This window comes from Eretmochelys imbricata, chromosome 3, assembly GCF_965152235.1.
Source record: "Eretmochelys imbricata isolate rEreImb1 chromosome 3, rEreImb1.hap1, whole genome shotgun sequence".
Classification (NCBI taxonomy): Eukaryota; Metazoa; Chordata; order Testudines; family Cheloniidae; genus Eretmochelys; species Eretmochelys imbricata.
In genome coordinates, this window is record NC_135574.1 from 204,691,491 (window position 1) to 204,834,715 (window position 143,225).

General features: G+C 47.7%; 3 protein-coding genes across 5 annotated transcripts; 2 read left to right on the top strand and 1 right to left on the bottom strand.

Moving 5' to 3' along the window:
• The first annotated feature begins 12,802 nt into the window (after positions 1-12,802).
• On the top strand, positions 12,803-24,421 carry DSTN (destrin, actin depolymerizing factor). The gene is made up of 4 exons (XM_077814127.1): positions 12,803-13,000; positions 22,555-22,862; positions 23,156-23,232; positions 23,874-24,421. The coding sequence occupies exons 1-4, from the start codon at positions 12,998-13,000 to the stop codon at positions 23,981-23,983; spliced, it is 498 nt and encodes a 165-aa protein (XP_077670253.1). The 5' UTR covers positions 12,803-12,997; the 3' UTR covers positions 23,984-24,421.
• Positions 24,422-36,759: 12,338 nt separating this feature from the next.
• RRBP1 (ribosome binding protein 1) lies at positions 36,760-91,995 on the bottom strand. 3 transcript variants are annotated; one of them, XM_077814129.1, is made up of 24 exons: positions 91,859-91,995; positions 75,788-76,486; positions 67,980-68,125; positions 66,506-66,628; positions 64,838-64,990; positions 63,917-64,035; positions 62,024-62,177; positions 56,874-57,012; positions 55,753-55,940; positions 55,545-55,582; positions 54,033-54,123; positions 52,772-52,864; positions 51,859-51,951; positions 51,675-51,755; positions 51,424-51,513; positions 50,717-50,809; positions 48,893-48,964; positions 48,564-48,659; positions 45,890-45,973; positions 42,655-42,747; positions 41,179-41,262; positions 39,888-39,986; positions 38,601-38,744; positions 36,760-37,253 (listed from the first exon to the last, which is right to left on the bottom strand). In XM_077814129.1, exons 2-24 carry the CDS (start codon positions 76,464-76,466, stop codon positions 37,215-37,217), a joined length of 2,991 nt encoding a protein of 996 aa, XP_077670255.1. In that variant the 5' UTR covers positions 76,467-76,486; positions 91,859-91,995; the 3' UTR covers positions 36,760-37,214. The 3 variants fall into 3 exon arrangements, with proteins under 3 accessions (XP_077670255.1, XP_077670254.1, XP_077670256.1); XM_077814128.1 differs by having other exon boundaries at positions 42,646-42,747; XM_077814130.1 differs by lacking the exon at positions 42,655-42,747.
• An 11,215-nt stretch (positions 91,996-103,210) lies between these two features.
• On the top strand, positions 103,211-110,854 carry BANF2 (BANF family member 2). Its single transcript, XM_077812065.1, has 3 exons — positions 103,211-103,234; positions 108,950-109,078; positions 110,708-110,854. The coding sequence occupies exons 1-3, from the start codon at positions 103,211-103,213 to the stop codon at positions 110,852-110,854; spliced, it is 300 nt and encodes a 99-aa protein (XP_077668191.1).
• The last annotated feature ends 32,371 nt before the right edge of the window (positions 110,855-143,225 follow it).

Consider the following 143,225-nt stretch of genomic DNA (forward strand, 5'->3'; position numbering starts at 1 on the left):
TAGCTGACTGCCATATTTGGGGTCAGGAAGGAATTTTCCTCCAGGGCAGATTGGCAGAGGCCATGGGGGTTTTCGCCTTCCTCTGCAGTGTGGGGCACGGGTCACTTGCTGGAGGATTCTCTGCACCCTGAAGTCTTTAAACCACGGTTTGAGGACTTCAGTAGCTCAGACATAAGTTAGGGGTTTGTTACAGGAGTTGGTGGGTGAGGTTTTGTGGCCTGCATTGTGCAGGAGGTCAGAGTAGATGATCATAATGGTCCCTTCTGACCTTAAAATCTATGATTCGCTATTCTGTCCTAGATTTGCTTTCACTGACAATCTTTTTAAGACCATCTTTTTAAGACCACTAGCTTCAGTACCATCAATAGTTAAAACAAGTATCCCCTCTGCCTTAGTCCATAACCCTGGCTGGGGCATCTAAGAAGTGCAGAACATTTCCAGTCCTGTGGGATAAGAGACATGCACACGGTGGGTTTTGAAAGAGCTGGGTGGGCTGAGGATATAGAAAAGGAAAGTAAATCAGCCATCTGCTTAGAGATGAGAAGCCCATAGCGACTGGTGGGGAGTGGCAAGATGGGAAGGGGATATCCTTTGGGGTTAGGGGCTTTTAGAGGGCGGGGATGGTGGAGTGACTAGTTGGGTATTTTTTTAAGTTGAGTTTCTAGGCTGGAATTTTCAACAGAGCCTGAGGAAGGCACCCATTGGACCTCAGTGGGAGTCAGGTATCTAGTTTTTAACAAGGCAAAAGGTTACATCTGGAGCTTTCTTCTTCTTTTCACTAGCCTCAACTAGTAACTGTCCTCAAGAAAAATCCACCTCCACGTTTGGAGCAAAAAGAGCATTAGCCATTCTGCTATATGTTCTAATATAGACATTCTCATACCTGTGTTGTGTTCAAAGTAATAGAACATTCTTAGTGTTTCTAACCTGCTGAGAGGAAGAAGGGCCCAGTGGGTAGGATGCTACCCTGTGAAGTGCGAGACTTGCATCTAACTCCCTGCTCTGCCATAGACTTCCTGGGAGACCTTGGGCTAGTCAGGTAGTCCCTTGGAGCTCAGTGTCCCGTCTGTATAATAGGGATAATAGCACTGCCCTACCTCACGGTGTTGTGAGGATACATGCATTAAAGACTGAGAGGCACACGGATACTGTGGTAATGGATAGTTAAATGCAAGTCCAGAGCTTCAACACATGAAACACTGATTTCCCTTTTCATGGAGTAAAGAACATTTTGGATGCAACTCACTCCTGTGCAAAGGGGCCCATGCAGCAGGGATGTAAGTCATACTTACGCCCTATTTTGAGGTTTGAAGTGGGACTTAAATTGTGCAGAGGCCTGGAGCTGGCCCTCTGCATTTCACTCTGACTTACTATGTAAAACCATCAGAACAGATCACCTAGGTAATGTATCCAAAACGTAATGAACCATACAGAAGAGAAGCAAGAGATGCAGAACAGTGATCAGACATACAGGAGACTGTCCAGAGTGAGCCTTCTTCTAATTCCATTTCTTTTCTTATCCTTCTAGCCACTAAAAATGTTTCTGTGTATTCAAGGCCCAAACTCTGGGCCAAGGTCTGACCTCAGTTGCACCAGTGTAAATTCAGACTGACTCCACTGAAGTCAATGGAGTTACTTTGAATTTACACCAGTGTAACTGAAATCAGATTCTGGCCCAGTAGCTCTTAGGAGTGGTTGTGCAAATGATACTTAAAGTGATGGAACTACAACTTGCAGCAACTATGAAAGCCAAGAACAGTTTCAAAGTACACTCAGTTCTGGCACTGATCTCTGGCAATTCAGGAGAGGCTTTAAAGAATGGTGTATTTCTAAAGAATAATACATAGCTCTTTTCACCAGTAGATCTCAGAGTGCTTTTAAAAGGTTAGTTTCATTAGCTCCATTTTACAAATGGGGGAAACTGAGGCACGGATCAATTAAGTGATTTCTCAATGTCGCCCAGCAGGTCAGTGGCAGAGCAGGGAATAGAAACCAGGTCTCCTGAGTTCCAGCCCAGTGCTCTGCTCACTAGGCTAAGAGGAAATGGGATAACATAGCTCTAATATCCCAGCAGGTTTTGAAATTGAACTTTCAGTTACTTTCCATTTAGTCGCTGATCACTTTGTAACTTTTGATTTGGGAGATGCTATGACCTCTAACAATGGAGGTTTTATCACTCTTCTTTAGCATCATACTAGCCACCGGCTCTTCAGTGTTTGTAAGCTTTAACAGCCATTTGTGTACATGTCAAAAATAATCTTTACTGAGACCTTTTACGCACCAAGAAAACTGATGAACCAATATCCCTGGAGTCAGAACAAAACATACTCCTATATTCAAAAACACAAAGTTGTTGTAATATTAGAATAGAATAATGCCCATCAGAAATCAGGGCCCCATTGTGCTAGGTACCATATATGCATGTAATGAAAAGATAGCCCCTTCCCCAAAGAACTTACAGTCAAAGGTTCTGATCCTGCAATTCATTGTGTGTGGATATGCGCTGACCTCATGTAGAGGCCTTTGACGTGAACAGGATTCTGTGTGGTCACCGCACTGCAATGAATTTTAGTATCAGGATGTACAAATGTAAAAAGAGAACAGGAGGATATAGCAAATTGATGGGGGAGCACAGGGCATCAGTGATTAGCCTAATAAGCAGCAGTCACAAGAGCACATTAGCCATTTGCATAGGAGCACAGTCCATGTTTGAAATGCACCTGCAAATCTGAAAGTATTTTAAAAAAACAAAGACAGGATTTCCATGGCACAAAAGCAATGTAATTTATAGTCCTGTAGGAGTTTGGGTAAGGCATGGAACATGCAGCCCAGAACATTGTGAAATACTTTATAGTGAGAGTCGGTAAAAGGAAGGTTTAAAGGGAGGAAATGAGTCAGTGCCTTGGAGGATGGGAGGGAGAGAGTTATACTAGCTAAGGTATATACAGTAACCCTCCTGAACTGCAAGAAAGCAGGAAAAGGGGTGGAACCTTCCAGAGACATTGAAGTCAATGGGAGTCCTTCTTACTGGGTTTTGGAGCAGGCTTTGCCTAGCTGGAAAGGCCCAACGGCTGGAATTAAAGCCAAAGTATCAGAGAAGGGAGTCAAAGTAATGAGTCCATTGATGTTATAAGCTGCATTTTGACACACAAGCCTTTTAACTTCCTGAAGAAAGCACCTTTCTGTCTGAAATTTCTAGAGCTCCTTCTGATATAAGAATGTAAGAATGGCCATACTGGGTCAAATCAATGGTCCATCTAGCGCAGTATCCTGTCTACTGACAGTGGCCACTGCCATATCCTTCAGAATGAACAGAAGAGGGCAATTACTAAGTGATCCATCCCCTGTCATCCATTCCCAGCTTCTGGCAGTCAGAGGCTTAGGGACACCCAGAGCATGGGTTGCCTCCCTGAACATCTTGGCTAATAGCCATTGATGGATGTACCCTCCATAAAGGTGAGGACAGAATCTGGGGGAGGGGAAGGAGAGTTTCAGGTTAATTAGACATGCCATTTCTGAGTATGAGACTTTGAAAATGTGTGGGTTTTTACTTTTTGAGAAGCATATCTCAAAATGGTTTAGTCTAAACACTTCAGATTCATTTTCTATCTATATTTATCATCCATGAATACTAATGCAGTGGATTCTTTAATAATGCTGGGTGGAATGCTGGAGATAATTAGGAAATAAAATATAGAAAATCTGGTCCAATATGCCATTTTAGGGATGCTAAAGCGAGCCATTATTTATTCTTTGTTCTTTTGTTTCACAATCTTAGACCAACCAATACCCTTTTATTGCATATAAATCCCAAAGGGAAATCCTGACCCACTGAAGCCTGAGGTTTGTCTTAATTTCTTAAAATAAGCCATGGCAGGATGTGTAGCAGTAAACTATGAGCAGATGCATACAATAGGAACAATAAGCTATGATAGGGAGTGACATCCTCACCTGCACTCTGATCCCTTTACACCACATAAAAGAGCTGGGATGGTGTAAAGGTGCACCAAAAAGCCCCATTTCTAGCTGGGGGAGGATTCTCCCACTACAAGCACTGCGGAAGACAGCCCTTCAACTGCCTTTTGAAGACCTTTTTGCAAGCCTTAGTGTAGGGGAAATGGTGATGGGGGTGGGCTTTGGAAGTGGAGTAATTATTCTGGATAATTTTATTCGGGAACAGAGTGTCCACACAGGGGAATTATACCCAATAAGGTCTTTGAGGAGGGAACCATCTTTTTGTTCTGTTTGTACAGCACCTAGCACAACTGGGTCATGGTCCATGAGTAGGGCTCATAGACACTATTGTAATACAAATAATAATAAATTCACTATTGTACAATAGTTATTCTGCCATAGCTATGCTGGTCAAATTCCCTGTGCAGACTAGATGAAGTTACACCAGAGGCCCTGGAGCAGCCCAGGTTGTGGAAGACAGTCTTCCCTCAGTCTTCCCTCCCCGCCCACCACGCACAACAAGAGTTAGGAATTCTGTGCTGCTCCTTTTAGAGCCGCAGCATGGGATTTCATCTAGTGTGTGCATCGTTACAGCAGTAACCCATGATAGAGTTTGCACTGCTGGACTATTGGTATATTGCAAAACGGGTATATCTCAGGGTTTCTCAAACTGGGGTCCCTCCAGAGGGTTCGTAGGCCCCGCTGATCAACTCCTCCCCCTCCCTCCTAGCGCCTCCTGCTCACCGGGGAACAGCTGTTCAGCAATGTGCAGGAGGCACTGGGAGGGAGGGGGAGAAGAGGGGATGGGGCATGCTTGGGGGATGGAGGGAAGAGGAGGGGCAGGGGTGGAGTGGGGACAGGAAGAGGTGGGGTGGGGCCTTGGGGAAGGGGTGTAGTTGGGGCAGGGCCTGGGGCTGAGCAGGGGGGTTAGGGGGTCCGCGAAAAAATTTAAATCAAAATGGGGGTCCTCAGGTTGCTAAAGTTTGAGAACTTCTGGTATATCTCATGCCTTTAGCCACCTGAAATGCATATCGGTCGCCTATTAGGATGCACATGCTAGAGTGGTTTATTGCTATTTTGCATTTCATCTTTTAACAAAACCTTGAAAAAACAATTTATGGGCTTCTACTAGCATGTCCTTCCAGCATGAAAAACAGTCCCTATGAAAAGATAAGAGAAAGTAATAAGGAAGGGTTACGCATACTTTCTCTCTACTGTTTGACTATATAGCTTTTTTTTTCAAACCCTTTCTTTATTTTCGGATTCCCTGGGTTACTTGGGCCCCTTTTCCCCGAATGCAATATCCCCAGAAGCTCCGTTGCCCCTTCTGCAGCACTTTGTTGCCCAGAAGCCAGCTTCAACTCATTTTCTTTTATAAAAGTTAAGTACAGAATATGGAACCGGCCCCTGTTTGTTTTTGCGGTAGAGAGTGAGATCAAAGGTCTGAAAGAGCCCCAAACTGATACCTGGTATTTGATGGGGCGGGGAAGACAGTTTGAAATGATCACTTTTTCTCCTTCCCCACCCCAGCTGCCTCACTTCAGCCCCAACCCTAAATGATGGCTTCATATCTCTGAGCGCCCCTTCCCCCATAACGTAATGGGCATAGCGATTTTCTCAGTCCGATCCAGCATCCATCGAAGTCAATAACTCCTACTGACTCCAATGGGCATGGGATCAGGTTCTCTGTCTAGTTCACGAGAGGGTGCCAGCTGTGCACCACTGGCCAATCAGAATGTTTATTTGACCTCTGCCCCATCCAGGCTGGGGTGCTTGTTGGGTGAGCTGTTATAACCACTAGCACTGGGGAAATGCATCTTACGCTGCCCTGCAGGGGAGAAATGGCCTTTAGAGCAGTGTTTAAGATCAGTTTAATTTAGGGACCTGAGTAAAGTCTCCCAGTTCATAGATACTAAGGTCAGAAGGGACCATTATGATCATCTAGTCCGACCTCCTGCACAACGCAGGCCGCAGAATCTCACCCACCCACTCCTGCGATAAACCTCTCACCTGTGTCTGAGCTATTGAAGTCCTCAAATCGTGGTTTAAAGACTTCAAGGAGCAGAGAATCCTCCAGTAAGTGACCCGTGCCCCATGCTACAAGAGGAAGGCGAAAAACCTCCAGGGCCTCTTCCAATCTACCCTGGAGGAAAATTCCTTCCCGACCCCAAATATGGCGATCAGCTAAACCCTGAGCATATGGGCAAGATTCACCAGCTAGATACCCAGGAAAGAATTTTCTGTAGTAACTCAGATCCCACCCCATCTAACATCCCATCACAGGCCATTGGGCCTATTTACCATGAATATTTAAAGATCAATTAATTACCAAAATCATGTTATCCCATCATACCATCTCCTCCATAAACTTATCAAGTTTAATCTTCAAGCCAGATAGGTCTTTTGCCCCCACTGCTTCCCTTGGAAGGCTATAAACTTCACTCCTTTGATGGTTAGAAACCTTCGTCTAATTTCAAGTCTAAACTTCCCAATGACCAGTTTATATCCATTTGTTCTTGTGTCCACATTGGTACTGAGGTTAAATAATTCCTCTCCCTCTCTGGTATTTATCCCCCGATATATTTATAGAGAGCAATCGTATCTCCCCTCAACCTTCTTTTAGTTAGGCTAAACAAGCCAAGCTCCTTGAGTCTCCTTTCATAAGACAGGTTTTCCATTCCTCGGATCATCCTAGTAGCCCTTCTCTGTACCTGTTCCAGTTTGAATTCATCCTTCTTAAACACGGGAGACCAGAACTGCACACAGTATTCCAGGTGAGGTCTCACCAGTGCCTTGTATAACGGTACTAACACCTCCTTATCTCTACTGGAAATACCTCGCCTGATGCATCCCAAGACCGCATTAGCTTTTTTCACAGCCATATCACACTGGTGGCTCATAGTCATCCTGTGATTAACCAATACATCGAGGAGGTCCTTCTCCTCCTCTGTTACTTCCAAGTGATGCGTCCCCAGCTTATAACTAAAATTCTTGTTATTTATCCCTAAATGCATAACCTTACACTTCTCACTATTAAATTTCATCCTATTACTATTACTCCAGTTTACAAGGTCATCCAAATCTTCCTGGATGGTTTCCCGGTCCTTCTCTAAATTGGCAATACCTCCCAGCTTTGTATCATCTGCAAACTTTATTAGCACACTCCCACTTTTTGTGCCAAGGTCAGTAATAAAAAGATTAAATAAGATTGGTCCCAAAACTGATCCCTGAGGAACTCCACTGGTAACCTCCCTCCAGCCTGACAGTTCACCTTTTAGTAGGACCCGCTGTAGTCTCCCTGTTAACCAATTCCTTATCCACCTTTCAATTTTCATATTGATCCCCATCTTTTCCAATTTAACTAATAATTCCCCATGTGGCATGGTATCAAACGCCTTACTGAAATCTAGGTAAATTAGATCCACTGCATTTCCTTTGTCTAAAAAATCTGTTACTTTCTCAAAGGAGGAGATCAGGTTGGTCTGACACGACCTACCTTTTGTAAAACCATGTAGTATTTTGTCCCATTTACCATTGACTTCAATGTCCTTAACTACTTTCTCCTTCAAAATTTTTTTCCAAGACCTTGCATACTACAGATGTCAACCTAACAGGCCTGTAGTTACCTGGATCACTTTTTTTTCCTTTCTTAAAAATAGGAACTATGTTAGCAATTCTCCAGTCATACGGTACAACCCCTGAATTTACAGATTCATTAAAAATTCTAAAGAATGTAATAGACAGGCAAGGAGAGGCATGGCAGGAGGAATAGGTAGGCAGAAGGAGAAAGAAGGATTTTATTTTAGGAGTCTGGAAAGATAATATGGATTTTTCACTCAGAGAGCAGTCAGGTAAATTGGCAAACCTTCTAAGTCTCACTTGTTTTTAGGGCTGTATTTGTGTAAAAGTCATATGTATGTCTAATCATTAGTTCTTAACAGAGAAGCTTTCACCATTTTCAAAAGCACTAAAATGATCTTAGGCCTGGTTTACACTTCATTTTGCTGGCATAACTACGTCAGTTAGGAGTTTGAATAAAAAAATCACACCCCAACCAATATGCTAGCAAAGGCCCTAACACAGTTGTAGTTATTCTGGCAAAAAAGCCACTTTGCTGGTATAATTTATTTCATTTGGGGAACTGGTATAAACTATACTGGTAAATTTCAGAGTAGCAGCCGTGTTAGTTTGTATTCGCAAAAAGAAAAGGAGTACTTGTGGCACCTTAGAGACTAACAAATTTATTTGAGCATAAGCTTTCGTGAGCTACAGCTCACTTCATCGGATGCATTCAGTGGAAAATACAGTGGGGAGATTTATATACACAGAGAACATGAAACAATGGGTGTTACCATACACACTGTAAGGAGAGTGATCACTTAAGATGAGCTAATACCAGCAGGAGAGTGGGGGGGGAGGGAGGGGACCTTTTGCAGTGATAATCAAGGTGGGCCATTTCCAGCAGTTGACAAGAACGTCTGAGTAACAGTGGGGGGAGGGGCGGGGAGGGGAAATAAACATGGGGAAATAGTTTTACTTTGTGTAATGACCCATCCACTCCCAGTCTCTATTCAAGCCTAAATTAATTGTATCCAGTTTGCAAATTAATTCCAATTCAGCAGTCTCTCGTTGGAGTCTGTTTTTGAAGTTTTTTTGTTGAAGAATTGTCACTTTTAGGTCTCTAATCGAGTGACCAGAGAGATTGAAGTGTTCTCCGACTGGTTTTTGAATGTTATAATTCTTGACATCTGATTTGTGTCCATTTATTCTTTTACGTAGAGACTGTCCAGTTTGACCAATGTACATGGCAGAGGGGCACTGCTGGCACATGACGGCATATATCACATTGGTGGATGTGCAGGTGAATGAGCCTCTGATAGTGTGGCTGATGTGATTAGGCCCTGTGATGGTGTCCTCTGAATAGATATGTGGACACAGTTGACAACGGGCTTTGTTGCAAGGATAGGTTCTTGGATTAGTGGTTCTGTTGTGTGGTGTGTGGTTGCTGGTGAGTATTTGCTTCAGGTTGGGGGTCTGTCTCTAAGCAAGAACTGGCCTGTCTCCCAAGATCTGTGAGAGTGATGGGTCGTCCTTCAGGATAGGTTGTAGATCCTTAATAATGCGTTGGAAGGGTTTTAGTTGGGGGCTGAAGGTGATGGCTAGTGGCGTTCTGTTATTTTCTTCGTTGGGCCTGTCCTGTAGTAGGTGACTTCTGGGTACTCTTCTGGCTCTGTCAATCTGTTTCTTCACTTCAGCAGGTGGGTATTGTAGTTGTAAGAATGCTTGATAGAGATCTTGTAGGTGTTTGTCTCTGTCTGAGGGGTTGGAGCAAATGCGGTTGTATGGTAGAGCTTGGCTGTAGACAATGGATCGTGTTGTGTGAACTGGGTGAAAGCTGGAGGCATGTAGGTAGGAATAGCGGTCAATATGTTTCCGGTATAGGGTGGTGTTTATGTGACCATCGCTTCTTAGCACCATAGTGTCCAGGAAGTGGATCTCTTGTGTGGACTGGTCCAGGCTGAGGTTGATGTGGGGATGGAAATGGTTGAAATCATGGTGGAATTCCTCAAGGGCTTCTTTGCCATGGGTCCAGATGATGAAGATGTCATCAATGTAGCGCAAGTAGAGTAGGGGCATTAGGGGATGAGAGCTGAGGAAGCGTTGTTCTAAGTCAGCCATAAAAATTTTGGCATACTGTGGGGCCATGTAAAAGCCACATTCACTCAGGGAAGGTTTGCCAATATAGCTGTACTGTATAACTGTACTGGCAAATCCTTTGTAGTGTAGACAAGGCCTTACACTGGTATACTGCATCTACCCTGGGGCTTTTACTAGCAGATCTATGTTGGTAAAAGAATCAGACCCCCTAAATGACCTGTAGCTATGACAGTAATACATTAAGTGTAGACCAAGCCTTAGCAGTAGGACTTCTCTTACCCTACCTGTGACAAAGAGCTGTGACTTGATGTTATCTTAGACCCTGATCCTGCAAACATTTAAGAATGTGCTTAACATTATGCTCATGAGTAATTACCGGATTCTGCAAGCACAGGGGTCCACCCATGTCTATGATCACACAGGATTGGGGACTCTAAGGGAATGATTTTCCTTTTGGTGGTGCTCCTGGATTGAGAAAAGCATCTGCACATGGGCCAGAAATATCAGCCATAATCTTTTGATCCATTAGCAGTATAATACTACAGTATTTTTACAATAGTTTTTCAAATTATTTTTAAAGTAAGCTTGTGCATGGGTTATGGAAATCCTTCCTTCTTCCTTGCATAGAAACTCTATGGAAATCAGAGTTTCCTTAAGATTGACGTTTCAGACACAACCTTACCAACAAAAAGAAAAGGAGTACTTGTGGCATCTTAGAGACTAACCACTTTATTTGAGCATGAGCTTTCGTGAGCTACAGCTCACTTCATCGGATGAATACTGTGGAAACTGCAGAAGACATTATATACACAGAGACCATGAAACAATACCTCCTCCCACCCCACTCTCCTGCTGGTAATAGCTTATCTAAAGTGATCATCAAGTTGGGCCATTTCCAGCACAAATCCAGGTTTGTGTAAATTTGTGTCCATTTATTCTTTTACGTAGAGACTGTCCAGTTTGACCAATGTACATGGCAGAGGGGCATTGCTGGCACATGATGGCATATATCACATTGGTGGATGTGCAGGTGAACGAGCCTCTGATAGTGTGGCTGATGTTATTAGGCCCTGTGATGGTGTCCCCTGAATAGATATGTGGGCACAGTTGGCAACGGGCTTTGTGGCAAGGATAGGTTCCTGGGTTAGTGGTTCTGTTGTGTGGTATGTGAATGTTGGTGAGTATTTGCTTCAGGTTGGGGGGCTGTTTGTAGGCAAGGACTGGCCTGTCCTTATGGACACAAATCAGATGTCAAGAATTATAACATTCATAAACCAGTTGGAGAACACTTCAATCTCTCTGGTCACGCAATCACAGACATGAAGGTCGCTATCTTACAACAAAAAAACTTCAAATCCAGACTCCAGCGAGAAACTGCTGAATTGGAATTCATTTGCAAATTGGATACTATTAATTTAGGCTTAAATAGAGACTGGGAGTGGAATAAGTCATTATGCAAGGTAGCCTATTTCCCCTTGTTTTTTTCTACCCCCTCCCCACCGACGTTCTGGTTAAACTTGGATTTATGCTGGAAATGGCCCACCTTGATTATCATGCACATTGTAAGGAGAGTGGTCAGTTTGGATGAGCTATTGCCAGCAGGAGAGTGAGTTTGTGTGGGGGCGTGGGGTGAGAAAACCTGGATTTGTGCTGGAAATGGCCCACCTTGATTATCATACACATTTTAAAGAGAGTGGTCACTTTGGATGGGCTATTACCAGCAGGAGAGTGAGTTTGTGGGGGGGGGGGGGGTGGCGGAGGGTGAGAAAACCTGGATTTGTGCTGGAAATGGCCCAACTTGATGATCACTTTAGATAAGCTATTACCAGCAGGAGAGTGGGGTGGGAGGAGGTATTGTTTCATGGTCTCTGTGTTTATAATGTCTTCTGCAGTTTCCACAGTATGCATCCGATGAAGTGAGCTGTAGCTCACGAAAGCTCATGCTCAAATAAAGTGGTTAGTCTCTAAGGTGCCACAAGTACTCCTTTTCTTTTTGCGAATACAGACTAACACGGCTGTTACTCTGAAACCTTACCAGCAGCACACTACAGTAAAAAGGGAAAGGCAGTTTATTCAAGCCTTTTCTCAGAAACACCTTTCTGACATCTCTCACTTCTTCTGTCTCAAAAACAAACCCTGCATTGTGTTGGAAACCTGAAACAGAAATGACTCAGCCTGCGTCTGACTCATATACAGTGGAGCTACTGCTTCTTCGGCAGCTGCCGAGTCACCTCTAGGAAGAAATACACAGGGTTTCCCTATAGCACACAGCGAATCTAGTGGATTGAACCAATAGGGGGGTGGTTAGCTATAATCGCACCAAAGTAGGTAAAAATGAGAGCTCCTTCCCTCATCTTTTCTCTGATTCTCCTCCCCCCTTCTCTCCTCCCCCTTCTCTCCTTGCCACCCACTCCCTGCTCGCCTCACTCCCTGCCTGCTTCCACTTTACCTCCCCTCCCCCTGCCTGCTTCCACCCTGCCTCTCCTCCCACCCCTGCCTGCCCCTCCTCTGCCTGCTTCCACCCTACCTCCCCTCCCACCCCACTCCCCTGCCTGCTTCCACCCTGCCTCTCCTCCCACCCCTGCCTGCCCCTCCTCTGCCTGCTTCCACCCTACCTCCCCTCCCACTCCCCTGCCTGCTTCCACCCTACCTCCCCTCCCCCTCCTCTGCCTGCTTCCACCCTGCCTCTCCTCCCACCCCTGCCTGCCCCTCCTCTGCCTGCTTCCACCCTACCTCCCCTCCCACCCCACTCCCCTGCCTGCTTCCACCCTGCCTCTCCTCCCACCCCTGCCTGCCCCTCCTCTGCCTGCTTCCACCCTACCTCCCCTCCCACCCCACTCCTCTGCCTGCTTCCACCCTACCTCTCCTCCCACCCCTGCCTACCCCTCCCTTCCCGCTTCCACCCTACCTCTCCTCCCCCTCCCCTGCCTCCCGCCCGCCCCTCCCTTCCTGCTTCCACCCTACCTCTCCTCCCCCACCCCTGCCTGCCTCCACCCTGCCTGCCTCTCCTCAGTCCCTCCCGGCCTCTGCCTCACCTGGGAGCACGTAGCCCCCTCCAAAGGCCCTGCCATTGGCTGGCGGGCACGTGAGCCCACCTGGCAGCGCCCTGTCTGATTGGGCAGCCCGGCGGCCCCTCCTCCCTATATAAGGGCCCCGCCCCAGGGCGATGGAAGCAGAGCAGGCTGAGTCCGAGCGTTGCCAGCAGAGCTCCCCCCCTCCCCCGCCAGCAACCGTTTCCTCCAGGCACTGCGGCGTGACGTCGGCAGCGCTTCCGCCCGGCTCGCGCCTCTCCCTAGCTCCTTCCTGTTCCCGCGCCTCGCCCAGCAGCAGCACCGAGTGAGGCAGCCGCTCCCCGGACTCGAGACCCGCCAGCCCCGCCGAGACCATGGTGAGAAGCCGGGCAGCGCCCGCCGGGGGACTCGGGCTGAGCGTTGGCTACCCGCCGTATCTCGGCCCCTTCCATCTCTTCTCCCCACCTCTTCTCTCTTCCCCCCCGATGGTACCGCCCGCCACGGAGCCCGGGGCGATGCAGCCTTCCCCTCCCCGGCGACCCCCTCCTCAGCCGATGGTACCTCCCGCCCCCCTTTATACGCGCTGGCGCCGGCGCGTCCATCGCGGGCGGGGGGTGGGGGGGCAGAGTCATTTCCCTGCCGCTCCGCGTGGCTCCTCAGCCGGCCGTGCTCCCCTCCCCGCCTCGCAGGGCGTGTCCCCTCCCAGGCGCCGCGGCTGGGCCCCGGCCTTCCCGCCGGGCCGTGAGGCGCGGGCGGCTCCCGAGGCGGAACGGCGGCCGTAGGAAGCCGGAGGTCTGGCGGCGGCGCCCCCGCGTCTCCCGGGCCTGCGCGATGGGTCCCCCTGGCGGGCGGGGCCTGCCCCGGCAGCGCGTGGGGCGCGGCCGGGGCCGTTCCCGGGGCGGAGGCTCGCCGTGGGGTTGCTGGCGGGCGGCGCTGGCCGGCCGGGCTCCCGGGGGGGGCTCGCGGGGACGCCTCCAGCCGCGCTCAGGCGGTGGCTGACTCGGGAGGAGTCCAGTGGCTTATTTGCTTTCGACCGGCTTTCCCGTGAGGGTGAAGTTCATTGCCCAGTAAGGCTAAGAATTTCAAGATCAAGTTGTATAAACTTGAAGCTCTGCAGGCAAAAGTCTAATGGCCCATTATTGGCGGGGTGTTAACTAATACCCTACTTGTCGGTTTAAAAAAAAAACCTCTTTCCTCCCCATATAACTAGCTAAGCAGCATTTTACAAGGCTGCTCTGGAGACCTTTAAAAAGTTTCGAGGCTGTGACTTGCCTACTATATTCCACCTTAGTCCCGAGGCCTGCCGGGGATATCAGTTGGCGGCTCGTTCACGGGGCTGTGAGCATGGGCGTGTACTTGGCGCGGTTCACCCCAATCCCGGACACCTGCCCCTTTTGTGGCGTGAAGCAAACCCTGGCGCCCGTCTACCTAGAGTGCGCCAGGCTGCAGACCCTGTTCCAGCTCCTCACAAATATTTTGTTAAGGTTTTGGTTGTACTTTTCCCCTCACCTCCTTATCTACACGCTCTCTGTCTGTGGGCCCACTAAGTCGCAGGGCCTTCTGGTCCACCTCCTCCTGGCCTTGGCTAAAGTGGCCATCTATAAAACCAGGGTGAGGAGGTTGGCTGATGGAGTCTCCTGTGACTGTGGGGCCTGTTTCCGATCCTCTGTCCGTTCAGGTCTCCGGGCAGAGTTCCTCTGGGCGGCATCCACTGACTCCCTTGACGCCTTTGAGGAGCAGTGGGCGCCGTCCGGGGTCCTCCACTCGGTGTCCCCGTCCGGTTCCCTTTGTTTGATCCTTTGACCGCACTCCTGTCCCTGTCGTTCATTAGTTGTCCCCCATAATTATTTGGTTTTCCAGGTCCTGTGGACCCCCCTTAGGCTGGGGGGGGATCCTTTAGCAGTGGGTGGGCTTTGCCCGCCCGCTTCCTGGATCCCCAATAAGGCTAGTAGGCTCATACTGAAAAGGCTAGTTGGAGACCATATATGTTGGGATGATAACTTGTACTGAGACCTTGATTTGCTGGTTCAGCTGAATATAGGTTACTCAGTTTACAACACACTATGAAACTTGATCTTGTAGGTCTGGTTGAAATCTTTCTATTTTTTTTTTAAAGAAAACTAGCATCTGCTTGCCAAAAGACTTCTTCAGAGGTCATCCAAAAGAATACTTGCCCATGTTTAATCAGACAGTCTCTAGTCTGTAACTTATTAAACCTATTTAAAGAGCATTCTTCCTCAAATCTTAGTTTCTGTTCTCATTTGATATTATAGTGAAGTTAGAAATCTGTGTCCATGTTTTGTTGTCATAGAAATGACTGTCTCAAAATCAGAACTGACTCACCAGAGAATGTTATATGCATTTGGCTAATGACCTCAAACTGTTTCTCACTCTTAAAACATCCTTCAGAGTACCTTGGTGTGTGTTTTTTTTTGTTTTAAAGTCTATAATCCCAATAGCTAGGCTTGGAAAGATTAGGTTTTTATTAGTATATGTTGGTAAACATTAATTTTGCCATACATGGAAATGGGCAAAAATACTTCCATTGACTGAAATCTACAGATAGGCAAATTGAGAAATGCTTCTCAAACTTGGTTTGATTTAAGAATATTTTTATATGATATGATTGTGTTAACGTCAAAGTTTACTTTTTGAACTCCACATCTGCCATAATTCTGAGCCCCTCCTACAACTGTTTTTTAAAAAAAAAAAAATGTGAACAATGGCTTTTAAATAAACATAATTCTGCCAAGATTACCTTAGACTTTTTTCTTTGTGGGCTACTCTGTGATTTACTGACATCATGTGATAGGAAGCTTTTGACCTGCTGTGTGTTGGGACTAGACATGTACTCTGCATGTCCTTGCGTACACTCCAGAGTATCATGATTCATTGACAAGCTCCCACGGGAAGCTGGGGCTTACTTGAGGCAACTAGTAGCCAGAACTTTGCTCCAAGTAGCCTTGGATGTCTCTGATGCAGCAGTCTTGTCTCTCTCCAGCTATCACCATGAAAGGGCATCCTGGTTACAATCCTCAGGGTTTCAGAGAAATTCAAATAACTGAAAGGGGGAGACCTTTAAAGGACCATATCTCTTACTCCCTTCATACGAGTTGTTACATACCCTAAAAGTTTCCAGGGTCACACCAAAATCCCTGGGGATCTATAAATCTGCTACCAAGGCAATCTTTTTAGCTACCAGGGACAGTTCAGACAGAACTTCCTCCTCATGAGCAGTCAGAGGCCTGCAGACTACACTAAGGTGAAGCCTAACTTCTAAAAGCCCTAAATCATTCTTCTACCTGCATCCTCTTCCAGAGAGCAGTACCGGCACTTGTACCAACTCTCCAACAGCGTTCTTCTCTACACCCATTTTTGGGTGGCACAATTCCCATTTTTCTCTGGCATGGGCTGGGATTACTTCACACCAGTGAGTAGTGGAGATATGCCATACAATCTGTGACCACCTTCAGGGAATGGCCTCATGATCCAACTGATGGAAACGTATTCCTTCAGCTAGGAGTGATGGAAGGAACTCCGGGAATTCAGAGGGAAGGGTTTCTGTTGCAGCTATTTCTTAATCGTCCTCTGCCTTTGTCTAGCTAGTAAGGTCTCTTATTGGTAGACAAAAGGCTGGATGGAGTCTTGACTCTGGTTTGGAAAGAAACTAGGTTAATACAAAATGACTTATTTGATAGGCAAATCATGCCAGCCAGGCTAGGATGTGATATGCGGAAAAACTTTTTTTATTGCTTTGACTTGTAAATGGTCTCTGACACACTAGCAGTAAATAAGATCCGACGAAGTGAGCTGTAGCTCACAAAAGCTTATGCTCAAATAAATTGGTTAGCCTCTAAGGTGCCACTAGTACTCCTTTTCTTTTTGCGAATACAGACTGACACAGCTGCTACTCTGAAACCTAGCAGTAAATGTCAGTTATCTCAAGTGTGATATGCAAAACAAATCAGATCTTAGTCTAAATTTCTGCAAAAGGGGACCTTCCCGCACTGTGTAGGAACAGTTGTCTGAGTTATTGCTGTCTGAGATCCTGCCTATACTACAATTTATAACCAACTACTTAACATATTTTGTGCAGACTTTTGTCACTATTTAATCATGTTCTAACCTTTCAAGGGCCTGGCTTGATACAAGGTAGTCTTCCCCAAATCAGCTGATCACAGCCTCCATCGGCTTGTTTGTCCATTGCTCCTGCCTTCCAGCTTTCTGTGCAAAGGACATCGTAGGGTGTTGCACAGCAGCATACGGGAGACAAGTAAACCTAGCTTCACTGCCCAGTTCTTCACAAAAGGAATGTTCACTTCCGCCACATGGTTACTGACTAAGGAAAATTTGACCAGCTCTCAAAGAGGTACTGTGACAAATCAGTGATTCCTGGATCTGATGTAAGTGTCACACAACAAAAATGAAGTTGTGTTTTCAGTGTAATGGGTCCCCAGTTTTGTGTGGAGGGAGAGGACATTGACTTCAATTGGAAGTAGGGAATTAACTGCGTTCTGTCTAGCAATCCTTTTATTAGACTGAAGTGCAAAGTTCTAGAGTCGCTACTCATTCCTTCTATATTTGGCTAGGCATGCTTAAGGAATGTAGCTTTCAGGCTCTGCATCCAACTGAACTTACATAAGAACTGAATCTTTTTTCCCAAGAAGCAAATATTTTCACTTAATTAGGTGGATATGGATTGCTTAGAACACATGCATACAGTTAATGTAGCTCCTGAATGATGTAAGATTTTGCTTTAAGACCCAGGTCTCAAGAATAATGTAACCAGTTGAACTGGTTTACCATATGTAAACTTAACACTGGTATTATGGCTTTTGGTTCTAGACTGCTGGGCTTGGAGGAAGAGAACCTGCATATTATCCATGCTGGTCTATTCCTCCTCCTCCTCCATGTGCCCGCACACCTCCTCTTCCCCCCCCCCCTCCAAAATTTACTTTGTGCAAAACTCCAAGAAGCTTAAAGTCTTTTTTTTTTGGGACGGGGGGGGCAGGGGCGGCATAAAAATCCTTTACTGAAGGAAAACCCTAAGGTTCATAGCCCAGGGTTTTGTTGGGAAGCACTAACTTCAATGCAACATTGGACACAATGAATGCAGAATTATGTGCTGTAAATCCAGTCTGCCAGATGTCTGGTATGTGCATCCTATCTTGAACTTGCTTTCCAAATGCAAACTTTCTTTCCAAATTCTAATATTACAGAAATGCATAGGTTTTGGTGGCAACTTGCAGGGCCTCTCTGTCAAAACTGGACTAAAGGAATAACTCTGGTTTAGATTTTGTGCAAGGTTTTAGGGCACTTCTTTTGAACATAATTAAAGAAAGCAAAATGTGGGAAGCTGACATGGCTGTTGTGTAGAGGACAGGAGGGAGGCTTTTTAGAAGGAAAGGGTTTCTTGCTTTTAGTACATAGTGGTGTTTAGGTAAGGCATTCCTCTAGCACAGACATCAGAGCATCAGTTTGTAAGGTGTGGGAAAAGTGCTACTTTTGGCTTTTTTCCACACATGGAAAAAAGATGAGACATTGGCTGCATCACTGTCATGCATTCTTACTTGGCATCTACTGAATCTCTTGTACATTAGCAGACCCCATGTGTGTGCAGTAGTCTAGACAGGTGTATAGGCTGGTGTTGCAAGGACTCGCAAACTTTCATGCCACAGCTCCCTTTGGGCCCACGCCTGGAACTCTGTATTCAGGTTGGCTTTGCACAAATGAACATTCTACTTTGAAAACTCTGCATGGGCAGCCAAGCCTGGATTAACCAGTGTGTATGTGGTGCACTTGTGCTGGGCCCGTCTCTGGGGGGGCTCAAGAGCACCAGACCAAAAAGGGGATGGGCAGCTGGTGGCTTGAGAGGCGCATGCAGCTTATCAGATCACTTTATTTGGTCCACTAGCCTGTCTGCTGGAAAGGAGATATTCTCCTCCCTTCCCTCCTGTTTCAGCATGTTGCTCCTGCATCCTCCACCTCCACTTCTATGGCCAGGAGCAGGTCACACAAGGCATGCTGTTGGGAGAGTGCTCCTATTGCTCTGGTAGCAGTCGATGCTGCCTAGCTGTCCAGCTGCTGCTGTGAGTGCTTTGTTGATCCAGTAGCAGCTGGCGCTGCCTTGCTGCTGTGAATTGTTTACTCTGATTTCTTGCAATTTTTTTTTCCCCTTGTCTCATGACACCTCACTCCCAACCTGCAGCTTGGGAACTATTGCACTATTTAATAGCAGCCCATGAGACATGTTTCCCTTCACACTTTCCATTATATAACATCCCTGTTGCATGGAAATTAGTATTGGGAATCAATTCCTAACCAATATAGAATTGTATCCTTTTTAAAGAACTCTGGACTCTTCCTGTGTCTCCTACTTCTTGCATTTTTTACCACCTGGCCCCTCTCTCCTAGTTCTTCCACCCTTGTAATGGAAGATGGTTTGTCTGTCTTTTCCTCCCTTCTAGTAGGGTTGCTAGTAAGGTGGGGAGGGGGTTTCAAATGCTTTAACAGGCTTGAGAGCCCTTGCATTGGGCACCTGTAGAAACAGATCAGGCTGGACTCAGGCCTCTCTCTTTTCTTTGTTCTGGGAATCACCTGAGTCAAAATTTGTCTTAGTTGTATGCTAAATCAGAATATATTCCAGTGGTGGCCTCACCTTGCCACCCACAAAAGTACCAGCAGCATAGCATTTTAAATAAGCAGCCATAAGTCTAGAACTTGGCTAACAATTTTCATGCCCAAGATGGAATAGAATGGAGTTTTTTTCGCTAGTCCTGCAGTGTTAACAGTAGCATCGCTCCATTTCGTTTGCCAAGTCAAGACAGCATAAATAGTGATGTGTGCAATATGCACTCCTCTGACCTGCTCACTGGTAGTGAGCAGCTATGGAAGATCAGTGTTCCAAATCTTGGGCCATTGGTTAAGTACCTGTAACTTTGTATGAGGAGGTGGAATATTTCTCCTCCAAAGAATCCATTGTCCTGGAGACTGGGAAAACTCACTTAGTTACAAGATGTTTTAAGTAACTAAAAAGATGTGCAGAGGTCTAATTGGGGCCAAGGAAGTGGTAAGCCCCATTGCAGTAATCTGCATGTGCTTTCCTAGACAGAACTGTAGCTTCATACTGCAACTAAAACTGGCTGTCTTCTTTAAAGAACACTTACCCAGCCCCTTTGGCTGGTGCAAAGCTTACATCCTCTAGGAGAGAGCCATTCAACATCACTTGTTGTTCACTTGAGTTCCCAAATTGAACCCTCTTAACCCTTTTTTGAATCTTAAATAACTTGCCAAAGTATTAGATTTCTTTGTAAGGAAACAAGAAGTTTCCTGCCTCAAGATGAATTACTGGCTCTACGCAATAAACAATCTTCCGCTCTTGGCGGTATTGTTGACTCTCAGCAGTACTCTAGCTTTTTGCTGGTTTTCTGAGGTTGACTTTTTTTATCCAAAGTGATAGCAGTAAAATCACTAGCAGGTCTGGGTTTAGGAAAGCAGGTCAGTGTGGGAGCAGGTGCCAAGGTTGAGGGTTCATAAGAAAAGCCATATGGCTTTTGCCATTTCCATATGTAATGTAGGAAACGAAGAGTATGGTCTGTCTAGTTCAAATTTCATAGGCCACAAGTTCTAAATATTGTAGCAACTTTAACTGGAAGTGTAGCTGCCTACTGTAATTTTTACATGGTAGCCAATCCTGAAACAGATTCAGTTGCCCACTTCTAGGTGGTTTATCTATAAATCCTGATTTCAGGATGGCACTTCAGATTCCATATAAAGAAATCCTAGCTACAGGGAATGAGCCAAATTTCAGATGGCATCTACCAACATGGCAGATGTCTGAACAAGGGAATTAATAATGTATTCAGTGAGACTACAGTTTAGTATCTGAGTAGCTTGAGTCAACTCATTTTCTTGGTTTTTTGTTTTGTTGTTTTTTTTTGGGCAAGGGGGTCAAGTTAAATCCTTAAAGGCTGTTCTTTTTGCTGAAAAGCAGGGCTCTATTTCCCTATCGTATGTACTTTCTCTTACCGCTAGCCTTGCAGATTCAACCTGGCATCTGAAAGACAAGTTTGTTTGGGTTTTTTGTTCATACTTCAGTGCAAAAAAATGTTCTGCAGGCTTTCACCTCTGGGGTCTTCAAATCATGCTCCTGGTGACAACCAGGCAACTCTACTTCGTCAGTAGGCTTACACAGATGCATTCTAACAGATTAGAACTGTGCAAACAACTTAGTGCAAAGCCACAGACAGCATGGCTCTATTTCTTCCTTTGCAAGAATACCTAATTAAAGAAGACTTAACATACCTGAAGCAGATATGAGTAAGAAGGTGCCATGTTAGTCACATTAGAGTAACTGTCTTAAATGGGAACCAAACTGAAATCAGTCTAAGCTGGTACCAGTGACTTTAAACACTGCACATGGAGTCCCCTAATGACTTCCATAGTGCTACAATTGAACTATCATGTCTGTAAACAATATTTTTCTCTCCTCTTGCTGTGAAAGACCCCTAAAAACAAGTGGCAATACTCTAGATAAACAGGGCTGTCAAATGCTTACCAAAGAAACCTTTCTCTAATGTCAGTCCTAAATGTTAATCAACTACTTTATAATGCTAGCTGCACCTGATTGTGAGTACCTAAGTCAGTGTTACCAGTGTGGTGTAATATTGCAGTGTACCAAGGGCACTGTAATAATCAAAGGGCACTCGCATGTGCTGAACTCAGATGTGTGAACAGGTCTCTCGAATCATTACAAGGATGAAAAGGTTTAACTCGCAAATATAGCAGGCTCATTACACTGAAGCATGTAACATTTTGAACAGATTGGTAGACATGCTTCAGTCTAATCCAGTCATTTTATACTGCTCTAGCCTAAATTATACCTATGTGGGAATACCTCAGTTGCCAGTGTGGATCATCCTTTCTTGAGAGAAGTATGCCCAGATGCAAACCTGGAGCTGTCAGGGCCACACATCTGCACAGATATATATATATAACAGTAGGGATAACCCCAGCTATCCTTCATAACTGAAGGAGCAACGGGCTTTTATTCTGTTTGTTTTTTATACAGTTCCTTTTATTCCCTCTTAGCTTATGTGGCTGGCATAGATGGGCCATATAAGAGTTAAATTAAAATAATCCAACGGGGAATTTTGACTACATAATAGTAACCTAAGAGCCAGCAGCAAACCAGAGAACTAGGAAACTTATCAAGCAGTTTCCAGAGATCTAACCTTATAATAAAAGCATGACACTTTCTTTGAGTAACTTCAACACAGACTTGTCACTCGCTCTAGTCAGATCTTGAGCCTAAAACCCAGCATTTTTCATAAACAAGTCTTGCTCCAGAACTTCTAAACTTCTAAACCTGAACCACACATACATGTGACTGTATATGTAGAATCTGATAGCACTGCTTTACTTTCCTGTAGGCTGGAAATGGCTAGCCAAAATAGTGGCAAGTTGAGACTTGTCAAATAGCTAAAGAATGCTGTCTCAAAATGACTGCCTGGTAAAAGCTACTTGTGGGGTTTCAAGAAAATCAGACTTAGGCATTCACTTCAAGACTGTCAGTTAAACAGACCTCTGGAGCTACAAGTTCCTGTTCCTCAGTAGAAAGACCTTCAATGCAAGTAGGATCTTCCTTCCCCATCAGTCACTTTTCAAAAACATAACTTATGTGCATTAGGAACTATAATTTTAAAAGCTAACTGTAGCCAGAATGGGAGACTTAGACCCTGTCTTTCCTATATCAACTTCTGGTGTTAACTGTTTCAGGCTTTCTGCATCTGCCACTCCAAGCCTTTAATACTCTAGGAAATATTGCTTGTCTTCTAGTTTTATCAGCCTAATGCATTAAGCTGATGTTATACAGTAGCTATATAAAGTGCATAGTCCAGGACTGAAATTGACTTAACTCTTTCTGTCATAGGCATCAGGAGTACAAGTGGCTGATGAAGTATGCCGTATCTTCTATGACATGAAAGTTCGTAAGTGCTCCACACCTGGGGAAATCAAGAAAAGGAAGAAGGCAGTTTTATTCTGTCTCAGTGAAGACCAGAAGTGCATTGTTGTGGAAGAAGGCAAAGAAATCCTCGTGGGAGACATTGGCGTAACAGTTACTGATCCTTTCAAGCAGTTTGTGCAGATGCTCCCTGAAAAGGATTGCCGTTATGCCTTGTACGATGCAAGCTTTGAAACAAAGGAATCAAAAAAAGAGGAGTTGATGTTCATCCTGTGGTAAGCTGGAAACGTGGCTTATGTGTGACTTGGTCTCTTTGCTTGCACAATGTACGTACATACCTACCTGCAATGCCTGGCCTGTACACAGGGTCTCCATTAATGTGTAAGACGCAGAAATAGGGTGACACACTCATCTGGTCCAAGATATTGCATGCCGTTTAGGATGGGGTGTCAAATGTTCGTAAATTTGTAGGGCCACTGCTTGTCACCTGAGTCTGTAGGTCTTAGATTCTGATATGTTGGATGTTGAATATCATCATCTTAACTTTCCTCTTGGTATGTCCAACTAGGGCACCAGACCAAGCGCCTCTCAAAAGTAAGATGATCTATGCAAGCTCTAAGGATGCCATCAAAAAGAAATTTCAAGGTACGTAATACAGGCAACACTTTCTCACTTGGCCCAATTAAATCTGTCTTGCACCAAGAACTGCTGACCCACAGGACTTAGCTGTTGCTAATGGACTAGCGTCTATTTAGAAATACCAGTTGAAGATGAGTACTTAGCAAGTGAAACTTCTTGAAACATGATTAAAACACAACATAGCAAAAAAGTGTCTGAATTGCACGTGCAGTAGAACTGCATTTTCCCTCTCCGTGCACATGGCTTCCCTGTTAACTAAGCCATAACTCTTCAGCTGCACACATCCCAGGTCCCATGCCACTTCAGTGGGTTTTTTATAATGCTGAAACTCCCAGCTTCACTCCAGCAGAATCTGCAACTGGGAAGACCAAAACATACACATCCAGTTCAAGTATCCAATACCATAACATATCCAGATGCCTCAATCATCAATGCTTGCACATCACTAAGTACTCAACTCCCACTGAAATTCAATGGCACTTGAGCACCTAAATCCTTTGGGCTCTTGAACTTCTAGACTGGACTGCCATGTACTTGAATTGTTGGGCTATCTGTTCAAATACTCTTGGCTACAGGTGCAAGTTTCTAATGAGAATTACTAGCATATGGGAACTCATGAATCACTGAATTTTTTGCCTTTCTTCTAGGCATAAAGCACGAATGTCAAGCAAATGGGCCAGAGGACCTTAACCGAGCTTACATTGCTGATAAGCTAGGAGGCTCCCTAATCGTAGCTTTTGAAGGATGTCCTGTGTAGATGCTATACAGTGCCACAACTCTACAAGCATTCCATGTTTTAATATATCAATTATGTAAAGCAAACATTCTAAACCAGGGTTTCACTAATGGTAGGGAAACTGTCTGTCTTGTAGAATAAAGTAGACTTTGCAGATGTAGTTGATTATGTACAAATGATCCTGAATAAATAAAGTCTAAGGATTTCTCTTGGCTGAGCAGCCCTGAGGATTACAAACAAGTTTACTATTGAACTCTGGCTTCAATACTGCATAGTGAAGGGGGGAGTTTGGTTCCCTTTCCAGTTGATCTAAATTGTAGCAAACATCACAATCTTAAATTTTCTCTGTAGCAATCAGACATGTCAAAGCTTCTTTTTCTTTTTCTTCCCCTTCCTGGCTAGTGTCTGTCTTAGGACATGATTAATACAACTTTATTAAATGTCATATGCTAAAAGGAATGCTGTCTGTCATAACCATCACTGTGCTGCTCAATAACTTTTTTAATATTAAACACATCAAGCTCTGGTACCCTAGCCTATAGCTAAAATCAAAGTACAACTAGGCACACTTTCCTGGGGAAATAATCCTAAACCGTTTCTTGTAAACTCATGGTCTCTTATTAGTGTCTGAAAGCTCCTTCATTCTGCATGTAGTTACGCATTCTCTGATAACTGATTTAGAACAGTTGTGTTCACATAGTGCAAGCTGTATAGTGCTAAATCAAACTTGTACACAAATACTGATGAGTCAATTTAAGTGTCAGTCAGAAGCTCTAATTTTAGTTGTGCCATAGATAAACGGTAGAGCTCTAGGGGGCAATATTTAACTCACCTGGGCAATATTCTGAACCTCCAAGCTCTGGCTTGGACCAATGGAAGAGGGATGTAAACCAACCCTGTGTTTCTGAAGCTTGGAACTAAACCACGTTCATTACAGTAGTTTGAGCTAAACTGCTGTAGGGACTTGTAGCGACTACTCAACCCTGTTTCCATAGAAACTCTGTAGTCCAACTTCAAAGCATATGACTTTACAGCTGCCTTTCAGTAGGGGCAGAGATCATTCGATGCCATCAGGCTTCCAAGTTTTGTGTCTCCACCATTGTTGCTTGTGCAGTTGTTTAGGACATCTATAGCTTCTCATGTAGTAACCTGTGTTCTGGGTTGGCAGTGCTAACAATCTCCAGTAGAGAGTCTGCCTCCACTGGGTTAGTAGCAAGATTCCTCCCAGTGCCTGGTACTAATGTACCTTGTGAGGTGTACAGCAGGGCAGTACAAGCCAAAACCCTGCATGACCCACAAGTTTAAGCACTTGGTATGAGTGATGAAGTGCACAGTGCTCCTTTCTAGTTGTACTCCTGCATGATCGTAGGGCCAGCTTGGGCCTGGTGCAGCTGCACTGTTGAAGCAGGTTATTTTTTCCCTGATTCACTGCACAGACACATCCAAACCACAATTAGAGTGGGGAAGGAGCATAGCCCTGAGTGTTGTGGTCTGTGACCCCATCTCAATCACTCTTCTTGTACTTTCATTTCTGTACAAGTAAAGGGACTCCCTGAATACCAAAGTTTCAACAGTATTAACTTTTAGTGTGCTCAGTGATCCTTGGAGAGCAAAGTTATACTACTCTACCTAGACAAGCCCTGCTGCCATCTACAGCACTGTAAGCATGGTGGTGTCCCTGTACTGTTAGTAATCCTCATGGAGCAGAATGCCAGCCATGCGGCAGTACATGAGCTGGATTGTTGTTGTTCCCTTGGGCTCTTAGCCTAATACCATTGTTGCTGAGGGACTTGCGTAGCTGGAACTTCTGGCACCACTGTAGTTCCATATTTCTAGATGCTGTGTGGCAGGGGACCTGCTCAGAAGAGAAAGCAAGTGCTCAGCTGAAACAGGGATTTTTTTTTTTTTCCACCACAGACAGTGGCAGCTGCTGGCCTGCATATCTGCCTCCAGCAACCAGGCTAAAAGCTGCTTCTGTCCTAAACAGCATGTGAACAGCAGGAGCAATATCAACATGAATACATTTCTTCTTTCAGTACCTTCCAGAGCTGGCCCCAGTTCCTTACCATCTAGAAATAGGAAGCATCTGTTGTGTAACTTACAGTATTGTGATATAAAGCTTGCACCAGGACCTAGTCAGCAGCTCAAAATGGTCTCCACTCTTGGCTAGCAGATACTTTGCCTGCTCCTCAACTTCAGCGTGCAGCAATGCCAGAAACGCCACAGTAGAGTTTCCTAATAAGCTGAAGCTCTCTCTGCTTTCCAAGTTCCTGTGGCAGTGAATGGGGTTTAGCTGGGAAAATACACTGAAAGTGAAGGTTCTGATAGTGACGCTTAGGTAGTCACAGTGCACATCTGCTACTTCCTAGACCTGTTTTTCTAGTTAAATGTGGTTGGTTGTTACATAATGCATAACCACATTCCCTGCCCTGCATGTTCTCTGTGTTGCATTGCTGTTGAAACCTTCACACTTGCATTTTCTGATTAACTGGGCAGCTGCTCATGTGATATCAGCACACTTCTGCTTTTGTGATTGAAATCTATGAAGATCCATGCAGCATCAGAAATCATAGAATATCAGGGTTGGAAGGGACCTCAGGAGGTCATCTAGTCCAACCCCCTGCTCGAAGCAGGACCAAGCCCCAATTTTTGCCCCAGATCCCTAAATGGCCCCCTCAAGGGTTGAACTCACAACCCTGGGTTTAGCAGGCCAATGCGCAATGTGTCCTTAAGTCGAGAAAAGTAAGTAGATTATGTTAAAAGTAGCATTTGTCCCAACTCATTCCTCAGCTAACTGGCGTGAGTAATACCTTCTAGAAGTTTCTGCTTTCTCAGGTGGCTGAAGTAAAAGTCTGGCTGAAGTCTACTTTCAGATAAGAAGTGCCACTCCTAGTTCTTTACTCAGACTTTGCTTTAACAAATAGAGAGTGAGCTGTTAAGGTGCAGCTGCAATCCACAAGAGCTTGTCAAGCACTGGATCAAAACCTCTAGGGAAAATTCCTGCTCTACTTAAGTCAAGGACAGTACTATGGGCCCAGGATTTCATTCCCTGTTTAACAGGATTCATTGCTAAATGGAAGAGTAAAGAAACCCAGCGGAATGGCTTAGCCTGGCAGGCAGGTTCTGTCCTCTCCTCATGAGAGTCCTTGTGAGCATGGAGCTGCGACTGGTAGTCACACACTCTGGACCGGGGAGGCTAATGCCCAGTCTTCCAGCTGATGAGAGTGGCTCATAGCTGGTGGATAGGATACGGGTGTTTGGAGTAAAATGATTCTTGGTGCTGGCAGTATTCCTTGGCACGAGACACTGATGCTACTGCCAGAAGGTGTCCAAGGGTCATGCTACGCTGGTCTCTCTGCAGGCATCAACCACACACACACACACCCCCCAAGTCCTGGGGTGAGTTACTGAACAAAACTTGTCTTCAACCTTCCCTACATGTCCTCTGCCTCTGCTTGTATGACGGAGCATAGACGGGGGGAAGCTTAGAGTCAAAGAAAGGGATTTTATCACAGGTGTTGGCCTCAGCTAATCCTAGCCACATCTCCCTGACCTTTGCAGAGGAGCCTGACCTAGGAGCCACAGGCAAAATGAGAAGTGTGCCCTATGTCTTGTACCAATGTGTTGGTGTTGCTAGCAGAGAGGGCAGGGGCGGTAGGGAGAAGTCTCTACGAGGAGAACGTTCTCAGCGTCTGGGGCATGAATTGCAGTGGGTTTCTTCGCAAAGGAGGCTAGGTGTATCATGGCCATGTCCTCCAGTGGCAGTACTGAGCAGAGATGTTTAAAAAGCCCAAGGGTCTGGATTCGGTCACTTCAAGAGCCTGCTGAGTGCCTGCACTTCCTGTGGGCTTCTTGGCTGGGGTTGCAGCCTTCCGAAAACATGGAGGAGCCTAAGACACCTCCCCCCTGTCTCAGAGTGGGTGGGAGGGAACTGACTCCTTGAGCTGCAGTATGCTTTCTCTATGGGCCATGCTGCTGGTGGACACACACACCCCTCCCCCGTGTCCCATCACCCTCGTTGCCCTTTCATAGTAAAATAAGCACAGCTGCCATCACAGCACTGGGCGCCTACTGGAAATGGGGAGCACTTGGCATACCGGTCCTAGGAGCATGCCCTGGCAGACTTAGTCTAGGGTGACCAGATGTCCTGCTATTAACCCATTTGTCCCGTGTCCCAGCGGCACATCGGTCAGTACGCCCTTTGTCCCGATATCGGGGACAGACCGCTCCAAGGCCCGGGGCTGGCGTGGCGGCACTTCCTGGGCACAGAGGTGCAGGGGGGTCTCTGCGTGCTGCACCAGCTCCCTCCTGCCCAAGCAGAGCTGCAGGGGTGGGGCTTTCAGGCACCAGCAGCAGGCAGAAAGCCCTCACCCCCCCCCCCGCCACACACACCCCCCGACCCGACCCTAGGAGGCAGAGGGACCTGCTGGATGCTCCCTGGGAGCCGCGCCAGGTAAGCACCGCCAGGACTCCCCACCTGGCCGGTTCCTCTGGCTTTCAGGGGGCTCTCTGTGTGCTCCCATTGGCTCTTTTCCTGGCCAAAGGGGGCCACAGAGCTCACACTTGTGGCAGGCGCAGCACGGGGACAGTCTGGAGCCCCCCCCCCTCCACCCTGCTCCTAGGAGTCAAAGACCACCCAGCAGGGCTGGTGAGGGTGGGCTGGGAGGTGTGTTTGGGGTGCTGGGCTGTGAGTGTGTAGAGGGCACTGGGGGAGGTTTGTGTGTTTTGGGGAGCTGGGGGCCTGTTGGGGTGGGGGTGCTGGGCAGTGGGGGAGATCCTTGTGTGGGGCATTGTGGGGAAGGGCACTGGGAGGGAGGGAGGAGAAACCTGTGCCCCTGCCCCCATGGTGCAGGCTGCAGCACGGGCCATACACCACTCTTGCAGCTTCCTAGGGGTGTGCACCTGTGGCTCTCTTCCCCCTCCCCCTCCTTCAACCCCCCCCTCCCCCCCCCGCTTGCCCAATTGTGTCAGGGGACAAGAAGTGGGGGGGGGGGTTCTGAGGGGGCTGGAAAGTTGGAGGGGGCAGGGCCCAGACTGCTTGGGGATGCACAGTCTTCCCTACCTGGCCCTCCATACGGTTTTGGAACCCCGCTGTGGCCCTCAGGCCAAAAAGTTTGCCCACCCCTGGGCCAGGGTGATGCAACCCACACTACTGTCTACAAGTGGGGACCTGGCTCAGAGTGCTGACATCTGCCGTCCAAAGGATGAAATTACAGGTACAGGCCGCAGGGGCTGGAACCCCGACGCTGCTGCTCCAGTCCAGCTGCCAGTGCTGGACTGTAGGGTTTCATTTTGTTTCTTCACTTGCTGGAGTAGCTCAGCACTGTTACTCCCTGGGAAGTCTGGCCTGACCCCATTACAATCCTGCTCTATACACTTTCTTTGACCAGCTTTGGATGAGACTTTCCCCAAAGTTTCTCTCGCTCCTGGCATGGCCTATCACGAAGCATAGTCAGGTGCTGTATCGTGTCAAGAAAGGGAGAGAGGCTTGGGCAGAAAACCGTCCTATGGAATACCCGTTTCATATGCTCTCTCAGCAGCAGGATAGGAGTTAGCTATCTACAGCTAGGCACTCGGGCCACGTCTACACTGCAATGGAAGCCCAGCGGTCGAACTCACGCTCAACCTAACCCCCCTTCTTTCTACACACAAGATGCACTGACCCAGAGGCCCACAGGGGTGGAAGGTCCAAGCCTGCATCAAGCTGGCAGCTAAGGTTCAAGCCCTATTGCTTTGCAGTACAGAGGCAGGCCCCCCAGACTCATACTTTGGGAATCTACCAGAAGTATCCCACAATCCCATGAGCCCACTTTCTTTGTCCTCTGGAGAGTCAAGTTTGGGGGGGACAAGTGTTCCTCACACTGCACCACAAAGGGCTAGAGCAGCCACATGCTAGGAGGGCATGAGGAAGTCTGGGATATGGGTGATTAGACACAGGCCTGCATAATGCAGTGTAGACTCTGGAGCCTCAGGACTCAAATTCCTAACTGGGGATGGGGAGAGGTTACAAATGAGTGTAGATGCTCAAGCCCTAGGTTAATAAAACCAGGGTCTGCTAACTCAAGTTCTACCAACCCTGGGCTTATATTGCAGTGCAGTCACATCCTCTGATTCTCCTCAGAGCATATTCTGGGGCAAGTCCAGGATACACCCCTTAATACACTTAAAACTGCCTTCTCCAAACAAGGACACCCCACCAGAGAAGCAGATTGCCTAATGGAATGGACCACCTTAATTCCCCAAGAGAACCTGCTTCAGTGTAGAAAAACCCACACTGACCTCACACCTCTACTTGTTACCTACCACCCCACACTAAAACCCATATGGGGTGTCAAACAGTTACAACCCATACTTGATGGTGGGCATTTAGGTAAGATTTCTTTCAGGATGGAATCCCCTTCTGGCCTTCAAACACCTCCCCTGGCCACACCTCACCAAGCTCATCATCAGAAGCAAGCTCCCTCCAGACCGGGACCCACTAACTCAAAGCAGCCCACACCCTGCCAGAACGACAGATGCCAAATTTGCAGACATATCTCACAGCTGCAATGATCAACACCCCCCAACAACAAACCTTTCAAGATCCATGTGTCTTACACATGCCTGTCACATGTGGTGTACCTCATCCAGTGAACTAAACGCCCCAGCAACAACTGCGTATGTGAAACCAGTCAGTCACTACGCTGTCAAATGAACTCTCAGAAAAATGATAAAAGATCAAACCAGATTACCCGTGAGCAAACACTACACAAAAGTGATCACTCCATAGCTGATCTCTCAGTCCTTGTCCTCAAAGGACCTGCACAAGACCTTCAAGAGATGAGCCTGGGTGCTTAAATTCATAAATTCTGCTAGACACCAAAAATTATGGATTCAGTAGCGAGACAGGATTTATGTTTTATACCAATCTATATAACCCACTACCCTCCTTTGTCCTGTGACAGCAGAGGTGTTAATTGACCACTTTCTCTTGAATGGTCTCTTGCAACATGTTAATTCCTTATGCTTAAATCTGTTCCACCTCATATTGAGCAGGGAGACTCTTTCCCAGCCCTCTAGAAGAGCTCTGTGTGGCTCGAAAGCTGGTCTCTCTCACCAGTAAAAGAGATGACCTCACCCACCTTGTGTCTCCGCTTAGCTAAAGTCACTCAGGGAGGAGTTCTCCTGGCGTCACAGCAACTTATACTGCATCTCCACTAGGGGGCTCTGGCAGCATAGCAATAGCCGCAAAGGCTGGGTCATGTAAATAAGGCCGTATTCTTTTATTAACCTATTCTACAACTAATACCACAGACAGCAGCCCTTGATTAGCTGCAGCCTGCTGCTCCCAGCTCTGCCCTGCTGTCCTGCCTCCCAGTACGGAGAGCAACATTTCTCATGTGTGCAGCCACCTCCTCCCGAACAGTTGCTCCACGCACCACGTCCTCCGCAGCGGAGAGGACAGTGGCTGGAGTGGAGGGGCCTGCGAGCCGGGGTCGTTACAAAGAGCATTGACCAGAGATGATTAGGCGGCAAGAACCACCCCTACAAAGCAAAGCTGGATTTTGAACGGTGAAGCGGTGCTGGGAAGGTGGCCTCATTATTGTGTTGGGAGACCCCCCCCCCCGCATAATCCTATGCCCCGTTTCCTGCGGGGAGAGCAGCTGGTGCCGTCGCTTGCAAGCTCATGCGAGAAACCTCAGCTTGGAGCAAAGCTGCAGCCTCCAGCGGAGTTACTGTGTGCAGGCGGATGGCCCAGATGGGGACGTGAATGAATGGAAGAGGCACAAATCAGTTCTCGCACCTCATTTCCCCCCTCTTAGCTGAGGATTTCCAGGCCCACCAGCAGAGTTCAGACTGGGCCGGTCGTCACACATGGCTGCAGACTACAGGAATTCAAGTTCCTAATGCACAGATTTAGTTAGAATCAACAACGCTCAGGCCCTGACGCTCTGGGTATGTCTACACCTTGAGCTGGGAGTGCAATTCCCAACTCCAGGAGCCATATGCATGTGTAAGGGGACTGTTGCCCCCTTACTAACATTTAGTGGGGATGTTTTAGTTGCTAGCTCCCAGTACTAAAACGGGGGAAGGGTCGATGGGGAATCAGGACCCTGAGACTGCCAGTCCCTAGGAACAATGGGGAGAGGCCAATGCTCCAGGTCAGCCTGAATGACAGGGCAGGCATCCCCAGTGAATATTAGTAAGGGGGCAACAGTCCCCTTACACATGCTGGTTCCAACCAAGCTAGCGTCACTGCAGCCGGAAGGGCTAGCCACCCCCCCTTCCACCACCGTAGGCATGTCCGTGGGGCAGCTAGCCTCTCCCCCCGATCGTGCCACCCTGGCTACAGTATTTTTAGGGTACTAGCTCAAACAGGGCAAGCATGAATGTGCTTCTTGGAGCTGGGAATCATGTCCCTCCCCCAGCTCGAAGTGTTGACCTCCCCTTACTTACAGCTACTAGCTGATGGCTTTGCTGTATCAGATACTAAGGATGGGATTTTCAAAGGGGGGGGGGGAAGAGTTGGAATTCAGGATCCTAACTCCCTTGGGTTCTTTTGAAAAGCCCAGCCTGCCCCACCCTCGATCAGGATTTTGGCAAGGGAGTACACCCAATAGAAAGCGCAGGTGTGGCTGGGGTGGTAGGTGACAGCGGTGACCCCATCTGCCTGGTACCCAGAAGAGAGTTAGAAGGCCCAGCTGCAGCAGGAGAAATGTACAAAAGGACTGCCTGGAATTAAAACCAAAGGGTTGGTCAGGAACAGCCTGGCTGGCTCAGCCCTAAGCTCCATCTAGCCTCATGACTGGGGCCAGCACCAGCTACTTCAGAGGACGGGACCAGACACCCAGCAGCAAGCGTCGGTGGCATAATCTGCCCCCGACATTAGATCTCAGCCTGGTCTCTGCTCGTTAGAGATTGGCTTAGGCCCCGAAGCATGAGGATGTTTTAACTATGGCTATTCTGGCTCCCCATATAAAAGTCCAATTCCTCTTTGAATCTTGCTCCGTTCTCGGCCTCAACTACACGCTGTGGCAGTGAGTTCCCCTAGCTATAGCACTGGCCAAGGCGCTGCCGGTTTCCTGGAAGTGACGGGGTAGAGCAGTCTGTTCTACAAAGCTAAAGACGTTTCTTCTGGTGCTGGAGCTTTTCACGCCACTATGTACCCGCGTAGGACATACGCCAGCAGCCGGCCACTCTTTGTCCCCCTCTAGTGGCTGGTCCATGGAGGAGGTTTCGGTTTCATACAACTTGCGGGACATGGCTCCAGCGGGAAAGGCTCGTGCTGGTAGAACGGCAGCTCCTGGGGTCAGACCCGACTGTTGATATGAGCGTATTTAGATGCATCGCGACTGGAAACAAAGTTGAAGAGTCTGAAGGGGCATCACAAATGGGAGCGGAGCAGGTTAGTTTATAGCCTAGGTCAGTGGTCCTCAAGCTCTTTTTTTCCCCCCACAGACCACTTGAAAATTGCTGAGGGTCTCGGTGGACCACTTCATGATCTTTCCAAATGCTGTTTGTACCGTTAGCTAACTCTTGTAAAGTGCTTGGGATAAAAGCGCTCTATTAAAAAAAAGTCATCTTTTTTTTTTTGTTCTACAAATAAAAGCACAACTCATTTTAATATCAGTAGTTTTACCTTTCTAATGCGATGGATGTGCCCTCTCTCCTGCACCGGGGCAGCCCCCCAAGCTGGGGCTGGGAAGGAGGACAAGGGGGCGGGGTGTCTCTCCTGCCGCTGCCACAGCTCTGGAGCTGGGGAAAGTCTCTTCTTTTTCTGGCCACCGCAGCCCTGCACGTCCCAAATTCCCCCCACCCCCTCTTCTCACCCCTCTGCCCCCTCCCACCTACCCCCTGTACTCCCCAAGGCTGCCACCTCACATGTGCATCTTCTCCAGGGTCCAGGCACCTAATTAGTGGAGTCACGCCTGCACAGCTCCACTAATTAGGTGGGTGGCCCTTCATTCTCTCGTGTGCAACTGTCCAGGCGTGCACCTTAGAGGGGCCTATCCGCGGACCACCTGAATGGAGCTCGCAGACCACAGTTTGAGAACCTCTGGCCTAGGTCTACAGTAAAGTTTTCAACAGGAGCCTACGTCTTATTTTCAAGAGAGACTTAGGCCCAGATCCCCAGAGGTGATTAGGCCCCTGACTTCCACTGATGGCAGTGGATGATAGGAGCCTGAGTAACTTCAAAGACCTGGGCCTCAGGCAGCGGTGCAGAGCTGAGGAATCCCCTTACCTTCTCCCTGTTGCGGGGGAGATTCTCCAAGGCACCAACAGCGGCTAGTCCATGGGAGTCGGGGTGCCTAACCACCCATTTTTGTGCCTTTAAAATGCCCCCTAACCTTTTATGGAAAGTTATTTCAAATTAGAACTAACCAGCAGCCATGTTACCCTCCTGCCTCTGATGGGCAATCGTGGGAGGACTTGGCCTGGAACCCCCTATTCTTCGCACAGGCTAAGAGGCCCTATCCCCACCCCCCTGGGAACTGCAACCCGGTTCTGAGCCAGGAGCTGGTACGGCACAGTCCATATCCAGCGCGGGCTGCCAGACCCCTCCGGGGCAAAAAAAATAGCCCAGGAGCCACTGGTGACGTTTGAGCACCACGTGCCAGTAAATGGAAGGCTGGGCACGGGGCCAGTTGCCAAGGCAGCGAGACAACCTAGGGACTAGTGGTTTTCCTGAAGGCAAGAGGGGTGGATCCTGGGCTTGGAATGAAAAGCTAGGGGCTGTCCCAGCCATGCAGGGACTTTGCCCCATGCCTGCAGCCAGCCAGGGACACGACTGCATGCCCATGGTTAGTCAGCAGGTGGTAACCACCAGTGAGTCTTCACCACGCCCAGGCTCTGGTGGCTGCCGAGCCTGGCGCACGGCTGGATTCCTGGAGCTGGGCTGCCGGCGGGGTGGCACCTCCAAGCAGTTGGCGAATCCTCCCACCCGTCGCTGTTTAAATCAGTGAAGCTGTTGCTGCTCCAGCAACATTCAGCTGACGTGCAGATCAGTGTAAAAACCAGAGGGGGAGAGGAGCATATCAGGACAGAGACCGAGCTCCTCCAAGAGTCAGCGAGCAAGCGGCGCAGAGCATCCCTCGGCGGGCTCACCTCCAGGAGCAGAAGCAGGGCTGAGTCACCCACGGGTCAATGCAGCCCTCGTCGCTTCCCGAACGCGTGGCTCCCAACAAGGTGCAACGAGCATAAGGCCCTACTCCAGCTCAGCACCGTATGGGATCAGGACTCACCTCCCCAAGGCAAACGAGGGGCACCACTCTGGTGCAATGGGGGTAGCGAAGGACGTCCCAGCCGGGTACGGCGTCACTAGGCAGCACAACGAAGCACGGCGAGATCCCCAAGAATCCTGGTTGGCACAGAAGCACCGGTCAGGCGGCTGCTGTTTAAATACGTCCCTGGGCTGCCAGGATGGTCCCTGTCGATGAGCTCCTGGAGCTAGAGTCCTTAGACCGAGCAATGCAGTGTGTCTTTGGGCCCTGCCGCCTGGTGGACTTCACAACCCTGCGCTAGGCTCCCAGGGTCCCTATACCACGCCTGGGCAGAGGTAGCGGCCTATGAATGGCATTCACGGAAGCCAGCAGGCTGGGCCGGGAGCTGCCAAAGCTAGCCAATAGAAAATGCTCAGGAGGGGGTGTGGCCTAGGCCCCGCCCCCCAAATGAGTCAGGCGCGCCATTCCCCAGGGCACCACCCACACCCAGCCCCCTAGAGCCCTGCTGGAAACAAAGAGAAGGGTCTCTTTAGCCTCTGCCAACAAGAGGCCCAGACTCTGCCCCTGACTAACCCCACAGGGCTCTCACTCCAGCCTGGCTTGGAACCCACGGGGCTCCCTTTGATGCTAAAGCAGCCCATGCTTTGCACATGAACGCCTGCGGGACCACTGCAAACACAGGACAGTTCAAGGAACAAAATGAGTGCTTAACCAGTAGGGGGCGCAAAGGGGCCGGTTTAACATAAGCAAATCCACGTAGGTTGCACGCGCACCAAGCACCAGTTAAAACTGCCATTAAACAGAGAGGGACTTCACAACTTCAGCAACATACACACAGGCCTCCTAACTGATCCCCACAGGATCAGACCAGCCGCTGTGTTTTCGCCTCCTCCAGTTAGGCCACTCATCTAACGTGTAGAAATGACCACCAGCAGGCAGGGCAGGGAGGAATTAGATCCTTCGAGTAAGACATCCGAAAAAAATCTCACGCCTGACAGCACCGAGTCCCGACACAGCTCAGCTCCTACCGAACCGAAGCCAGCAGGAGTTTCGTCACCAACTTCAATGGCAGCAGAGATGGGCTCATGGCTCAACTGCGTTCAGAAAAGCTGAAGTCACAGCTTGGCCCTAGTTCTCCATAAAGCTCTTCCCTTCCCTGACAACTCCAGGTTCGAGGCTCACATGGGACACAGCCAAAACGATGCAGTGGGGAAACTTCCTGGATCCCCAAGCTGGACCAGGGCACAGCTTCATCCAATGCAGCTGGCACTCCTGCCATGTCAAACCCGTCTTGCCAGCGCCCATAGCGGTGTTCAGTGCTCCTAGTACATGGCACATTCCCCTGACGCCCCAGGACCTTCTCTGGGACTTGCTCAAACCGTGGAATTAGGAGTGTTGTACTACTTCGCTCTCTGCTCACGTCACTCATGAAAGAGCAAGGAAAGCAGAGCGCCACCTTTCCGTTCCGTCCTATGGCTGGGGGATAGGGCCTCTGGGACACGGAGGGCTCGAGGTCTGTTATGATCCCAGCGCTTTATACCATCAACAGGGGCGTTTCCTGCAGGCGCCTCAAAATAAGACTAGTACAACCCCTAGTTAGCTACACCATTGGTTTAATTGCATTACCATCCAGCAATTCACAAGGACACTTGCCAACAGCCTGGTAACAACAAACAGGGGCATCGTGTACCTTCCAGGCTTCATTCACGCCAAAAGACAAAAATTGCACTGATTGATGAACGAACAAACAGAGTCTTCCCTTTTCGCACATTCATGGATTCTGTTACTACAGAAGGTAAAGGCTTGGAAGCAGCTGGCTGACACAGTCAGGGCTTTCCCAAGGGAACACAGTATTACGAAAAAACAGTATGAAAATTCCTTTACAGATGTATGTCTGCAGTGTGTACTTGTATCCTTTTAAATCTCAAACTAGGAGGTTTTTGGGTCACTAATGGCTTGTGTGTCTTTATCTGCAGAGAACCGAGCATATATTTTAGGAACGTGTAAGGCATTTTGGTAAGTGGAATAGTAAATTCTAGATCTTAGACCCATCAGACAGAAGTTCCTTCCTTTGAACGATTGTCTTCCCCCTGGAAGAGAGAAAGAGCAGAGCAGGTTATAGGATTGTTTATAGAACACATTGTTTTTAGTAATTAAGGAAGCAGGGATTCTTAGGGACAGGGTTTATCTAACAATTATGTCAATATCATAATGGCAGAGACTGGATTCAACATTTGACTCAAGAACCCCTGATCAGTGATGTTAACATAAATGCCCTACAGACCAGATCTGGCCTTCTGGCCATGCAGTTAGATTAACTTTTGTTGGTGGAAGAGACACGCTTTTGAATTCCACAGAGCTTTTCCTCAAGTCTGGGAAAGGTACTCAGTGCCACAACGAAATACAAGGTGGAAGAGATTAAGCATAAGGAGTTAATACATGTTGCAAGAAACCATTCAAAGTGAAGTGGGTAATTAATACCTCTGCACACATAGGAAGAGAAAGAGGAGGTTACAGATCCTTTAATGAGACATAAAGCCAAGGTCTCTATTGAATCCATAATTTTTTGTGTCTAGCAGAGTTATGAATTTAAGTTCCCAGGCTCATCTTTAGAAGGTGCATCAAATGCCTCAGCAACTACATGTGTAAAACCAGACAGACAATCTTCATGTTCTCAGATGAACTCACAGGAAAACGATAAAAAGACAAAAAAAATCCCACCCTATCACATGTGGGTGAACTCTTGCTACAAAACGATCACTCCACGTCTGACCTCTCAGTCCTCATCCTCAAAGAGAACTGGCACAACACCTTCAAAAGATGAGCCTGGAAGTTTAAATTCTGTGATGCTCCAAGTACTTTTCCCAGACCTGAAGAAGAGCTCTGCGGAGCTCAAAGGCTCGTCTCTTTCACCAACAGGAGTTGGTCCAATAAGAGAGATTGCCTCACCCACTGTGTGTGTGTCTCATATCCTGGAACCAACACGGCTACACCCTCACTGTGAACAGTCATACAGTCCAGAATCTGACTTTTTGTTGAAAAAGTTGGTAAGGGGAAATGGACTTCTCTACTCTATGACCTGCCACCGCTAAGATCAGCCTGGGCAGCGTATGAGTGCTCCTCTTGTAAAGTTCCCATTTTTGTATACGCACACGCTTGCATGACCTCTGAAAGATGGTCTCATGGTTAAAGCACTGGGCCGGGACTCGGGAGATCTGGGCTCTGTTGCCAACTATCAGATTCCCTGCGTCCTCGGGCAAATCACTTCATCGCCAAGGCTACATTCCCCACCCTTTGATTCATCTATTACAACTGTAAGAGACGATCCCTTCCTACGTGTCTGTGCAGTGCTTGGTGTAACAGGGTCCCAGTCTCAGTTGTGGCTTCCTGGTTCGACCCGCACACCATTACGTTCCATTTGAAGACAGGTGCAATACCGTTTCTTGAAGCTGCTCTTTCAATTTCTTCACTGCTTCTCTTTCTTTGGCCAGTTGTCCCTGGGTAATCTTCAATAGCTCTTGGAGTTTGGTAGCAGCTTGTCCCAAGTCCTTCGTTAACTTCTTCTCCTTCTCAAGTCTTTCCTGCACACAATTGAAGTAAACTATTATTTGCGATAACTAGATCGTTTTCTGGTCACTGGAGAAAGGGAGCAGCATTCACAGGCCGCTCTCACCTCTCAGAGCCCCTGGAGAGGTTTTTGCGATGGGGTTGCACTCTGTTTTTTGTTTGACAGTGGAGAAGCTCCCTGCATATGTAACTGATGCTCATCCCCATATTTCACAGGTTGCTCACCCTTAATGAGAGTCTCTGTGCAAGAACATAGAATCAAGACTTGCTTCTGCACGACAGGCATTTGCCAGGATCTCATCTCCCCACCAATTGTCTAGCCACCTTCTGTGCTGGGGCCAAAGCAATGGATGGCCCCGTCCAGCACAGTCAACTGACCCCATTCCTTCCCATATGAATCTGACTGGTGTCAGGAGGACACGCTGGTTGCCAGTCACTAGCCAACAGAGGCAGAGTCTCAGAGCTGCTCCTTACCTGCCTGCTCTCCTTCCCCACTAGTGCCATGGACCAATGGGAATGAGCAGGATGGGGCTCAGACTCACCTAAACACACTGCCACACTTGATGCCAGGGTTGAAGGGAGAAGCAGCCCTAGAGTCTTATTTCCTCTCCCCCTCCACCTTACAAGGCCAGATCCCACAGCCCGGGCCTGTGGAGCTCTGCCGGCTGCAGCGAGACATCGCACGAGGAAGGGCTGAAGGCGAGGCCCCAAACAATGCAACGCCCGACGTGAGACGTGGCTTCAGGATCCAGCCCTCAGGCCCGAGTCAGGGACCACAGCAATAGCAGTGAGCATGCCCCTAGTACTTACCCTGCATATGGCTTCCCTTCCCTGGCTTGGCAACCATACCCCCTTACTGCACAGCACGCACGGTGCTGCTTCCAGGCTGCGTCAAAGGGCAGGGCTGCATTCTGGGCTGCTAGGGGGACCCAGACTTCCCGCTTCGTAGGTTACAGCTGGCCCGGCAGCTGCCGGCATTGAGCGCGATGCCCTTGCCCCCTCCGGTCCCTCACAGGGTTAGGCCCGCAGGCTCGAGAATTCTCACCCACCGGGGCAGCAGAGAGAGACTGGAACCAAAATCTGGCCCAAGGCGCCCTTCGCCCGCCTGGGCTTGCAGACCCCACGCTGCAAGGGGGGGGGGGCGTGCAGGGAATTACCTTCAGGTGCTGAACCTCCTCCGTTTCCGAGGATGCCACGTTTGCAGCAGATCTCAGCTTTTCCAGTTCCGCTTGCAAACTGCACACGGAGTTCTGCGCCTGCCGTTTCAGGAATTGGAGAGGTCAGTCCTACCCGAGTAGGATACTTGAGAATCAAACGGGTGGTCGTCAGACAGGGCGCAGAGGGGTCCAGAGGGCGTGGCCCAGAAGAGCAGAGAAGAAGCTCAGCTGGCCAAGAATCCCAGCGCCACATGGCAGTGGGTATAGTGACATTTATGCTTAGCCGTCGGCGCAGAGCTCCGCTACGCTGCAGTGAGTACACTGCTCTCAATGGCTACACTGAGGAATCATCTCAAACTAATCTCAGCTTAAAATTTAAAGGTAAACCCTCATGACCACCACGCGTTACCTTCTCGCACTGCATGTACCCGCAGCAGACTGCAAACGGAAACTAGCCGGTGCATTGCAGGCCTTGGCATTACTTGTGCCTGCAAGTTTGCCGGCAGAATGCACACATCAGGCTCAGGAAGTTTTAAAGATCCCTCTGCAGCCACGCCCCTCCCAGCAGCCATGACGGTTTACTCCTTGGAAAGAGGCAGGCCAAGGCAATATTTCAAACAGCCTTCATTCATTTCACGCTAGAATTAACCGGCTAGCATGTGCGCCCAGAGCAGACCTGTGTTCTGCTCCTCCACCGCCCCATGAGCAGCTGCGTGGAACATCGTAGCATTTTCCCCAGTAGCACTGGGGACAAAAGCAGCCAACCTGTCCTCCCCACATTTACAGGCCAGGGTCCTATTGTTAAATTCAGGCTAGTTTTCCACTTTTTTGTAGAGCTGCCTTATAAAACAAAACACACTCCAATGAGAGCCAACTCAACCCAGCGGAAGCAGACTGTGGGAGTCGTTTTCCTGCAGCCCAGAGACAGACTTCACTATTTAAAGTAACTCATTGGGCTGTTACCAGCATTTTACAACAGGTGATTAAAGAACCAAACTTGTTGCTTTCAGTTTTAGGTCTTTGTCAGTAATAGGCATAGACAAAAGGTCAGAAGGGATGGCGACCATCTATTTTGACCTTCTGCCATCCCGCCCATATTAACAGCTTCGAAGAGCCCGCGTAATGAAAATTCTGCTATGCTGGTGATCACATACAGCCTTTCAAAAGGACTTTCCCCCCTCCATCGGTTTAAACACAGCCCTTCTGTCTGGGGGGGCTTCGCTTCCCTCCAAGTCCTTTTCACAGACAGCAGGGCAGAGAGAGTCCCACACACACGCAGGTTCGAACTTACTTCTTCAAACTCCAGCACTAGCTTCTGCCTCAGTGCTTGCTCGTTATCCACATTTGCTTCCGTTTGTTCCAGCTGCGTTTTCAACTGCAGAGAAACCAAAGTGAATCAGTCACACTGGAAAGATCAATTGGAGCGGACGTGACGCCGAAGCCTGCTACACGTAGATAAACGGAGACAGACCCTAGAGCTTTCCCCAAAGCCCTGAAGGGCAGCTGCCAGGCCCTGCTTCCAATCTCTAATCCCCAAAGGCTTCCAAGATTAAGCAAAAGGAAATCTCTAGCCAGTAGTTTTACACTTCCAGTCTCTGCCCAATTTGGTGCTATACTCCCCCCTTGTTCCAACCCCAGCAACTTGAACTGGAGCAGCTTGCAAAGGCCAAGAGTAGACTGACCCACCCATCTCATCTGACAGCTCCCCACCACTTGGGCAACACAGCACCTTGGGGAAAACTCCACAATGGACAGGATTAAGACCCAAAGAGCAGAGAACACAGCTTGTGGGGTCAGTACGCTAATGAGGAGAGAAAGGTTAGGCTGAAAGACTCTCAGTTAATTCCTGTAACCCAACTCCGATTAGTGAGATTAGAAATCCAATCCTACGCAAAGTCTTTGCCCCTCTGAATTCTGATCTTTAGCTCAAGAACCCCTATAAGACCAGAATTCTCCACCCTCCAAGGCCTCACATGGTGACTGCCCTCCCCTTGAGTAGACAAGGCAGCACCCTGTAAAACCAGCCAGAGAGAGTACATGGAGTTCAGTGTAATAGATTCTCTCACTTCAAGGACTCAGTGCATCAACTCTGCAGGACTCCCTGCCCACCCATCTTCTGACCCTGGATCCCCTAAAGCTGCCACTAAGCCCAGGAGTCATCCCACTGTCATCTAACAAGGACGTCTCAAAAGCAGGGAGCACTGCTCAAAGCCAGACCTCGTTTCCGCTCAGAAAGTGATCAGATGATGGTCTCACTGCTAAGGCATGGGGCTGGGACTCTGGAAATCTGGGCTGGATTGCCAGCTCTGACACAGATATCCTGCATGACCCTGGGCAAGTCACTTCATCAGTTCCCCCATGTGTAATGCCACTTCCTTCCTCCCACCCTGCGTGATATCTACTTCAACAAAGCTCTCTGGGGCAGGGGCTGTCTGTCTCTTACTAGGTCTCTGTATAGCACGTAGCGCAATGGGGCCCTGGTCTCAGCTGGGGCCCACTAGAACTACGATAAGAAAGTGGGTTTTTTAAATCCTCTCTTTACAAATGGGCCATGGTAAGAATATTTGTTACGTGAAGCTTGTTCCCCTCCCTTATCTAGTTAAGAAAATTAACCATCTCAATAGAAGCCCCAGAGAAACAGCACAACACACATGGTCTACAGTCATCAGTGAAGCCATACACAATTATCATGCAGGTGCCGAGCAGGAGATGGGAAAGTGCAGTCATTAATCAGTGCCTTAGCGTGCAGTGGTCTCACCGCCCTAACCTCGAGGGCCTCGCACTCGCTTGGGTCAGCCTGCGACCCAGCTGCTTCTCCATCATGCACGTGGTTCTTCATCTCCCTCAACTGCTGCCTGACCTGAAACAAGGACCAGCAAGCCTGGCTCAGTGACACAGAGTGGCGGTCAAGGTGCGGGCGAAGCTTTGAGGTAGGGAGGGTGGCCAATGGAAAAGGCTCCTGGCAGCCAGCAAAAGTAGGAACGCAGCTGTGGTCAGATTTGTTCTGCTGCCTGAACAAGTCAACTGGAAGTTAGCTGAGCAATGGGGGAGAGATTCCCAGAGCTGCCTAAGAGGATGAGACACCCAAATCCCACTGCGCTCCTTCGGAAATCGCAGAAGGGATCCATGAAGATCACACACAGCACATCCTCCTGAAACCGCCCAAAAGTAACAGTTCAAAGTTTATCAGACCAGACTCAGTGACATAAGAACAGCTGCAACCTCATTGGTATGGATGGGGTTCGCCAGGTACCCACAGCAATGAAATTCACCTGCCACGAACTCAAACCTATGGAAGGGTTACAAGAACAGACCCTGATCCTGCAGTGGAATCCCCACAGTCAGACTTCTCTGTTTACATGTGCTCCTAGGGTTCCTCAGAGACAAAAGGATCAGATCCAGGTGGAGCCAACTGGAGGATCAGGGCCAGGGCATCAGTCCATGTTTTCCGAGTACAGCAGCTGTTAAATGGATAGTCGGTAACATTACAGGGAGGGCGTGGGGCTGATAAATTCAGTCTTGCTTTCCAACCAGGTCATCTGCGGAAGGAATCCCAAACACAGCTGATTTTGCAATGGATCCAGAAGACACCAGAGCTTGCATTCGGATTCTGTAAAGGATTTACTTCTCTGGGGAGCGGGACATTCACAGTGCAATAGCAACTGAAAGGCAGGGAACCGCTTTAATACGACACTCTATTAACTGCCTGAGAACTCCTTGGTGAGCAGCTTATCACACAAAAATGACTCAACCATGATGGTGGGCGGGGAAGATCCTAAGTGGGGTCTTTCTACAACTTTTTTCTAAGCCACGCAGGCCAAAACTGGGGTCTGAGCAGGGACACTGCACCTTGCCTGCGTTTGTTTAAGGACGTTTATTTTTTAAAGTGGTCTCCACTTCCGTTATGAACAGTAACATTCCCAATGAGAGCTGCAGAGCCAGCGGCTGCTATCAAGAGAAGCCAGCGTAGATTTCTACTCAGCCTGCCAAGGTGCCCTGCAGTCGCTCAACCCATTCCCAGTGTTGCCCTGCCCTTTACGGAGACGTGGGTTGGAAGGTTAGAAGATTTACAACCAGTCCTGTTCTGGGAAAAGAGATGAAAACAGAAGTTGCTAAATAGCTGGAACTGCTTCCCTGTTTGACTGCTCTAATTACTCCTCCGCAGCAGGTAAAGATCTGTGACAACTACCTGAATGATCCAAATGATTAGATTTACAGTGCATGCGAGGCTTTCATTATTCAAAAGAAGCTATAACCAGAAACCAGATGGTCCACTGAGGAGGGAGATTTTGAACTGCCTGGCTCTCGTCCATTTAAAAAGTGTAAACAACCCTCAGGATTTTATCACGAGTCTCCCAATATCAAACTCCTTTTCTGAAAGCTCCAGTTCCTGGAGTTACACAACTACGTGAGAACCACAGCTTTTGTTTAATTAATAAATAAATAAATAAATAAATAAAATAAATAAAGCTTCTAGACCTCATGTTGGGAAAGAACAGCTTGAAATGTGAGCCTTAAGGTTCCCAACCCCGGAAAGCAATTAAGAATCCAGCATAAAAGATTCTGGCATTTTTAAGACAAACTCATGATTTGTTAACCCTTAGGAGTGGCAATCCTGTTAACTTCTTAACACTTCTCCTTCTTACAGGGCAGTCACATCACATTGATCAAATGGGTTCAGAGACAGACAGGGCAACCTTCATAGATTTCTATGGCTAATTCCTACATACAGAAAAGCCAGTTTCAAAAGGAACCCAAAAGAAAGATTCCTCCAGCCAACAGATGATCTATAAGGACATCTAAGGGACACCGGATGCCCTCAGGATCCCTCCCATAAGGGGACCTACTGCCAAATCCAATGGCAATCAACCAAGGAATGTGTGCACATATGTATTAGACAGACACTCAGCACTAAAATAATATTAAGTTGGCAAAATCAAGCACTCTTAACATAGGAAATGCCAGAATTAAGGCTACCTTTGCAACCTTGGCCCGTGTTACGCAGGAGGTCAGACTAGATTATTGCGTGGTCCCTTCTGGTCTTAAAAGTTGGTGAAAAGATTACACTGGCATTTCCCAATTTACGTGCTAGACTTCGCAACCCTAACATTCTTCTAATATAGTGGTCTGTGTACGCAAGGGACGGGGAGTGAGTCAATTTGTTATTTGATCCATGAAGTTGAACCCTGGATCCATGAGAGAATCACTCTCTGTGCCCAGAGAGTCAGTTCGCATGGTAATTCCTCGACACGCTGAAGATGACCCAGTAGCGCGTAAGTCCTGGCTGAGTTATATATATTTTACAGCAGCTTAAATTCATGCTTCCGCCTGGGAATTATCCAGCATAGCTGGAACCCTGAAAAATCTGGTCTAATCATGAAAGCAACAATGAGAAATCGCAAAGAGTTTCATGGTGTGAAACCCTTTGCCGCCTTCTTCAGCATTTTCAAAATACAAATCCCCCTAGCAGATGGTTCCACAGGCATTTGGAGTTGGACACAGTTGAAGTCAGACCCCATGCGGAGTTCAGTGGAGATCTGGGAAATTCATCAGTGTCACAGAGTCGTACGTCTCTTCTAGCTAACCACAGCTTACAACAGCTGCCGCTCTCCACCGAAGAACGCCTCTGCGTTCGGTCTCATTGACACTAGGAACTTGCGGAGCTACTGGTATAACTGAAATGCTACAGTCCCCTCCAGTGTTGGCAGAGTTATGCCAGGATAAGAGTGCTTTACGCCAGTATAGCTATTCCTGAACACGAAGGGGACTTTAATCCACTTTAAGTTAATTCAGAACAATTTTGAACATTCCCATGTAGACAAGCTCTAAAGATATAAAGGTACCTGTACCTGTGTATCAGTAGAGCTGCATCCGCACTACAGATTGTAATGATACATCATTACAAATAATCACACCCCTCACCAAAATAGTTCTACAGAGACAACAACTTCTAAGTGTCAACCCAACCTTAGATTAGCTATTATCTAGCAATTAGCCATTACCAGTGCAAGCTCCTTGCTCTGTTTCTGTGCTTCTGCTTTTGCTGCGTCCAGCTGTTCTTGGGATTCAGAGAAGAGCTGTCTCAACTGGAAAAAAGAAGAGGGAAGTCAGCATCTGTGTTAGTGTCTGGAAGAAGCCTGGGAGTTTGGAGTGGCAGGGAGAAGAAGCAGCAGATCAGTTACATAAGAACGGATGTACTGGGTCAGACCAAAGGCCCATTTAACCCAGTATCCGGTCTTCCGATAGCAACAAGTGCCAGATGCTTCAGAGGGAAGGCACAGAACATGGCAATTAGCAAGGGATCCATCCCGTCACCCAGTCCCAGCTTCTGCTAGTAAGTAGTTTAGGGACATCCACAGCATGGGGTTGCGTCCCTGCCCATCTTGTCTAATAGCCATTAATAGGCCTATCTTCCATGAACTTATCGAATTCTTTTTTGCACCCAGTTATACTTTTGACCTTCACAACATCCCCTGGCAATGAATTCCACAGGTTGAATGTCAGCTGTGTGATGTCTGCTTTAAACCTGCTGCCTATTCATTTCATTTGGTGACTGCATTCTTGTGTTACATGATAGGATAAACAACACTTCCTTACTCATTTTCTCAACACCAGTCATGACTGTTTAGACCTCTATCGTATCCCGCCCAAGTTGTCTCTTTTCCAAGCTCAGCAGTCCCAGACTTTTCACTCTCCTCAGATAGAAACCGTTCCATCCCCCAAATCATTTTCAGTGCCCTTCTCTGCATCTTTTCCAATTCTAATAGATCTTTTTTGAGATGGGAAAACCAGAACTGCACACAGTATTTAAGGTGTGGGTGTACCATGGATTTACATAGTGGCATTATAATATTTTCTGGTTTTATTATCTAGCCTTTTCCTGATTGTTCCTAACAATCTGTTGACATTTTTTACGGCTGCTGCACACTGAGCAGACATTTTCAGAGAACTATCCGTGACGACGCCAAGATCTTTCTTGAGCGGTAACAGCTAATTTAGAGCCCATCATTTTGTAGAGATGGGATGATGTTTTCCAATGTCCATTACTTTGCACTTATCAACTGATCTCCCCAAGTTAGCCTGGCCCCTTGTCAAGGGATCAGGGAGCAAAGGATGGCAGGCTAGACCCTGTTTAGGAAGCTCTCAGCCTTGCCCAGCAGACCGCTAGGCCCAGCACTCAGCCCCTAGAACAGACGACACAAGAAAAACGTCAAGCAAGCACCCCTCAAGCAAGCACACAAACAAAATCTCACTCACCCGCTAGGCTCACGTAGGCGCTTCTCCTGCACCCAGAGAACCCCCTTGTAAAACTCGCCTCTTTGCTGCTCCTGTTCGCTAGTTGGTTTGCAAATACGCTAGGCCTCTCCCCTCCCACTTCACACCTCTGCTCTCCCAGCTGCTTGGTGCCCTCTTTCGTGCTGTCCTCCCCGTTCGGGAGGGTTTCAAATTCAACCTGGCAAGAGCCTCTCTGTCCTAAGCTACTGCTTCCAGTGAGCCTTTCACACCATTATGCCACCCAGCATGCAACGCCTCACCTTGGCCTGCATCTGTTTACCTGACATTACACACCTTTGGCGCAGGGAGCGGTCTGGGTTTGTCGCACACTGTACACTTATGGTGCGAGGGCTAGGACCAGAACAGCTAAATCATCAGTCAAGAGAGCAGCCTCTTTACTTGCCAGCATCTTGAAAGAGATCTATGACTGGCTTGCCAAAGAAGCCCGAGTTAGGCACCCAACTCCCACTACAATTCAACGGGACTCAGGTGCCTGACTCCCTAAGGCACCTTTGAAAAAACAACAGGTTTGAGAGCCAAGCCGGAAGACTCGTAAAGCCCATTTTAAAGAAGTTGTTTGTCCACCTGTGAGCAGAGGCAGGCTAGTGAAGTAGGATCCACATCTCTGGCTAGTGAAGGTGTAGCAGGTCCGGCCGGGGCCTAGCGGTCACCATGCCAACCTGCTGCCCCTTTCAGAACCACTCCTTCCCTTTCAAACCCTTCGGAGTTAGTCTGCAAATCGAAGACTTCTCTGTTCTAAGCAGTTCTTCGGCTTCTACGGGCCCAGGAGGTGGAGCATCTCACCCCTCACCTGGCCGGCTCGTTTAGCAAGGCCGACAGCAGGCAGCATATTTACACACAGACGCAAGGCTTTGCAAAGGCTTTAGGCTTTGCAAAGCCATGAATGACTGAGGAGTTCCGCTCTCACCCGAGCCAACCCCACACTCTGTTCAGTACGCAAGCAGCTCTAGCTCAATCCCACCTGAAGCTAACTCGGCTGCTTATCTTCAAACACCAGATTTGATGTTAAGACAAGCCCCAAAGACATAGCCTGGTGGGTCTGCAGGGAGAGGAGTGGGCAGTGCCCTGTGTCTTCTGACACCCATGGCTTCATTTAGCTTCTCCTTCTAAACCCTAATGCCAGGGGAATTCATCATCAGCCATTCAGAGATGCTCGGGGTGTTTAAAAACCTCAAAAGGAGCAACTGTTCTGCACAACTCTCCGTTCACTTCAAATCAGGAATGGATTCAGCTGTTAACGAGGCAGATACCACCTAGAGTATTCTCCTGGAGGGGAAGGATGAGCTTGCAGCTAGCACACTGGACTAAAGCTCTGGAGATTCCTGGCCCCGATTAGCTTCAGTCTCTCCCCAGCTCCCCAAACAGATGACCAACACTTACTGCTTCAACTTCTTTTGTGTAGTTCTGGCGTTCTGAACTGGCAGTCTCCAAGTGATTTTCCAACTGTGCTTCCAGAAGAGAAGTATATTCCTTCAGCTGATTAAAACAAGGAGAGCCCAGTGATTTGATTGGTCACGATGTAGGTGTTCATCTGTTTGCATATCTAGCCTCTCTAGACCAGCAAGACCAATTCTCCCAACCTCCCTGCCCCCAGAGGGCTTTAGAAGAAATGATAAATCGCCTCTCTCCTGGCAACATTAAAGGGAAGTTCTGGGGATGCAGCAGAAATTAGTACCCTTTCCTTCTGGAGTAGGAGAGAATGTCCATACCTGATCTGTGTTCTGGAGCTCTGCCCTCACCTGGTCCACAGCCTCTGCAAGAGATTTCACTTGGACTTGGGACTACACCAAGCGTTGACCCCCCCAGAAAAAATGGAAAGAAAGAAAGTGTTAATAAGCCGTATTTCCCAGCATGGACTCTCCTCTAAAATGTCTCCTACAAGCGACTAAAAATGGCACAGTGCGGTTAGCCTCTAAACTCTTTGAGGGAGAGACCATTTGTTGCGTTTGTACAGCACCTGGCATAACTGGCCTCCTGATCCAGGATTGGAACCTTTAGGTGCTGCCGCATTACTAACCGCATCCAAAAAGGGACGACGATACAGTCATCCCTGCAAACTAAGCCAAGGATCTGAGAGTCAAGCTGGGTTCCTCCCTTCTAATGAGTCACCACTGCAATCAGTAGAATGTTTTCTATTGGCCGCATTTGATGGGAAAAAAATGGCTTTTTGAGGGCATTGACATTTTTGCTGAAGAATCCAAAAATAAAGTAAAATAAAATAAAATAAATAAATCACCACCACCTGAAATTTTTTTGGTTTTAAACTGAACATTTTTGAAGTTTGAAAACCTCAATGGAAAATTAACACATAAAAAGCCACCACTCATAGTTTTTGTTTTTCAGGAGGAAAACGTCATTTCTGACCAACTCTAGTCACCAACCATGACAAATCTGTTGGCCATATTATGTTCAGCTACATCCATGCAACCTCACATTACGCGCATGGGCAAGACAGAACATAATATGGCCAGCAGAATCTTGATTTCATGCACCGCCATCACAGGAAAAAAGCCAGCTTCTCTCAAAACTCTGGTGTTCATGGGAGTGGGAATTACACACACCCCTTGTAACCAGAGTAAATTTAACATTATCTATTTGACACAAATACTGAGCTCCACCATGCTAAGCTAGACACTTTTGAGTGTAAAATCTTTTTAGAGGGACATTTTAAATTCCTTTATAATGTAGTATGCCCAGGCAAGTTCTCATGAACACCAGCTAAGGAACAAGAGATCAGCCACACCCCTTCATTCCCACACTCTCTAAAGGGTTATCCTTTTAAGAGGACAGCCTCTTGCTCAGCCTTTATACACCATTCTGCCCAGAGTATCTCTCGTCTGCAGCAAGACAGACAGCTGGAGAGGATTACGCACACTGTGGGTGGCTTGAATGGGGCTCTTTTGTGACGCGTACCAGTGTACGCTCCAATGCCAGCATCAATCCAGACTTGTAGAGGTAGCCAATTTCCTCTACAGCGGGGAGTCCCGAAAGTAGCACGGAAAAACAGCCTTGCAAAGAACGCCATGCACTTTGCGCTCCGACACAGCCAGCTCTTTGAACATCAAAAGGCTTTCCAGACTCCCCTGCATGGAGTGGAGGTGCCGGAGTTTGATTCTTGAGCTTGGATGCGAATGTTGTAAGGTAAGTAATGGAATACCGTCACCAGCTCAAGAGGCAGAATGTGCGTGTCAGGATCTCAGCGAGGCAGAAGCTTATGCAGAGGGCATCTTTCCTTCTCACCTCCCAGCACGTGCCCATGCCGTATTGCAGAGGGCAAAGAAAGTGCTATCTTTATTTAAGACGACGTGTTTACACCAAGTTCAACCCCAGAGCCTTTTAAAGATGTGCCCCTCCCTAGCAAGGGACCTCTAAAAGCCCTTGCATTTCATAGACTGAGGCCAGAAGGGATCATTATGACCCCCTTGTTATTTACAGCATTAGACGCGTCACCAGCCCATTGGTTCCCAGCACTATAGGCAGCCAGCACCCCAGGGATTCCTGCTCACACACAGACGAGAATCTTTAGGATGCACCTTTTGCAGTTCCTCTTCGGATGCCGTTAGCTTTGCTTTCCACACGTGCTCCTCCTCCTCCACACTCTTCTGCAGGTCTTTGAGCATTCTTTCCTGCCGAGGGAGAAGGGACGGAAGTGTGAGGCTGGGCAGGTGGAGAAGGGAAGGCTCACTGGGGGGGGCGCATTCAAACTGCTGTCAAGGCAGGAAGTTATGGGCATGGTCTAGCTCCCACTGAAATCAATAGGTCAGCTTGGCTTCTAGGGTCTTTAGGGAAGCAGCCACCACCTGCTGGATTCAGCACTGGACTGTCTCTGCAAAACTAAGGGAGGAAGGGTCCCACCACCATGGAGGAACTGCTAGGCATCTTCTCACATTGTATCAAGCACCTGATAATGGGTGCGTGGGGAACAGGAGCACCCGGACATTCTAGGATTCTATGTTCTCAAACCATGCTGTAGCAGAGCCGTAGCATTTCAAGGGCAGTTCTATCGTAATTACTAAGAAATAAGAAAGCTAGATGGATTCGGAAAGCAAATATTTTTAACCAAGCTCTGCAAAAACCTCCAAACAATGGCTACAAGTCACATGCATCTCATCTGTGCAGTGTCTTCAGAGACTATAGACATGGTTTGGCTGTCACAAAGTCAGTTGGCTTCGTAAGTGGCAAGAAAGGTGGAGTGGTACTTTCAGCGAAGAGGAGAAACGGCCTGAATGGCTTAACCTACCGTCTCAGCAAGAATCGTTCTGTACTGCTCACATTCTGCTTGTAAAGTGCTCTGCGCCTCTTCTGCTTCCTTTAATTTAAGCGCGGAATCCTGAAAGAAAAAGGAGTTTTAATGGGGGCCCCCTTCTCCCCGTGCCCCCAAGAGCTGCTGCTAGATTTGAGGTTGGTCTGTAGCTGCTAAGCCTTACACCAACGCCCACAGAAAGCAAGATGTTTGGAGCATGGCTGTCCAGTGCTTACGAGATCACTTACAAGAGATTCTGTTTTAGCTGTCTGCTGCTCTAGCATTCCCAGACTCTTCTCCTTAAACTCCTGTAGCCACACCCCGTAAGCCTGATTAAACAAATAAAAACAGAGCATCAGTTGGTCTGTCCCATTCCTTCACTGGCGCAGCTATCTGCTCACCTTCCAAGAGCATGAGAATATTAGTGCCGACCTGTTGTGGAACTACAGTGATCTGCGGGAAGAGAGAAAGCAGCGTCTGCTTTGTTTGCGTCTGAATTGCGCTAAGCTGCTGCTCCAAATCCTCCTGAAAGAGAAAACATAGGTTTTCATGAACTAAACTTAAGTCAGCACCTTAAGATCCCAGCTGTTCTCATTTCACCGAGGTCAATGGCATTATGCTGATTTATACAAAGCTGAGGGCCTGGCCTTTGTTTTGCAGTCGATACTTCACTGCAGAAGAGGGGAGGGAAAAAGAAGCCAAAACAACAAAATTTGCACAAATCTCCACGAGGCTAGTTACGCAAGAACAGAGGAGTCAAGTTCCCATTCTGAGACGCCCATCTGATGAGGTCAGCATCCCGTGCGGTGATGCTGCACATCTCTATAAGAGTCGGAAACGCGGCAATATTGACGAGCCATATGCATCATCTTCCTTTCACCATAACATTTACAGAACGTTACAACACTGCTACCTTCCCACACCATTGCCAGGGACATGCCAACATTAACCACCACCAATATTGAGAGAGGAAAAACACCAACACCTCCGTACAAAGTTTGTTTTCAAAGAATTCAGGCAGTTAAGTTATGGGAGAGCGCTGTTGAAAAGATAATTTCACTGTAGCACTCAATAGTCTCTCTGCACTATTCCTTCACCATGCGTGGTGGTTGCAGGATCAAGCCCCAAGAGTAAATGACTGTGGCAAAGTTTTACTGGAAGAGCTCTAAGGGGTCAACATGCACAGAGAGTAATCACAGGGTTTAAACAGAATCTGTGCAAACAGAGAGATGCTGAAATTCAGTTTAGAAACTAACAGGTCCCTCATTCTGTAGCTGCTCCCCGGCAGCAGAGTCTGGCTCCAAAGACCAGACCCCCCTTTGTTACTGATAGAGGCAAGACTCACCTTCGCTTTTGTGGAAGAAAACAACTTTTCTTCACGCTCTTTCTCAGCCGAGGCCAAAGCTTCCATTGCTTTCCAGTTCTTCTCACGAAGATCCTGTTGGGACAGACGCACGCAGGAATAAGCCACGTGCTGCCACGGAGACCACCACAAGGTTTGCTTAGCATGATGTTACTTGCCGCTATTGGAAGTTATGGATCCACAGCACGGAGCTGCGGGGGGGGAGGGGGATTCTGATGATCCCATTTAGGAAGCCAGATTTTGCTTAGACTCCTAAATCTTGCGATACGCCCTCCATGTATGTGCCCATACACGTGGATTCTCACTGCAGTGGTCCAATACCTTAAGATAATCAGGTATGAACCTCATTATTTGCAGTCACAGCCCATCGAGTCTCTTGGCAAGGTGGGAAGGAAGAGGCCCGTTCGCCAACTCATCAGTACTCCCATTCCCAGCGGCTAGGAGCATCCCTTAAAGGCCTGCTTAAGATGCAGCTTGGCCTGCTTCAGTGGTTCACCCACTCCCGTGGCAAACTCCAGCCTTGTTCCTAGTGTTGCTTCACGGGATGGAGAGGGTACACTAAGCCCACAGAGGCAGCTTGGCTAGCTGGAGTCCCTTCTCCACCCCCACCCGGCTGGAGGGCTGCCAGGCCCAGACCGCAGCTTCGTTTGTTCCTCTGTCAGACTCCCCCACCGAAGACTATGGGCTTGTCTGCACTACCTGCCGGATCAACGGGCAGCAATCAATCCAGCGGTGGGTCGATTTATCGCGTCTAGTCTAGATGCAATAAATCAACCGCTGAGCGCTCTCCCGTCGATTCCGGTACTCCACCAGAACGAGGCACACAAGCGGAGTCGAGGGGAGAGCATCAGCCGTCGACTTACCGCAGTGAAGACATCGCGGTGAGTAGATCTAAGTGCGTCGACTTCAGCTTTGCTATTCACGTAGCTGAAGTTGCGTTTCTTAGCTCAACCCTGCACGGAAGCGTAGACAAGCCCTTAGCCCTCTGCTACTTGGGAGTCAGCCAGCTTCTCTCCTAGCAAGGGCACAAGCGTGCAAACGCCACCCCAACAGTAGCCTAGGTGCCTCGGATAGAGACGAGCGTCTCTCAGGGCACAGAGAAGTTAGGCCTTTGACTTGCCCAACCCTACATTTTAAACTTTATTGGGCAACTTTTAAAACCCAATTGTTGGTCAAACGCAAATCAGGGGCTTGTTCAGGTTTGTGCTGATGGAACAGGAGTTCAGCTCGTCCAGTCACGCACGTTGTTTTTCATTTTCTGCTGCTCGATTATCTCTCTCAGCTCCATAGCTTCCTTTTCGAGCGAGGAGACCTGCTCAGCCTTCGCTTGAAGTCTGCAATGAAACAAGAGGGCGTGTTTGGAGCGGTGCTCTTCACCGAGTCATGTGCTGTCAGCAGTCATGATCAAATTTCCCCACACACCCCAGCATGCTAACAGAACAGCTATGTAGTGCCAGAAGTCCCTGCAGACCTCAGTGACATGCAGCCAGACTGTGCCAGCAGTAACACAGAATCATAGGACTGGAAGGGACCTCAAGAGGTCATCTAGTCCAGTCCCCTGCACTCATGGCAGGACTAAGTATGATCTAAATCATTCCTGACAGGTGTTTATCTAACCTGCTCTTAAAAATCCCCAATGATGGAGATTCCACCAAATATGCACCAGTGTTTTGGGGTCTCTCTTTATTTTAAAATAAAAATAAAACAAAGATCTTTGCCCAAAGCAAATGGCAGACAGATTTTTTTGGGGGAGGACAGGATACAATTGCCCAAGTTAGAACCAGTTTGCTGAGTACAGTTATCTGTACCGATTCCCCTGTGTCGTCAGCTAATTAGATAGGAGAAACTGGCTAGTGGGTCTTCAAAACGGGCACCAGGAAAGGAAAACAAGCATTCAAAACAAGAGTGCAATTTGTCAAGCTGTGAACTCTGTAGGGTGAGACGCAGGACTTGAAACTGCTCTTAGCTTACCTCTGTCTGAAATTAAAGTAGGCCAAAATTTTTCAAAAATGGCTACTGAGAGTGAAGGGCCCAAATCTTCAGAAACGACTAGTTACTTGGGTGCCACGGTTTCTGTCCATCAGCTCGGTACCTTGAAGGGGGCCTGGTTTTCCCAGCAGCATCGGGCACCCACCCTTTTCAGGAGCACTCAGATCACTAGTCAATTCTGAAAGCTTTGGGCCAAGGAACTTGGAGCTGCATGGAGACACTCAGGTAAGCGACTGGCATGCTAGTAGCTCCCGTTGCAGTCAGGCCAGGGGTGTTCGTGGGCATAAAGCCAGTCTGAAAAGTCATTCCTATGGATTTATTTTCAGGAAGTCTGCCACTGGTTTAAATTTTAAGAGGGTATTGCTAAGTTGCTCTGACTGGCAGGCAAACTTCATTTTGATTGACACAAACTTGGCCTCTACTTCGGCATCTCTCAAAAATGGGAAGCTTGTATAGAACTACAAAGCCCGTCAACTCTAGAACGCACCTTAGGTCTTCAGCTGTTCGTGCATTTGCAAGAGGTGTCACTTCAAAATGGACTAGCCGTTGGTGTAGGCCAGCGTGCGAATCAACATTTACATGGCCTACGCCTGCCAGAAGTCAGCTAGAGCACTCCGTTTAACTTTGCCTTCAGTGACAGCACCCCAGTAATGTCAGCATATGAACAGCTCACGGGAAAGTTGGGGGAAGGGAATCCCAGCCCTGACTCTTTTGGTGCAGCCTTTCAGCGCATGGATGGAGAGATCAGTACATTCACCAGTCTTACCTTAACTGCAGCTGGCTCACTTCTGCTTGATTAGCTGCCTGAAAGTTAGACAGAGGTTGCCTTTAATACATGCATTATAAACACAGTACAGGACAGCTCCCCACCCCCTCTCCAGCACGCTTACGGTGCATGCAATATGCTGTAAGTCACGCTTCATCCCAGGCCTGCTCTCCCCTTCAGATGTAGGGACCACCACCGTGGCGCTGACCTGCAAGTCTGCGTCTTTCTCCACTTCCTTCGCGTGGCCTGCCTCCAGGAGAGCTTCAATGGATTTGATCCTCTCTGTGAGCTGCTTGTTTTCAGAGCTGGCTTCTAGCAGCTTCACTTTCAGGGTGCTCAGCTCCTCCGATTTACTTTTCACCTCCATTTCATAGGACAGCAGCTTGGCTTCAGACTCTGCCAGAGGAAGGTGGGTAGAGGAGACAGAGGCAAGTTAGATGTGTACAGATTCAAAGAGGGAGAGAGAACGTAGACGGCCAGAGCTAAAGTTAGCCCTACAGAGGACAGGGCTTTGGACCACGAGCACGTTTCAGACAGCAAGGTCCTGGGCAGACAGGTAAAGAACACGCGCAGCGAGACCAGGCAGCATGGACGGTTATTTGCAGGCTCACCCGGAAGAATGCGCGCGTTTTATTGTAGCTCTCATGTCAGTGACAGAGTGATGGATTTTTGACAACATGGCTGGCCAAAATACCCCACCCCAAGTGTCGGCTTTAACCTGCCAGTGTCCTTGTGTACGACCGGTGCCCTTGTGCACGATACAGCAGGGAGCAGCACATGCTTGCCGTCCTCTCGTGCAAGGGGGAGTGGAGGATCTACCGTGCCAGGAGCTGTGCCCTCCCCCCCCGTGAAGCAGGACTGTGCAGCAGCACCCCACATAAAGCAGCGAGTTCACCAGTGCTTCAGCTTTGAGAGTCAGACCCTTAGCACCACACCAGGCAGGACGGAGCCTCAGAGAGGCTAAAACTGGGAACCTCCTGCCTTCTGGTGTCGTCATCATGGCTAGCGCAGCTGCCCCGCTCCGGACCACCCCACCCCAGCTCCCACTGGCATTTCCCCACAAAAGGCCCAATTCTCCTCACTCCTGCTCTCAGCACTTCCCCAGCAGCACCCGCAGGCCACCAGACAATCACCATTGGGATTTCCCCAGCTCCCGCTGGGCCTCTGGGAAAGGGCCAGCAGCCGAAACTCAGACACAGAGGTCCGCCCTGCTCCGCTTCAGAAAGGAACATGCTATCATTAGCGAGGCGAAGGCCGGCAGAGGGCAAAGTTTGAGCTCCAGGGCAGAGCATGCGCGCCCTCCTGGGCATCCCTGCAGCATCCTCTCACCAGCAATGCTCTGCTGCTGGTCCTTCGCCTTCTCCGTGTCCGCCAGCAGGTTCTTGTAGCTGGTCTGGGATTTGCGCAGCTCCTCGCTTACTTCATCCAGCCTCTTCTGCAGTGTCGCCTCCGTTTCTTTTTGAGAAGTCTGCATGAAGGAGAGGGGAAAAAAAAAAAAAAAAAAAAAAGAAGAGCGCGCTAGACACTAAGCCAGGCTGGAGAGAGCAGCCCCACTGCCGGTCTGCCAGGTCCCACCCTGTCTGAAACCCAGTCTTCTCCCAGCATTCTCCACGCAGGAAGCATTCACACGCACAGCACTTGGATTGGAGGTATACAAGCCCCTCAATGGTCTCCTCCTTCCCTCAGCTGGCAGCGTTGTTCTGTGTATAACCCCCCCACCATTCCCTAGTTTGGGGCCGTGCTTGTTACTGTATATTCCTAGGGCGAGATTTTTGAAGCGGGCCTACAATTTCCAACATGGTACAAGCCAGACAGCCAGGGATGCAAGCGCATCTCACCATACGTGCACGACCATGGTAATTCCACGTGCAAGTCAGGTGTGCACAGTTTGCACATCTGATATTTAGGGCTGGTCCAAAAAAAAAAAAAATCTTATTGAAGAACGTTTTCTGTTGGGAAGATTCTCGATGGAGTGATCAGAAATGTTTGCTTGGTTTGAATGAGAATGTTTTTTTTCCAGTGAGGGGAAGGAACAGAAAAAATTCTCATTTCAAAGCAATGCGTCTCTCTGGCTCTTAAGTTGCCTGGGGGTGGAGGACCACTGTGGTGAGCCACCTTTAAAGTCAACCCCAAAGCTCCAGCTGGCACAGGACACAGCTGCTTACCTAGCCAGCAGGGTAGGGAGCATGGTCCGTGCTGAAATCTCTGCCCTGTATTCCCATTAGCTTCTGTGCTGCGAGCAATTCGAGGGGCTGGCGAGAGCCTTCTTAGAGTAAGCTCTGTCTATTTCGGTACCAACGTCTCATGCTTTACCCCATCCCCTCAGTTAGTGTGTTCTTGCTGCCCATTCTCACCCCTGCAGGGGGCAGGGTTCCCGGGGAGGGCATTTGCTCCCCATGGCAGGGAGGGCCTGCTTATTTTTCTTGCCAATGGCACACACTAGATGTGTAGCTGAAGCACCCAGCCGCTACAGAATCCAGCTGGCTAGGAACAGAGTTACTCGATACGTTATTATGGTGAAGTGTGTTCGGCTCAGTGGAATTTTCAGTGTGGTTTGGGCAGAGTACAATCTTTCCACATCAAGAAGTGTCAAGAGAAGGGCACGCATTGGCTGGCCCTTCATGGAGACACAGGAGCAGAGAATGTGATGATCACGCTAAAAGAGAAACTCTCTTTATTTCTCCTCCCCCTTTCCGACAAGAGCCCCCAGTGAGGATAAAGTTATGGCAACCTGTGGCCAACACTCCCCTCCATCTGTCCCGTTCCTACAGCCATCAGCAGGGAGGCAGATTTTAAAAGCACATTTCTCAAACTCTGAAAGCTTTCAGAGGGATGACAACGTTGTGCAACTGCACAAACTTAGCTCAGATATTGGGCAATGCTTAAAAGTTCCTAAGTCACTTGAGATTGACTCAGTCTCCAAGAGAAGATCCACACACACACCCCATATATACATACCAGCCATGTTCACAGCTAGCTCTCTTTCCCTATAAAGATACCATGTCGCCTTAAACTAGCGTGATACAGAGATTATTCACTTAGAAATATTTCAGTCAGGTGCCCATTATTTTGTTAACATTAATGGATGCAGCAGGTAGGCAGAGTTGTAGATCATGCAGAGAGGCCAGTGTTACATGTCAAGAGGCCTGCGTTTGTCTGGTAGCCACGTGGCCCTCAAGCTTGCATGCCTGACCCCCTGGGGCCACATCAAAGGAGGTCCCTCCTGAGACTTGACCCGTTCCCCAGTTCCATTCACTCTTACTGCAGCCAGGTAAGCACACAGTTCAAAAGAAGTGTGCATGCTTCGTACATGTACTGATGTGCATCGGGAGGAGCCTATTCTGAACTGCAAAAAGAATAGGAGGACTTGTGGCACCTTAGAGAGACTAACAAATTTATTTGAGCGTAACCTTTTGTGGGCTACAGCTCACTTCATCGGATGCATAGAATGGAACATAGAGTAAGAAGATAGATATAGATATATACACACACACGTTGGAAGTTGCCATACAAACTGAGAGGCTGATTCGTTAAGATGAGCTATTGTCAGCAGGAGAAAAAAAAAATTTTGTAGTGATAATCAAGACGGCCCATTTAGACAGTTGACAAGAAGGTGTGAGGATACTTAACGTAGGGAAATAGATTCCATATGTGAATGACCCAGCCACTCCCAGTCTCTATTCAAACCCAAGTTAATGGTATCGAGTTTGCATATTAATTCAAGCTCAGCAGTTTCTCGTTGGAGTCTGCTTTTAAAGCTTTTCTGTTGCAAAATTGCCACCCTTAAATCTTTTACTGAGTGGCCAGAGAAGTTGAAGTGTTCTCCTACCGGTTTTTGAATATTAGGATTCCTGATGTCAGATTTGTGTCCATTTATTCTTTTGCGTAAAGACTGTCCGGTTTGGCCAATGTACATGGCAGAGGGGCATTGCTGGCACATGATGGCATATATCACATTGGTAGAGGTGCAGGTGAACGAGCCCCTGATGGCATGGCTAATGTGATTAGGTCCTGTGATGGTGTCCCCTGAATAGATATGTGGACACAGTTGGCAACAGGCTTTGTTGCAAGGATAGGTTCCTGGGTTAATGGTTCTGTTGTGTAGTTGCTGGCGAGTATTTGCTTCAGGTTGGGGGGCGGTCTTTAAGCGAGGACTGGCCTGTCTCCCAAGATCTGGGAGAGTGAGGGATCATTCTGAACTGGGAGCTATCAAAGACATCAAACCACATCTCAGGAGAGAGAAGGGAGTTTACAGCAGAGCAATATGAAGGTTTCTGTGAGAGCTGTAATGTGATATGGGTCTCGGCTACCATGAAGCTGGGATTTCCTGCTGTTGCTGAACGCACGCCAACATCATTTCAGGAGATAGTGGCTGGCTGCCACCTCTTTAGGATTCATGGCCTAACTTCCTTGCATGTCATCTGTGCATATGAGTAAGAAGCAATACCGCAAGTCTCCCCTTTAAATCGAACTACAGCCTGAGAATCGATATTTTTGACTATGAGGCATTACTGGGTCCATACGCTGCGCGCCATGAACCCACGGCTCTTATATTAAACACTACAGCACTGGGTGTCAAGTGCCTCCCATGCGGTAACAAAACCAGCCACCAAAAAAGTAGGAACAGGAAAAAAAAGGAAAAAACACACCACATTCCCCATCAGTAATGCAAAACCAGTTTTCTCACCTGTCTGCAGGTAAACAAGCTCTGACAGAGCAGAGGTTGCGAGAGACAGAGTACAAGGTCCCTGTTGCGTGAGAACTCTGGTGCACTTCATATCATGAACCCCCTCAGACGAGAGGCACGCTGCCGGTAAGTTTCAGAGTGGAACTATTTTTATGATGCTCCTGTTATCAAGCGGACGGCAATCATTGTCCTAGAGCACCCGAGTCGTGTGTCACTTTGCCCTGCTCTGTGCTGCAGTGACACTTGGCCGTGGCACAGTTGGGTTGGACATTTATATGGCTGAGAATACGCAGAGTTATAAACCCTCATGCTCCAGGGTGTGAGCCAGCCTCTGGAGTACTGGGGGTCAGGAGGGAATTTTCCATGGGGGCAGATTATCTCCCAATTGCCTATGCAGGGCTTCTTGCATCTTCCCCTGAGGCATCTGGTGCTGGCCCCTGTCTGAGGTGGGATACAGGAATAGGAGAATTCCTGGTATGGCAGTTTTACGTGAGGGCAGCACTAATGTGCCAGGCAACTTCTGACCAGTGTCAGGTATCTTCAGCAGCACTCCGTGTTAAACCCCCATTAAACTGATAGTGCTTTTAGTTCGTTTGACCTCATGTCAGGCTAGGCTTGTCTTTCTGGTGACAGCCGACGCTCTCTGGGACAGGGAAGAAGCAGCAGGGGTGAAGGCAGCCAATGGCCAGTTTACTGACCACCAGTTTTCATCAGAATAGAAAGAGACCTGGCTATGTGGTGTTAAGGCTGATCAGATCAACCCTAGGTTTATCATCAACTGGATTTTTGGTGTCCTGAGGAATTTGTTTTTAAATGGAGATTCTCTCCCTCCCGCCCCCCATATATCATGCTTCTTACCACCCTTTGAGCTTCTGTCAGTGATGCAATATGCCCAACTTGTAAGTCTATGGTGTACAGGCTAACATGGGGGTGAGGGAAAGGGATGTGAAGAGGTTGATTTTTCAGCAAGAAATAGGCCCAAGACGATACTCTTCTATAGCAAGAAGCCTTTACCAAACCTTAGTCTAAATATTCCATGTTATTAGCTACTCGTTTAGCAATTACAGCTGGACAAGAAATTGTTCCCCATCCCGCACAAGCCTGCTGTAGGGAAAATATGTTTCTGTCCAGAACTGTGACCAGGAAAAAAAAAAAAAGTCACCAATTTTCATAAGTTGAAAATCCAAAATCATCATTTCATAGAAGTATTTTGTTTTGCTTTGGGCCAATTTTTTTTTTTAAAACCAATTAGCTTAACATTTCAAACCCGCTGTTTTGAACCAGAAATATTTCATTTCTAAAAGGTCGAAATGGAACAACGTTTGGACCATCTCTCCCCGCCACCTCAGTGGAAAAAATTCATTGAACCCAACACCCTTTCCCGCAAAGCTTCCATTTTGGCTAATCAGTATTTTGACTGACGGACATTTCATCCAAAAACTCTCAACCAGCTCTAACTGGAATAGCACCCACTGCTCCACTACTTAATTAGGACCCTGCGGTGCCGCACGCTGCACAGACAGCAAGAAACAGCTTTGGTTCGAAACAGACAATGCCATCTTTCCCCTATGTATTATCCCCATTTTACAGAAGGGAAACTGAGGCACAGAGCTTTACATGACTTGCTCAAGGTCAAACAGCCAGATCTCCAGAGTCCCAGTCCAATGCCTAACCACAAGACCACCCTTCCTCTGTGTAAGCAACAGCTACAATAAAGGTAGCTACTTCAGAGAAGAAAGCCACATGACTAGAAGAAAAACAAAAAACAGTGGTTTGTTGGCACAGTGCTGACCTGGAGCTGGCTGATTTGTTTTTCATACGCAGCGGCCTTTATCTCCAGGTTCTTTTTCTGTTGTTCCTCCTGATGAAGCGTCTCCGATTTTTCAGACAGCTCTTTCATTAGTTTACTGCATTCCTGCCGCAGCTTGGCTAGCTCTGCATTTTGCCTGGACAGACAGACAGACAAATCAGTTACATTTCTGTATAGACTCATACTATTCCAGCTCAGTGGGACTGGAGTTATCTCATCAGCCTCAATCCTACACTTGCATAGGTGCTGGAACTAGGGGTTCAGCCACACCCCCTGGCGTGAAGCATTTTCCATTGTATACAGGGTTTACACTTTGGTTCAATGGCTCTCAGCACCCCCACTATATAAACTGTTCCAGTGCCCCTGTACACTTGAAACATATTTTTACTGCATTACTTCAGATGCAAATATTTAGAGACATGTCCTTTTCCTTATTCTTTTCCTGCGTCCCCAAATGTGTAATTTCCTTCATGGAAGAGAACCTCTTCAGCAAGAAAAAAGTCACAAAGAAGTTAATAAGCCCCTTTTCAAAAGATGGAGTTTCATTCTTAGGATGTAAAAATCTGAGGATTTATCTTCAGAACATAAAAAGGAAGTGCTCTAAGCATTTGGAGTTGAGTCAATTACTTTAAAGCTTTTATATAAAAACTAAATAGTCAATGATCTCTTATTTTAAAGAGAAGCTTGTTTAGTATGCACTGGCTAGTTCTTGTTTCTCTATTGTTACTCTTCCTTTTCTCTTATTCTACAGCCAAAAAAAATTAGGAGTTTTTTTAAACCCAATTAGGAAGTACAAGATTTTCCATCAATCACATATGCAGTGTTATTTTAAATCAGGGTAGATAATTAACTAGGGTAGGTTAGATCTAGGTTAGATAGACACTGCAGAGCAAAGAGTGAAATCGAACAGTACAATTTACCTGCACTAAACAAGACACCTATGGTTTGCCAATCTAGTGGGCCCTTCTGGACTGGAACTCTATGAAACTATAAAGCTAGAAAAATGAGCCAAGTTCAATCACCGAATTGAAACCCTCAAAGACAAAGAGCCCCATCACAATGCATGAGCCAGGAGTGTGTCAGTCTTCACAGACGGCAGCTAAACTGAATTTTGAATGTTACTTCAGAAAATGATATTTGAGTGCCGAGTGTTCTGGAGTTGGGCTCAATTCAAGCCCTGGTTAGGTCAGACAGAGGAGTTTGATCATTTACATCACAACTGAACTGCGCCCTAACTCAGCGAGAATGAGCAGTCTGCTCCAGAATTGGCATGATGGGGTGTGGGAAGGCAAGCATTTTGCAATGCATCGGTAATAATGCTGGGTGGAAAGTGGGTTCCCACCCACAGAAGACTGACGGGGTTTAATTTAAAAAAAAAAAAAAAAAAGAAAATGCTGCCCTGGTGCCTCCTGGGAGTTGTAGTTTGGATACCTCATGCTCACATTGTCCTCTGGGCCATGCTCCACAATCAGACTACATCGCCTGGAGTGTCAATTTTACTTCCTATCAAGGGAAAGCTGTGCATGAATAGGGGCACAGTGACCATGTGCTTTTTCAGCTGAAAACACTGATTTAACACTCCCCACGCCCCCCCCCAAGAAAAAGCAGACACTTTCCTCAAGAAAGCTGAGTCATGCAAAACAAAACCTGATTTCAAAAAGACAGATGATTCAACAGAAAGCTTGCCACCAGCTCTAACCAGCAGAAAGATGGGGAAGCTTGGAGCATGCCCTACTTTCACGGGCACTAGATGTGCCCTGGGGTGGTGGGGGGGTTGGATTTTTGGAAGGGAGGAAGACAGTGTAGTAAAGCTACCCTGCATGACCCATGTCTTGCAGCTCACATCCGTGTATTCACCAAAACACATTTTCTTACTTGCTCTCCGTCTGGCTCGTGGCTTGGTTCAGAGCATCCCGCAGGATCGAGTTCTCCTGCTGCAAGCGAGCCAGCTGGGTGCTGGGGCCGTTCTCAAGCTGTTCTTGAAGAGTCCGAATCTGGAAGAGCAAGGACGTCAGTACACGGGGACGCCTCCCATGGCATGCTGGGCCCAAGACTACAGCAACAGTTTTCCTTTCTTTAAAGTCACACACCGAAACCATGTTTTTCTTGTCCCACTTGTACACGGTAGCAAAAGCCTGGCTTTCTACAGACGTGCCCCTCTGCCCCCAAACACCTTGCCCTCTTAAAGCGTCTTCCCTTTTTATTACATCTTTTACTGTATTGGTTATAACCAAATGCAGAGCCCAAAATAAAGCATGTGAGAAGGGGAAGGACATTCCCCCCCACACCAATAAGCCACTGAGTAGGGGGAAAAAATCTGTGACAAGAGCTAAATCTTAGGCAGTTCCTGTGAGATCCTTTCACCTCTCCTCCTCCCCTAACCCTACCCCAAGTTAGTTAGTTTGGAAAGGTATTTTTGGAGGGAGAGGGGAGGGGAGGGGCAATGGGATGCCAGCTTCAGAAGGGTTTATAAAGTTACTTTGGTCCATTCTGGCCTTAAACTCTGTTAATCCTAAAACCCAAGCAGGGACTTCAGTGGTATTTCCTTAGAAGTACAGCTGTGGGAAATATTCAGATGTTAATGCCACTCACACTAAACCTGGGTATAATGTGGCCACAGCTTCAGCCATGCCAAAGCAGGTGCAGTCGGGGTCCCTTCGGGGTTTTGAATGAAGTTTACCTTATATCTCCAAGGAAACTAAGCCCTGCACACCAATCTCTGCTCCCAGTGCTGCCAGACTGCAGATTAAGTCTAGTAGGAGAGCCTGTGTTTTGAAGCATAAACGCGTCTCCTACCTTTCCTTGCAACTGCTGGGTTTCATTCACATGATCCTGGTAACTAGCCTGCATGCGAGCTTGCACGGCAGTAATCTCTTGTTCACGTGCCAACAGCTGCTCTTTCAACTTGGTTTCAACAGCGACCATCTTGGCCTTCTCAGCTGCAAGCTCCTTCAAGAAGAGGAGATGCTTTTAATTCTCAGCAACTTTTCTTTAAAAAAAAAAGACATCTTACAATCTAAAACATTTAAGTGTTCAGCAATGTTATAGCCAGAGGTCATCCATCCAATTCCAGGCTAACCCAGCATTAGTCAGCACCGTTGATCTGTATTACTCAACTCCAACAAAACCTTATGTTTGTTTCTGAATTTTGGTTTGAGGGCTGTAGCCACTATTGCTCCACATTAGGTCAGCTAAGAGAGAGGCGTAAGATCCTAGAGTTTCTCCAGATCAATAACCTTTCTATTACATACACGTGTCCAAGCGGGAAAGCCACATCAGAAGGCAGCACCACTCATCTTTTGTTGTTTCGCTGTCCCATTGCACTATTCTGCTCCATTAACTCGCATGGGTCACAAGCAGATTTTGTGACACCACCTAGGACGGGATTCGAGAATATTTGCAGGGTGGTTGGCTAATGAAGGACAACAAGAGAGGGGAGAATTGTTGCTCAATGTAGATTCTGGAGTCTCACACACACCACTTATTAAATCAGGTCCAGACCATGGCTTAGCCTGAAGAGGAGGTGTAAGGGCTTGCTTCTTGGCTTTCAGCTTTAATTAGAGCAGGAGGAGTTGAAGTTTGGTTCCAGAGTGCAAGACGGTGGAGGCGCTAGCATGTTGTCAGAGGGATACCCATCCCTGGCCCCAGTGAAGACACTGCACTGAAATATTCGTGTTCACTACTTGCAAGGAGAGGAGAAGAATCTCCATGATTAGGGTGGATATAGAAGAGTTTGGTTTTTTCCACCCTTCTCCCAGTTACAGCCAATAACCCACCTTGCTATTACATAGCCATTTTGGGAGCCTAAGAGAGGTGACTGATTTTGACCTGTTCTGGTCCCCATTGCCTGCACAGCCTCAGAAAATATTTGCATTAGAAGTCAGCACTAGACTTTCAGATCTCGGCTGGATTTTGGAGGGAGACTTCCACACTAGCTCAGAAACAGTACGGTGTAACCACACGAATTCAACTCATTTGGATTTAAAAAGCATCCTCCTTCCAGCGAAGGACAGCAAGGCCGTGCTCAGTAGTTTTACACTGAACACGCACGAAGCTGCCTCGGATCCACTGAGCTGTGCAGAATTCTCCCCCAAACAAAGAAAACAAAGTTTGTTGGCATTTTGCAGGATAGCCACAGCTCTGTGAGTGTGTGACAGACTTCCATGATGAGCTCTTTTGGACAGGGACTGTCTTTTTCGTCTCTGTTTGTACAGCACTTAGCCCAATGAGATCCCTAGGTGTTACCACGCTTCAGATCGTAAACGTGCCTTGTATAGAATCAGCGTCACACCAGAAATGAGCTCTCTGAAGAATTTTACATGCCAGACAGCTAGATTTGAGAGCCCACGGAGAAACACTAGCAGCAGGGGAGCATGTCAAATAGACACTTTCTCCATCTTCCAGGCTGAAGCCAACGTGAGCGGTTCAGGCTGCAGGGAATGCAGGAGACCACACAGTCCTCACCTTAGTGAGCTCCCTCAGTTTGTTTCTGGCAGCAGATGAATCCTCTTGTTCAGTAGCAAGTTGCTTTTCTTTCTCTTCCAACTGACGTTTCAGAGTGGTAACCGGGTCCCCCTTCTGAGTCGCCTGTGAAAAGACCACATGTCATTTGTGCAATCCACCTCGTCATCTCTTCTTCCGTCAGGATAGGCAAGATTAGCAGAAACTTGTGCCTAAACTGCCAAGTGCAACAGCAAGGAAGCAAACTCAGTAAGAACGCAAACACTTGGGTGGAGAGAGCATGCAGAAGGTGGTTTCTAGCCAACCCTAGCTTAATCTCGTCACACGGGGGAAGGGCATTTAATACTGCAGAGGACAACAAATTGAGCGCCTGGCATGGGACTGGAAGCTAGTATGACAACACAGCATGTCCCCACCTTCCAGAAGGCTAGTCATTTGGACAGCCACACCGAAAAGTCACGCAACAACAAAACTACACAGCCAGATCCTTGGCTCGCAGAACTCTGCTGACGTCACCAGCAAATAAGAAGAGACCTAGACAGCCCTCCGCACATGCTGGATTTTAAGGGGATGCACCACGGAAGGACTTTAGAATTGCTGGCACCAAGGCAAGCGTTAATAAAACCTAGCGCTGATGTAGCCCTTTGCACCGGTAGATCTCAAGGCACTTGACAAAGGAGATCAATAGCATTATCCCCATTTTGCAGATGGGGACATAGACAGGGGAAGTGACTTGCCCTGTAGAGCTGGGAACAGTCTCCAGGACTTCTGAATCCCAGTCCAGTGTCCTGTCCACTAAGCTGCACTGCCTACCCTCACTCAGCATTCTCCCCCTGCTGACCTCAAACCGATGGAGTTTTCCTTTAATCTCTGCAGGCAATGTTGGGGTTCGCTCTCGCCGGAGAAGCAGGGTCTAGAGAGATTAGTAGTTTTAACTACGAGGACAGTTTGGTGCTACAGCATGCCAAGGAACAAAATCCTGTCGTCTCAATCCCGTGAGGTATGTGCGCCAATGCAGGAATCCTCACAAGGCTTCTGACGCCCAAGGCATAACAATCAGGCCTTGGCACTATATAATCCTGGAAGTCAGAGCTTCCCTTATTACGTTTATGGAACAGATGGGTGCTTTGAGCAGCCAACTATAGCCGCTGCTGAGAAACACGCTCTCTTCTGACTTTAAGGACATGTTACAGAAAGGGAGAGTTCTGCAAAACTGATTTACGCTCAGGCAAGACAAGTACGTTATATCTGAAGAGCTGGGGCCAGATCCTCAATGTGTGTAAGTCACCACAGCTCCACTCCTTACACCGGAGCGGATGTGGCCCCCTGCATCTTCTGGTGGCGTTCTACACGCATCTGAATTTAACATGCACACACAATAAAGGTAGAGACGAACGACACCATGTGGTTAGCGTTGGTTCTCCCTTCGTTATACGGAAATCAGCGATTGAGCTTTTTGTAACTAGAGTTACAGTACCGTATGCCAGGTGTCCTGAACGCCTGCTTTATCCGTCAGGATCTCAATGAGCTGCTGAGCCTCTCCCTCACTGAAAACCATGCTGCTAATGGTGGAAACCAGGGTCTTGTATGGGAGGTAGAGGGGGCCATCAGCATCTGTAGGAACTAGAGAGGGAAAAGTGAGAGACTCACATAAATCATTGAATTATCCACAGCTGGACACCGGGGGTTCTCACATTCATATTTATACGGATTTAGTTGAACCGGTGCAAGTCCCTGTGCAGACACGCTTGTTTTGGTTTAAGAGCCTCTCATTACACTAGCTGAAACTGTTCCTAAACGGACTTAAGCTAAACCAAAATAAGTCTGTCTTAAATTAAATCAGGATCCACGCAGCAGCCTTTTGCATGGGTTTAATAAAGAGATTAAAAAAAAAATCACTTCAAGTTGTACTGCAAAATTAGTAACGAGGAAGACTTTGACAGCACACGCAGTTCTCAACATCCAGCTAAACTGGTTCACGAGACTAGTCAGCCACCGCATCTATTATCTTCTAGCCCAAAGAGTAATAAAGTCATTGTTGTCTCTCTTACTAACACATTTACCTAGTTCAGGGGTTCTCAAACTGTGGGTTGGGACCCTGTTTTAATGGGGTCGCCAGGGCTGGTGTTAGACTTGCTGGGGCCAAAGCCAAAGCCTCAGCTCAGGTTACCAGCCCCCTTCTTGAGGCTGATGCCTTTGGGCTTCAGCTTTGGTCCCCCCACCCCAGGGTGGCAGGGCTTGAGCTTTAGCTCCCCCCGCCTTGTCCAGAGTGGTGGGGCTCGGGCGGGCTCAGGCTTCGGTGCCCCCTCCTGAGGTCATGGAGTCATTTTTGTTGTCAGAAGAGGGATGCAGTGCAATGAAGTTAGAGAACTGTAGACCTAGTTAAAACCTCACAGACCACAACTTTATAAAGTGACATTTAAGAGACTAGAGCTGAATGAATTTCAGACACACCCAGTCTAGGTTAGTTTTAGTTCCATGCTCCAGCTCTGGGATTCTAACACAGCCGAACCATTTAGAAACCTTCAGGAAATCAGCATCTTTAGCTAGTCTGCACACAGTGAATGATGAGGCCACAGCGCGTGGGCCATTTGCAGATATAGTCTGGATTTCCAGAGTGCTGGAAGCTCACAAAAATGCTATCATCTCCAGTAATTATTGGCGCAAGAATCTTCAGACATAGCATAGGTGGAGGAGAACTACGTAGTTGTGGAAAAAATGCCATTTCTCAAGATTTATCTTCTGAAGTGGCATCACCTCCCCAGCCGGCAGTTTCTGTAGAACTGCAACAAGTTGTATAATGCTGTCGTGACCGAGATCTACGGTTAGTTTAGGGCAGTGGTTCTCCATCGGGGGTACGTGTAACCGGGGTGTACGCAGCGGTCCTCCAGGGGATACATCAACTCATCTAGATAGTTGCCTAGTTTTACAACAGGCTACAGAAAAAGCACCAGCAAAGTCAGAACAAACTAAAATTTCATACAGACGATGACTTGTTTATACTGCTCTATATACTACACTCTGAAATGCAAGTACAGTATTTATATTCCAGTCTGTTTATTTTTATAATTACATGGTAAAAATGAGAAAGTCAGCAATTTTTCCAGTAATAGTGGCTGTGACACTTTTGTATTTTTATGTCTGATTTTGTAAGCAAGGAGTTTTTAAATTAGGTGAAACGTGGGGTATGCAAGACAAATCAGCCTCCTGAAAGGAATACAGTAGTCTGGAAAGGTTGAGAACCACTGGTTTAGGGTGTGGATGAAATCATAGTTTATAGACCTTTAAGTGGTTTGGACTCTAGTTTAGACAAATTAAAATAACCAGTTATTGCCAAGGCCTCTTGTATTCTGCAGCAATCTAGATCTAAAGTCCTGCACCATTTCATATAACTCCTCCCCGTACAGACATTCTTATTCTGGAATAGCTATTCCACTCAGCTCCCCAGTGCGAACAAACCTCAGCCTGTCACTTTATATTTCAGAACCATTAAGACATGGGGCAGTTCATATCTAGCCTCACCACACAGGTTTAGACTCTATTCACATTTCCCAAGTTCAGCACAACCGGGAGGACTAGATGCTGGAATGCATGTCACCACCAACAGGGGAAATATGGCTCTTGTTCATCCACACAGCAGCTGTTCCCCATTAAAATAGTGGGGTCTCAGACAGCTTCCAATTAACTGCATTGGTCCTTCTGTTTTAGGTCCTGGGTTCAAGTCACACTGCTACTCAAGCAGGGTTAATGCCACAAGAAGCACCACGGACTACATGAGGCCCTGTTTATTGCTTCAGTTTGCTGGTACAGTACTGTGCCCCCACGAAACACACATCCAGATAAAGAGTGGACTTGTTGAACTTCGTCTGCATTCATTCCATTCTGCAAGCACAAGCATCGAACACATCTGGCAAGCAAAGCTGAATCTGACCTTAAGCTTTAGCAGACAGACCAAAGGGTTTTTGGCTTGATATTTTGTTTATCTAGTTTTATCAAACTCAGTGTTTTCTCTAAGCATTAGAATAACACCACTAGTCTTGCTAGAAAAGAATTTGAGATGGTTTCATTATATAGGAGCATTGCAGCAAACAGCTCGGGATCCAAGTGTTAAATCGCAGCAAAATTATGTCACAGCCCAGAAGCCTTTTAAAAGGCGAGGGACTGCAGAACTAGTGACTGCATGCCAATAGCTTCGGGGGGGGGGGGGGGCGTTAAAAAGAAATTCTGGAGACCCCGCAGCCCAGCAAGAACTGGAGAAGAGAAGACGGGGGAGCAGAAAGCAGGGACCCCGCCCTTCCCCCTCCGCCCAGCAGCGAGGCTTGGAGCCGGAGGAACAAGAAAGCGATTGTTGATCTGGGAAGAGGTTCTGCAACCCACCAAGGCCCCCCAAAGCAGCCCCAGCCAGTCCAGGAGACCCCCTACCCCAGGGAGTCCCAGCCCAAATCAGCGTATGGGGGAGGAGCTTTCTTCCCCCACCCCCCATGAAAAAGTAGGGTTGGGCCCAGATAGGTAATGGCGGGGGTGGGAGCAGAAGCAGGCCACAGAGTGGTCTGCAGGATTGGGCTGTCACCAGGCTCGCCCCTTTTCTGAGGCCACTGTCCTGGGAAATCTCAGACTTTAAAGGCCAGAAGGGACCATCATGAGCTGACCTGCACCTCACAGGCCTCCATACACACTACCAGCTGCCTGGCTTTAGGGACTCAGGATCATGCCCCTGGTTTTGTTCTTCAAAGGTGGCAACCCTCCCACAGGGGCAGGGTTAAACTGATCGGGATTGGGGGGGGAAGGGGGAAGAAGATGAGACCAGTGAATGAGGGGAGAATTTGAGCAGGAGGGGTCAAGTGTTGACAATGGGAAGCAGCCAGAGAACAGGCATTCCCCAGACCAGTCTGACCCAGCCGTTCCCTGTGCTCCTCTCCTCTTGCTCCTGAAGCATGAGCTGCCCAAGCACTGGCAGGAGCTGATCTTCTCCTTCCTGGCCATGCTCTCTTTCCCCGTGAGCCCTCCCGGTCAGCGCAGCTGGGGCAAGAGGGCCGTGCTGGCAAGAAGCAGGGCTGCTTCAGAGATCACCCCTCGGGGCAGAGAGCAGCACTCAGGAGAACCCAGCCGCACCAGGAGCGGAGAAATAAGCGGGCGACCCACCTCAGGAGAGCCCCAGCCAGCACGGGCGCACGATGGGGCAGGAGAGCGCAAGGCTCCAGGGAGACACGCAGCAGCAGCCGTTTGGGTGAAGGCCAGTGGGTGCTCGGCAGAGCCGTGCGTCAAGCAGGCCACAGGGGTCAGGAAGGAAGAGGCACCAGTGGGCACGTCACACAGGGCAGGAAATTCTTCACAGCCCTAAGCTATGTAGCTAGGGCAACCTAAGTGTTAGTTGCAGACCAGGCTTAAGTGATTTGCCCAAGGTTACACAAGAAACCCATGGCAGAGCAGGGATTTGAACCCAAGTCTTAGGCCAGTGCACCACCACTGGGCCATCCTCCTTCCATTTCCCCGTCTCAGCTTTGAGTTTAACTAAAAATCATCAGAAACTCGTCTGGCTCGGACTGAATAGCCATCCAATGCCCGTAATACTTTGTCTTCCCATTACACCAACAGATGTGTAAGAAGTGACAGTTCTCAATCCTCCCAACTTTGCTTCACAGCCAATGAGGCAGCAATGAGGCAGCGAGCCTCTGGCCACTTCCTACTCTCTTTCGCTTTCTGTGTCACGTCTTGGGGCACTGTGGAGAATTCTTCTTCAACAAGGCATGGGGAAGAAAGGTGATCCAAACCGAGAGGAGATGGACCTCCTACTAGCTGCTACTACTTCTAGCAAGCATCCAGAGCTTAAAAATATTGGTTTTGTTCCATCTTCAGTTTTAAGGCAGGGGACAAGCACACCCAAAAATCCTGTATTTTTGGGGGGCATGAGGAGAATGAGGATGGAGAGTCACTGGTAGTCCCCACACCGAAAGAAACTGATGCTAGCTGTCTGTTTTTAGGTAGGGGCTCTGACATTACGGAGAGCTGTAGAGAGGTTTCAAAATAGCCAGACATTCCTCTATCAGAGTTAGATAAACGTTACCGCCCTCCAAAAGTGAGGAATGTGGACTAAAAGCTTGATACCAGATGAACCGTGTTTTTGTTTAGGCATTAAATACTTAACGCTGAGAAGCCAAAAACTTTTCACGCCCACATGGGCATTCAGCGGCACTAACGCACACAGTAACGCTAATCCTGGTTTGAAACTTGGAAGGTTGCTGATCCTCCAGGATGACAGGGCTAGCTTTAGGCCTACCCCTTGCATTTTAAGTTTGCACCTTTCGTTGCGTCTCTGTTTTAATGATAAAGGATCTAGATGCATACTAACTTATGCTCAGGTTCTGTTGGAACTCATGGGTAAGGAAGAAAGGGGGAAAAATGCACTACACACAAGGGGTGAAAACACGGCCCCAGTTCAAGTCAGTGGCAAGACTCCCGTGGAGTTAATGGAGACAGCGTTTCACTGGGTCTTCGTCCACAGCTAAGAGATCAAAGGGATAGTATTATAATAGCTGGTACACTTTCTGCTTCCGAACGCCGAGGTCCTGATCTGTCACATGACACTTTTGCTACCTCTTCCCTAAAGGGGGTAGAACCACAACGTACACCTTGAAGGTTACTCAATGCCTCTTAGTCCAGATATGGGCAGCTCAGTGCAGCTACTTATGCCAAATAAAAACAAATAAAAAAAAAATAATAAAATAAAAACACAGTAGCCACAGCACTGTTCTGAGCTTTGAGGCTCGGCCATGAAACGGCTGCTCCTTCTATATCGAGATGTCACTACATGGCGCACCAACTGCAGGGCTGCTAGGTTTAGGAAGCAGTTTTGCAAGTCAGTGGGAGTCTTCTCCTCGACTTCAGTGGACTTTGGATCAGGTCGCATATTTATTATGGGTCAGACAAGCTCCATTCTGTTCTCCAAAACAGGACCTCCTAGCAGGCGCTGGCTTTGCAGTAACCACACACTTCTCACATGGAAACAGCTTTCAGGAGCATTGGCCTTTGGAGATGAACTGCTCCCCACCTCAGCTGTACCTGGCATTTTGGGGTGGAAATATGCTTTGGGCAAAATCCGTTTCACAGGAAGATTTTTGGGGAGTGGAAGAGGAGGAGAATGGGAAGACATTTTTAAAATAGTCTAGGCTTACTGCATCTGTACATAATAGGGTTGCAGCAAAAGCCAGCTGAAGAAATTATGCTTGGCAAGACAGCCCAGTGGACCAGGAAGGAGATGAATTCGAGGACTGGAGGTAGGAGGTGAAGGTCACTTTTGAGCTTGCTCAGTGGACATCTGCCAAGGTTCTGAGCTATAGCTGAGTGACAACATCTGTCTCACCGCTGCGTACTTTCTGCCGAGCGAGGTTGCCCCTCCCAGCCGCAGACGTCCAAGTAGTTTATATGCAGGAGATTTAAGCACACATCACGCTGCTACTTTGTTGGGCTAGGAGAACAACATGGACACTAAGAATCACAACTCTTGCTGTCACCACGGCCATCTACAATATCCCAGGCTTCCATTTAAAGAGAGTGCTTCAGTGTTCCCGTTTGCACAAGGCACAGACGTAGCCATTAGAAACAGAGGCTTCTGTGGGAGTTAGCTCGTTAGCCCACCTTGGGGAAACCGTCTCTGCAGAGCAGCTGAAAAATTTGTCCCCTACCGCGTTGCCGCAAGACAGGAAAAAGCCTCCATAAGCCAGGAAAGTGAATGGATTATACAGGAATAAAGTGAAACTAGCCTGTGTCAAGGTGCCTAGTGCAAGGAAGAGAGACACCTTTGTAATATGTATTAACATTTTCAGAAAACACTGCTCTCAAACACAAAGTGCTTTTCGCCCTCCCAGTGGATTTACAGCAGTCTTACACGTAAGACTAGCAGACACTTCAGAATGAAGTGTCATTCTCAGGTTTTAAGAGGAAGTGGGGAAGCCTGAACGTTAAGATTCCAACAGCAGAACTGTTACACTGGGCATGTGCAGTATCCTCTATTCCGCTTAGCATGTGCAATTTGTTACTGGTCAAACCAGAAAAAGGAAACAATGCTACCAGCCTCTTCAGTATTGAGGAATGAAGAAGAAATACTGCCTTTCCTGAACGTTTACTGCAGTCAAGAGAGTCTCAGAAGCCAGAATTCTCTGACCTATTCCTTCGCAGCGTAGGCTCAGTGGACACCAAAATAATCTGAAGACAAAGAAGTAAGCCAATAAGAATTTAAAGACGTTCTAACTTCCTGCCTCTCCAAAGCATGTTCGTGCTTTGCTTCCTTCCAGTTACAATTTAATGAGAGGAGGAGTTCCTGCCGTGCACAGTAGCAGTTTCTGAGCAGTAACCAAATGCAAAACATTCGTCCTCCCAGACAAAACCCAGCTTGCTTTCTGGATACAGAAGGATAAGATGCTCCTTCTTGAGCTATGTATAGCAGTCTGCTATCAGTACTCAGCCTTTGCATGGGCAGGTCCGCCTTAGTGGGATTGCTTTCATTACAGAGGTTGTCAACCAACTAGCCTGATCACCTTCAGGATAAAAATGTAACAGGCACCTGTCCCTTATGAGGATCAGTAAGAAACAATCCACACATGCCCTCTACCTTCAGGCTTGCTTCTTACAAGGTGGCACAATGTCTAAGCAGGGGTCTCCCCCTTTCCTGGGACAGGTAGAAGAGAGAATACAAGTCTCCCCATCAACCCACTCGTTCTGCATTCGTGCAGGTTTTCAAGGTGTTCAGGTACCTGTGATGAGCACGTTACAAATACCTACATGACTTAAGCGGTCAGACTCAGGCATTCAGATCCAAGGAAATAGACTCAAAGACTTTAAGGCCAGAAGGGACCATCATGATCATCTAGTCTGACCTCCTGCACGTCGCAGGCTGCAAAACCTCACCCGCCCAAACAAAACAGGAAAAAAAAAAAAGTCAGAGTGAGAAGCCAGCTCCAAGCACACAGAAGCACCAACACAAGATGCTGTATTTTTAAAAAAAAAAAAAAAGAGGCACTGAATCAAGAAATGGAGGCTGTGGTCGAGTTTCACAGAGAGGAACCCAAGCCACTGAGGCTTTCCCGGTCTAACAAGAGCGCCACTCACGTAACCAGCCCTTCAGAACCAGCCTGCCGAGGCAACACAGCCATTTCGAGGCAAGTCCACAGCGGAGGAATGGGGCGTTCCCCCTCTGTGCCTCACACGACATACCCATGCTCAGTGTCCCCACCACATAGCGGCTCTGGTGACATGCCGTAAGGACACTTGCAGGAGTCAAATACTTACTCAGCTCGCTCTTCTTCTTGGCCACAGCCTTCTTCTTGGCAGCTCCATCGTGCTTTGGCTCTTCTTGGGTTACCAGAGCTTCCGCTTTTTTGACAGCAACAGAATTAACTACAGGAGCACTTTGTAGTGTGCCGACCGGTTGGACAGCCACTATGGGCACTTCTTTGGCAGCTACCTCCAAGACTGGAGAAGATTTTGAGACAGCGACTGATGGAGAAGTAACAAGTGGGGGAGCTGGCTCAACCTTGGCCACCTTCTTTTCCTTCTTCTTCTTGTCTTTAGGGGACGGGGCAGGTTTCTCCTTCTCCTGAGGGGGAGCTGAAACCGCCAGAATAGGAGACTCAATGATCACTGGTTCACACATCGCAATAGGTTCAGGGTCTACTTCCTTGGGAGCGTCAGTTACGTCCTGAACCAGCTCCTGCTCAGGTATTTTCCCATTCGGTTTCTCCTCTTTTTTCTTGGCCCTTCCTTTCTTCTCAACAGGTTTCTCTTTCTTTTTCTTCTCCACTTTGTGCTGCTGGGTTCTCTCGAGCTCCTTGCGTTGCTTAGCCAGGGCTTCCTCGTAAGAGGTCTCCTTCATGGAGAAGGTGGACACCAGGAAGATCCCAATAGCTGAAATCACCATGAAACCGCCAAAGACCATAACACCCAACGTCTGAGGATCGTACAAATCCATCCTGGCTTACTTCTCTCTATCTGCAAGAGGCAAAAACAAGAGTTAGTGCCAAGATACAGCTTCCCAGCACCAGATCTGTTGCAGTGGAGATGGGGAGGAGGGTACGCGTGTGCTTGTTTTTATTACAGAGCCACCAAAGGGAGAGGCCCCATTATTCTAAGCACTGTACAAAATGCAGAAGAAAATCCATGTCCCAGCAAGCTACAAAACTAGGTGTGGGTCAGACTGGAAAAGATGTGGTGAAGAACAGCTTAAACGAGTTGATTTCTTAGGCTAAAGTCAGCCAACGGATCTAGAGGTTTTAAAGAAGCTCATTCATTACACAATGTCCAAGTGTGCGCATAGTAGGATAAAACCAGGACATGAGTCGTTGTCTTGTACTCCTTCCCTGCCAGGTCTAGAGAACCCAGAAACACGTTCAGCATTTTAGATGCTAAAGGGAAATAACCATTTGCAATTAGGTAAAATTTTTCACACTATCTTTTAGCAATGGAAAGCTACCTTACTGGTATACAGTATCATAGAAGTGTAGGGCTGGAGGGTCCCCAGGACACCATCTAATCCATTCCAACATACACGCACGATCTGAGGCAGAACCAAGTATACCCGGATTATCCCTGACAGGTGTTTGTCCAGCCATTTCTTAAAAAAACCTCCAAAGAAGCCAATGTCGAGACTTCTCTGCATGTTCCCTGTTACAGCCAAGTGGGTATTAATAACCCACAACAAGAATTATTCTCTGCAGCAGCATATAATCCTCACTATACACATTAGAGCCAGTCCTTTAATTATAATCTGATGCTGGAGACCTGTGTTAGACACAAAATAAAAGTGCAAGTCCCAGTTATTCGAACCCATGTTTTCTGTGTGGGTACAGCCAGTCTCCAGGCATGAAACTGCATGAAGATAAATACATACATTTGACTGCTAAACTAACCAAATCTAGCAGTGCAAAGCAGAGACCCCAGCCTGTATTCTTGATTTTTATTACACCTCTCCCCACCCCAAGCTTGTTTCATAAGGGACGTATCAACACCTCCCGCCCCCCTGTGCTAGTTTATTCAAATAACAGCAGGGACGTGTTTCAGTTACGGAGGTTATAAAACACAAGTTAGAGCTGCCATGCCTATGCAGCATGCAGGGCTGCCTCCTGGCCGACTCCCTCCGCTGTAATCCATCGGGCTACAAACGTTCAAAAGCAGAAGCCAGGGTCAGTTCACGCAAAGCTGCCAATCTTGCCTCTGCAGATGCCCCCTAGGCTGTGGGGGATTCCCTCCACCCTGGATCTAGTGGAGGGGCGGGGTGGGGTGGGGGAGCATGCCGTTCACAGCTGCACGGGGTGGAGCCTGCCCTACATTGTGTTGCCCGGGCACAGTGGCAATTACACAGACACACACGTTGCCAGCTTAGAGTCAAGGTTGCTCAAGTGTATTTCCTCGAGATAGAAGCCCTAAAAGACAATAAATGGTATGTTAAGGCAACGGTCACACATGACACCAGTGAGCCCACGGCCAGCACAACTCTCACCCCACACTCGCTGTCAATTCAGCCAGGCCCTCGGCGTACAGCAAGACCCAAGACACACACTGCATCTCACAACTAAAGCCAGAAGGGACCGTTCGGATCACCTAGTCAGACCTCCCTGCAAAGCACAGGTCACCTAACCTCACCCAGTGGTTCTTGCAGCCAGCCCATACTTCCGATTAACCTACAGCACGTAGATCAAAAAGATAGCCAGCTTTGATTTAAAGACTGCAAGCGACGGAGAATCCACCACTGCAGAGTTGCCGACCCTCCAAGATTGGCCTGGAGTCTCTAAGATTAATCTTTAAAGAAGTGGTCCCCCAAGCTGGAAGGGTGCATGGCAGAGCTCAGGCCAGCCCCCAGAGGGGAGTTGCGAAGGGAGCGTCACCTAGCCCCGCTCTGCCCCCAGCTACAGCTACAGCCCAGCCCGCCCCCAGCCCAGCTCCACCTTAAGTCCCAGTTCCTCCCGCATCTCCAGTTCTGCCCCCGGCTCTGCCTTCAGCCCGAGCTCCTCTGCTGAACCAACTGTACAGTAATGCGGGGGGCGTGGGGGGGCACGCTGACAGATTCCACTACTGGTAAGGTGGGGAGGGGGTCACAACAGGACAGGTTTGGACACCACTGCTTTAAAGATTGTGTCATGTGATGAAACCTCCAGGAAATATGTCCAGCCAAAACGGACAACCCTAAGTTGTTCCGACGGTTAATTACCTTCACCGTGAAAAATCTGCAACTTAAATTCAGGTTAGAAATGTCTAGCTTCAGTTTCGAGCCACTGGATTTCGCTGCGCCTTTTTGCGGTAGGTTATAGAGCCCTCTGCTATCAAAAATCTTTCCCCTCCCTCCCCCAGTACTCGTAGGCACAACCAAGTCACCTCTTAACACTCTCTGGGATCTGCTGCAGATAACTGAGCTTCTGAAGTCTCACTAAAAAGTCATGTTTTCCAGACGACGAGTCATTCCAGCAGCTCTTTTCAAGATCCTTTCTGAAGCGCTGACAACAGAACTGGACACAATTTTCCAGTCCCTGAATTACTTTCAGTTTGATTCACTATACAGCGTTGCAAAATGTGTATACAGGGCTACGCTGATTAGAGTGGCCACTGCCACATTCCCCAGAATAAGGACATTCCAGTAGGTCTGGGAACGGCATAGGCCCGCTCCTGCCTGCGTGCCCCTGTAACTTCACACACAGAGTCCACGTGAGGTCCCACCGCACAGAGAGTGCCTTTTTCAGAGCCTGCTGCTCGGCCCCCACTGGCGTGACTGTGTCCACGCAGTGTATGTAAGGTCACGCCAGTGGGACAGAAAGTGACATTCCCCATGCACTGTGATAATGATACCGGACATCCAGTACCAGACAGGGAAAAGCCGGTCCAAAAACACGACGAGACAGCTTCAAACTGGACAAATGGCCAGCCTACTGTTGATGTATGGTTCTTTATCAATGTGGATGAAAATCCAATTTTATCTAAATTGGAATTTAAAAAAAAAAAAATTACTTTAAATTACATATTTTTTTAAAAACAGCTTATTCGCAAATTCAATTTGAAATTGACAACCTATGTTAAGGTCTAAACTTACTATTGCTTATTACTCATTTAAATACATTTTATAAAGGCTGCACCAAGGAGCACTCCTCAAGTTTTAATGAGCTAAAGCGTGCTACTGTTTTAGTTTATAAAGAATTGGGATGGAGGGACAAGACACCTTTAAACTTCTGATATCAACTCAAGCTTTATAAATATGACACAATGTCATATTCTGCAGGATGTAATTATTTTCAGCCTTTCCAATGGAGCGAATGCTGTTATTTACATTTCCCCAAGGCTCAGTACTTGGAGTTTGCTGCGCAGGAAAGCTTTTGGTTTCAGTTCTGCAAGCATAGGCAGAGAATATTTTCTTTAAACTTGAGAAACTGATTGGGAGTTTACGCAGCAGGAAAGCTTGTTTCTTCAAGTCTATAAAAGGGGGTGGCGGGGAGAACAGTTTGAAGAGGATGAGTGTGACGGGTTCGGCCACAGAAACCCCCTTGGGACTGTCACCTGATGTGCTGGAATTACCTCTGAGCCAGTTTTCCCTACCAGCTTGGGACTCCAGAACCCTGCCTTGTTGAGCCAGACACACTAGCCTGCTGGAGCACAGCCCCAGGTCAGGTCCACGCTACCAAAGCTGCAGACTTTAACCGAAACTGCTCAGTAGGTCACCTAGCTCCAGGACCCAGCTCCCAATGGGATCCAAACCCCAAATAAATCCGTTTTACTCTGCATAAAGCTTATACAGGGTAAAGTCATAAATTGTCCACCCTCTATAACACTGATCGAGAGATATGCACAGCTCTTTGCTCCTCCAGGTATGAATCACTTACTCTGGTTTCATTAATAAACAAAAGTGATTTTATTAAGAATAAAAAGTAGGATTTAAGTGGTTTCAAGTGATGACAGAACAAAGTAAGTCACCAAGAAAAATAAAGCAAAAACATGCAAATCTAAGCCTAATACATTAAGAAACCGATTACAGGTAAAATCTCACCCTCAGATGTTCCAACAACATCTTTCACAGACTAGAGTCCTTCCTAGTCTGGGCCCAATCCTTTCCCCTGGTACAGTCCTTGTTGGTTCCAGCAGCCATCTCAGGTGGAAAGTAGGGGTGTTCTCATGACTGGCCACCCCCTTTGTTCTGCTCCACCCCTTTTTATAGCCTCGGCACACGGTGCAAACCTTGTGTCTCTCTGGGTCCCCACCCCTCCTTCTAAATGGAAAAGCACCAGGTTTAAGAGGGATTCCAGTATCAGGTGACATGTTCACATGTCCTGTGAGACCCCAGCCTCCATTCTTTCAGGGCTGGCCCGCACATATTCAGGAAGGTTTGCAAGTAAACAGAGACATTTACAAGTCATTGATTCTGAAGCACCCTTATTGGTTTCCACTTAACATCAGTAATACAAGTTTATATCTTATTCTCCTAACCCCAGACACAGAAATAATACATGCAAACAAATAGGCATGAACACACTCAGTGGATCATAAGCTTTGTAATGATACCTTACAAGAGACTTTCTGCATGAAGCATATTCCAGTTACATCATATTCACACTCATAAGCATATTTCCATAAAATATTATGGAGTGCAATGTCACAATGAAATCTACTGAAATTCTAAAAACCCTGAAAGACATGAATTTTCAAAAAGCATTCAGGCACCTAAATATGCTTCTGAAACAACTACTAAAGCATTTGTCTGCATCTTTAGGTACCCAAACAACACAGAAAATCTGGCTCATACACCAAAAAAAAAAACCCAATCAATTCACTAACCACAGTTAAAATCTCCTGTATTTAATAAGTCAGTTTTAAGTGCAAAATATGTTTTGATACACACATTTTCTTATGTACCCAGCACATGTAAAGGTAGTTTTTATTTAACTAATAAAAACAAATTTTAAAATGTTGTGGTGCATTTTTAATTGAATTCCAATTCCCATTCAAGTACAGCTTGACCCAAACCAAGTAATCCAGTAGAAAAGTGCGCCATTCACCAATTTCTAACCAAAAAAAAATCTAAATGTGTGTGTTACACTATTTCCATGCACACTTATTTAAGCAGTTTAACACACATGTAATAAAAAATAGCAACAAATTTATGTAAAGGATATATTTGGTTGTGAACAGATCAAATATTTGTCAAACAAACCAATGAGAATGAGACGCTTTTTAGAAAAATAAAAGGGCAAAACAAGATTAAAACCACTTATTTCAGTCAAGGTTTCCTCCTTCCTGGTTTAAAATGAATCCACCCTATTGTTTAGTACTGTGTTGCATAGATAATATGGTTACTAGATATTTACGTTATGATTTTAAAAATACTTAATTTTAATTTAGTCAGTCAACTTGGCAGTCTTTTCCCATCCAGTGGATTGGTTAGGTCTCATGCTGTCGGCTGGTTACTGGAGAGGCTATCGAATGCATTATGCATCTCCAAGATGTTCTGTCCTGAACCAAAACTGGCACGTTACAAAGTCAGAGGTCTCTGAGGGACAGTTGTCTATTGACACTGTACAGCCCTTGTGTTTTAGGTCTTTTGGGGGGAAGGGAGGAGTTCTTTTCCATCCTGTTTTAAGTTGTTCAAAGCTGAAGAGGATTCTCACAGGGAAGATGGTAGGCAAGCACTGGATGACTGAAAGAGCAGGACCTGTTTAGTTAGAAAATGGATCTAGTCATTTCACTTCAATTTGTACCATTTGATGTTTCCAATCACTTGGAGACACTTCATCTGAACAGTGTCCAACTTCTTTTCAGTCCCATAGGTCAGAATATTGACCACCAAAGCAGTAAGTGTCCTCAGCTTCATCTCTCTAGTCATCATTTTCAAGAAACGTTCTTAATGGAGGTGTCCCATTACTGCTGACACTTTTGAAGTCTAGGCTTCAAGTTATTCCTTGATGCTGCCCAACCGAGCTGAGGTAGCTGAAATCACTGACAATCTCGACTGGGTGGTCGCCCATTAGGATGCTAGAATCCGCAACGTATTCAAACTCCACAACCGGACAAGTTATGACTTTACCACAATTAATTTTCAGGCCAACTTTTGCTGCTGAGCTTTCCAAGCACCTCAACTAGGTCATCCATTGAGGTGACACCTTGCGCTAAGGCATCAGTAAAACTGATATCGGTGAGTTTCTTATCATCAAGGCGCATTCCTAAAAATGCATTTACGTAGCGTCTAGTCAAACACGCAGCCTGTGACTGCACTGAAGAGCTCTGGGTGGCAACTCATCTTTGTCAAAAGCCAGTGTATGGTATGATTGAAATGTTACTACTCCAAGTTATCATTAAATGAAGCAGCTTTGCATGTGCGGTGTGGCATGATTTTCAGTTCTTTGTCTCCCTGCAGGGCACACAGCACTGTTGAACCAACTGTGTTAGACAGAACATTAGAATGGCAGTGCAGCAGTTATGATTTGCCCTGCTTTTCCAGTATGTGTGTTAAGAAAGCACACCTGAACCACCATAAACCCATGCTTGGTTGGGTTGTTGTTTTTTTTAAGCTATGTGCAAATATGAAGGCAGAGGATCCAAGGCTGGAAAGAGGGATTAACTGATATGGGGGCAGAAGGGGGGCTACAGAATCAGTAGTGTTCAGAGCTCCCAGAGAGCCACGGATGCCCAGAGGAGAAAGCTTTAAACCAATATTCCAGCTTCCTCTGCCTGGTTTTCAGAACATCTCATGTGAAGCTGGAGGAGCCCAATGACCTTACAGTGCCAGCTGGAGGAATTCTCCTCTGGGAATGTCAGTCTAGGCTGCAGTAAGGTCCATGGTACAGATTTAGTGGGAGAGTTGTGAAATTAAAACACTACAAGTCACATCTAACTTCCGCACAATTGACACTGCCATTTCATCAGCGTCTAACATTTGCTGGCTAATGAATGCTCCAAAACCAGTATAATGCTGTATTTCTAACATTCGTGACTGAGAAGAAAACAGGGTCTCTTCTCTTACCCATAAGGCCTAGGAACTTGGGGTTCTTAAGAGTAGGTCACCAATCTGTTTCACAAAGTCCTTTTTTTAAAAGCATCTTCCCACATCTATCAGGCACCAGTGGTAGATTTAGATTTGTCAGTGACAAGTTTAAGAGTAATGACGCTGCCTTCCAACACAGGTTGATAGGGCACTGTCCTGAGACTCTGGACTCCTTCCCCAGTTCTGCTAGTGACCTGCTGGGTGACCCTGGGCAAGTCACTTCCCCTCCCCGTGCCTCAGTTTCCCCTCCCACGCTTTGTCTTATCTATTTCGGTTGTAAACTCTTGAGGGCAAGAACGTCTTACTGCAGCAATGTCTTCATTGCCACAGTGTGTGAGCCAGGGCTTGTAAGGGAAGCCAGGCCCTCCCTCTCTCTGGGTTACAGTCCAGGGACCCTTGAATGGGCAGCCGAGGCCGGACTACAGACTTGTTGCTGCCTTCCCAGGATTACTTTCTGCCTCGCCTTGGGCCTTTGCTCCAGCCTCTTCCTGGGTTTCCAGCAGATCAGCCCTGCTCTCTTGAAGCCTCTTTCCCAGGCTCCCAGCAGCGTTTCCCAGCTCTGTCTGCCACCCAGCCGGTTCTGCTGCTGGCGAGTTTCCTCCCCTCCCAGGGCAGTCTCTGACTCAGCAGCCAGAACCCTGGGCGGGCTCACTTCCTGCCGCTTTGCTTCCCAGCTGCCTGGGTACCTTCCTCCAGCCAGGCTCTCACCCAGCTCAGCTCCCTGATCCTGGCTGCGTTTCTTCCCCGGAGAGAGAGACAGGGCTGCTCTCCTTCCTGGGCAGTGCTTTGAACTCCTCAGACCAAGCTTGACGTGTGCTCCACGCAAGGCCAGGCTGACTGCACCCCCGGGCTCTCATTAGCCCCCCAGACCCAGTGTGGGGTTGGTACATCCCACCATAAACGCGCACTAGTTATTTTGCTATTTAAAAACACGCCCCCCCCAACCTTTTCGGCCATAAGAACATGACCCATGTTTGTACAGCGCCTAACACACGGAAGCTCCATCTTGATGTTACCGCAATGCTAAATGTTACTGTTTCCAGCCCCACCATGTCTCCCATAGGATCACAGGGTTAGAAGGGACCACAAGGGTCATCTAGTCTCAAGCCACATATATTTTAATTTGGATTTAGCCAGGAGACTTTGAAGCACACAGACAGACATTTGCTAGATGGGCTTGGGAGCAGGGAACCATCTATTTTGAGAGACAGGTCCAAGGTGTTTGAAAGGAAAAAACTTTTACTGCAAGAGTTACCAAATAAATTAGTCTGTAGAGCAGCAGTTCTCAAATTCCACTGCACCATGACCCCCCCCCTTCTGACAACAAATATTACTACACGGCTCCAGGAGGGGGGGACCAAAGCTCAACACCCACCCCCACCTCCCCCCAGCCCTGTGGGCCACAGCTGAAGCCCAAGGGCTTCTGCTCTGGGCAGGAGACACGTAACCTTAGGCCCCTTTCTTAGGGTTGAATCCCCTGGGGCCTTGGCCATGGGGCTCGGTCTTTCGCTTCGGCCTCGGCCCTAGGCCCCAGCAAGTCTAACACCAGCCTTGGCGACCGCAGTTTGAGAACCCCCTGCTGTACCGCTTAAGACATTCTACCCCTCCTTCCAGCTAATCATAGGCAACCTTAATTAGGAAGCTGCGCTGCTACTCCCTCGCTTCACAACAACATATACGACAACTACATTCAGCAGTGAGTTACACAGAGAGCCTCATTCCCTCAATTATACTCACTCAAAGGAGGGCACACCAGTTTCTTGAGCAGACAGAAATAAGGCATTTTAATAATCACTAGTCGATAGCCAACCTTAAGGTTTGTCCTCTCCAGCATATGAAGTCAAAGGGCCCAAGTCCTGCAGAGACTTCAGCAGAGACGTAAATGCAACTCAAATGTATGTCTACACTCTATTAAATAACCCGGGACACAGCTGCAGCCAGCCCAGGTCAGCTGACTCTGGCTCACGCTACGGGGCAGTAAAGTTATACTGTAGTCGTTCAGGCTCGGACAAGGCGGGAGAGTCTCAGGGCCCAGGCTCCAGCCTGAGCCCAAATGTCTACACTACCCATTTTGCAGCCCCACAGCCAGAGCCAGGTGGCCCGGGCTCCGAGACTCGTTGCCACAGCAGGGTTTTTACTGCAGTGTAGACATAACAGCATAGAATAATTTGGGGTAAGACTTTGCAAGACCTGGCCCTGAGTCAGTACAGATATACTGCATTATTATGACCATTAAAGTTGATGCTACATCTGCAGCTAAACAAAATTGCATGGTATCGTAGTGTATTTGAGTAGTTAGGACGAGACTGCATAATTAAGACTATACTGCAATGCATAAACAACTGGCAGAGTTAAAACTGTAGGTACTGCATTATTTCTCGACTTGTGCTTAGTCAGGCAACCTTAAGAGTCTCTCAAACAGCATAAACTTTAAGTTTTTATTTCACATCACAATTTGAGCCATAAAGGGGACTTCTGTGCTCCTTGAGAGACATGTTTACTTTATTTAATATTAAAGCATTTGTCTTCTTGTGGAGGTGAGGGAGAACGCACGTCATCAGGGTAGTTTAGTTGGGCAGGACTGATGGTGGATTTTTAAGAGGTTAGTTTCATGTTCACCACACAAAATTACAGCTACATATTAAACTTTTTCCCCCCAAAATGCTTATAAATTCAGCCCAAGATCACAGCCACACAAGAGAGAGAATTTCACATATAGATTTTCTTCTTGGGAAGGTTTGTGTGTGTGTGTGTTGTCTAGTATACCCACAAAACTAGTTCTTGTTCAGGCAAAGCTTTCTTTGCACTAAAACAGAATAAGACTAGCAGGTATGATTTTGAGTTATGAAAAAGGAGATGGCTTTAATAGAAAGAAGTTAAATATGTGCACTACGCCCTTAAGAGTTTCTGAAAGAGGCAGGACTCCTCCACTAAATTACATGGAGTCCTGCCATCCCTAGTGAACCATCAAGTCTTTAGGACCAATCCTTTCAGGACATTAGTAAAGGCACCAGAAGTTTACTCTAAGCAACCTGACTATGGTGACTTCATAGCACACTGTGCTTACCCTAACACCAGCTCTTTTAAAGAAATGTGCATAATGATTTGGAAGCGTTGTCTTTGCCTTTCCAAAGATGCCTACAGCAACATGGTCATCATTAAAAACTCAAGCTCAAGGGCTCTTTAATACAGAATGATGCAGGTTTCCAGGAGTAACTGACTTTCACAAATATCACACAGATTCTAGGTTAAGTGATCAACAACTACCTCAGAGCAGTATCCGTGATATTGCAGCTATTTCCTGTAGTTCGAGTGTGAGTGGATGCAGTATCTGGTATCACAGCATGGTAACCTTGGGCCAATGCAATAATGCCAGAGATGAAGGAGCTCTTTTGTAATATAAAAGACGGCGCCATAATTCACAAAACAGTCCTAGTGACACCAGAGAGTGAAAGACACAAAACAAGGAGGAGGAGGAGTCTCCCAGGAGGAGTCTTCCAAGCGGATTTACTTGTGTTTAGCAGCATGACAATCAGGAATGATTTTAGCAGAACAGAAGCCAAAGCGTAACAATCAAGAAGTAAGTTCCAGTAGAATGACAAACTAAGACCTGATCCTGCAGAACTTTACTCACACTGGTAGTTGTTACTTATGATAGTTCCATTAACACCTGTTGAGAATAGGTGCATAAAAACTCTTTGTGCGAGTCAGTTTGCAGTAGCAGGTCAACGGCTATTAAGAAAGTCAACAACTCCGGGACAAGAAAACAGCTACACCTGATGTAGAAATTAAGAGTGCCACGGAACTCCAACCCCACTCTAGAGGATGGAGGGGGGCTCCCCATTAGTTTTTAAAATGGAAGCCCCTAACCTTGTCAATTAGGAAAAAAAAAAACACATTTAAAAAGTTGCACAACGGGTGGAGGGAGATTATTTATTGCAGAGAAAGTCACGTCTCAATGATCACACCCTCCACCCTTTGTTTTATTCTCACCATCAGTTGCGAGAGCAGCCCCCCACCCCAAAGGCTTTTGAAGTTAAAGTACACAAGGGGAAAAAAGAAGTTACACTTGAGCTACCAAGTGAACTGGAGTCACTCTCTGTCCAGCTCCACAGCCATGCATGACTGCAGGCAACAGAGACGCCTTTGGCTGACGGAGCCCCCTCAAAACAGGTTGAAAAGCAGATTTCACACAAATGCATGGAGGTGGATCCTGACTGACCATCCAAACCTTACGCTGAGTGTTCTGCTTCTTTGGCATCCTAGGAGACCGTCTCATTCTTCCAAACACAGGAGGCACCAATATGGTTTAAACAACCCCAAGCCTGGAGCATTCAAAAGGGCAGTTACGGTCGCACTAGTCTTTACTCCCATTGCCCCATTAACATCACTAGGCTTCTGCCAAGAAGACCAGAAGGGGGTGTGATCCTCATCCTGCAGATACATTCAAGGGATTCTGGCAACATCATAAGCCAGAAAGGGATGCTGGAGTGGTTTGTTAATGCACAGATGATACCTCTGACAGCCTTACCCCCACTGCATGCGGTTCTGGAAGGAAGATGCTGCCATGGTTTAAGGAGGAGAGAAGTATGCACCTCTCTCGGATCCACTCCATTTTTAAATATTAACATTCCAAAGAGATATTTGATATTGTTCCGTATATTGACAACGAGGTGCAGCGACCTTTCAGGCAAGAGACCCCCACCCCCGTATTACGGTGATCGGTTACTTAAGCTTGCGTAGGTACTTTTCATGAGCCACGGCAAAAGCTAGCCAACTGCAGCTGTGCAGTGGTAGCTTTACGCTTTATTTTCCCCTGGTATATTTTTGCAGCTTTTACTAAAAGGAGTCTAGCAGGCCACCGTTAGGGTCTTAAAATGTTGCCTATTTTTAATCACATTTTTAGAGTCCTTGAAATTTTATCCCACGCCCCCAGAAAAGGCAGCATTTCAATGTTAGGCCTCAGAAGCAGCCCCTCTCATAAGTAAATTATTTTTGGCAAGGAAACAGTCTGGAATTCAGTTTCCAAAGGGTTATTTTTATAAAAGAGATGATAGTTCCCTTCATTCTCTTCACTGCGTTTGCTTCAGCAAGATGAACTCGTGTTATTTTCTAGATGTCACAATGACAGAAGGTTTTCCTGATCGCTCTCTTTAAAAGAGCTATAGTCTTTGTAAAACTAGTATCAATACAAATCATGTTACTCGGTAAGTTTAGACCTAGGATAACTATGGAAGTTGAGGTTTACAAAAAGAATTAGATCTCTATACTCCTCTCTGCCAGTGCAGGATACTTCCCCTACTACACATTTGGCAGTGCTGTGCTTGGTCTAGTGCAGTGGTTTTCAACCTTTTTTCATTTGCAGGTCCCTAAAATATTTCGAATGGAGGTGCGGAGCCCTTTGGAAATCTTAGGCATAGTCTGCAGATTCCTAGGGATCCACAGGTTGAAAACCACTGGTCTAGTGTCAAGGATACCAAACAGTGGAACTTTCACATCTTCCCTTGGGAGGAATCCTCCAGTAGCTATTGTTAACAAGTTTGCGATAGTTTACTGAAGTCTTCCAATATACACCCTGGTACTAACTTAAATTATTCATCTCCCTCCTTCATGGCTAGGCCTTTCGAGCATTTGTAGCTTCAGGTGACTACAGAGTACTTCAAGTAAGAAGGTGTCATGAAAGATTTATGTTACATTTGTGTCTCGTCCACCTGTCTTTTATTTATTTTGTTCTAATCCGATGTGATCGGAGATCAGTTCTGGCCACCTTATTCAAGAATGCCATACTCCAGAGGCAGTCACATTAGAGCTGCTTGGTACAAGACTATTATTCTGCTTCTACATTATGTACACCCAGCCCGACAAGACCTCTCACTACAAGCTCATGGGTGCTTTCCTCAACTCTCTCTCCTTCTTAAGGCTATCATTAGAACTTTGTTCCTTCCTGTAGATATCTGGTTCTTCTTCTTCTACACAACCCCAGATACACTGGTTGCATATAATACCTAGCTTTTCTATTGCACTTTTCTCAAAGCACTTTACAAAGGAAGTCAGGATCATTATCCCCATTTTACAAATGGGGAAACTGAGGCAGAAAAAGAAAAGGAGTACTTGTGGCACCTTAGAGACTCACAAATTTATTTGAGCATGAGCTTTCGTGAGCTACAGCTCACTTCATCGGATGCATCTGAGGCAGAAAAGTGACACAGCTTACCCAAGGTCACCCAGCAGGCCAGAAGTAGAGCAGGAACAGAACGCAGATCTGAGTCTCAGTCTAGTGCTGGGTCCTCTAGGTCCCAATCACTCAACTGACAACATGCAGTTGGTCATGGTCATGTAGTCAGTTACAGAATCAGAGCCCTACACAGAGTGAAATAGCAAGTAATTTCTCTGTTCTTACTGGTTTTCATATTTATTGTTATGATCATTTAATTCTGCACCAGTCAATGGCTCATTTTATGGGTTAACACAGCGGAAAACCTTTGCTCCCTTAAAAAAAAAATCCTGTCATGGTTGTGACCTCTTGTAACTGCATTTAATCAGATTACAGAATTTCACCAGATCACCTCCAACTATGGTCAAAGGAATTTGTTTCAAATATTTGCAGCAGATGGGGTTGTTAAAAGTTTCAGTGGGGAGAGAAGGTTAGCTCTGAGGACAATCTATTTCAGAGACAGCCTCAAAGCTACTACAGCTCCCTGTCCCGGGTAACTAACTCCTTGTTGGGTGTGCCAGATAAAGAGAAAACTTTCGCTCCCATCCCTCCAGGATTTCACAAGACCAGCTACAACAGAGGCTACACAGAAGCCCAATGCACATCTGTAGCTAGCCCATTTGTTAAGCAAATATTGCCTTTGATGTGAATCCTTCTCCCTGGGTTGTGAAACCCTTACCCTGGTATCCCCCCACAAGCTCTCCCCCCACGTTAAGGAAATGGCGCAGGGAAATGCAGAGATTCCTCAGTTTCCCCGAAGGGGACACTTAGGTCTTTATTTGGTGCAGCCTTGTGATTGCACCAGGGGAGAGCAGCGGCCAGGGCTCGGCCGCTAATCCATCCGGAAGCAGCCAGAGCCAGCGGCCCACGAGCGATCGGGGGGAAGGAGCCTGCAGCGGGGTTGCCAGCGGCTGCAGGCGAGGGACAGGCGAGCGGGGACTCCCCGAGCACTTTCAGGGAGCGGGCAGAGCTCACGGCTAGCGGCCCCCCTGCTTTGCAAGCGCTGAAGCGAAGGGACTGGGGACGCGGGATCCGAACAGCAGAGGAGGAAACCGCCGCTGGAGCAGGCTCCGTCCGCGGTGCCCTGGGCAGGGGTAAGCGCCCGCCCTCCCCGACTGAACACGTCGTCGCTCCGCACCGCCTCTGGCACAGCGCGGTCCCATTCATCCGGAAGGGACCAGCCCCCCCGCGAGCTCGCTGCAAACCGATCCGCTTATGAAAGCGGAGTGAGCGGCGGCGCGGCAGACAGGGCACGGGTGGCCCCGGGGGAGGCGGAAACTCCGCCTCGAATTGTTCTGCAAACTCCCCCGCCACGTTTTAATCCTCTTCTCCCCCCCGCCGCCTGCCCCGCGGCGCCCCAGGCCGGAGAGAGGCGTGCGCAGGGATTTGGGGCACCAAGCCGCAGCTCGCGACGTCCCTGCAAAGCCTGACAGCCAGAAGCCGCCCCGGTGCCCACCTTACCAGCCCCCTCCTCCAAGAGGATCGCAGTCCAGGGGCCGCCTCGCCGCGGATCTCACGCCAAACCGGCCCCTGGCTCCCTCCACGCAATTATCCAGCCCTGGCTTAAGGCTTCCAGGAGGCATTTAAATCCCCTGGAGTCTTCCAGTCAAGCAACGTCAGCTGTGCGCGCTCCGGCCATGGAACCCGTTCCTGCTCCAGCTGTGAACGTGGCCGGAGGAGCCACACAACTTCACCCGGCGCCTCCAAGGGGAAGCGGAGCACTAGCTACCGGAGGGAGAGAGGGATGCTGCTGGGTCGGCTCGGCGCGTAGTGTTAGCCGACCGGGGGGGGGGTTCCCCCATTAGATCTAGGGTGGGGGAGAGGTATCGCGACCCTCCCCACCACCACAGGGTTGGATTCTGTCCCGCATCGCCTTAGCCGCAGCTGTGGGGTCTTCCCAGCCCGGCGTTCTTTGGAACGCCGATGAGGAACTCTTTGGAACGCTGGGGGCACCCCATGGAACGCTGACCCGGGTTCCATGGAACGCTGACCCGGGTTCCATGGAACGCGGAGCGCCGCCGGGTTCGGAAGGCCGGCCCTGGCAGGCTGAGATCCCGGGCTCAGCTTCCCTGCCAGCAGCTGCAAGCGGGGGAGGAAAGGGGGGAAACGGCTTTGGGGGGTTCGAGTTTCCTACCTGCCTGGCGCCTCCGACTTCGCTCTCTCGCCCCGGCAACGAGACGCCCCCTTCCAAGCTCTGCAGCTGCCAACGCACCGCCCAGGCTGGAGGAGACAGCGCCGCTGGCTGGGCGATGCGCCCGGCTGCCCTTGCCCCGTCCGATGCCCAGAGCCCCCCAACGCCCCTCCGCCGCTCGCCGCCTCTGTGGAGTCGTGGCACTTTTTCCTTCTACGCTGGCACGGCGCCTTTCCCAAGGCTTCCCTCCAGCCCGCCCCCGCCGCTCCGCATGGGCCTGCGGCGGTTGGTGCCAGCCCCGCCAGTCAAGCCTGCGGCGGCCCAGTGAGAGAGGAGACAGCGGGAGGGAGGGCTCTTGCGAGTGGATGAGCCGGGAGACCAATGGGGCCGCTGAAGGCGAGTGGAATGATGGGAGTTGTAGTTTGCCAGCTGCAGGCTTTGACCTGGAGAATAAGAGCAAGGAAGAGCATTCCCTTTTACACATACTAGTTACACACGCTTTACTAGGGCGTCCTGGAGTCTCCTCTGCTCTGCACCCGGCCTCTCCAGGCTCTGACCTTCTCTGGCAACCGTGTGGGTGGCAGGAGTGAAAACGATTAATTAAATAAAGGATTGTCAGCACTTTGGGACAGGGATTGTCTCTCACTATGCATTTGTACAGCACCTGGCACAACGGGGGCCTCGGTCCTGGCTGGAGTGTCCTAGGCACTACAAATATTATCCGATTATGACTGACGATTGCAAAATCAGTTACTTGTTAGGGCATTTAAGCGCTTTTTCTACTGGGGTTGTTGATAGCTATTCCACTGGAAAGAAATGAAATGAGTATATAATTCATAATCTGGAATGACTGCAGGAGCCCAAAATTCAGCCATCCTAACTGGGACAAAACTCTCCTTAACTACAAAGTGAGGGGAGGGGGCTGTTACCTAAGGCCTTGATCCTGCAAATATGTAAATACATGCTTTTCTTTACTCCTACAAATAATCCCATTGACATAAATGGACCTAACCCTGGGTTAAATTAATAATAATAATTAATAATTCCTAGCTCTTATTTACTATATTTCATCAGTAGATATCAAAGTGCTTTACAAAGAAGGTCAGTACCATTATCACCATTTTACAGATGAGAAAACTGAGGCACAGTGGAACCATGACTTGCCCAGAGCTGGCAATAGAAGCCAGGTTTCCTTAGTCCTAGTCTAGTGCTCTGTCCAGTAGACCATGCTGCGTCCAAGTGCTTATGCAAGATAGGCACATGCTTAAATGGTGGTAGAACTGGGATCTAAGAAAGGACTGAAGGTTTGGGATCACAGGTCTTACTTTGTGGCCTGTTCAATTTGGTCAAATACTGGAACATTATTTCAGAAGCGCCTTTAGGTCCTGTTTGCGGATCACTTTTGTACTAGCACTGAGCACACCACATATAATAAAAAGATAGGCCCTGCCTGTAAGTGTTTACAGTCTTGTATATACCAAGACAGCAGATGGATAAAACAAACACATGGAGGGAGAGCAAGGTAAACAGTGAAACATTCCTGATTAGCTTAATAAGTAGACTTATCAGACCTGCCCACAAGTCGTGTCTATTCACAAGGAGACTGCTTCACTAAGGATCAATTTTAAGGGCTTTCTGGGTAGACCCAGCTGTTCTGAAAGATCAGGCCATGGTGTCTCGAGTCAGTCACCCAAAATTATTGGACACTTTAAAATTTGGCATTGGCCTTTCTGCTTTAATTTTCCTATCTATAAAAATGGGGATAATAACTCTTCCCAACTCCCTCCCTCCCAGGAGTTGTCACAATTAATGTTTGCAAAACACAGCGTAACCCATAGCCCTCCAGCCTTTGTGTTTTCGAATATAGTGAGACCTTCCAATATTAACCCTGTAAAGCCCTTGAGCCTGCCAGGAACTCTCCATGGGCTTAGGGATCTGGGCGCATGGGCCTGATTTAGCAATGCACTTGAGCATTTGTGTAACTTTAAGCACATGAGTTTTTCTACAGAAGCCAGGGGGACTCCTCACATGTTTAAAGTCATGCATATGATTAAGAACCTTGCTCAATCAGGGCCAAAGGCAGGGAGGTGCCTAGATACCTTTTGAGGATCTGGGCCTAAGAACCAACCATCACACTAGTGGCCTGTTCGGACAGCTGTCCCTCACAAAACTTTTTGAAATGTAGGCAGCTGTGCAAGAACGCCAGCACACATGTAGCTTGGGGCTGCCTCGTGGGGCAGGAAGCTGGTGGTGACATTCAGACCTCTGGCCATCCCCTCCCCTTCTTATATAAAATGAGCCAATTAAGTTTGGAGGTGCCCTATGGAATAACCTCGCTGGCCCTCCATGGGGTCCTCAGCTCAATCCTATGTGATCTCTTTTTGGGGGTAGGAGAGTGAAAACTTCTTTGGCAGGCACCACCTAAAACTCTAAGGCTGGTGTAGGATTTTTCTGTGCGCGCTTCAATGAGACATATAAAAGCCATTCGTTATTTTTCAAAGTCTTCCCCGTTCGAGTTACCGTCAGAGCTTTAGCACTAGTTTGGAAGGGGATCTTTCGAGGCTTAAATTAGAGCCTGCACAAACAAGTCCGGAAGCCTAATTCTAACTAAGAAATAAAAGATCCTAAGTCATTATTTAATACATTTAGCATTCTCAGTGCTGGTGAAATGCTGCAGCCCTGCCCCTTGTCACATTCCCTGGGAAGAAAGACTCCTTTACTGCACTTAATTTCAAGGGGAATATGGTGAAAGATAGCACAGCATTAGCTTCTTAGAATTAGGGCCGGGGGCTGATTTAGCACAATGGATAAATCTAGCTTCAACACTATGCAATCCAAGTTGTGAGGGTTTCTGTGGTGCATCCAAGAGGCGGGATGTATTTACTTTTCATATACATCATCTCTAATTAGTATAAGCCTATAAACTGGGAGTGGGTGGGGAAACTGTTTTTCTGTCCCAGGAGAATTCTGAGATTTTGAAAAAATTTCCCATCACACAACAGGACGAAAAGTTGAAATCTCAAAAATGTTCACAAAGCCGACAAACCAAACCAAATTTCAGTTCTGGTCCTGTGACGTGTCTGGTTTCGATCATTTTGAAACCTTTCAATACAAATCTGACTCTTTTTTACTTTCTTTTCTTTTTTAAACCAATTTCTTGGCATGAATTCAGTGCACATTCTAAACAAAAAGTTGTTTTGAACAGAAACCCCCGTGACTTTTCAGTTTGACAATTTCGAAGGAGGACGTCTTGGCAATTTGGAAAGTTTTTCCAACACTTTTTTGAGTCAGGAAAGGCGTGGAAACGGGCTCTTTGCCACGAACAGTTTCAGTTTTGACAAATCAGATTTTTTCAGGGAAAAAATGTTTTGTTAAAAAATTCCCAACCAGCTCTGCTGTAAGACTGGACTGTCCTCTGCCGGGCGGGAGATGGGAGGGACTACAAATAGACAGGAAACTCAGCGAGTTTCCATTGCATGAATCCATCAGGTGGTGGGAGTTTCCCCCTCCTCTCTCCCACCATAAGGCTGAGCCCTCTCAGATACCCTGGGATCTGCATGTATCCCAAGAGCTCCTTGGAGTCCAACACCCTTTATTCAGAGCCAGGGAAGTTCACACAACTCAGGGGGACAGTGTGGATGGTAATGCTGACCGAAGCAGCGTTATCTGATTTAGGGCGTCTTCATGGGTTTGGTGTCATGTTGCCATGGAAAGTGGCTGCTGGTGCTCCTGCCCCATCCCTTATGCACACGCATGTGTACATCTCAGTTCCTCTAGAGTAGTGTTTCTCAACGACCGGTCCCTGAGATCTCACTGACACACTTTGGGAAGGCAGCAAGCCAGTCCCTGGTATCAAAAAGCTTAAGAGGATCCCCAGACATGCTTCTGTTGGCTGAGATGAAGATGGGTGATGCCCAAAAGCCAGAGTTCCCCATGCATCACACCCCACCAGCATATCCACGATATCTAGAGCCCCTTCCTCGGACAGAAGCAGAGTGGACAAACTGGCCCATAAACTTTAATATCTAGGAGGAACAAAATGTAGCCTTAGTAAGGGTCCATTGAGGTCAATGGGAAGATGTCCATCCATTGATTTCGGTGGGTGCTTAATCAGGAGTGTCGAAGACCGCTTATATCCCCAATGGGGCCTAGTGGCAAAGCCATGGTGGGGAGGAGCTGGCTAGCGGTGACACTGATTAGTTATCTTTCTGGGGCCAAAGGCCCTGTACAATAGGAGAACTGTGCCGGACAAATAACAGGTTCCCTGCCCTAGAGGGCTGGCATTTTAAGAGCATGGGTACAAAACAAACAGAGCGGTACTTTGCAGTAAGGGAAGGGCATGGGGTTACTGTAGCTGGATTGCATCACTGTCCCGGCAGCCTGTTCACACTGGGGGCCGAGACAGGGGAAGCGGAGATACCATTCAAAAAATGAATTTGTTGAAGGTTTTGAATCCCCAACCTGGCCCGGGAGATTGCTCTTCTCCTGCAGCTCCACCCCCGCTCTCCTTCTGCTCTCCAGCGGACATGCTCAGCTAGACACAAAACCTCCTGCAATGAGAGAGGTCTCCTGGTCTCAATTCAGCACTGCTCTTCCGCTCCCTGAGGGACAGCAGGTGCTGCCCACAGCTGTGCTGCGTCTGTGGCTTGCATCCCGCCGTGCACATGCGGAAAGTTAGCGCCCCTCCTGCAACAGCTGCGGGGATGCGGTGGGATACCTCAGCAAATTCCTTTGCAACAGCCATTCTCCAGTTTGGCCATGCTGTGGGGAGCATGGCATAAAAGGCCCCACCTCCTTTCCTGCCCACAAATCACGGTGCCAATGGCGTTGGGGCCCACTGGTGGTCTACGGGCTTATCGAGGAAGCACTGCCGTTTTTTGATTCCCAGAAGCACTGAAAGTGATGTAAAAGAACCAAGCTCAGGGCAGAAGGCAAAGCATCTACTAGATGAAATTGGCAGACAACGGACAAGCACTCCCCTAGACAATTCTGGTAATGCGACTGACTTGGCGTTAGGTGTGCCCCGTGCTGTACTGTAAGGCTAGAAAAGGCATTTTCCCCCTAAGCAACATTAGGAAACAATCCCAGGCAGTGCCCAAAAGGAACACTAGGCTAGGGGACCCAGCTTGCATGCTGGTTTCTGGGCTGAAGCCCTTAGGGGTCCTTCATAACATTCAGTCTCCCAGTGTTTCAGTGTGGGACAATGAATGATGACAAGCCCCGAAATTATTGTTTTCACCATTGCACCCTCCTTTGCCCCCACAATGTTCCACACTTTCCCACCCCACCACCCCCCAAATATCCCATTTCATCCATTACCCTTTCTCCTTCCATTGTCTGCTAATCCTCTCTAATCCCAGTTTCTGGGGAGGAGGGCATTTCTATCTACACGTGGCCAGAATCTGACTGATTCCTTTCTTTGATCATTTTGATGGATAATATCAATGTTTATTTTTAAGCTTTTCCCCCCAGTTTTTGTCAATTTAAATTTTCACAGTTGCGCAAATTTATGCTGGGTTAGACAATGGGGCCGGGGGGGGGGGGGGGGGGGCGGGTGTCGGGCAATAATTATTTAATGACGATAGACGCTGAGATTCCAAAAGTTAAAACTTTATAACCGTTCAAATACAGACGATTATTTTGGCATGTGATGTTGACAAAGTAAATGTCCTTAAATCAAATTCCAATAAGTTCCCAAGCAACACTTTCCTTCTATAATAATCAAAATGTACAGACAGGTAAAGTTAGAAAATATTGTTTCATTGGCTTGTGCGTGTACTGTGAAACTGCCATTTATCAACATCTACAGATAAAAATCTAATCTTTCCAAATCTATTTATATCCCTTCCAAAACATCCTTATTTTTTTCCTATTTCCTGTGATAACTCTGGATATTCTTTGTTACCCATGTCCTATCCCTTTCTGAATCCTGCTAAACTCTTGGACTCCATGATATCTTGGGGCAATGAGTTCCCCAGACTAATTGTGCATTGTGTGAAAAGTATTGCCTTTGATCAGTTTCAAATTTGCATTATTTACATTTCTTCAAGTGTCCTTTTTCCTCTTGCATTTTGTCCTATTAAATAGCTTACTAGGCTCTTTTATTTAGACATTTCCAACTGCTGTACAGGTTTTCTGGTTGAAATCGCACCTTGCAACTAGGCTACAGCTTTGAAAGGGTCCAACTCTTCTCCCTTCCTTTCCTCCGCCTGCCTTTTCATGAGAAATTCACTCCTACTCTCCTCCCAGACCTAAACCACTTTTTCTCTTCTGGTCCCGAACAGATGCTGTCAATCACATCATATTCTGATGCGGTTTTTATATGTAGACAACTAGAAAGTGGGATGAGACCATCAAAACTATTTCAGTTCTGGCCAGAAATTATTGTCTGAAAACTGGTGGTGCAAAGCTGCAGAATTTGGCCATGAAAAATACACTTTTAAATAATAAATCCAACTTTGCATATGCAGTTTTCATTCTCTGTGTTGGTGCTGGTGACAGTCGGAAACAACTAGGGTCACTCTTATGGTTTTTACATTTCATAGACAGTCCTCAGTAGGGTGACATAGCCCTATTATTTACAATTACTGCACATTCTGATGAGCCTTTGTGCAAATATATAACACTTATGAGTACCAATGAAAAGTGTGATTGATGTTACCTGTAGTAATTATATGCACTATTGCTAACACCGTATATCATTCCTATAAGGACCACACACCCATTTGGATTATTTGTATGCTAGAAGCACCTATAGGGCTCATCTAAGATCAGAACCCCTCCAAACACAGAGGAAGAGAACCCCTGCCCCAGACAGCTCACGATCTAAAGAGATGAGGCACACGAATAGGGAGAGGGAAGCGGCTGGCCCAGTGTCACACCCCAGGTCAGTGGTAGAGCTGGGGACAGAACCTCCGTCCATCTCCTGATTCTCAGGCTGTCTTCACTTCCCCCATCGCTGGAGATAATCCACCCCAGGAGAGACAGAACTAGGGCAAAGGTAGAATTCATCTGTCGACCGAGCACTGTCTCCACGAGGGGGTTGGGTTGGCTTAACTACATCGCTCGGGGAAGGGGGGGGGGGGTTTCCACACACACCCCTGAGCTATGAAGCTGGGTCGGCCTAACTGTCTTCTATGGACCTGGCATCAGTCGGATGCCCTCCTAGGTCCTGCCTTCCAACGACGTGGTGCCATCACAAAGTCAGCAAGTCAAAGTCTCCTGCCAGCCCAGCTCCATTCATGGACGGGCACGATTCCCTGAAGCAGCGACAGATTGCAACACGACCAAGGTGATGAGGAGCTCCCAAAGGTGCTGCCAAAGTGGGAGGAACACCCAAATATATGAGCACTATCAGGAGCACTGGGCACAGACCATCAAACCAGTGGGATTCTTCTCTGCTTTTCTCTAGGTCACCTCTGGAAGGACTACGAGTCCCTGCTATCCCTAAGTCTTTTCCCATACTGAGGGTAGCCCCTAACCTTTGCCCCAGGAGTGGGTTCCAGTCTAGCACTGCTGAGAGTCACATGACCCCTCATCACTAGTTCCGTATGTGATGCTGCCCCATCCCTTCGTAATCCTCTCTCTCTGACTCTGCCCCGGTGTTCAAAGCCGGTAATGTGCAGTGAGCCACTTGCAGAAGGGAGTTTGTAAGCATGGCACCCTGCTGGAGGGGTCTGGGAACATCTTCCCTTGAGAAACACCCTCCCTCTGGTGCCTTCCAATTGGTAAAGAACATTGTCCCTTCAGAAGCATCTTTATCAGCTAGGGACAAAGCCACCACTAGTGAGGCTGATTTCAAGGTGTGGAGGGCCAGAGGGGGCACATTTGGGTGTGAGAGTATCTAGGATTTCACTGTCCTACTTCCTACTAAATACATTTATACAAATGTGATTTGCTGGGCTGAGTCCTGAGCCCCACTCCAGCCCCTTTGTGCTGCCATGAAAGGCAGTGGAAGGCAGGCAGATCCAGCCAGCTGAGGATTCCCCTGATGCATGGGAGTCCCCAGTTGGCATGGCTGCTGTCTTGGCATAGCTGGCTCCTGTGCCACCCCAACTGCAGGACAGGAACGACTAGCAACTACTGAATTAGGGCCTGATCCACAGCCCACTGAAGCCAGTAAGTGCTCCAATAGGCACTCATAGATTCCAAGGCCAGAAGGGATCATCGTCATCATAGTCTGACCTCCTGTATAGCACAGGCCAGAGAATTACCCCAAAATAATTCCTAGAACAGATCGTGTAGAAGACAATCCAATCCTGATTTTAAAATGATCAGTGATGGAGAATCCACCATGACCCTTGGTAAATTGTTCCAATGGTTAATTACCCTGACTGTTAAAACTTTGTGCGTTATTTCCAGTCTGAATTTGTCTAGCCTCAGCTTCCAGCCATTGGATCATGTTAGACCTTTCTCTGCTAGACTGAAGAGCCCATCATCAAATATCTGTTCCCCATGTAGATACTTACACTCTGTGATCAAGTCACCCCTGAACCTTCTCTTTGTTAAGCTAGATCGAGCTCAGGGAGTCTATCACTATAAGGCAGGTTGCCTAATCCTTTAATCATTCTCATGGCTCTTCTCTGAACCCTCTTCAATTTATCAACACCCTTCTTGACTTGTGGGCACCAGAACTGGACACAGTACTCCAGCAGCTGTCACATCAGTGCATTGGATCAAGTACTTAGAGATTGATGGGATTGAAAAACTACACTTCTGACTGAATGTTCTGTTCAACCCTCAGGCAGGAACCAGAATGGTCTAAGGACCGTGACACACATCTCCAGTCAGTGCTGTCGCATCTTACTAGTGTCAAGTCTGAGACAGCACTCTCAGCAGACAGTCTTGTAACTGGATTCACTCCCGAAGGCATTTACTGTCTGAGATCAAAGAGAGAAAAAGGAATTTTGATAACAGAAGGAAGAAGAGGAAAAAAGGTAGCTGAAGGCTACATCCACATATGTTCTATTCCTATCATTTGTTTTATAGGATCAATTAGAGGTGAGACTCCGGTGCGGTCGGTGCTGTTCAGACACATCGTGAAAGACCGTCCCTGCCCCAGTGAGATTAAAATTCAATATTTTAGTGGAATCAATGACAAAATGTCAGGGAAGCAAAATCATTTTAAAATGTTGTAGAATTTTTGGGCTAAATCCTCAGCTGATGTAACTCTGCAGTGGTGTTGTGCTGATTTACACCAGCTGAGGATCTGGCCAGACATCTTTCCCCTGGTGCACAGAAAACAAGCCCTGCTATTGAAGAGGGGCTGTCAAAGGTCAAAGGGTCTCATTGATTGCCTGGTACATCTCGCCACAGTGGAGATGAGAATGAGTGACTGTTCTGCGCAAACAGATGTGATGAAAGAAGTGAAAAAATATGCTAATCAGGAGCACTTTCTGCTAATTATGGTAATGCTACTTCTGCAAGGCATCCCAAAATAGTCGCTCTATTCTCAGCCCCTGCGAGAGACTCCAGGGCTTTCATATTTTTCCCCGGATACTGCAGCCAGGGGTGGTGCCAGGGCCTTAGAGGACTGGGGCCGCTCTCCCCAACCCCCACCAACACACAAAAAGGGCACTGGTCTAAACACACTGATTAAATCAATCAACTAAAAGGCACTCGAAGTGCATCACGTGAACAGGCTGTCATCATAAAGAAAGGAGGAGGAGAGAAAGGCAGGTCTTACATTTAGCCCTTTGGATTGGAATGAAAGTGGGCTGGGTTCAATTTCTGCTTCTTAAGATTCCTGTGTGATCTGGGGGAAGTCAATTAATTTGCATGTACCTCATTTCCCCCCCCGTGAGACGGGCACGGTACTTTGGTTCAGACTGTAAGCTCTTGGGAGCTGGACTGTCTCTTATTTTGTATGGTGCGTAGTACCCCCTAGGTCCTATGATAATGCAGATATTAATAAAACTCACCACGACACACATCCAGTACAGTGTCAAGTGATTTAGCTGCAGGTCTCCCATTAATGTTAGTGGTTTGTAAATAGTTAAATCCTTCTGCCCTGAATATTTCCCCAGTTTTGCAAAGTAAAAATAATGGGTGAATTTATTAGAGTTGCCACCTTTTTAATGGCTGGTAACTAGACCCCCAAAGCCCTACCCCACTCCGCCTCTTCCTTCTGCTTTGCCTCTTCCCTTGAGGCCCCACCCCCTTCTCGGTCTCTTCTCCCAAGCCCCGCCCCCTTCTCCATCTCTTCCCCCCCAGATAAAGAAAAACTGGGCATCAGAACTTGTTAAATGGTACCCGGACCTACAAGCCGAAACCCGAACTGTCCGGGTGAAAACTGGATGTGTGGCAACCCTAGAATTTATCTAGTGCTTTTAGTCTACAGAAATTGCTCTACAAATTGGTTTCCAAACTGTGGGTCACATTCTAAGCCCAGCTACACCTGTGCAGCCCATTGATATCACAGATGTAAGTGGACCTCTATGCATAAACATCTCTTCACTCAACACTGCAAAGCAACTTCCCCTTAAGTACCGAGCAGCAACACTGTGCACAGTAAAAAGTACTGAGTACCTTGGTCAGTTGACCCCAGGGCTGTATGTAGGGAACATACACTCCCCTAGCTTTCTGCCAGGACACCTCCTGATTTTGCATAACAAAAATGCCCCAGGATCTGTATTAGCAACAAGTTGTCAAGGCCTCTGATTTACACCTCATCTATAAAACAACACTCACAGCATGGCTGGGCTGGAGCGCTCCACTGAGCCACCCCTCAATCCACTTTTTGCGGAGGCTTGGCAGAAGGTTTCTCATTGTCACATGGCTTTTGATCTCTAGCAGGCCATAGATAGTCCATACCCCAGTTCCACTACAGAAAGCTCCCACAGTAGGATTATTTTTCCATTGTTATATTAACATTCCCCTGGTTTTGTCTAGCCCCATGTTGCTTCTCATTTCTGTTTCCTTTCTTCTTCAGGGTCTTTATCTCCTGAGGTATTCTGGGCAATCACATCCTGAGCCTCTGGCTGGCTCTTGTCAATTATATTTCCCTGCTCTCAAAGCACAGCACTCTTGCTTGATTGTGCTAATTATCTTTAGCATATTAGTTCCTATTAGCTTGCACGTTCTTTATACAGAAGCCAGACCCAAAATGATCTGCCCTGAAACCATGGCTGCCACTGATTGCAACAGCCACAGAGCTCTTGCAATCAGGGCTGTTCCAAAGCTGGCCTCATGGATACCTGTCAAGTCCTCAGCTGGAGTAAATCAGGGTCACTTCGGTGGAGCGTAAAGGGAGCTTGCTGATTTATACCAGCGGGGAGGATCAAGCCCATTGCCTTGAGAAGACTGCAGTGAAAGCAGTGGGAAGACTCCCACCACTGGATGCTGTCCCTTTAAGAAATGCCTTTACTAGAGGGTCACAAGGTGAGATTGATTTTTCTCCCTTTGTGGTTCACCCCACATAACATCCTCTCAACCTCAGGAATTCCCAGATTTAACTTAATGCCCATGCCCCTGGCCACAAGTTTAACTGAGCCCACCTGCTGCCTCTCCTAGGCCTGCAGGAACTTTTCCCCTGCTTTCTTGGCACATGTGACCTATACATCCCATCAGCCACCCCAGGATGGTAACTTGTACGAACTGAATTTTCATTTGATTTTTTACTTTCTTTATTGGTTTGGACAAATAAATCCTACCAAGTGTTTCTTGTCACTCTCTGTTATCAGGCAAGTCACCCATAACCGTGATAACATTTTCCCACCAGTGGGCAGTCGCACCAAACACGGATTGGTGCCCAGAAGGAAATACTTTTTCACATGGTGCACAGCTAGCATGTGGAACTCATTGCCATAAGATATCATTGAAACAAAGAGCATAGTAGGGGACAGAAAAGGAATTGGAGAGACAGTGTTGACTAGTGGATAGAGCACTAGACTGGGACTCAGAAAAGCTGGGTTCTGTTTCTAGCTCTAACACTGGCCTGCTAGGTGACCTTAGGCAAGTCACTTCCCCTACCTGTGCCTCAGTTTCCCCATCTGTAAAATGGTGATATTGTTACTGAGCTCTTTCGTGAAACACTTTGAGATCTGTAGATAAAAAGCGCTTGATAAGCTATATTAATTATAATTATACGATTAAAAAGAATATCTAGGGTTATAATAATACAAAACCAAAAAACCTCAAGTGTTTAGGAAGGACTATAAACCCTCATGCTTCAGGGCTTAAACTAACCTCTAACTAGTGGGAGTCAGGGGGAAACTTTCTTTGCGGGCAGATTATCCCATTACTATCCCCTGCAGGATTTCTTGTACCTTCCTTGAAGCAATTTATAGTAGAAGGCCCTCTGGTCTGATACTGTGCAGCGGTTATTAATGATTATTATTATTGTTATTCATTTGTATTGTGGTAGCACCTGGGAGCCCCAGTCATGAACCAAGACCCCATGGTGCTAGGCACTGCACAAACACAGAACAAAAAGATGGTCCCTATCCCAAGCAGCTTAAGTATAAAACCTTTTGAGGCAGAGGGGTAAGATTCTCTTTATATGGCTCTATTCCTCCAGTGAAACTCATGTTAAGCTACCCCCAGAGTTATTCCTAGAGTAGATTTAACTGGGACATTTGGATCAGGGTGCACATTACAAACTTTGTTGCTCCAAGCTAGAGAGGTGGAGGGGGTATCTGTGCCCCATCAGTCTTCCTGCTGATGGGGTAAACCGATGGTGAGCTCCCATCAATTGTGACTCTGTGCTGGCCCCAAGGAGTCAGGCCCAGATCCTCCCATTAAAACCAAGGTGTCTAAATCCCTGTGAGGATCTGGGCCTGAGGGGCCCAGGTTGTTTAAGGCTGGCTCTGCTGCCAACCTGCAATGTTTGTTCCTGTCCTCGTGTAGCCAAGAAAGCAATGTCAAGCCAAGAGAATTCAGCACTGTGCCTGTGAAAACAGACCTAGCCGACCGGAGAACGGCCCTGATTTGTGAAGTCCTGCAGCTCAGAAGCTTAATCAAACGAGAAGAAGAGAGAAAGGGAAGTGTATTGGAAATAGTTCTCCGTGGTAAAAGCGGTGCTGAAAGTTCGCAGCCAGACCCCTGAAAGCGTGGGCACACGTACCAACCCTGGTACATAACCAAGCAACCGTTCGAAGCTATGCCGCAGCGACCCGGCGACGGCTGCCTGAGGTGATGGCATAAAAGGAAGGTTTGCTGCATCTGAGGGTGAAATGAAAGGAGTCAGAGCTGGGCGCACCTTGTTAATTAGGAAACGCGGAGGGTAGAAATAAATGCTCTTGCAGGGATGTCAGATCCAATCATTAGAACCAGGGCACCTGAACCAGCGGCATCAGACGCTGTGTGAGAAGGCAATGAAAGGTTAGGTCCCATTAGTGCAAGCAGACCCCTGCACTTCTGTGGACCCCTGTGGGCTAGGCACTGGATCACGGCAGGATCGTGTCCTCAGTGAGTGAGTGACCAGCAATCCTGCTATGCCTCTATCAGTGGTGGCTCTGCCCATAGGGCTCCAGGGACACTGACCTGCTGAGCCCAGCTTTCTTTCCATCTCAGCCCTATGGGCCGCCTGTAGTTGTCCTTTTGAACAGACAAGCGGATCCATCTTGCAGATGAAGGATCCGTACAGGAAGGGGCTGCAACTCCCACTGCTCCCCCAACTGTCGGATACTGCGGCAGGGAGGAAGGGTGGCTATGCTCCCTTGAATGCTGCACTACATAGGGGAACTTCTAGAGTCCCCTTAATTAACGAGCAAGCGAGCAGCAAAAAGTTCGCCCTATAACTTTGATCCAGATGTCATTCAGGAAGACACACCAGGGAATGAACCCCCCCCCCACCTCCAACATACACCAGAGATTATTCCATCAGCACAGCATAGTCATCAACCACACAATTACACCTCTATGCTCAAAGCAGCCCCTGTTGACTGATCAACAGCTGCATTGTAGGCGGCTGTTACTCTGTGTTTCCAACCAAGCCACCCAGCTGGGGAGGGAAGGAAGAAGGACAAGGATCAGGTGAGTAAATAAATAAAGCTTTGTACAATGACGAGGTTAAAACAGGATAAGTTATTTTATAGCCTCAAGTCTCTGGCTGCTAGCTAGGAAAGCTTTGGCAAGCCCTGTTGCTTAGTGCTGATGCATTTCCAGATCTCTCCACTTGATTTATTAGTTTACTTAAAATCATGCACTTCTCAGTGAGGAACATTGAGGCCTGCACTTGTAATGAGCGAGACTCCATGGGGATGCAGGGTTTTTGCTCATGTAGATTTCGTTGTGGGATAAGGGCCATGATCCCCACGTCGCGCCCCACATTAGTCACACAGAGAGCAGCATTCCTCTCCAATCTAGCCATTCAGCATTTCTTTTCTAACATTGGAGCATGTCTTACAAGCCTTGTGTTTTGCAATGGCAAAAATCTCTAGGGGCATTCATGGAATAAAGGTTTTAGAATGTGACCTCTTTGGGGCATGGGCTCTTTTGATAGGATTGCATAGCACTGACCATGATTTGGCTGCTATAGAAATACACAAATAAAATAAATAATCATTAATAAAACTTAGCAGAAATTTTAATACAAGCAACTCTTGTAGGATTTGAATGCACTATTTTAGTCAGAGAGGGACAGATACATTACCTAGGAGGCTATATAATCCTATAGGCACAATGCACAAGGAGTTGAGAGATACAACCTATTGCACTTAACTTCCCTAGTTTGTCCCTTTTGAGCTCCTGTAGCCAGCCACCTCCCCTACCCCTTATAAAAGCAGGAGCCTGGGCTTTTTGCTATTTCCTTGCTTGCTGGCTGTTCCTTCTGTTCTCTGGCTCCTGGTGTGTTTTGCAAGTGGTTTATGTTTTTTGGTTTAAGAAGTGGCAGGTTTATAAGGGCAGTGGAAACTCCTGCTACCAGTTGCAATTAAGTGTGGCATAGGGTGTTGTGATGGAGGATTAGGAGGGATAGATAAACAACTTTTGTATCAGATAACTGGCTCCTTGTGTCTACTCATGCTGGTGGGTGGTGAATCTAGAGTTTATAGGACTATTGGTTTAATTATAACCTTGAATGTCTATGTGGCTCCCATCTTTAGAAAATGCACCATGTCTGTTGTGCTGAAACTGTGCCAGGTGACAATCGTGGGGGAGATCATGTCTTCCTATGGCACAATCTGGTGTGGGGCCGGGGAGAGGAAACCCCGTGAATTCCCTCTTGTAAATCTTCCTCTGACTCTGTGTCTGGAGGGGGCTGCCTTGCTCTGCGTGGAACCAATTGGGGGTCCAGCCCCCAAATCCTGTGGCTCTGGAGATGTCTCTTCTCCTCCAACTCCCTGCCAGTGCAACTGTAGCATAGCCATGAAGACACACCCCTCCATGAAGTGGGGAAAGGGTTTCAGTGAGTAGAAGGCTAATACAGCTGGGGACTATACTGTCTTTGCAGCAGATTTCCTGCTGGAGGCTGTGAACAGATTGTTCTGGGGTCCCCCTTCCCACACAGGCTGCCTTAAGGGGCAGGAGATGCCACCTCCCATCATCCCCACCTGTCCACAAGTCCCTCCAGATCCTCTCCACCCCATGCCCACTGGAGTCAGTGCTCAGTGACTCTGCAAGTCAGGCCCTGATGCACGAATGAACAGGGGGATGAGCTAAAACCCTCTGCTTGTTACTTGAAAATGTCCCCCTTCTGTGGGTAGGGACGTGGTATAACCTGCATTCGCTGTATTTATGAGTTAGGTTTCTATTGCATCGCACTGTGCAATATTTATAACAGCAGGAGTGTTCCTAGCTGATGAGCGCTCGCCCTGGAGCGGGCAGCCACTTTCCCTGCCACGCTCCCATCGGCTGCGATCAGGACACTCTCAATGGAGAAACTGCAGGCAGCTAAAACACGGGCCACCCAACGGGCCTCTTCCCGTGGCAAGGGGCAGTGATGTCATAGGGAAAGGGGTTCCAGAAGCCTGCGGCAGTTGAAGTCCGCCAAGGCGTCTCCAGCCCGGGCCATGGTGGGGAGGGAGGTGTCGTCACAAACCTGACCTTTGGGCGTGGTCCTGCGGGGCAGGCCTGGGAAGCACCCACTGCTGCCGCTTCTCCATCAAGGCCGCTAAAGCCCAAGGTCTGTGAGAAGGTAGAGAAGTGGCCCCAGTCTGTTTGGCTTGCTCTTGCCACCCTCCCCTTTCTGCTGCTGGCTTCTCTCCACCAGCCCAGCCGGGCAGGGACACTGGTGCTGTGCTGGAATTGGCAGGCAGCAACTAGCTAGCCAGCTGAGCCACGGGTGCCGCCCTGTGGTTCGGGGCGAGCCAGGACTCTGCTGCTCTTCTCTGTGGGGGCCTGCAGCTCATTAGACGCTGAGCTCGCCTGCACGTGGGGGAAATCCATACCGGTTTATCAGCAGCGGTGCAGCTCCCCTGATGCTACCAGCCTCTGAGCAGCTTGTCACGAGCAGGCGGTATAATTGCCTACGCCCGGTCTACGCTCTTGGTGGCAACAATGCAACTGCCCCGTGTCTGGAAACCGTGTGCTCGTTTCCCCCATGTAGCTACATAAGGATGCGTCTTGATTGAAGCAAAAAGTCTCAAAGTGGCCCCTGACTTTGGATGCCTTGATGTTCCGGTGTCCGCCTGATATTTCAGACGTGCTGCTGAGTCAGAATAGTCAGCAGTAGGTGATTACAGGTTAGATATCACCCTAGGTGGAAACTAGTTGTTTTTTTTTTTTTAATGGGATAGAAAATGAAGTTTATACAGGACAAAAATTGCTCAGGCAACAGGGAGCAAGGGCCTTATTTGGGAGCTGTGTGAGGCATTCCTTGTGCACCACTGAAGAACCCAAATGAGGGACATGCAAACTATTCATACAGGAATCTTGAAACGACCCACCTTTAGTATCCAACTCTCTAACCTCAGGTTCCCGATTATTTACTTCTGATGTTAATAATCTTCAGCAATCAAAGCAGGGAGGTAGGGGGAAGTCGGATTTGTATGGAACGGGGATAACTTTGGGATTAAAACAAGGGAGGGATGCTTAGGGGAATGCTTGCTCTGTGGGAGGGCTGGTCTTCCAGGATGACTCCAATAGGTGTGATATCAGCATTGGCCTTTGATTGTTCTTTGCCTCCTCCCCACCCTCACACCGCTGCTGTGACAGATCATGGCGACCGGAACCCAGAAGTTCAAAGCGTTTGTGTCTGAGCCGATGGGCGATAAGGACGTTACAGCAGTGGATGGCATTAATGACGAGCTTGGACTAAAATTAGCTACAAAGGGTTTTGACAAGGTAACCATCTTTTCCACCCACTCCTTCCCAAGCTCTGTTCTATTTATGGAGCAGGTACTGTGAGAGGACTTGATTTTAAGAAGACTGTGTTCTTGTGACTTTGCTCTTGTGATAGTTTCTCCTGCTATTATGGTCTTAAAGGCACTTCATTACCATAGCTTGATCCAAACTCTGGAGGGTAGTTATGCTGAATTATTCAAAGGCACAAGACTGAATGTTATTCAAAGGGGCAAGGTCAAATTTCTTCCATCTTAAAGTGAATGCATCGTGACAGTTCCTTACAGTCCAACCAGAAATATTCAAACTATGCCTTTGGTTTTTTGAAATGCATTCATCCCCCCACCCCCCGTTGCAGAATTTGTTTGTAAGAAAGCCACAAGGACTTCCCATGGGAGGGTGGGAGTATGGAATTAAAAATATATATGTCATGCGTTCGTTATGGTAAGTCTGGCAGCAGCTAAGCTCAAGAAGGTCGAGCTATTTCGTTTCTAGTGCGGGCTTGGGAAATTCCGTCACTGGAGAAACGGATGCCTCTGCTTTCTTACTACCTTCCTTGAATGCCGGTTAGCCGTCTCCCCCCAGGGGGAAAAAAATTTACACTTCTAGTCCAGTTAACCTTTTGTGCATGCTGGTTGAAAGAAAGTGAACAGAAGGGATGTGGGAAGATCTCTGTAGATTTCAAGAAGAGCAAACCCTGCTCCACCTGCCCGTGCTGGGGATCAGTTTTGTGTAACGACTGGATCCCGTCTGCACCCGTAGCATTGCTGCAAAGTCAAGTAGTTCGTGCAGAACAGCCTGCTATGGTCACTGCGTGCGTGGCCTTCTCTCCTCCTAGTGCACGTGCATTGCCTTGGTTGCCATGGGATGCACGGGAAGCAAGTCACACAGCAACAGATAGCTGATGCCACCTTATTTTGCTAAACTGTAGTAAACAGGTGACTCTTGAGTTGTGCTGTTGATGGAAGGTAATGGACACCTCCTACTGCCTGGTCCATTTCCTGCTGCGGTACTAATGGGACAACTGCAGAATCTGTGAGCTAACTCCTTTAGCAGACAGTGACTGTCAAGGCAGGTCAATGTTTAGGCCCCACAACCCTGAGCCTGTCCTTGTCTCTTACCCATTTTGATTGCAACTTGAAATGTTAGCAATTGTAAGAGCGGATTGAAGTGGGGACCACTTCCTGGCTGATTCACGCCCAGCACAAAGTTAGGACAGACCCTGTTCCAATGGTTATGGGGTGGAGTTAACCAGCAACAGCCTCGCATCATGAAAACAGCCCCTTTCGAGGGAGCCGGACAGACAAGGCCCAAGGTTGCACTACACGCAACAGATAGGCTCCTCTTTTAATGATGCTAGGAGCCTGTCCCACACTTGTGTCGGAGTAAACCTGGCCTCCCTCTCGTTCTGGAGAGCTAAGCACCAGGCTAAAAATGGGCAAAGTTCCTTATCCTGGCAGAACACCCCTAATGAAGTCACCACAGGAAGAGAAGCAGTTACTTGTCTGGCAAAGCTTAGACCATAAGTGGCCCAGAGTTTCAAATTAACCAGCTACTCCAGGATATGGAATCAAATGGGAGGATGGGGGGAAACTCGTTAGCTGTACTAACTCATTCTGTTCCTCCTCCTAGGCATACATCCTTCTGGGCCAATTCCTCCTCTTAAAAAAGGACCATGCGGTTTTCCAAAGGTGGCTGAAAGGGGCATATGGAGCCAGTCCGAGCCAGGCTCAGCGGTGCGCCTCCTGTCTGACAGACTGGTGCTACGCTTTCCTCTAGGGAGCTGGCTGCATAGCCCTCGTGGTGTGTTCTGTGGACTGCAATAAAGTCTTTCCTGCCTGGAACTGTCCAGCCTCAATGTCTTCTTATTAGATGAACAGAGTCTCTATTGCCCCCCAAACAAACTGTTGTATGTTCTTGTGCAGGGTGATTAAGTGGGTCAAATTCTGTCCTTCGTTATCCCTGTGCTACCCCTCTGGAGTCACTGAGAGTCTAGCCCAACAGCCCCCTGCCCACGGAGAAACCTGGAACTTCTCCCTCTTAGCCCAGCTGTTCTCTCGGACCCAGGTTCAGCAAGACAGAGAAGCACGTGCTCCAACGCTAACCCCAGGAGTGGCCCAGCTGACGTCAATGGGTTACCCGTAGACTTGAAGGTTAGCCAGGGGTTTAAGTGCCTTGCCAAATTAGAACCTGAGAGGGGAAAGCTGGTCTTGTGGTTAAGGCACCAGGCACCCAGGAGATCTGGGTTCTATTTCCAGCTTCCCCTGTGTGACCTTGGGCCACTCACTCAGGCCAACACTTTCAAAATCAGCCATTGACTCTACATGACACTAAGCATGATTCTTTCCCCCCCACCCCCCCGAACAATGCTGAGAATTTGCTGTTCCCACTGGCTTCTATGGGAGCAGCAGCTGCTCAGCAAATAAGGCCCAGGATGTCTCAGTGAGCGCTCTGGAGATGGGGCCCTAACTTCTTCCTGCTTTGTAAAAGCAGGTTAGCCAACTCCCGACCTCCGAGGACGGCTGTGGTCATACTGATATTTGCAAAGCGATGTGTGATCTTCACATAAATACAGTGGAAGTATGCACGGAGCACCCTGGCCCTGATTCGGCGACCATGCTGCTGCTGGCGTGGCATAAAGAAGGTGGAAAGCCGCTGGATTTCCTTGGCACAACTCTAGGCCTGGCAGGGGCGTGGGTCTACTATCCTGAGCCTGCTGTCCCAGCTAGCCCCAGCTGGCAGAGCTGGGGCTGGGGAAGCTGCTATAGTCTAGAGCAGCTCTGACGGACACCAGATGCACCCAGAATTTGGGAGGCACAGAGGTGTCTTAAAGCCTCCTTTGTCTGCTAGGCTGTGCCACCTTGGAGTAAAGGGGAGGGAAGAAAAGTTCCCCCCTGAGACTCGGGTTCTCTTCCCCCTTTTGGCCTTTCATATGCATTCTCCCACTGCAGTGGAACATTTTTTACAGTGTGGGCACTGAAAGCCAGTGGTTCTCCCCCACCCCCCCCCGCCCCAACCTTTACCTCACCCTCCCTTACTCCAGTCCGTAAGGGAGTTAGGGCCAGGAGCCGGGCTGTGGCTTGGGGTGGGGGAACGCAGACAGGGATAAGGGGGCCAAGGCTGGGACCCCACGTGTGGGGCTGAGAACAGAGTCCATCTTCCCTTCCTCAGAAAACCCTCTGCCCCGCACAGAGGCCATGCTCTTACTGCTGTGTATTTCCCTAGGCCGCTGAAGACAGAGAGCTCTTGGAGTAATATCAGACATCAGTTTGCTCAAACCTAGAGGATAAGAATCTGATAAGTAACAGCCAAAGTGGATTTGTCAAGAACAAATCAGGGCAAATCAACCTTATTTTCTTCTTTGCCAGGGAAACCAGGCTAGTGGATGCAGGAGGAGCAGTAGATGTGATTCATCTGCACATAGAATCTAGAACTGGAAGGGATCTCGAGAGGTCATCTAGTCCAGTGCCCTGCACTCATGGCAGGACTAAGTATTATCTAGACCATCCCTGATAGGTGTTTGTCCGAACCTGCTCTTAAAAATCCCTGGTGAGGGAGATTCCACCACCTTCCTAGGCAATTTATTCCAGTGCTTAACCACCCTGACCATTAGGAAGTTTTTCCTAATGACCAACCTAAACCGCCCTTGCTGCAGTTTAATGCACAGTGCGTTAATAAGGCTTTTGACGTAGTCCCAAGTGACATTTTCATACACAAACAAAAAAATGTGGTCTTGATGAAATTACTGTAGAGTGGATGCACAACTGGTCATAAGACCATTCTCAAAGAATACTTATCGAGTGTTTGCTGTCCAAATGGTTTGCTGGGAGGCTGTATCTGGTGGGGTCCTGCAGTGGCCTGTTTTGGGTCTAGTATTTCATTAATGACTTGGATAACAGAATGGAGAAGATGCTTATAAAATCTGCAGCTGACACCAGCTGGGAGGGGTTTCAAGCCCTTCAGACGACAGGATCAGAATTCAAAATTCTGAAAAATTGGAGAATTGGTCTGAAATCAACAAGATGAAATTCTGCACAGACAACTGCAAAGTACTACACTTGGGAAGGAAAAAAATCAAATGCGCTGGGATGGGATGGACGCCCTGGGATGTCACCTGGTGTGCTGGGACTCCACTGACTCAGACTTTTCTGCCAGCCTGGGCCCCCTTTTACCTGGTCTTGCTGGGCTAGGCTCCCTAGCCTTTTCCAACCAGGTACACAGGCATGGCTACACCCAGCTGCACAGAGAGACAGAGATCTGCTCCGGGAAGGCTCAGCTTACGGGGCTTGCCACAGCACCCAGATGTCCATCCTCCCTTGGAGAACAAACCCAAAATTGTATGAAATTCATCTCTTCCTTCAATGTGGAGGAGGGTATGCACAACTCCTCACTCCCCCAGGTAGAAATCACATCAACTGGGTTATATTATAAACCAGAAATAAATGTATTAACTATAATAGGTGTATTTTAAGTAGTTAAGGAGGTAGCAGACAGAACAAGGCAGATTACTAAGAAAATAAAACAAAGCATGCAAACTAAGCTTAATACACTAAAGAAACTGGTTACATGTAAAGTCTCACCCAAAATGTGGTTCTAATAATCTTTTTCATAAGCCAAATGCCCTTCCAGCCTGGGTCCAGTTTTTTCCCCCCGTTCAGTCTTAGTTGTTTCCAGCAGTCGTCTTGGGTGGGGTAGCAGGAGAGAACTGACAACCAGGATTACCTCACTCCCCACCCTTAAACAGGATTTGCATAAGGCGGGAGTCCTTTGTTTCCTAGTTTGACCCTCCCCCTCCCCCCAAGCTTCTTGTGGAAAAGTACAGAATTCAAGATGGGTTCCAGTATCAGGTGACATGGTCACCTGCCTCTGTAGGGCCCCTGTAGCCATTCTTCACAGGCTGACCCACACGGTCACAGGAAGACTAAACTCTTTTACACTCCATTGTCTCTTGCTGATGGGCCATCAGCACTGTCCGGCTTTTTAATTGTTGTACCTGAAGTGTTAGCGGGGGGGGGGCATCATCCAAAGTAGCAGAGTTGAAATACAGATCATAGAATATCAGGGTTGGAAGGGACCTCAGGAGGTCATCTAGTCCAAACCCCTGCTCAAAGCAGGACCAACCCCAACTAAATCATCCCAGCCAGGGCTTTGTCAAGCCTGACCTTAAAAACCTCTAAAGAAGGAGATTCCACCACTTCCCTAGGTAACCCATTCCAATGCTTCACCACCCTCCTAGTGAAAAAGTTTTTCCTTATATCCAACCTAAACCTCCCCCATTGCAATTTGAAACCGTTAGTCCTTCTTCTGTCACCTGCTACCACTGAGAACAGTCTAGATGCATCCTCTTTGGAACCCCCTTTCAGGTAGTTGAAAGCAACTATCAAATCCACCCTCACTCTTCTCTTCTGCAGACTAAACAATCCCAGTTCCCTCAGCCTCTCCTCATAAGTCATGTGCTCCAGCCCCCTAATAATTTTTGTTACCCTCCACTGGATTCTTTCCAATTTCTTCACATCCTTCTTGTAGTGTGGGGCCCAAAACTGCACACGGTACTCCAGAAGAGATCTCACCAATGCCGAACAGAGGGTAATGATCACATCCCTCGATCTACTGGCAGTGCTCCTTACTTATACAGCCCAAAATGCTGTTAGCCTTCTTGGCAACACGGGCACACTGTTGACTCATATCCAGCTTCTCATCCACATAGTCAATATTCCTAACTTCAGATACAAAAATGATACAGGCATACAATTTGGATAATCACATTCAGCAAGTCATAACCTTTCCAATGATATCTCACATGAGCCATCTTGCATAAAGTACATCTTGGTTATGTCATATTCACATCATAAGCATATTTTCATAAAGACTATGGAATGCAATGTCACACGCACAACTACAAAATGGGGAATAACTGGCTGGGCAGGTCTACGGCAGAAAAGGATTGGGGGTTATAGTGGATCGCAAGCTGAAAAGGAGTCAGCTATGTTAGGGCAAGTCAGGCAAAGGTCATCCTGGGATGTCTGAACAAGAGTGTTGTAAGAAAGACACAGGAGGTAATTGTCCTGCTCTACTCAGCACCGGTGAGGCCTCACCTGGAGTACTGTGTCCAGTTTTGGGAACTGCGCTTTAAGAAAGATGTGAACAAAATGGAGACAGTCCAGAGAAGAGCAACAACAATGGTAAACGGTTTAGAAAACCTGACCTGAGAGGAAATGCAGAAAGAATTGGGCATGTTTAGTGCAGGAAGAGAAGGCTGGGGTGGCGGGACCTGATTACAGTCTTCAAATATATCAAGGGCTGTTAAAGAGATACTGAAGATCAAGTGTTCTCCACGTCCCTGAAGGTTAGACCAGAAGAAATGGGCTTTATCTGCAGCAGGGGAGATTTAGCCCTGGTCTACACTAGGACTTTAGGTCGAATTTAGCAGCGTTAAATCGATGTAAACCTGCACCCGTCCACACAATGAAGCCCTTTATTTTGACTTAAAGGGCTCTTAAAATCGATTTCCTTACTCCACCCCTGACAAGTGGATTAGCGCTTAAATCGACGTTGCCGGCTCAAATTTGGGGTACTGTGGACACAATTCAATGGTATTGGCCTCCGGGAGCTATCCCAGAGTGCTCCATTGTGACCGCTCTGGACAGCACTCTCAACTCAGATGCACTGGCCAGGTAGACAGGAAAAGAACCGCGAACTTTTGAATCTCATTTCCTGTTTGGCCAGCGTGGCAAGCTGCAAGTGACCATGCAGAGCTCATCAGCCCAGGTGACCATGATGGAGTCCCAGAATCGCAAAAGAGCTCCAGCATGGACCGAACGGGAGGTACAGGATCTGATCGCTGTTTGGGGAGAGGAATCCGTGCTATCAGAACTCCGTTCCAGTTTTCGAAATGCCAAAACCTTTGTCAAAATCTCCCAGGGCACGAAGGACAGAGGCCATAACAGGGACCCGAAGCAGTGCCGTGTGAAACTGAAGGAGCTGAGGCAAGCCTACCAGAAAACCAGAGAGGCGAACGGCCGCTCCGGGTCAGAGCCCCAAACATGCCGCTTCTATGATGAGCTGCATGCCATTTTAGGGGGTTCAGCCACCACTACCCCAGCCGTGTTGTTTGACTCCTTCAATGGAGATGGAGGCAATACGGAAGCAGGTTTTGGGGACGAAGAAGATGATGATGATGATGAGGTTGTAGATAGCTCACAGCAAGCAAGCGGAGAAACCGGTTTTCCCGACAGCCAGGAACTGTTTCTCACCCTGGACCTGGAGCCTGTACCCCCCCGAACCCACCCAAGGCTGCCTCCTGGACCCAGCAGGCGGAGAAGGGACCTCTGGTGAGTGTACCTTTTAAAATACTATACATGGTTTAAAAGCAAGCATGTGAAAGGATTACTTTGCCCTGGCATTCGCGGTTCTCCTAGATGTAGTCCTAAAGCCTTTGCAAAAGGTTTCTGGGGAGGGCAGCCTTATTGCGTCCTTCATGGTAGGACACTTTACCACTCCAGGCCAGTAACACGTACTCGGGAATCATTGTAGAACAAAGCATTGCAGTGTATGTTTGCTGGCATTCAAACAACACCCGTTCTTTATCTCTCTGTGTTATGCTCAGGAGAGTGAGATATAATTCATGGTCACCTGGTTGAAATAGAGTGCTTTTCTTCAGGGGACACTCAGAGGAGCCCATTCCTGCTGGGCTGTTTGCCTGTGGCTAAACAGAAATGTTCCCCGCTGTTAGCCACAGGGAGGGGGGAAGGTTGAGGGGGTAGTCACGCGGTGGGGGGAGGCAAAATGCGACCTTGTAACGAAAGCACATGTGCTATGTATGTAATGTTAACAGCAAGGTTTACCCTGAAAGAGTGTAGCCACTGTTTTATAAAATGTGTCTTTTTAAATACCGCTGTCCCTTTTTTTTTCTCCACCAGCTGCATGTGTTTCAATGATCACAGGATCGTCTCCTTCCCAGAGGCTAGTGAAGCTTAGAAAGAAAAAAAAACGCACTCGCGATGAAATGTTCTCCGAGCTCATGCTGTCCTCCCACACTGACAGAGCACAGACGAATGCGTGGAGGCAAATAATGTCAGAGTGCAGGAAAGCACAAAATGACCGGGAGGAGAGGTGGCGGGCTGAAGAGAGTAAGTGGCGGGCTGAAGACAGGGCTGAAGCTCAAATGAGGCGGCAGCGTGATGAGAGGAGGCAGGATTCAATGCTGAGGCTGCTGCAGGACCAAACCAGTATGCTCCAGTGTATGGTTGAGCTGCAGCAAAGGCAGCTGGAGCACAGACTGCCACTGCAGCCCCTCTGTAACCAACTGCCCTCCTCCCCAAGTTCCATAGCCTCCACACCCAGACGCCCAAGAACGCGGTGGGGGGGCCTCCGGCCAACCAACCACTCCACCACAGAGGATTGCCCAAAAAAAAGAAGGCTGTCATTCAATAAATTTTAAAGTTGTAAACTTTTAAAGTGCTGTGCTTAAAGTGCTGTGTGGCATTTTCCTTCCTTCCTCCACCACCCCTCCTGGGCTACCTTGGTAGTCATCTCCCTATTTGTGTGATGAATGAATAAAGAATGCATGAATGTGAAGCAACAATGACTTTATTGCCTCTGCAAGCGGTGATTGAAGGGAGGAGGGGCGGGTGGTTAGCTTACAGGGAAGTAGAGTGAACCAAGGGGTGGGGGGTTTCATCAAGGAGAAACAAACAGAACTTTCACACCGTAGCCTGTCCAGTCATGAAACTGGTTTTCAAAGCTTCTCTGATGCGTACCGCGCCCTCCTGTGCTCTTCTAACCGCCCTGGTGTCTGGCTGCGCGTAACCAGCAGCCAGGCGATTTGCTTCAACCTCCCACCCCGCCATAAACGTCTCCCCCTTACTCTCACAGATATTGTGGAGCACACAGCAAGCAGTAATAACAGTGGGAATATTGGTTTCGCTGAGGTCTAAGCAAGTCAGTAAACTGCGCCAGCGCGCTTTTAAATGTCCAAATGCACATTCTACCACCATTCTGCACTTGCTCAGCCTGTAGTTGAACAGCTCCTGACTACTGTCCAGGCTGCCTGTGTACGGCTTCATGAGCCATGGCATTAAGGGGTAGGCTGGGTCCCCAAGGATACATATAGGCATTTCAACATCCCCAACAGTTATTTTCTGGTCTGGGAATAAAGTCCCTTTCTGCAGCTTTTGAAATAGACCAGAGTTCCTGAAGATGCGAGCATCATGCACCTTTCCCGGCCCTCCCACGTTGATGTTGGTGAAACGTCCCTTGTGATCCACCAGAGCTTGCAGCACTATCAAAAAGTACCCCTTGCAGTTTATGTACTCGGCGGCTTGGTGCTCCGGTGCCAAGATAGGGATATGGGTTCCGTCTATGGCCCCACCACAGTTAGGGAATCCCATTGCAGCAAAGCCATCCACTATGACCTGCACATTTCCCAGGGTCACTACCCTTGATATCAGCAGATTTTTGATTGTGTGGGCTACTTGCATCACAGCAGCCCCCACAGTAGATTTGCCCACTCCAAATTGATTCCCAACTGACCGGTAGCTGTCTGGCGTTGCAAGCTTCCACAGGGCTATCGCCACTCGCTTCTCAACTGTGAGGGCTGCTCTCATCTTGGTATACATGCACCTCAGGGCAGGGGAAAGCAAGTCACAAAGTTCCATGAAAGTGCCCTTACGCATGCGAAAGTTTCGCAGCCACTGGGAATCGTCCCAGACTGCAACACTACGCGGTCCCACCAGTCTGTGCTTGTTTCCCGAGCCCAGAATCGGCGTTCCACCGCATGAACCTGCCCCATTAGCACCATGATGCATGCATTGGCAGGGCCCGTGCTTTCAGAGAAATCTGTGTCCATGTCCTGATCACTCACGTGACCGCGCTGACGTTGCCTCCTCGCCCGGTATCGCTTTGCCAGGTTCCGGTGCTGCATATACTGCTGGATAATGCGTGTGGTGTTTAATGTGCTCCTAATTGCCAAAGTGAGCTGAGCGGTCTCCATGCCTGCCTTGGTATGGCGTCCGCACAGAAAAAAGGCGCGGAACGATTGTCTGCCATTGCTCTGATGGAGGGAGGGGCGACTGACGACACGGCTTACAGGGTTGGCTTCAGGGAGCTAAAATCAACAAAGGGGGTGTCTTTACATCAAAGAGTATTTCAGGCAGGACTTCAAGGAGGGTTCCAATAAGAAATGGTGCACCTAAGTTATCGTTCTTATTGGAACAAGAAGGTTAGCCTGGCCTCTGATTGATACATGGCTAGATTTACCTCGCTGCACCTTCTCTGTGAGTGACTGCAGTGTGACCTAGAAGAATGAATCCCCTAGACAGGGGAGGAGGCAAATGAGTACAAAACAAATCTGGTCTATTTCTTGTTTTGATCCACTCCATCTATCTTTTACATCTTTGGCTGGCAGCAGACGGTGCAGAAGGACTGCATGCAATCCACATCTCATGGCTGCTCGGCAGAAGATGGTACAGTACGACTGCTAGCCATCCTCATCTCTTGCCTGCCTGGCAGAAGATGGTACAGTACGACAGCTAGCAGTCCATATCGCCTGCCCGCTCACCATAAGACGGTTCAATAGGACTGACTGCAGGACTAAAGAGAATGACCTGGTCAAGTCACTCCAAATTTAGTCCCTGCACCCATGTCTGCCCAGGCGCTCCCAGCCGACGTGGCCAGGAGCACCTCGGACATGACGATGACGGCTACCAGTCGTATTGCACCGTCTGCTGCCACAAGGCAATGGGTTGCTGCTACTGTGTAGCAAAGCCGTACCGCGTCTGCCAGCACCCAGGAGACATGGGGTGACGGTTACCTGAGCGGGCTCCATGCTTGCCGTGGTATGGCGTCTGCACAGGTAACTCAGAAAAAAAGGCGCGAAACGATTGTCTGCCCTTGCTTTCACGGAGGGAGGGAGGGAACGGGGGCCTGACGATACGTACCCCGAACCACCCGCGACAATGTTTTAGCCCCATCAGAGTGCTCCATTATGACTGCTCTGGACAGCACTCTCAGATGCCCGATTGTCTGCCGTTGCTCTGATGCAGGGAGGGGCGACTGAGGACACGGCTTACAGGGTTGGCTTCAGGGAGCTAAAATCAACAAAGGGGGTGTCTTTACATCAAGGAGTATTTCAGGCAGGACTTCACGGAGGGTTCCAATAAGAAATGGTGCACCTAAGTTATCGTTCTTATTGGAACAAGAAGGTTAGCCTGGCCTCTGATTGATACATGGCTAGATTTACCTCGCTGCACCTTCTCTGTGAGTGACTGCAGTGTGACCTAGAAGAATGAGTCCCCTAGACGGGGGAGGGAGGGAAGCAAATGAATACAGAACAAATCTGGTCTATTTCTTGTTTTGATCCACTCCATCTATCTTTTACATCTTTGGCTGGCAGCAGACGGTGCAGAAGGACTGCATGCCATCCATATCTCATGGCTGCTCGGCAGAAGATGGTACAGTACGACTGCTAGCCATCCTCATCTCTTGCCTGCCTGGCAGAAGATGGTACAGTACGACTGCTAGCAGTCCGTATCGCCTGCCCGCTCACCATAAGACGGTTCAATAGGACTGACTGCAGGATTAAAGAGAATGACCTGGTCAAGTCACTCCAAATTTAGTCCCTGCACCCATGTCTGTCCAGGCGCTCCCAGCCGACGTGGCCAGGAGCACCTCGGACATGACGATGACGGCTACCAGTCGTACTGCATCGTCTGCTGCCACAAGGCAAGGGGTTGCTGCTACTGTGTAGCAAAGCCGTACCGCGTCTGCCAGCACCCAGGAGTCATAGGGTGACGGTTACCTGAGCGGGCTCCATGCTTGCCGTGGTATGGCGTCTGCACAGGTAACTCAGGAAAAAAGGCGCGAAACGATTGTCTGCCCTTGCTTTCACGGAGGGAGGGAGGGAACGGGGGCCTGACGATATGTACCCAGAACCACCCGCGACAATGTTTTAGCCCCATCAGGCATTGGGAGCTCAACCCAGAATTCCAATGGGCAGCAGAGACTGCGGGAACTGTGGGGTAGCTACCCACAGTGCAACACTCCGGAAGTCGACTCTAGCCTCGGTACTGTGGAAGCGCTCCGCCGAGTTAATGCACTTAATGCACTTAGAGCATTTTCTGTGGGAACACACACACTCGAATATATAAAACCGATTTCTAAAAAAACGACTTCTATAAATTCGACCTTATTCCGTAGTGTAGACATACCCTTAGGTTAGATATTAAGAGAAACTTTCTAACCATATGGAGAGAGAAGGTCTAGAATAGGTTATGGAATCCCCATTCTTAGAGGTTTTTAAGGACAGGTTAGACAAACACCCATCAGGGATGGGCTCTAAGGTATACTAAATCCTGCCTCAGCATGGTGGGGGTGGACTAGATGACCTCTCAAGGTCCCTTCCAGCCCTACATTTCTATGGGTCTAATATGGATGTAGCTCTAAACATCCTGTACTAAAAAGAAGATTTCCTTGTCAGCTGTCTCAGGCACTGACATGGGCTGTGCCCCCTACAGGAATAAAAAGCACGATTCTCACTCTGTCCCAAGAAACTTTATACTCCGGCAGGGTCTGGGAGAAAGAAAATAGCCAGGAATCACTTGATTCAGCCACAGCACTTTCCCCTCTTGAAAAGTATCACCGTTTCGTGCGTTTCTGCTATGGTACCGCATGACCTAACTGCTCCTCCGCACTTCCCCATTGAAAACTTTGCAGCGAAAGAGCTGAGGACAATTTGAAAGATGCCCCTCAGCCAGGAGCAGCGTAAGCCCCCTAAAAGTGGGGGGCACCAGTGCCTGAACCATGGGCCCGCCCCCATACCACCCCTTCCCCAAGGCCCCGCCCCATACCACCCCTTCTCCCTGAGCTCCCGTTCTCACACTGCCCCTTCTCCCCAAGACCCTGTCCCTACACTGCTTATTCCCCAAGACCCCATCCCCATGTTTAAAAGTGATGGGGCCATGGCCCTCTGGCCCCCCCACCATTCTGGCACCCCTGCCCTCAGCAAAATCATTGTTCTTTGTAACTTACACCACCTGTTGCTGCTGGTTGTTATTACCACCAGGGGCGGCAAGTTGTATGGGCCCATGGTGTATGCTCCATGAATATTCAGGGCCCAGGGGCCCAGCTCCACCAATGTTTGGGGCTGGGTATCTCCCCCAGTCCCGCCTGCCATGCCCAGGCACCTCCCGGCCCCTCCTGCTGGGCGTGCAGGTCGCTTTCGGGAGCTGGTGCCACCCGAGGTAAGCGCTGAGCCCCTGCCCCCCAACCTCCTGCCCCAGCCCGCACCCAAACTTCCTCCTAGAGCCCGAACCCCTGCCTGCACCCAAACTCCCTCCCAGAGCCTTAGGCGGGGCTGGGGGGGGAAGGGGGGAGAGAGACACAACACGATTTGGAGGACAACACGACACACGACTTGGACCCGTTCTGGGCACCACCAAAAATTATCCAAACCTACCGCTAGTGATTGCCATGCCTACGAGGGGCAGACAGGGTAGTTAAGAGAGTGTCACTAGATAAGCGTTAGGCATTCTGATTCATTTTTATTATTCCATAGGAACTGAGCTGCAGATTTTAAAGATGCAAATAGTCAAATGTTTCATCAGAACAGTGTGTGTGGCTGGGGGCGGGGGGGGACGATCTCCCCGTGGACAGGCTGTGAAGATCTGGAGAGACTGCTACTAAATTTCTGGGAAAAGATCCAGAAAGGGAAGAGAAAGATTTGAAGGAGAATTTTCTTGTTTGTACAATGAAAGCAAAGTGGGAAAGCCAGACGCAGTAGCTGCAAACAGAGATAATGTCTTACTGCGAGACACGAGGAATCAGGAAGTCTAATGTGTTTTTAGATATAGTTAGTTATAACCATTAGTCAAACCCAGCACACTGCAATTATCATCTGAGAGTCTCTCCTGCCGCAGGCTATCCCTAGCGAGGAGAAGTTGGAGGAGCAAACAACATGCTTCTAAAGAAATCATTCTAGGCCTGCTCAGTGAGAGCCTGATCAAAAGTCCATTGAAATAAACACAAGTCTTTCTATTGACTTCGGAGCAGGTCTTTATAGATATGGTCTTAATAATAATAACACCTAGCTTATATGTATTGCTGTTTATCAGAATATGACATAGTGATTTGTTGTTATCCCCATTTTACCACTGGGGAAACTGAGGCACAGGGAGGGATGGTGACTTGCCCCAGGTGAGCCATGCCAGATCCAGGAATAGAACTCAGATCTCTTGAGTCCCAGTCCTCTATCCACTAGGCCACCCTGCCTTGGGGAGGGGGATGGTCCTGCTTTAACTGTTCCAGGCCAGTTACAGTGCTACAGCTTTACAACTCTGGGGTGCAGACCAGTCCTTACAAGCCTAGGGTTTCTGACAATATTTTCATACTTCAGCCTTTGATCCTGGCCAAAACATGCCAATGCAGAAGTGGCCAGAAATGAAAAATAATGGTTTTTTGAACCTCAGAACATTTAGGTTTTTATTGGATGAACTGGGGGGGGGGGTTGTTTTTTTAACAGAGGAGAGGAAAGTGGTCTCACTTTATTTGAACTGGTAGCCCCACTTCCCCATTAATCTGTTGTGCTTCACTTTATATTCCATGGGCCAGATTCTCAGCTGATGATGTATATTGGTATAGCTCCATTAAGGAGAATGGAGGCAGGCCAATTTACACCAGTTGAGGATCTGGCCCAGTCTTTTTAGAGGCAGCAGAAAACAGGAACACAATAAAGCAGGCACAGGTGAAAACCAGGCACTAGTGAAATTACTCCAAGGCAAACTTCGCCACACTCACTTCTCAGCCCTAGGGACTAAACGGATTTTAAACAGCAAACACAAAAACTCATGGCACTAACATGACACCTGCCAACCATTACTTTGCTTGTGTGGGATGGGGTAGCAATAAAACTAGTTCGATTGTAGACTCTTCGGTCCGGGGCTGTCTCTTAGTATGTATTTGTACAGCACCTAGAGCAATGGGGCCCTGATCTCGGCTGGCTCCTAGATGCTACCTTAATAAACACCATAATAGCTAAGATTGGATGTCCTTCTGAACTAAGACAGATAACATGGGTTTTATTTGCACTGCTAAATGCAATGCAATATGCTCACAAGCAGCAACTTTAATAAGTGCCCTGCCTGGGATCTCAGCACAATCACTCACCTTCTGAGAACGCTGGCTTTAGGGACGAAGAGCTGAAAGGTTTTGAAAGTAAGTCTCGGTAATTCCGATCCAAGATGACTTCTGGTGTGTGATCGCCCTGGCAAAAGGGAACATTTTTTGGCATATGACAAATTCTTTAAAAATAACAGCAGATTGAATAAGGGAAGGGCTGCGGGGGAGAGGAACAAGGTCATCTTGACATTTCTCAAGAAATTCCATGACACGCTATGACTGAGCCTGACTAGTTCGTGGGCAGTGGCCTTTTATACTTGCATACTCACTGGAAACAAAGAGCCAACAATCTAATAAAGGCAAACAATGCTGACTGACAAAGCTAGTAGATCTGGTTGTGCGCAGGCAGGGCTGAGGGCCTGGTGGGAGGGCTAATAAATCCAAATGCAAAAGGAAAACCATTTCTCAGTGAAACGCAGGTTGCTGTCTGTTATTGTTTCCCACACAATGACCTGCAGAAACAATATTTGAGAGTGACAGGTAGACAGCCCTGCAACGTATTTTGTAAGTTATCACCCACCTGTGTGTACAGCACCTCATTTTACATTTTAAGCTCTGATCTGACAATAACATGATCACAATAGCACACAAATGTGTGTATTCCAACGACAGAAAGCTGCATGAACGTATAGGGCCAAATTCTATGTTAGCGTAAACGGGTACAGTTCCGTTAAAGTCAGTGGGGCCTCTACTGGTTACACCACCTGAGCATTAGAACGTCAGTATTAAACCATGAAGTGAATTAATTTTTTTATACATAGGCTTGAAAGGATTAGATTTTTATCAATCAGTGTCAGTCAGTGTCAATTTCACCCCCACACACATAAACCCATAGAAAAATATTTCCATTGATCATAATTGAAATTAACAGATAGGCAAAGAAAATGTTGCTTGAGAACTTATTAGAGTTTGAATTGAAGCAATTTACTTTATATATTTTGAGATGTGATGTTGACAGTTTGTATTTTGATGGTTATAAAGCTTTAACTTTTTGAATCTGCGTCTATTTCCATTAAATAATCAATGTCTGCCCCCACCATTCTCTGCCCGCACAATTTCCTGCAACTGCAAAAATTTAAATAGATAAAAATTGAAAAAATGCTTACAAATAATCAATATTATGCATCAAAATGATTTTAAAAATGAAAATGGAAATCTGCCAAGCCTATTTATACTGCAAATAATTAACCTGTGAAACTCATAAAGGATAGTATAGGAAGCAGAACTGTCAACTAGAGTCAGCTGGGAATTTTTCAGCAAAGAAGTTTTCTCAGGTCCAGGCTAAAATGTCTGGCCAAAACCAAAGAAAACAGAGCACTCGCCTGACTAGTAGAGGACATAGGTTCAAGCCCCTACTCTGCAGCAGAAACTTGAAACTAGGCCTTATACATCCCAGGTGAGTACCCTAACCACTGGGCTATAAAGTGAAGCCCTCCTATTGTGTATAAATCATTAAGTATCCCCTAAGCCAGAGAAAAAGAGAGAGACTGATTCGATACCCTGCTGATAAAAGCACTTGTAGGACCCAGGTTCAAGTCTCTCACTCAGAGCAGTGACTTGAACCTGCATCTCCCACGTCCCAACCGAGTGTCCTAAACACTGGAATAGTGGCTATTTTCCCCCCCTGAAAGTTGTAACAAATGTAGAAATCCAATTTTTTTCACAAACCAGAAATGTTGTTTTCCAGCCAGCCCTATTGCCAGCCCCAAACATTCACCAACAAGTCAGGCCCCCAAAATCACGAGACAGGCTTAAAAATCCTGAAAATAATAAATGTTGGCTTATTTGTATTTGCCTTCTGGTGTCTGAGCCACAGCCTCCCACATTTCCTCCATAGCCAGGAGGCTAGAAAGTAAGTTTTTTAATGAAAAGCAGAAATTGTCACATATTCACATGACTCCAGGAGCTAGGGCCTGAAGTAAAATAGCACATATAAGTCTCATGATAAAATTGCAACAAGCTGGCAATAAAGAGGAGAGGTGATCTTTGGTTAAGGGACTACCCCAGTACTCAGAACAGCCAGATTCAAGTCCTGTGAATTCTGTGCCTCAAGTGGAAAAGAGCACTTCCTAGCTCATAGGGCGTGTTGTAAAGGTAAATACATTAAAGACCGTGAGGTGTTCAAATAATACACTGTTGGGGTTGTGTACATACCTAGATAGATTAGTATGCTTTGGAAAAGAATTAGGTGTTTATAAACTTTCAGAACAAAGAGGACTAATTTAGAATATTAACAATGGCTTTCAGGAAATGCATCACAAAACTATGGGTCAGATCCTTAACGGGTGTAAGTTAGCATAGCTCTGTTATGATCAACAGAACTACACCGTTTTACTCCATAGAGCATTTGAGCCATTGCTTTGTGAAATAAAGTCCAATGAGAGAGAGAGAAATGAAACCAAAGTATTACAGCCCACAGGAGACTAGACTACCATGGGTCACAGGCAGAGAATAAGTGGGACCAAGGGGCACCAGTGCCCGAGGCCCTGCAATGGCAGGAAAATTATTAAGTGAGATATACCCAGATAATCCTGGCAAGTGACCTACGCCCCAGGCTGCAGAAAAAGGTGAAAACCCTCTAAAGTCACAGACAGTCTGACCTGGGGGGAAATTCCTTCCCGACCCCACATTTGTTGATCAGTTAGATAGGGAGCATGTGAAAAAGAACCAGCCAACAAATCACCTGAGAGAGAGAATGCTCGGTTCCACCTTGGAGCCCTGGCCCAGGGGCGCTGACTTATTTTTCCCCCAAGAGTGCTCCACCCTGAGGCCCCGCTCCCACTCGGCCCTGCCCTTGCTCCACCTCTTCCTGCCCCCACTCTGCCTCCTCCCCAAGGACCCCACCCACCGGCTGCTTGCTGCTCTCCGCCCTCCCCAAAGCCCCTCCCCGAGCCAGCTGATCAGTGGTGCTGCCAAATAGCTGTGGCTGGTGGGTGCTGAGCACCCACTGTTTTCCCCCATGGGTGCTCCAGCCCCCGAGCACCCACAGAGTCAGCACCTATGGCCTGGCCCTCCCTGGTCAATGTTCCATCTCCAGGCACGGCTATCCCTGATGCATCGGAGTAGGAGATAAAAAAAACCCTCCCAGAATACATGGGGGGCAGGCGAAATCCCTTCCTGACCCCTACATGTGGCCAGCTGAAGCCCAGCATGAACATAAGACATAAACCAAAAGTGACCCCCAGGGCTGTTGTGCCCTGCCTCCAACTATCACAAGCAATCCTGTCATACACTCACACACACAATTTGTTTGAGAGAGAGCTGGACAAATTTAAGTCATTTGTCCCACAACTCCTGTTGCGAGGCTGTTCTGGAACCTCACCCCGATGGGTAAAAACCTTCTTCTCATTTCCAGCCTGAATTTGTTCGTTGCCTGTTTCTACCTATTTGTTCTTGTGCCAACACTGTCCTTTAGCTTAAATAGCTCTTCACCCACCCTTATTCCCCTCAGTAATTAAGTTACAGAGAATTCAGGACATGGAATAAATCAAAGAATGGAATCAAGCAACCTTTGGGGACGTAGTGCGGCCTAAAGGATGGACTGCTGGGCTGAGACTCAGGAGAACTGAATTATATTCCCGGTTTTGCCACTGACTTGCTGAGTAACCTTGTCATGCAGCGGTTCTGTGCCTCAGTTTCCCCATCTGTAAAATGGGGGTGGATGCTGCCCTCCTTTGTAAAGTTCTTTCAGATCTGCTGATGAAAAACGCTCTACAAGAGCTAGGTATTAGGGATGCCTGGAGGACAGAAAGACCCTAGCAATCTTATTATTCTCTACTCAGGAGAGCAACAGACAACTGAGACCCTTAAGTAAAACACTAACACAACTTGACCCCAGCCTTCCAGGGACCATCTACATATGGAAACTGCACCCCACACTCTAACCAAGTAAAACCAAAAACCAAAACCCTCTGCTACTTGTACCAATTGGTGAGTAACAAATGTACTTTGACTCTCTGGACCTGAGTGAAATATTTCCCTGGATAGGGCCATATATACCTGCTTGCATAGCTACCTGTATGCCTAACTGTAGACTGCCCATGGAGCCCTTTGATATACAAATAAATTGGTTTAAAAATAAATAAGCCCCAAATTAGACTCCAGTGCAGGATGTAAAGGCACTCAATGGAAAGACACTGCCACATAAACACCAACCATCTCAGATGTCTGCTTAGCACTGGCTCTGAACGTTCCTGTTGGGCACAGCAAACGCCTGTCTCTGCCTTAACTCCCAGTCCAGGAAAGGATCTTAAAGAGATAACACCCTCAAGAGCCTCAAGCACTATCCCACATTATCCACTAAACATGCTCTTGTACGTGCAGAAAAAATTGTGTGCACAAATCATACATTTACACACACACACACACACACTGGGTAATTCATTTTGTATCCACAGTGGCTATACAGCTTCACCCAGGGACCTATGCCCCTTACGTGTGCACCGAGGGAAGCGATGTCTGTGCAATAAGAGCTGGGGAAGTTTTAGGATAAAACATTTTTTTTAAGGATGAAACAAACAAACAAACAAAAAAGCAGCATCAGGTTGAGGAAAATATTTCAAAGATTCGTCTCAAAACGGTTTGAAAAGGGCAAAATGTTTCCTTTCAACCTTGCGACTCAAAATGATTTTTTGTTTTGAGTTTTACTTCAATTTTATTATTTTTTTAATAAATAGATTAATAAATAAAGGTAAAAAAAAAAACCCTCAAAAGTGAAAGGAAACATTTCATTTCAGGTTGAATGAAATGTTTTGTTTGACTCAAAACTATTTTTTAGAAACTTTTCCAGTTTCCTGAAAATGTTGGAAATTTTTCATTTTGGGTTAACGAGAACCAATGTATTTTTCAGATTTTTGTGGTTTGCCCATTGAACGGGAAACCAGTTTTTTTGCACAGGTCTATGTGCAATCATCTTTTTGCCCACAAGCGTGTACATATTTTGCAGGAGCTACTTAACTGTGATTGAAAAATCTATCTTCTTATGCAGTATGTGGGATTTTCCATGGGGAAGCAAAGGGCTGGATGTCACGGTTAAGTTAACTGTCCTAAACATAACAGGACAATCTCTCCAGCTTGTCTGAGAAGCTAGAATGTGAGACTAGAAACTAAACTTTAGTCTATTCCCACATGGCAGTGAGTTTATGTCTTCCCTAGATGGTATTAGCCCTCCAATATGGGAATAAAGAACCTCCACCAATAGGATAATGTGACCCAAACCCGACTGGAAAAGCAAACTATTTAACAAATCTATAGATATCAATTAGGAGATTCATTGTAAATAATAGACTAAGGACTTTGGGAGTCCTTCGTGGTCTTAAAGCTAGTTTGCAGATGATTCAGGCAGGATTCATAAAGCTGTATTAATTAATCAACACCTGCATTCCAGACTGAGACAATCAAAGGACGTGATACAACAGGCTGGCTCCGGGGAAGGACAATTAAGGATTGTACAATACATCTCGCTACAGCTGGCAGTCACTTAGAGTTGACCAAGAAGGGACAGAGAAACATGGCTATTTCCTGGGACTCATGGTACTTAACAGGCTCCAGGTCGTACATTTTCAAAAGAGACTCATGATGTTGGACGTGTTTTTTGGACGCCCAACTTGAGACGCTTTAAAAAAGCGTCTGGTTTTCAGAAAGTGCTTAGCACTGGCCCTCGGAGAATCCAGCCCCTTTGAAGCATCTCAGATTCAGCCACCACCCAAAAACTGGAGCCCCAAAGTCACTCTTCAAAAATTGTGGCCAGAATCTTTAGAAGCCCAACAATAAAGCCTCATTCAGGCAAAATCTGAAAGACAGTGTGCTATAAAAAGCTGCCATTTCAGGAGAGCAATTGTCCTGGATATTAAGTGTCATTTCTAATGATTTATTCCGTTAAATATGGCTTTTTACAGCACGCTTACATTTTATAGCTCACAATACCCAGGCAGAAGATCTGACCCATGCTTTCAGGAAGCCTAGAAGTCAAAATATCCAGACACATGGAGAGAGACGTATCGTATGTTGTCAGGCTGTTTGCAACCTGACAATCAAAGTTGCAGCCTTTCAGTAAAACAGAGTGTGGATCCCAGATCCCAAATAAACAGACGACTTTCCCAAATTGCACTTGCTAGACTTGCTGAACTTGCCAAACGGGCATTTCTATGTCAGCGAGCTATCTGCACCCACTCCTCCATCCGCCAGCTGCTTTGCTCCAGCCCCAGCATCACTCTGCTCACTCGCTCTCAAGAGAAGGGGAGTGGGTTTCTCAAGGAGAAATTTTGGAAGCTGGTTGTCTCTAGGTCAGGGCCTGTATTTTCAAAAGTGGCTTGTGATTTTTGGAGGCCTCAAATGTTAGGTTCCCAACTCAGGTCACCTTCACAGGGCCTGATTTTCAGAAAGTGCTGAGCACCCACCTTAAGAAAGCCACCTCCCTTTAAGGTGTCACAAACTGGCAGCAAAAAAAATCCTAATTATTCTTAAGTATTATTAATTATTTGTATTATATTAGCACCTAAAAAGGAATGGGATCATGCTGTGCTATGCAATGTGCAAACAGAGTAAGGGACAGTGTCTGTGCCAAAGAGTTTACATCTAAATACATGAAGGACGGATTGCCATCCCCATGTCATAGACTGGAAACTGAGGCACCAAGCTGCATCCAAGCTCACACAGGGACAGAGCTGAGAACTGACCCGAGATCTTCCGAGTCCTAGGTCACTGGCTTAACCAACCATCCTCATTAGCTAATGTGTCTTCTCCAGTCACTTTTGTAAATTTAGGCCCAGATGATTAAACTGGTGCTTAAACAAACAGTACAAAATTTATTTTCCAGAAAGACAACTTATATGGTGTTTTTTACAGCTGGATGAATACTGCAAAAAGATTGTCAGTATTTGCTGAGATTTATTTTCACTTCCTGCAAAACTTGGAGCAACTAAGCCAGAGATGGGCAAACTTTTTGGCCTGAGGTCCACATCTGGCTATGGAAATTGTATGGCAGGCCATGAATGCTTGCGAAATTGGAAATTAGGGTACGGGAGGGGGTGAGAGCTCTGGGATGGAGGTGTTCAGGGCAGGGCCATTCGCAAAGTACGCAGCTGTGTAGGGCACCAGGAAATTTGGGGCACCAAATTTCCTGGTGCCCTGAGCAGCTGCGTTCTGCTCCAGCCCCTGCTCCGGCTCTTCCCCAGGGCCCCTGTCCTGCTCCGCCCCCGCCCCGCCCCGCCCCGCCCCCACGCCCCTGAGCTCTGCAGCAGGGCCGGGCCTGCACTCACCAGCAGCGGGAAGTGCAGCGACCCGGCCCCACCCGTGCCGCTGGTTAGTGCTGGGGGGTGGGTCCCCCCCGCCCTCCAAGCCAGCCCCGCCGCTCTCCCATGCAGAGGCCTGGGGCCCCACACACACCGCCATGGGGGGGCTGCGTAGGGCCCCAGAATAGCTAGGGACGGCCCTGGTGCAGGATGCAGGAGGGGGTTCTGGGCTGGGGCAGGGGGTTGTAGTAGGGGTGGGGGTGAGGGCTCTGGCTGGGGGTGCGGGCTCCGGGGTGGGGCTGAGGGATTTGGGGTGCAGGAGAGGGCTCTGGCTGGGGATGCAGACTCCGGGGTGGGGCTGGGGATGAGGGATTTGGGTTGCAGGAGGGGGCTCCAGGCTAGGGCTGAGAGGTTTGGAGTGCGGGAGGAGGATCAGGGCTGGGGCGCAGGCGGTGGTGAGGGATGCAGGCTCTGGGCCGCACTTACCTCAGGCGGCTCCTAGAAGCAGCAGCATGTCCCGCCTCCAGCTCCTTTGTAGAGGTGCAGCCAGGCAGCTCTGCACGCTGCTCCGTCCGCAGGCACTGGCCTGCCCCTATGCCTAGGAGCTGGAGGGGGGACATGCCACTGCTTCCGGGAGCTGCGCAGAGCCATGGCAGGCAGGGAGCCTGCCTTAGCCCCGCTGCACTGCCGACCGGACTTAACAGCCCAGACAGCAGTGCTGATCAAGCCGCCAGGATCCCTTTTCCACCAGGCATTCCAGATGAAAACCGGACACCTAGCAACCCTACTCATGTAGAACCCTAATGCCAGATATAGGTCAGCAAGGGAGGCCTCTGTGCTGGCCGTATTCTCAGGCGGTCGTTTTCAGAGCAGCTGTAACTGAGTCACATGTCTGTAGCACCTAAAGGGTTAAGTTCTCAGGGCTAAATTCCTTCTGACCTCATTCTTTTTTCCGGGTGAATGACCATTTTAATAAAGCTGCCCCCATTAACTCATTTTCCAGAATCACTGGGTGGATGTTCCTTTAACACTTCTTGGTCAAGTTGTAATTCCTTAAGGTTCCTTAGCATTCTGAATGAACGATTCAGGCCTGAATCTGCGCCCAACATTCGAAGGATATGCAGGAGATTTTCTCCGGCTTGGAAGCGAGCTGCGTGAAGTTTTCCCCCTTGGACTTGGATTCTTTTTGTGCTTCACTTTCTCCTCAGCACACAAAGTACAGTAATTGTGTGTGTTTGTTTTGGAAAAGCTCAATGTGCAAACATCTCTCTGCTAGGCCAGTGGCTTTCCGCATCCTGTTTGCAAAGGCAGATTGCACACAAGACAGCCGAGCTCGGAGTACTGATTGCCCTTGGTTATTTTTGTCTTTTGCTTCAAAATTACCAAGGAAATAAATAGACGAAACCCCTTGAGCGTACACTGGGCCAGATCCTCACCTGGTATAAAGCAGCATAAATACACTGACTGCCCCAAGGCTAGAGACAGACGTGCGTGCGAGAAGAAATGAAAGAGCAGGAAATTGCAATATATCCAGCAGACAAGCATCTAATAGTTTAGGAAAGAGAGGTTTGAATCTCCTCTCTGTAGAATAAGGCCTTGTCTACATTGACCACTGGACAAATTGACCAGCATAGCTATTCTGTAATATCTTATTTTAAGTACTTATATGGCCCCATCACCATAGTATCTATCTGAACACCTTATGATCTTTAATACACTGATCCTCACACTGCACCATCCTTCCTCTCTTTGGAAGCAGAGTAATTATTCTGGAATAAAATCACTTCTATTCCAGAACAGAGAGGCCACACAGGGGAGTTATTCCAGAATAGCTAGAGTGGAATAGCCAGGCTGATCGATTTCCCCTATGAAGAGAAAGCCTAAAACTTATTCTTCTGCATTAAACAAGGGGGGGGGGGCCAGTGTCCTTTTTTAAAAAGCTAGTACATTTGTGAGCAGGTTGAAAATAGGGGCTGCATTTATACTTTGAGCACTGTGGTGGAAAACTGTGTGCCCCCGTGATGCATCCCCGTTCTGCAACCAAGCTAGCCGATGAAGGCATTGTTTTCCATGTCCATTCTTTCAGGGATTATCTTTTCAGTAATTGCTGACTCAGTGATGCTGAAGACAACCTTGTGGATTTTGTCACACTGTCCTTTTGCAGGCAAAGGAAGAGCTGGCATGGGCAGCTACTCAAAATGTTTCCCAAAGACAAACATTCAATCAGAGATGTCCCCTTATCTGCTGGATATATAGCCGCTTCCTGGACTGCCCATTATAATGTCATATTTTCCCCTCTCTTGACAATTATTTCACTTGTTTAAAATGAAGATCATTGGAAGAACCAAATAGGGGAAAAAATCCACCATAACTCTTCTTTTAAAAAAAAAAAAAAAAAAGATGGCCTACATTTCCCAGAGCAACTAGTGATTTGGGGTGTCTCCATTTTGGGGTGTCTAGTTTGAAGAACCTTAAAGGGGCCTGATTATCAGGAATGTCAGTGCTCAGCATTTCTCACCAACAGGTCCCTTTAAGATCTTTTAGGTTGTGCACTCGGAAAGGGAGACACCCAAAATCACTACTCACTTTTGAAAACGTAGACCCTAGTAGATCCCATTCACAGCCACAGAACTGGTGCAGGGCAACCAGCCCACCTCACCAAATGTGCCTCAACCCTGACTAGGAGCGCCCATCTCTAGGACCAATGGGTTAGTTTAGATTCACTGCCCTTTGCCTTCTCCGGTGCATCTGCCAGCCATGGTGGCCTCAGCCCGGTTCGAAGTGGACAAGTGTCCTTCATTCATTTCACACAGGCCACTGCATTGCTATGGGCGATAACGATTTCCAATCACTGGGCCAGATTCCAAGCTAGAGGTGCTCAGAATGCCAAATCTAATTAATGGCGTTATCCCTTTCATTACAGGTGGTCCAAGAAGAACCATCAGGACAGATGAGGTGCCTGGCGAGATCTCTCTGGGGCTTGATTTCCGGAGCAGGACTCCAGGCTTGTATCAAGGTGTCACTGTCTCCTTCCTGACTGCTCCAGCATCACTAGACTGCCAACAGCACGGTCAGCATTCAGTAATTCATCGCAATAGGTCAGCAACTCCACGGTGGCCCACTCGCTCGCGTTATGGACGAGGATGAGTCATCTGAACCATTCCCAGTCACCGATGGAGTCGAGCAGGGCTGTGTATTGGCCCCAACCCTCTTCACTATGATGTTTTCTGCCATGCTTACAGATGCCTTTTGTGACCGTGACACCGGGACTGGCATCAGGCACCGGACTGATGGCAAACTTCAATCTGAGGAGACTACAGGCAAAGATAAAGGTACAGGAAGTGACTGTTTGTGATCTTCTGTTTGCTGATGACTGTTCCCTGAATGCCACACCTGAGTCTGACATGCAGCGGAGTACGGACCATTTCTCTTCAGCTTGTGACAATTTTGGTCTCACAATCAACATCTAGAAGACCGAAGTGATGCACCAGCCTGCACCAGGAAAGACTCACGTAGAGCCTGCTCTGACAGTGGATGGCCAAATCCTCCAGCCTGTGGAGAAGTTTACTTGCCTCAGCTGTACACGGTCACATGCAGTTCACAATGACGATGAAACCAATGCCAGAATTGCCAGAGCAAGTGTGGCCTTTGGCAGGCTACGTGCAAATGTGTGGGAGCGCGGAGGCACTAGTCAACAGAAAAAACTGAAGGTCTACAAAGCCATCACGTATGCATGTGACACCAGGACGGTGTACAGACACCATGCTATGAAGCTAAATCACCTTTCCACAGGCTGTCTGAGGAAACTGATGAGGATAAGATGGCAAGGCAAGATTCCAGATACTGAGGTTCTCCTATAGGCAGGTATTCGAAGCTTCCATACTCTGTTGATGAAATCACAGGTGAAATGGGCAGGCCATGCCACCAGAATGTTGGATGAGCAACTGCCGAAGAAGATCTTTTATGGTGACCTAAGAGAGAAAGTGCTCTCAGGGAAACCAGAAGAAACGTTTCCCTCAAGTTATCCTTGGGGCGTTTCAACATTGACCCAGAGTTTTGGGAAGATCTCGCTCATGATCGCTCTACCTCGCGAAGTCTCATCCCTACTAGAGTTACAGTCTGTGAGGGGAGGAGAACTGAGGCGGAGCAGAAGCACCAGCAGCATAAACTCTCAGCAGCGGCATATCTGCTGTTAAACAAGCCCCCCATAGCGGCAGCTCTTGTTCAGTGCGCCACAGAGATTGTTCAAAGCTTAAATCGGCCTCACATGTTCACAGAAACTAAACCAATCGGTGATGTCGTGGTCATCTTCCAACTCAAAGGCCGAACGACAACATTCAGTTATCAAAACACAGCTAGTTGTACTTCCTACCAAGCTGTCAAGGTGACCCAGTACTAACGCACTGATCATGGCATCTACCTAGGCAGAGCGTGCCAGCTAAAGGTCTTGCTGTGGGTCAGACGTACGTACACAGAGCGCCGCAAGTTCAGGAAGACACCGCAATCTTTATCCTAAAGGCAAAAAGGTCCATGCACTACAACAGCCCTGGGATGAAATGGGCTGGTTTCAAATTGCAGGCGGAATGAGGAAAAAGCCATTTACCCTACAGAACTAGAAATCAGAATGCAGCCACTTGAGAATGCAAGCCTGTCTTTAACTGTCCAAAAACTAAGAGGACTTTTAGGTAGCCTGGAGGAATGATCTCAGTTGGTGTCTGGATACATGTGAATCAGGGACAACTGGCAAGAAACACCACCTTTTTTTAAAAAAGCCACAAGTTATTTACTTTTCCCCGTATAAGGATTACATATATGATTTATATGGAACTGGCATATATATATATAGTGACAGGGTCAGGCCAGATGGCTGTAGGAGAATAATAGAAGGCAGATATATTAGCCCCAGGCTAAGTAGGTCCCTTTTCCCTGGGTAAGGTAACAGGGAAGGTTCCAGAACAATAAGGGAACCTTCTGGAGACAATTAAGACAGGCTGATTAGAACATCTGCAGCCAATCAAGAAGCTGCTAAAATCAATTAAGGCAGGCTAATCAGGGCACCTGGGTTTAAAAAGGAGCTCACTTCAGTTTGTGGTGTGTGTGTGAGGAGCTGGGAGCAAGAGGCACTAGGAGCTGAGAGTGAGAACGCAGACTATTGGAGGACTGAGGTGTACAAGTATTATCAGACACCAGGAGGAAGGTCCTATGGTGAGGATAAAGAAGGTGTTGAGAGGAGGCCATGGGGAAGTAGCCCAGGAAGTTGTAGCTGTCGCACAGCTGTTCCAGGAGGCACTCCAGACAGCTGCATTCCACAGGGCCCTGGGCTGGAACCCGGAGTAGAGGGCGGGCCCAGGTTCCCCCCAAATCCTCCCAACTCCTGATCAGACACAAGAGGAGTCGACCTGGACTGTGGGTTCAGAAAAACGGCCAAGCTGAGGGCTGCTGTGAAGTTCCAAGGCGAGCAAATCCGCCAACAAGTGCAAGACCCACAGGGTAGAGCAGGAACTTTGTCACAATATACATATATATAGTTTACATAAAAGAAACCAAGCCAGTCATAGGAGGCTTGATCCAAAGACCATTTAAATCAATGGCTAATTGCTCACTGATTCAATGGGCTCTGAATCAGGCCCTAGAAATGCAAGAGAGCCCATCCCTATGTTATTCCCATAAGCAATTCTACAGTAAAATATCCTAGAAATCCCAGGAAGGTAGTCAAAAAGCCAGGGGCGACACCTAGAAAAACGACAGGTTTCAGAGTAACAGCCGTGTTAGTCTGTATTCGCAAAAAGAAAAGGAGTACTTGTGGCACCTTAGAGACTAACCAATTTATTTGAGCATGAGCTTTTGTGAGCTACAGCTCACTTCATCGGATGCATACCGTGCATTTCCATGGTATGCATCCGATGAAGTGAGCTGTAGCTCACGAAAGCTCATGCTCAAATAAATTGGTTAGTCTCTAAGGTGCCACAAGTACTCCTTTTCTTTTTATCTAGAAAAACGCATTCCAGATTTTTGCATGTGGGCTCAGCAGCTATGTTAAAGCTATGGGGCTTGTCTACAGTGGGAAATTGACTGGCATAGTTATAGCCAAGTAACTGTCGACCAGCCCTTCCTGTGACTGGTCTGTCATGCATCTGCTTCAGATTTTTCATTTTTAAAAAGTCATTTTCCAAAAATGATTTTTAATGAAAAATTGCTGACAATTTTATATGTTTTTGGTAAAAAATTCCATACCTTTTTTATTCCCCCCACACACACAATTTTTATCAGAACATTGTCCAAATGTAATTTTCTATTTACCAGCAAAACAGAGGTTTGGTCAAAACTTGGTTGTTGGTAAACAAAAGGTTTTGATAATGTTTTTTGATAAAAATTGGGCGGGGGGGAAAGTAGTGGTTTTGTTTGTTTGTTTTTTTAAGATCACAAAAAAATCAAGAAATTGAAAAACAGTTTCATTTGGAACCCTTCAAAATGAAATCAAGTTCAAACTCTTGACATTGTTCTCAAAACTACTTCTGAATTTTTATTAATTAATTATTATTATTAGCTCTGTGGGAGAGCCAGTCCTAGAAGCTCAGGATGGGGTGGGGGCTATGACTGGGTTCTAGGGGTGAGGGGGACAGGTATCTGGGCTGGGGAAGCCCCGCAGTTGGGCTCTGGGGAGGAGGGGGTTCAGGTGTATTGGCTGGGGGTGGTCCTGCAGGTGGGCTCTGGGGGGGGCGAGGGGTTGTGGGTGTCTGGCCCCCTGGCTGGGCTCTAAGGGGGAAGGGACAAAGAAACAGGAACTGGATTGTCATAGGGGTTTCTTTAACTCTCTACTCCTGGGGGAAATTTTGTGTATGCCTGCATTGTCACAGACATACTTGCTAACAGGTATTTTGAAATAAATTACCAAAATAATTGAAACTGGTGTGATTATGTAGTGTTATTTTGACAAATAAAATTTTGTGCAGAATTTTAACATATGGTGTGCAGAAGTTTTAATTTTTTTGGCGCAGAATTCCCCTAGGAGTAACTAATAAGAAAGGCACAGGAAGGAAGCGAAGGTGACAGGACTGGGAGTAGCTGAGCTCAGTCACACAGAGCTTTCACGAAAAGAAACCTCTGCTCCTCTCAGGCAACGGGAAAGGGCCAAAAGCACAGGAGATGCTGTAAACAGCCTTGCTGCACAGGTCTGTAAAGGTGAGGGTGGAAGGAACATAAATAAATGGCAAAATACCAGCAAGGTAGAAAGTGTGTTCACCAAGGAATGCCCCTACATAGCTGGCAATCATGCGGTTGCCAGAAGCTCAGGTGGCGCAGTAAGACCACCTGTGATGGACAAAATTAACCAGTGAGTCAGACCATCTGAAGGACCTAGCTGGAGATCCATCAGATGGGCTGTGTCCCCTTGGGATTTGCCTTGAAGATGATAAATAAATTCTTAACACTTACAGAATTCTCCCTTCTGGGGATGGTGCATGGCAGTGAAGAATCACACTTTCGAGGTCAACCCACTCCGAGACTTCTTGCCCACTGTGGGAAAGGTCTGTCGCTCCCTAGCGCACAGTGATGCAGCGAACCAGCCCTGGGAGCTATTACAAACTGCTACAGGAACATCCCCTTGCTGTACTTGCCCATGGACTCAGTCATGATGTCTTACACAGGAAAACAACAGCAGAGGTTAGGCCAATACCCACGCTTTCACCAAGGTCTATGTCATAGGCATGTAAGTCATCTTCTGAATATACACGTGTTACTCAACACGGAAACCACCACACATCAGATGGGAGCCAAAAGCCAACGGTGTCCGTCATTCCATTCTGAAGGGTTTCTCAATGGCAGGTGTGGTTTGGGATGGAGATTGAGGGATTAACCATTTCAACCAGGAGAGCGGCACACCTCCCCACTGTTAGCCCTAGCTTTGTGAAGCTTTCGGCTGGGCTACTGCGTCTCAGGGAGGCATCCCAGTTAAAATATAGAGTTAAGAGGCAATGGGCTTAGTGGATACAGCCGTGGCTTCAGAAGACCTGGGTTCTACACCTGGCTCTGCCACTGGCCTGGTGGGTGACCTTGGACAAGTGACTTCACCTCTTTACACCTCAGGTTTCCCATCTGTTAAATGGGGCTAATGAGATTTACTGATGAAAAGTGCTGTGAAGAACTAGGTGTTATCTGATACCATCAGTGCCTTGCTTCCTTCCTCCCTCAGCAAATCCACAAGCCTTTTCCAGCACAATAAGTGACTAATTCACTTTTTACAACAGAGAAGCCAATGGGACAGAGCCTCAGCGGGTGAAAACTGGTGCAGTTTTGCTGCAATCAGTGGAGCTGTGCCAGTTTACACCAGCTGAGCTCCTTAGCCCAGTCAACGGTCACACCTTCACCACCCTGTTTTCGACTGTGTTCTGGCCCTCCAGCTCACTCCCGTCCATTCTGCCTTGCGGCACCAAACCTCATTCCAAGGCCAAAATGGAGAGACAGAAATAGATTCTGTGTTCATTTACACTAGTGCAAATCCTGAATAACCTCAGTGATCTTGCTTTGGATGTACACTGGTGTCAGGCTCTGTCCCAGTGTGAATAGATTCTGCACGTAAGTTGCATTACTGTAAAGCCTTTTGAGTGCACCGCTTCCCCAGTTCACCCAATGCATGACCTATTGGGTGGCTAATATTAATGTGATACATAATGGCTAGCATTACCCAGTTTGAACACCATTCTCTATTCAGATGCGGCCTAATCCAATATCAGTCCTTCCATTGCCTTCTGTGGATGTTGGATGAGTCCCCTAGGCCTTGAAGTATTGTTGACCTATCTGAGTTTCTACAGTCTCAGCCAAAGCTAGAAACTAATGAGATTTAGGTAGGTATCTTTGGGCAAGAGGTTCCTTGCTGCTTTTCACTTGCAGGATTCCTTAGGGGAGGCAGAATGATCCAGACACTTAGGGCCTGATCTATAGGCCCTTGAGTCACTGGGACTCTTTCCCTGGACTTCAGTGGGCGTTGACTCAGGCTCATAGAGCTGCCCTCAGACTCAAGCGGAAGGAAATGAAACCATTTCTGAACCATATTTTGAGAGAACAACAACTCCTCTACGGCTCTTATTTTGTACTGCCGTCGCACCGGAAGTGTCGATTAAGGACCAGAGCCCAGCTGCGCTAGGTGCAGTACATACCCATAACGAGAGACAGTCCCTGCCCTGAAGAACTAGCCATCTGCATTCTTTGGGCTGTTGCTCAAAACCAAAGAATTCTCCCATGGCCGCTTGAAGCTGTGACGAACAGTAACTCCAACGAAGCTGTGAGTGCTTCCCCTTTCAGCACCAGTGGGCAGGTTCTCTCTTTCTGATGTCTTTCTGCTGAGTTCTGATGTCTGGATCAATGTCGGTTTCGCAGACAGAACACAAATGTCTTTCACCCCTGTCATGTCAGGAGCCAGTTGAATAAATAGCACAGGATATCTTTGAACTTGAAAGGCATGGGCAGAATCTATGGGTAAGAAGCGGTGTGTAGGAGTGAGCGGGAGGCTGAATTGTCACAGGAAAGCTCTCTTATTTATTTTTCCAGCACAAAGATCTCCCGGGGGTTTTAGAGTCTCTCTCATCACGCTATTTCTGTCTAGTTACAGGAGTCATGACATTTGCAACAGCCTCCTTCACCTTTCTTAGTATACACTTTTAAACCAGGACATTTTATGCAAGTGTTAACTTCAGCGGTTGGACATTAAATCCAGACAAATTTGCATTAGAAAGAAGGCACATATTTTTAACAGTGAGGGGGATTAGCCATTGGATTATACCACCAAGGGAAGTGATGGATTCTCCATCTCTTGCCATCCTCAGATCAAGACTGGATGCTTTTCTAGTCAAATACAAGCTACCGGGCTCAATACAGGGGTAACTGCGTGAAATTCTCTGCACTGTGTTATGCAGGAGGTGAGACTAGATGATCTAATGGCCCCTTTTGACCTTAAAATTTATGAACCTAGGTTCTGATCACAGTGCCCACTGAAGACAATGGAAAGATTCCCATTGATTTCAATGGGCATCGGACCTGGCCCCTAGTGAACAAAGGCCACGTGTAGCAACAGGGCTTCTGGGAATGACTCAAGATCAGCAGACAACTGGCATTTTCCACGGCATTGCCCAAAGTGGCACCATCTGGATGGGATGCCGTCAAAGGGGAGGTTCAATGGTTGCATGCTGGGAACACATGGGTTTTGCTGGGAACGATTTAGAATCAGTGGGGGTAGAGGGCATTTTAAAAGTCATGGCCCACTTTCCCTCCAGCCACACTTCCAGGCCTACACTTCTCTACTTTCATTTAAAATATATAGAGCCAAATCCCCAGCTAACATAGACCAGCCTTGAAGTCAATGGAGTGATGCTGATTTACGCCAGCTGAGGATCTGGCTGATCCTTATTTTCATATGGGCCCAACTTCTGATTCCCTTTCTCAGGCTCGGCAGTAGCTTACTCCTCGAGTAGTACTTGGGGAGTAACCCACCACTCAGTGAGAGTAAGGGTATCGCAGTCTGGCCTGAGGTAATTAGAGGACATTGTGACATTCTATACCTTGGGGGAGCCTACTGTAACCCCCATATTCCTCATTTTCATATAATTGTGAACTTACATATAAAGCATGCCTTGTAAGGTGTCAGGGGAAAGGTTACGATCTGCTGAAAGTCATTTCTCTATCCATATATGTGTATCTTGAATGCATATGAAGTTATGAGAATTGTGTTGTATGGTGGTCACCAAAGTATGCTGTAAATTGGGGAATCAGGCAGATATTAGCTCCCCAGAGGCAACAGCAAGGAAAGTAACCAACACCAGGGTGGGGTGTCAAACAACCCACTAACAGCCATTGTCCGGCAAGGGAGCTACAATGCAATGACTCACCTGCATGAGGCCACACCAGGGGAATTGCTCAACCTTGCTTGGAAAGACTCAGCAATGCCCTCAGATATGCCTGGACTTGTGCTCCCCAAGCACATGGACTGGGGGAATAAAACAGAGTGTACACATACTGGGCCCTTCTCCTCTCCCCACCTATGCTGCAAGCAACCAGGACACTGGGAAGACGACAAGACTCCAAAGCAGGAAATTGGCCCAGGTTTAAGGAACAAACCTGTATATTAAGGACTATGACAGCCAGTGGGGTGGGAAAAAACTGCTTCATCTAAAAAGAAAAGGAGTACTTGTGGCACCTTAGAAACTAAGTACTCCTTTTCTTTTTGTGAATACAGACTAACACGGCTGCTACTCTGAAACCTGCTTCATCTAGTTGCTGCGCAATCTAATAGCATTGAGAGTTTAGACTGCGTGCTTATACTTTATTTTGGTAACCGCTCTGACTTGTTATGCTTTGACTTATAATCACTTAAAATCTATCTTTATAGTTAATAAATCTGTTTATTTATTCTATCAGAAGCAGTGTGTTTGGTTTGAAGTGTGTCAGAGTCTCCCCTTGGGATAACATGTCTGGTACATATCAATTTCTTTGTTAAATTGACAAACTTACACAAGCTTGCAGCATCCAGCGGGCATAACTGGACACTGCGAGACGGCGGTTCCTACGGTTGTGTCTAGGACCGGAGATAGTGGCTAGTGTCATTCGGTTGCAAGTAGCTGGGAGCAGCTTACATGCCAGAGGCTGTGCGTGAATAGCACCGGAGTGGGGGTTCTCACAGCAGAGCAGGGTAAGGCTGGCTCCCAGAGTCAAAGACTGGAGTGATCTAGCAGACCACCGGTCCAGACAACACCAGA

Excerpts from the sequence above, each read along its gene's own strand:
- DSTN (XM_077814127.1), top strand. Across the intron at positions 22,863-23,155 it reads GAGTTGATGTTCATCCTGTG|GGCACCAGACCAAGCGCCTC; the intron begins GTAAGCTGGAAA and ends ATGTCCAACTAG. Across the intron at positions 23,233-23,873 it reads CATCAAAAAGAAATTTCAAG|GCATAAAGCACGAATGTCAA; the intron begins GTACGTAATACA and ends CCTTTCTTCTAG.
- RRBP1 (XM_077814128.1), bottom strand. The coding sequence starts at position 76,466 with ATGGATTTGTACGATCCTCAGACGTTGGGTGTTATGGTCTTTGGCGGT. Across the intron at positions 64,036-64,837 it reads CCCAGCAGTTGCAAGGAAAG|ATTCGGACTCTTCAAGAACA; the intron begins GTAGGAGACGCG and ends TTGCTCTTCCAG. Across the intron at positions 57,013-62,023 it reads AACAAATCAGCCAGCTCCAG|ACTTCTCAAAAAGAAACGGA; the intron begins GTCAGCACTGTG and ends TCCTTCATGCAG.
- BANF2 (XM_077812065.1), top strand. The coding sequence starts at position 103,211 with ATGCCTTTACTAGAGGGTCACAAG. Across the intron at positions 103,235-108,949 it reads CTTTACTAGAGGGTCACAAG|ATCATGGCGACCGGAACCCA; the intron begins GTGAGATTGATT and ends CTGCTGTGACAG. Across the intron at positions 109,079-110,707 it reads CTACAAAGGGTTTTGACAAG|GCATACATCCTTCTGGGCCA; the intron begins GTAACCATCTTT and ends TCCTCCTCCTAG.